General features: G+C 43.1%; 3 protein-coding genes across 5 annotated transcripts in view; 2 read left to right on the plus strand and 1 right to left on the minus strand.

The window, feature by feature from the left end:
• Window positions 1-16,383: 16,383 nt before the first annotated feature.
• Window positions 16,384-72,224, plus strand: KLF3 (Kruppel like factor 3). Its single transcript, XM_044298149.1, has 6 exons — window positions 16,384-16,539; window positions 49,894-49,981; window positions 64,405-64,888; window positions 65,559-65,706; window positions 68,095-68,255; window positions 71,275-72,224. The coding sequence occupies exons 2-6, from the start codon at window positions 49,925-49,927 to the stop codon at window positions 71,454-71,456; spliced, it is 1,032 nt and encodes a 343-aa protein (XP_044154084.1). The 5' UTR covers window positions 16,384-16,539; window positions 49,894-49,924; the 3' UTR covers window positions 71,457-72,224.
• Window positions 72,225-98,802: 26,578 nt separating this feature from the next.
• On the plus strand, window positions 98,803-110,083 carry LOC122941132 (toll-like receptor 1). 2 transcript variants are annotated; one of them, XM_044298166.1, is made up of 3 exons: window positions 98,803-98,939; window positions 104,035-104,104; window positions 107,310-110,083. In XM_044298166.1, exon 3 carries the CDS (start codon window positions 107,328-107,330, stop codon window positions 109,674-109,676), a length of 2,349 nt encoding a protein of 782 aa, XP_044154101.1. In that variant the 5' UTR covers window positions 98,803-98,939; window positions 104,035-104,104; window positions 107,310-107,327; the 3' UTR covers window positions 109,677-110,083. The 2 variants fall into 2 exon arrangements, with proteins under 2 accessions (XP_044154101.1, XP_044154096.1); XM_044298161.1 differs by lacking the exon at window positions 104,035-104,104.
• A 7,496-nt stretch (window positions 110,084-117,579) lies between these two features.
• Window positions 117,580-144,179, minus strand: part of LOC122941146 (toll-like receptor 1) — a 29,964-nt gene continuing 3,364 nt past the window's right edge. The window contains exons 1-2 of one of the 2 annotated variants that reach the window (XM_044298179.1): window positions 133,098-133,247; window positions 117,580-120,596 (exon numbers count right to left, since the gene is read on the minus strand). In XM_044298179.1, the coding sequence (XP_044154114.1) occupies window positions 118,174-120,552 (2,379 nt within the window). In that variant the 5' untranslated portion in view covers window positions 120,553-120,596; window positions 133,098-133,247 and the 3' untranslated portion in view covers window positions 117,580-118,173. Of the gene's footprint in view, window positions 120,597-133,097; window positions 133,248-144,179 lie in introns of those variants that run through there. The other variant, XM_044298187.1, reaches the window with a different exon arrangement.

A 144,179-nucleotide genomic window follows, 5' to 3' on the forward strand; every position in this document is an offset into this window, starting at 1 on the left:
GTTGGCTCGGTCTCACCACTGCCTCTTCCTCCGAACTGTGAAAGTCAGTGGCACGACCTTCATTCCATGTGGGGTCTAGGACCTCATCGTCCCCTGCATCGTCTTCCACCCAGTCTTGATCCCTGACCTCCTGTTCAGTCTGCACACTGCAGATAGACGCAGCAGTTGGCACCTGTGTTTCGTCATCATCAGAGACATGCTGAGGTGGTATTCCCATGTCCTCATCATCAGGAAACATAAGTGGCTGTGCGTCAGTGCAGTCTATGTCTTCCACCGCTGGGGAAGGGCTAGGTGGATGCCCTTGGGAAACCCTGCCAGCAGAGTCTTCAAACAGCATAAGAGACTGCTGCATAACTTGAGGCTCAGACAGTTTCCCTGATATGCATGGGGGTGATGTGACAGACTGATGGGGTTGGTTTTCAGGCGCCATCTGTGCGCTTTCTGCAGAAGACTGGGTGGGAGATAATGTGAACGTGCTGGATCCACTGTCGGCCACCCAATTGACTAATGCCTGTACCTGCTCAGGCCTTACCATCCTTAGAACGGCATTGGGCCCCACCATATATCGCTGTAAATTCTGGCGGCTACTGGGACCTGAGGTAGTTGGTACACTAGGACGTGTGGATGTGGCAGAACGGCCACGTCCTCTCCCAGCACCAGAGGGTCCACTAACACGACCACGACCATGTCCACGTCCGCGTCCCTTACTAGATGTTTTCCTCATTGTTATGGTTCACCACAACAACAAAAATATTATTTGACCCAATGTATTGTATTCAAATTCAGCGGGATATAAATTTGAGGCCTAGTATTTAGGCGCTGGGTGACCGGTATGGATTTAGTGACAGAATTAGACTTGGAAATGCACAGTAGCGTGTGTGTGAAGTTATTCTGAATGACCCTATGTGCACCTTGAATATTATATACCCTTTTAGGGATAGATTTCAAATAGCTCTGATATAGCAGAAACCACTAAATTATGAAATTGCTAAATTGGGAATTGTATTTCAACCCTGAACAAAAAATGTGCTTTAACGGACACTAAATAACTTGCCCAGCCACAACAGTACAGCGGTAACGACAGATTTAGCGGGATATAAATTTGAGGCCTAGTATTTAGGCGCTGGGTGACCGGTATGGATTTACTAACAGAATTAGACTTGGAAATGCACAGTAGCGTGTGTGTGAAGTTATTCTGAATGACCCTATGTGCACCTTGAATATTATATACCCTTTTAGGGATAGATCTCAAATAGCTCTGATATAGCAGAAACCACTAAATTATGAAATTGCTAAATTGGGAATTGTATTTCAACCCTGAACAAAAAATGTGCTTTGACAGACACTAAATAACTTGCCCAGCCACAACAGTACAGCGGTAACGACAGATTTAGCGGGATATAAATTTGAGGCCTAGTATTTAGGCGCTGGGTGACCGGTATGGATTTAGTGACAGAATTAGACTGGGATATGGCCAAAAAATAACCACACTATTGCTGGTTAAATGCACTTGGTGTGACAGCTTGACCAACCACACTACTGAGGGTTAAATGCACTTGGTGACGGGCGCAGCTTGCCCCTGATGTAGTATATGGCCAAAAAATGAACAGACTATTGCTGGTTAAATGCACTTGGTGTGACAGCTTGACCAACCACACTACTGAGGGTTAAATGCACTTGGTGACGGGCGCAGCTTGCCCCTGATTTAGTATATGGCCAAAAAATTAACAGACTATTGCTGGTTAAATGCACTTGGTGTGACAGCTTCACCCTGATGTAGGCTTTAGCCAAAAAACAACCACACCATTGAGGGTTAAATGCACTTGGTGACAGGCGCAGCTTGCCCCTGATGTAGTATATGGCCAAAAAATAAACAGACTATTGCTGGTTAAATGCACTTGGTGTGACAGCTTCACCCTGATGTAGGCTTTAGCCAAAAAACAACCACACCATTGAGGGTTAAATGCACTTGGTCGCAGCTTGGATGCACTTGGTCGCAGCACCGCACAAGACACAAAATGGCCGCCGATCACCCCAGAAAAAAGTGACTGACAAACGGTCTGGGCAGCCTAAAAACAGTGAGCAATTGAATTTCAGCAGCTCAATGATGCACAGCTGCAGATCGATCGATTAATCAAGTCCTTTGGAGGAGTTAATCTGCCTAATCTCGCCCTACTGTCGCAGCCGCAACCTCTCCCTACGCTAATCAGAGCAGAGTGACGGGCGGCGCTATGTGACTCCAGCTTAAATAGAGGCTGGGTCACATGGTGCTCTGGCCAATCACAGCCATGCCAATAGTAGCATGGCTGTGACGGCCTCTTGGGGCAAGTAGTATGACGCTTGTTGATTGGCTGCTTTGCAGCCTTTCAAAAAGTGCCAAGAAAGCGTCACAAAAGCGCCAAGAAAGCGACGAACACCGAACCCGGACTTTTACGAAAATGTCCGGGTTCGGGTCCGTGTGACGGACACCCCAAAATTCGGTACGAACCCGAACTATACAGTTCGAGTTCGCTCATCCCTAATTACAAACTATACTTTTCAAGCCTATAGACCTTACTTTACTTATTAAGCATCTATGAGGGAGAGTATCAAAAGCCTTTGCAAAATCCAGAAACACTACATCCACAGCCGCCCCTCTGTCCAGGCTACTACTCACCTCCTCAAAAAAAAGAATCAGGTTCGTCTGACAACTTCTGTCCTTGGTAAACCCATGTGTGTTATCACTTATAATATTATTTACAGTCACATACTCCTGTATATAGTCCCTTAAGAGTTCTTCAAACAGAGAAAGTTAATACAAGGCACTTACTAATGTATTGTGATTGTCCACATAGCCTCCTTTGCTGGCTAGATTCATTTTTCCATCACATTACAGTTAGGAACAGAAGTATTTGAACACCCAGCGATTTTGCAAGTTCTCCCACTGAAATTCACATTGTAGGTGCATTGCCACTCAGAGACAGAATAAAAATAAAAAAAGGAAATCACATTGTATGATTTTTAAAGAATTGATTTGCCTTGCACTGCTGAACATAAGTTTTTGAACACCTAAGAAAATCAGTGTTAATATTTAGTACAGAAGCCTTTGTTTGCAATTACAGAGGTCAAACGTTTCCTGTAGCTCTTGACCAGGTTTGCACACACTGCAACAGGGATTTTGGCCCAGTCCTCCACACAGATCTCCTCTAGATCTGTCAGGTTTCGGGGCTGTCGCTGAGCAACATGGAGTTTCAGCTCCCTCCAAAGATGTTCTATTGGATTTAGGTCTAGAGATTGGCTAGGCCACTCCAGAACCTTGATATGCTTCTTACGGAGCCATTCCTTGGTTATCCTGGCTGTGTGCTTCAGGTTGTTGTCATGTTGGAAGACCCAGCTTCGAGCCATCTTCAAAGCTCTGACTGAGGGAAGGAGATTGGTTGCCAAAATCTCACAATAATTGACCCCATTCATCCTCTCCTTAATTTAGTGCAGTTGTCCTGTCCCCTTTGCAGAAAAGTACCCCCAAAGCATGATGTTAACACCCCCATGCTTCACAGTAGGGATGGTGTTCTTGGGATGCAACTCATCTCCTCCAAACACGACGAGTGAAGTTTAGACCAAAAAGTTCCACTTTGGTCTCATCTGACCACATGAATTTCTCCCATGCCTCCCCTGGATCATCCAGGTCATGGTCATTGGCCTTCAGAAGGGCCTGGACATGTGATGACTGGAGGAGGGGAAACTTCCGTTCAATGCATAATTTAAAACCCTGACGGCATAGTGTTCTACCGACGGTAACCTTTGAAACTGTGGTCCCAGCTCTCTTTATGTCATTGACCAGCTCCTGCTCCCTGGGCTGATTCCTCACCTTTCTTATCATTAGTGATACCCCACAAGGTAAGATCTTGCATGGAGACCCAGTACGAGGGAGACTGACAGTCGTATTTAGCCTTTTTTCATTTTCTAACAATTGCTCCAACAGTTGATCTATTTTCACCAAGCTGCTTGGCAATTGCCCCATAATCCTTTCCAGCTTTGTGGAGGACCACAATTTTGCCTCTGGTGTCTTTTCACAACTCTTTGGTCTTGCCCATGGTAGTAGTTGGCATCTGAATGACTGTGGGGTGGACAGGGTGGACTTTTTAAAGGCACAGTAATAGGTCTTTGAGAGCCAGAATTCTTGCTGTTCAAATACTTATGTTCATCAGTGCAAGACAAATAAATTCTTTAAAAATCATACAATGAGATTTTCAGATTTTTTTTTTTTACAAATCTGTCTCTCAGAGTGGGAATGCACCTACAATGTGAATTCAGACCCCTCCATGATTTCTAAGTGGGAGTACTTGCAAAATTGCAGGGTGTTCAAATACTTCTGTTCCTCACTGTATACAATGCTCGTTTCCATGGTTACGACCACCCTGAAATCCATCAGTGTGGACGTGCTTGCACACTATAGAAAAAGCACCAGCCTATGTGCACTCTCACGGTCCCAGTCACCAAAGAGGCCGACATATTTTCCTATAGTGTGCAAGCACGACCATCACTGATGGATTGCAGGGTGGTCGTGACTATGGCAACGAGCAGTGTATAATATGATGGAAAAATGAATCCAGCCAGCAATGGAAGCAATATGGACAATCACAATACATTAGTAAGTGCCTTGTATTAACTTTCTCTACATGATAAATGCCACTTGCTGAAGTGAGACAACCCCTTTAAAGGGAGTCTGTCACCACATTGTGACCTGATAGACCGCTTACATAGCGCTCTAGCATAGCAGTCTATGATTCTAATGGTACCTTTGATATTTTCTTGTGAAGTTCCCCCAAGGCAAAAACTGACTTTTATTCATATGTAAATTAGGGCTCGCAAGTACCCAGGGAGGGGTTCACCTCGGTGGAGCCCAGGCTGTTCTGCCTCTTTTCGTCATATCCCCACCCCAGCCTCTTCCTCTGCCCGCCCTGCTCTTCCTTTGCGTCCTCCTTCTCTGCAGCCAGATCCCACGCCTGCGCTATCCATTGCTTGGCCTGAGCATGCGCACTGCGATGCCCATTGTGGGCACGGCATCGCAGTAGTTACTACGCATGCGCCGGCCAACGGCGAGAAACAGCGGCGAGGAGGTGGACCAGTGACACCTACAATGGGCATTGCAGTGCGCATGCCCCGGCCAAGCAATGGATAGCGCAGGTGCAGGATCCGGCTGCAGAGAAGGAAGACGCAAAGGAAGAGCGGGGGCGGGCAGAGGAAGAGGCTGGGGTGGGGATATGACGAAAAGAGGCAGAACAGCCTGGGCACTTGCAAGCCCTAATTTACATATGAATAAAAGTATGTTTTTGCTTTGGGGGAACTTCACAAGCAAACATCAAAGGTACCATTAGAATCATAGACTGCTGTGCTAGAGCGCTATGTAAGCGGTCTATAAGGTCACAATCTGGTGACAGACTCCCTTTAAGGATTAGGACTTATGCACTATAAATTTATGGTGAGCTGTCCTTAACCGCCTCCAGACCGCCTAACGCAGATGTGCGGTCCGGAGGCGGCAGCGCTGCGCACAACGACGCATATACGCGTCATCTCGCGAGACGCGAGATGACGCGCTATGCGGCCCGCGCATGCGCAGTTCGCGCCGGCATTTAGAAGAGGACCATTTCGTCATCGGCTTGCCAGCCAATGATCGCGGCTGGCAAGCTGATGATTTTCAAAAAAGCCAATCACAGAGCCATATATCAGATCATATTTGTAAATATGAACTGTTATATGGCTGCCTGCTCCTCTGCTGGTTCTTTTCGTCGGTTGGATCCAGCAAAGGAGCAGGCTACACAGTGAGTACACCAAACACTACACTTTAGCCCCAGATCACCCCCCTGAACCCCAATTAACCCTTTGATCACCCCTTTGTCAATCACTAGTGAAAGGAAAAAAGTGATCAGTGTAAACTGTCACATTTTTTTTTCACTGGTATTGACCGTTAGGTTTTAGGTATAGTTTAGGCCCCTTGGTTAGGTAGTTTAGGGATCAGTTAGCGCCCAGCCCACCGCACCGCAGTCCGTTATTTGCTGATTAGCGTATCGCTAATCAGCATTTGTACTTTTATAGTATCTGGAAGTGATCAAAACTGATCACGGTCAGATCTATAATAGTACTAGTGTCACTTTAGTTCGCCCTCCACCCAAAACGCAGTGTTTGCCCGATCAGGCCTGATCGGTCGCCCACACATGCGTTCGCCCACGCCCGCCCCACCGCAGTGACAAAAAAAAAATTTTTTTTGATCACTGCACAATCACTTTACACGCACTGCGGCGATAAAAAAAATCAGTTTTGATATTTTTTATCAACCGCAGCGGCCTCCGGTACTTCGCTAGCCTCCCCTTTGTAAGACAGGCTTGCTTTTTTTTTCTTGGGTAGTCTCAGGGAATACCCCTAAATTTAGTTGCCCAAAATGTCAAACAGGGGGTATTCTTCTGAAGAGGCCTACAGGCTTCTGACCCAGTCGGATGAGGAGTGGGAACCCTCATCTGATGAATCCAGCGGGTCAGAATACGAACCTGTAGAAAGCAGTGGCTCTCTGACCCAAAGTTCGGACGAGGAGGCTGAGGTCCCTGATACCACCAGGCGTACCCGGCCCCGTGTCGCTAGACCACAGGTTGCGCAGGATCCGCTTCAAGAGCAGCAGAGTGGGGCTGGTGCTGTCGGATTACGTGGTGAGGCATACACCAGCAGCCCAGCCCTCCCTGGACCTAGTACCAGCACTGCCGTACAACCTGGTGAAGTAGCGAGCACCAGAAGGGCAGTTGAAGCTGGTACGGTGGCACGTGCAGTAGTGACCCCGTCGCAGCCATCGCAAAGACGTGCCCGTAGAGCCCCTAGAATCCCAGAGGTGCTGGCAAACCCTGATTGGCAGTCCCCAACTTCAGCCGCACCCGTAGTTTTCCCTTTCACTGCCCAGTCTGGAGTTCGGGTTGAGACAGCTCAGATCGGTTCGGCCCTGGGATTTTTTTGAGCTGTTCTTGACTGCGGAGCTCTTAGACATAGTTGTGGCCGAAACAAACAGGTATGCCACACAATTTATCACCGCTAACCCGGGAAGCTTTTATGCCCAGCCTTTCCGGTGGAAACCAGTCCAAGGTTCCGAAATTAAAACTTTTCTGGGCCTCCTCCTCAACATGGGCCTGACAAAAAAGCATGAATTGCGGTCATATTGGTCCACGAACCCGATTCATCACATGCCCATGTTCTCTGCTGCTATGTCCAGGGCACGTTTTGAGGCCATCCTGCGTTTCCTGCACTTTAGTGACAACACCGCCTCCCGTCCCAGGGGCCACCCTGCTTTTGACCGGCCCCACAAAATTCGGCCCCCCATAGACCATTTCAACCAGAAATTTGCAGATTTGTATACCCCAGAGCAAAACATCTGCGTAGACGAGTCCCTGATACATTTTACCGGGCGCCTTGGCTTCAAACAATACATCCCAAGCAAGCGCGCCCGGTATGGGGTCAAATTGTATAAGCTCTGTGAAAGGGCCACAGGCTATACCCATAAATTTCGGATCTATGAGGGAAAAGATCAGACCCTGGAGCCGGTCGGTTGCCCTGACTACCTGGGGAGCAGTGGGAAGACAGTTTGGGACTTGGTGTCACCCTTATTCGGCAAGGGGTACCATCTTTATGTGGACAATTTTTACACAAGTGTGGCCCTCTTTAGGCATTTGTTTCTAGAACGGATTGGCGCCTGTGGTACCGCGCGAACTAGTCGCGCGGGCTTCCCCCAACGGCTCGTTACCACCCGTCTTGCAAGGGGGCAGAGGGCCGCACTGTGTAACGAAGAACTGCTCGCGGTGAAATGGAGAGACAAGCGTGACGTTTACATGCTCTCCTCCATTCACGCAGACACGACAATACAAATTGAGCGAGCAACCCGTGTCATTGAAAAGCCCCTCTCAGTCCACGACTATAACCTTCACATGGGAGGGGTGGACTTCAATGACCAGATGTTTTCTCCGTATTTAGTTTCCCGCAGAACCAGACGCTGGTATAAGAAGGTGTCTGTATATTTAATTCAATTGGCTCTGCACAATAGTTTTGTTCTCTACAGTAAGGCTGGGAGAACTGGATCCTTCCTCAAATTTCAGGAAGAGATCATCGAGAACCTCCTGTACCCAGGAGGTTCCGTGGCCCCATCCACCAGTGTAGTTAGCCGTCTACACGAGCGACATTTCCCCAATGTCGTTCCTGGTACCTCAACCCAACCGTCACCCCGAAAAAGATGTCGTGTCTGTAGCAGGAGTGGAATAAGGCGTGACACCCGCTATTTCTGTCCTGACTGTCCTGACCACCCTGCCCTATGCTTTGGAGAGTGTTTCCGGAAGTACCACTCACAGGTACACTATTAGCATAGGGATCATCTCACCAGGACAGGCACACAGGGCTATTAGGGCCCATTCACTCACTGCTGCTGCAAACGTCTCCTTTCACATGGGACAAAGTGCATAACGCACTTCGCCACATCTTTGGGCGATTTGCGCTTTGCACATTGACCCATGGGGAAGGAGAGGTTTGTTCTATAAAGGTAAAAAAAAAAAAAAAAAAACACCAGTAAGCAAAAAGGTTAATGTTCAGTTAAAAAAGTTAAAGTTTATATGTTCTGTTGCAAAGTTAATAAAATTATTGCGTTGTGGCCTGGTTTTTTCTTTTTTTTTTTTTTTCTTTTTTTACCTTCCAGGTGGACCAACCGATCGACCAGCTGCAGCACCGATGTGCATTCTGACAGAAGCATTGCGCTGCTGTCAGATTACACGCAAGTCGGTGTATGCGGCGCTGCAAGACGGGATTTTCTCCTCTGCAGTAACAAATATGTTTGCCAAGGCATACGAGCTGAGGAGGAGGCGGCGTTCCTATGCTTTGGCAAACACTTTGTATATATATAAAAAAAAAATCCCGGCAATGATTTATTCATCCACATCGATTGATGTGAATGGAGAAATCTGGTTTGCCAGGGCATACGAGCTAAGTGGGTATGGATGTTGGGCGGAGCTCCTATGTCCTGGCAGACGCCTTTCCCCTCCATTTTTTTTTTTTGGCAGAGATTTTTTCATCCACATTGATCGATGCGAATGAAGAAATCTGTGCCGTTCATTTTTAGATAAACATCTTGATCAAATGCCAACTTTGTATAAAAAAATTGGAAAAGTTGTCTTTTGCCAGGATATTTCTCTCACCCAGCATGGGTATATGTAAAATGACACCCCAAAACACATTCCCCAACTTCTCCTGAGTACGGCGATACCAGATGTGTGACACTTTTTTGTAGCCAAGGTGGGCAAAGGGGCACATATTCCAAAGTGCACCTTTCGGATTTTGCAGGCCATTTTTTACACATTTTGATTGCAAAGTACTTCTCACACATTTGGGCCCCTAAATTGCCAGGGCAGTATAACTACCCCACAAGTGACCCCATTTTGGAAAGAAGACACCCGAAGGTATTCCGTGAGGGGCATGGCGAGTTCCTAGAATTTTTTATTTTTTGTCGCAAGTTAGTGGAATATGAGACTTTGTAAGGAAAAAAGAGAAAAAAAAAATCATCATTTTCCGCTAACTTGTGACAAAAAAAAAAATTCTAGGAACTCGCAGTGCCCCTCACGGAATACCTTGGGGTGTCTTCTTTCCAAAATGGGGTCACTTGTGGCGTAGTTATACTGCCCTGGCAATTTAGGGGCCCAAATGTGTGAGAAGTACCTTGCAATCAAAATGTGTAAAAAATGGCCTGCAAAATCCGAAAGGTGCACTTTGGAATATGTGCCCCTTTGCCCAGCTTGGCAGCAAAAAAGTGTGACAAATCTGGTATCGCCGTACTCAGGAGAAGTTGGGGAATGTGTTTTGGGGTGTCATTTTACATATACCCATGCTGGGTGAGAAAAATATCTTGGTCAAATGCCAACTTTGTATAAAAAAAATGGGAAAAGTTGTCTTTTGCCAAGATATTTCTCTCACCCAGCATGGGTATATGTAAAATGACACCCCAAAACACATTCCCCAACTTCTCCTGAGTACGGCGATACCAGATGTGTGACACTTTTTTGATGCCAAGGTGGGCAAAGGGGCACATATTCCAAAGTGCACCTTTCGGATTTCACCGGTCATTTTTTACAGATTTTGATTGCAAAGTACTTCTCACACATTTGGGCCCCTAAATTGCCAGGGCAGTATAACTACGCCACAAGTGACCCCATTTTGGAAAGAAGACACCCCAAGGTATTCCGTGAGGGGCATGGTGAGTTCCTAGAATTTTTTATTTTTTGTCGCAAGTTAGTGGAATATGAGACTTTGTAAGAAAAATAAAAAAATAAAAAATCATCATCATTTTCCGCTAACTTGTGACAAAAAATAAAAAGTTCTATGAACTCACTATGCCCATCAGCGAATACCTTAGGGTGTCTACTTTCCGAAATGGGGTCATTTGTGGGGTTTTTCTACTGTTTGGGCATTGTAGAACCTCAGGAATCATGACAGGTGCTCAGAAAATCAGAGCTGTTTCAAAAAGCGGAAATTCACATTTTTGTACCATAGTGTGTAAACGCTATAACTTTTACCCAAACCATTTTTTTTTGCCCAAACATTTTTTTTTTATCAAAGACATGTAGAACAATAAATTTGGCGAAAAATTTATATATGGATGTCGTTTTTTTTGCAAAATTTTACAGCTGAAAGTGAAAAATGTCATTTTTTTGCAAAAAAATCGTTACATTTTGATTAATAACAAAAAAATTAAAAATGTCAGCAGCAATAAAATACCACCAAATGAAAGCTCTATTAGTGAGAAGAAAAGGAGGTAAAATTCATTTGGGTGGTAAGTTGCATGACCGAGCGATAAACGGTGAAAGGAGTGTAGTGCCGAAGTGTAAAAAGTGCTCTGGTCATGAAGGGGGTTTCAGCTAGCGGGGCTGAAGTAGTTAAAGGGGTTGTATCACTTCAGTAAGTTGCATTTATCATGTAGAGAAAGTTAATTCGAGAAACTACTAATATACTGTTATTATCCATATTGCTTCCTTTGCTGGCTGGATTCTTTTTTTCTATCACATTATACACTGCTCGTTTCCATGGTTACAGACCACCCTGCAATCCAGCATCGGTGGTCATGCTTGCACAATATAGGAAAAATAACCAGTCTATGTGAGCTCCCATGCTCCCGGCCACCAGAGAGGTTGACGCGTTTTCCTATAGTGTGCAAGCATGGCCACCACTGATGGATTTGAGGGTGGTCTGTAACCATGGAAACGAGCAGTGTAAAATGTATTAGGAAAATGAATTCAGCCAGCAAAGGAAGCAATATGGACAATAATAATACATTACTAAGTGGCCTTGTATTAACTGTCTCTACATGATAAATGCCACTTGTTGAAGTGAGACAGCCCTTTAAGTGGTTCACAGCATATAGACAATTGTAAAGAAAAGATTCCACCTTTCATCTTCCAAAGGAGCTCTGAAAAATGAAAGGTGGAATCTGATTGGTTGCTATGGGCGACTAAGCCAGTTCTGTTTTACACCAGTTCTGATAAATGTCCCCCATGGAGTTTTTTGTTGTATTTTCTAAGTTTTTGTCACAGGTGGGAGTCCCAGAGTTAGCGCTGCTTATGTAGGAAATCAGTTACCGTGTCAGTGGCGGTCCTCTCTCCGATGCTCCTTACGGTCCATATTTATGAGATTGGCTAAAGCCGTCATGTGGGTAGGAACATCATTACCAGGGAATTTACCACCTAAGTAATGGCTTTTTTTATCATTTATCACACTTCCTCATTTGGCTGTTTCCTGCTGATACTAGAAATTCCCTTTAGGTTTAGGCCTCTTTCACAAGAACGATATGGATTGTCCAGGTTCTGTTCAGGAACAAACAAATGGATTCGCACACAAGTTCAGTCCATTTTGTCTGTGATTGTGTTCAGTGTTTCAGTTTTTTTCGCATGGATGCAATCAGTTTTTGATAAGTTTTTCACACTTGTGAAAAAAAAACTGAAGTATTACAAACTACTGGGGTCATTTATCAAACTGGTGTGAAGTAGAACTGGCTTAGTTGCCCATAGCAACCAACCAGATTCCACCTTTCATTTTCCAAAGGAGCTGTGAAAAATAAAAGGTGGAATCTGATTGGTTGCTATGGGCCACTAAGCCAGTTCTACTTCACACCAGTTTGATAAATGACCCCATACATCTCCTAGCAACCATCAGTGAAAAGCACAAGCGGAATGGAATCCATTTATCACACAAGCCCCATTCATTTCTATGGAGACAGGGCTGCGCGAAAAACGCAATATATAGAACATACTGCGATTTTTTTCTGAACGCAAAAATGATGTGTGAAAAACGCATTAAAATAAATGGGTCAGGATTCAGTCCGGATGCTATGAGTTTGCTTCGCGCATCGCACCCTGCCGGAAAACTCGCTCGTGTGAAAGATGCCTCAATGGCTGAACACGTAGGTGTGTTTCTGAATGTTTGGCAGGTACATGTTGGGATTCCGCATTCCTAACTGTAATGTAAAGTGTTATCTACTGCACTTTCGATTCAACTGTTTTGGTTTTTTTATGCAGTCTATGGCGCGGTAAACGTGTATAGCTGTATACGTCTGTCTATATGTTCCGCAGAACCATTTGGGAAATCTGTCCCACCAAATGGAAACACAGAACATGGTAAGAAGCTGGGGCTCCCGCACACGACCGTGGTTTGGTTCTATATCCGATCCGCATTTGTTTTGGGGTCGGATATGGACCCACTTAATGGAGCCACAAAAGATGCGGACAGCACTCCATGTGCCGTCCGCTAAATTATAGAACATGTCCTATTCTGTCTGCATTACGGACAAGGATAGGACTGTTCTATTAGGGGCTGGCCATTCTGTTCCGCAAAATACGTCTGGTATCCATGTTCTGCGGATCCGCAATTTAAGGATGACAAAACAGCCAATGGACGTGTGAATGAGCCCTTAGTCTGAGTTGCTAAAACCCCTTTAACTAACGAGTTTAATGAAATAATCTTACCGGATCTTATCTACAGAACCATCGCAGTCTACAAGACTTTTCCCTTGCCCATTGGGAACGTGTCCTAGTTTTGGCCATTTTCACAGCAAAACAAACACCATTGAAATCAATGGGCCTGTTTTTAAAGGACGTTTAGACAGGAATGCACCCGTCTAACGCTTGATAAAAACGGGGAAAAATGCCAATTAAAATAAAATGTCATCTGTGACGTCACAACGCTGGGAACGTCAGGTCTTGCTTTCTCCGTACACATCACAAACTCACTCAAGTGCACAGCGAATGTTCCCTGCCGTTCAAGTGGGTAAGGGTTTTTTTGTTCGTTTTTTTTGGATCCAGCAGAATGGAGGGCACTATGGGGGGGGGGGGCAATATTTATACCGGAGGGCACCATTGGGGGTAATATTTATACTGGAGGGCACTAGTGGGGGCAATATATATACTGGAGGGCCCTATAGAGGGGCAATATTTACACTGGAGGGCACTATTGGGGGGTAATATTTATACTAGAGGGCACTATTGGAGGCAATATTTATACTGGAGGGCACTATTGGGGACAATATTTATACTGGAGGGCACTATTGGGGGCAATGTTTATACTGGAGGGCACTATTGGGGACAATATATATACTGGAGGGCACTATTGGGGCCAATATTTAGACTGGAGGGCACTATTGAGGGTAATATTTTTATGGGAGGGCACTATTAGGGGGGCAATATTTATACTGGAAGGGATTATTGGGGGTAATATTTACACTGGATGGCACTATTGGGGGTAATATTTATACTGGAGGGCACTAGTGGGGGCAATATATATACTGGAGGGCTCTAGTGGGGGCAATATATATACTGGAGGACCCTAATAGGGGCAATATTTATACTGGATGGCACTATTGGGGTTAATATTTATACTGGAGGGCACTAGTGGGGGCAATATATATACTGGAGGACCCTAATGGGGGCAATATTTATACTGGATGGCACTATTGGGGGGCAATATTTACACTGGAGGGCACTATTGAGGGTAATATTTATAATATGGAGGGCACTATTGGGGGGAAAATTTATACTAGAGGGCACTATTGGAGGCAATATTTATACTGGAGGGCACTCTTGGGGACAATATTTATACTGGAGGGCACTATTGGGGGCAATGTTTATACTGGACGGCACTATTGGGGACAATATTTATACTGGAGGGCACTATTGGGGGCAATATTTATACTGGAGGGCACTATTGGGGGCAATATTTATACTGGAGGGCACTATTGGGGGCATTGTTTATACTGGAGGGCACTATTGGGGACAATATTTATACTGGAGGGCACTATTGAGGGTAATATTTATAATATGGAGGGCACTATTGGGGGGAAAATTTATACTAGAGGGCACTATTGGAGGCAATATTTATACTGGAGGGCACTCTTGGGGACAATATTTATACTGGAGGGCACTATTGGGGGCAATGTTTATACTGGACGGCACTATTGGGGACAATATTTATACTGGAGGGCACTATTGGGGACAATATTTATACTGGAGGGCACTATTGGGGGCAATATTTATACTGGAGGGCACTATTGGGGGCATTGTTTATACTGGAGGGCACTATTGGGGACAATATTTATACTGGAGGGCACTATTGGGAGCAATGTTTAAACTGGAGTGCACTATTGGTGCAATATTTATACTGGAGAGCACTATTAGGGCAATGTTTATACTGGAGGGCACTATTGGGGCACTATTTGTACTGGAGGGCACTTTTGGTGCAATATTTAGACTGGAGGGCACTATTGGTGCAATATTAAGACGGGAGGGCACTATTGAGGGTAATATTTTTATGGTAGGGCACTATTAGGGGGACAATATTTATACTGGAAGGCACTATTGGGGCACTATTTGTACTGTAGGGCACTATTGCAGGGTAATATTTACACTGGAGGGCACTATCAGGGGGTAATGTTTATACTGGAGGGTGCGATTAAGGGTCATTTTATATCCAGGGGACACTGTGGGGGGCCTTATATATACGTTGGTATATACACTGGGGCCATTATAGATACTTGGGGCAGTATAGTGTCTATTATTTATACTGGGGTCACTGTGGGGTGTATAATATATACAGGGAGAACTGCAGGGGTTTGGGATATCACACTCATTCGTTTCTCATGTCTGCTTTTAACAGCCAGGAAAAAAACTGATCCAAAGTGTCCGTTAAAAATGGACAAACGGCAAGAAAATGAATACACACAAAAATGAAAACCTGACAGTGTGAACGCAGCCTTAAGGCTACTTTCACACTTGCGTTCAGGGCTCCGCTTGTGAGTTCCGTTTGAAGGCTCTCACAAGCGGACCCGAACGCATCCGTACGGCCTCAATGCATTCTGAGTGGATGCGGATCCGCTCAGAATGCATCAGTCTGGCACCGTCTGTCCTCCGCTCCGCTCAGCAGGCGGACACCCGAACGCAGCTTGCAGCGTTCGGATGTCCGCCTGGCCGTGCGGAGCCAATGTAAGTCAATGGGGACGGATCCGTTTGAAGTTGACACAATATGGCTCCATTTTAAACGGATCCGTCCCCCATTGACTTTCAATGTAAAGTCTGGACGGATCCATCTGACTCACTTTCACACTTAGAATTTTTTCAGAAATATAATGCAGACGGATTTGTACTGAACGGATCCCATCGTCTGCATTATAGGAGCGGATCCGTCTGTGCAGACACCAGACGAATCCGCTCCGAACGCAAGTGTGAAATCAGTAATCAGTTTTGTCATTCTTAAATTACCCAAAGCCAAGTCATGATCTACTAAAAAATCGACATCAGGAGCCTACGCAGCCATGTGCAGGGTATTTACAGAGCATTGTCATTCAGATGAAGCAGAGCTGTGTTTGTCTTTTCATTGTTTTGGGTTGCTCCGTGAGATAAAGCCTTACGATTGACTTGCAGTTCTATGGAAAACCACAGATAACATATCGTGAGTCGCGCCAAGTGACAAACTCAGCCCAGCAGCGCCGCTGTTTCATTTTCTTTGTATCACAAGGGGGTTATAGAGTACAAAAAAAGTGCTCCCTATCCCCAAATGATATCCTAGGGATTCCCAGCAGAAATAGAGGACATGCAGTCCATTGTGGGACTTTTCCTGGAGATCTGCATTCCTAGGAGTGTGTGGGGTCACAGAGTGATCAGGTCCTGTGTGTGGAGGGAGGAGGAGGAGGAGGCAGCAGCAGGGGAGAGGCTGACTGCTCTGTAAATATAGATTTATGAAAGTGTCAATGTTGACTGGTCCAAGCCTCCACCCAAACCCACCCTATGGGCAGGAGCTGCCCCACCCTGCTGGTGTGTAGAGTGCCGCTGCTGATCCTCCCTCCCTGAATTCCCATCCCTCAGAGGCTTGTCCCTAACCTCAGGCTGTAGCAGCACACACTCATGTGAGACACAGCTGAGCCGAGAGAGCGCTGTGCACACTGCTGGAGGACTACTGCCCAAGCGTGTCAGAGACCAGACCCCTGTGCCCCCTCCGGCCGGGATCACAGTAAGTTTCCAATTCCTTATTACAGCACATTGCTAGCTCGGTCTGTCCTGCCAGTCTGTAGGCTGCAGCAGGTGCCCGGCTGATTCTTGGGGTGAACCTGGGCACCATTGTTTTGGGGAATGGGTTATCGGCTGGATCATGGGCGATTTTTTGACTTTTTTTTTTTTTGCTTTCTGGATATAAGACACCACTGCTTGGATAATCAGAAGAAGAGCCGAGTCTGTGCTGGCACCGATCACCTGGTTGGCTGTGGTGGGCACCATTCCCAGGACAAGTTAAACTTACTGTCAGCTGATTGAGCCCTGGCCACACATTGGTCTCTACATTTTCCACCGGGCTGTCTGAACAGAAAGGCTGATTGATGGGGACTTCACAGTGCCAGCCAGTGGACCCTCCAGAGGGAGGTACAGACAGCCCTTGTCACCCATGATTGGCATTTGACGGTGGCACTGCCAATGATTGCTTTTCTTAGCTCTCTTTATACTGTAGTAAAGTTACAGTGGAAGATATGGGAGATCTCACAACAGCACTTTTTGGGTTTTGGATCTATTTTTTTTTGTATTTTTTTTAGGGGGGGGTGCTTCTATTTTAATGTTGGGGGGGGACCCATCATTTATATGAAACTTATCGAAACGTTATACATTTTCTTGGATACCGATAGCAACACCTATAACTGCAGTTTACTTTACGGATCGGTGGTTTATTTGCCTTTTTGTGCTATTGTATGTATGACTACTACTGTATACAGCTGGTGGAGGCAGTGACGGTGAGCCCGTTATACTTGCATCCAAGCTGCCAACACGTTCGGAATCGCTCAATTGAAATCATTTGAATATTTTTTTTTTTTTTTTTACATAATTTTTTTATTTAGTGCTATCATGATATAGACAGTTTTTTGTAATCTGATGAGTCGTGAGCCATGATTCACACGATGGGACATCGTCGCGGGCAATCGGACTTGTGTCGTTATCATCGGTTATCTTGGGTCAATGAAAAAGTATCCGATCGCTTGGCGGTTTTATCTACTGTCATACTGTCGGCGGGTTAAACAATCGGCATGACCAAGGGTTGTCTTTTGTTTTCTACATGGGTTTTATAAAAGGATGTTGCACGCTTCTGTACGGATGGAGCAGAGCTGAATTTGTCGTTTCGCTCTTGGGAGCTCCGCTGTGTGTGAGCCGCGAGAACTTTCAGAGTGGCGCTTTATAAAGCGAGAGAGATGACACACTATGATAAGAAACGGAGTTGTGCCAAATGATAAACCCAGCTCCGCTGCAGCAAACAAAATCGGCTCTGCTACATCTATACATGACAGTGGAAAAAGCATTTAGCCACAGAAAAAGCTCCCTTGGAAGGTTATCTGCAAGCTGTAATCGTGTATACGTTTATTCACATGTAGCCCCTGATAACTGGAGATTAATAGGTGTGTGCACAGCTGTGCAGAACATGTTCCGGCTCCGTGTGTTCACAGAAAAAACTTTCACACTGGCGTTTTGGCTTTCCGTTTGCGAGATCCGTCGTGGGCTCTCACAAGCGGTCCAAAACGGTTTAGTTTGCATTCTAATGTATTCTGAATGGAAAAGGATCCGCTCAGAATGCATCAGTTTGCCTCCGATCAGTCTCCATTTTGCTCTGGAGGAGGACACCAAAACGCTGCCTGCAGCGTTTTTCCGTCCGCCTGACGAAGCGGATCCAAACGGATCCGTCCTGGCACACAATGTAAGTCAATGGGGACGGATCCGTTTTCTCTGGCACAATAGAAAACTGATCCGTCCCCCATTGACTTTCAATGGTGTTCAAGACGGATCTGTCTTGGCTATGTTATAGATAATACAAACAGATCCGTTCAGAACGTCCATGACGGATCTGCACAAAACGCGAGTGTGAATGACTTGTGCTTTGTATGTGCATTCATGACTCTTCAAAATACATTATATAGACTAGTCGTAACTCTAGTGACCCGCGTCCCCCCCCCCCCCTGAAATCTGCGACCCCGGGTGCCCCTGCTGTCACACCACTATGGAGTTGTTGTCTGCCCGGTGTTGTAATGACTAAAAAAAGAAGACTTTGCCCTCGGCCTGCCCTTCACTCTTACACGAGCAGGACAGTGGTGGGAACAGATGTTGCTGCAGCCTCCACTCTTTGCACATTGTGTCTCTGCCTGGCTGGCACAGAACAACTGTTGCTAGACACCTTCTGAGCCGCTTTTTTACACCCCAGCAATGCCTGAATGGTAACTCTATTTTATTAGGGCCAAATTCGTTTTTTATGGCTTTGAAAACAGTAGCACAGGAAGGACAAGAAGCTGGAGACCAGATCATTATTTTGGCAGGACCTGCGGAAAGTTTGAGCCCCTGTCTTGCAATATAGAACTGACGTTTTTATTTTATTTTATGTGAATAGTAAAGGCGATTCCTAAGCATAACTGACCAGTGAGATACAATGTTGCCTATTATGATAAATAAATAATAAATAAATAAATAAAACATAACTCCCAACAGAATCACTGCAGCTCCCATGTACATTGAAGCATTGCAGCTACATAGGGGCCTTTGGCGGGATTCATGTGTGAATCCAGTATGATCTGCCTTCTCTGCATACCCGAGTGTAGGTTCAAACAACGGATTTTGACCGCTGCGGTTTCTGTGGCGGGTTTTGACTTTGAATGGTGTTGGTTTAGCTCCACTGTATGGAACTAAACTGCCAGCAGGATCCCGCTGCGGCTTTCTGTGATGTCCCCCCCCCCCCCCCCCCCCCCCGACCATGTCAAGAATGGATGTGTACCTTCTTAGCGTGGTCTGGGAAACCGCAGTCCATGATCTGCACCGTGGATTCCCACTGAAAACCACTTGGGCCTGTATCAGCGCAGACTCAGCGTCGTTTTCTGCACTGAATCCATGAGGAAACCTGGGCCAGAAACACATGGTGTGAATACACCCTTAGTCCTATTAACATATAACTCATTGTCCAGAAAGCAGGTTAACATAGTCTTTGTCAACAGGGGAGGACGCCTTTTATGTACGCCTTCCAACTGGTCTGGTTCAGGTGTGATTAGTTGCTAAGGCTACAGCAATGCTTTGCTTCGTGGATGTAGCTGTGACAACTTAAACGTCCACGCTGTATATTTTGTTTCCTTACCGCCATGTTAGACACAAGGTTTACCTAGACGACTTTTGCGCCGTCTAGATAAACCTCTGTGTTTCGTTATAGTCTTAGACTGATGGATGATGTACAATCTATAGTGCATAGTATTTTTATTGTAGATGATGATGTATGATGTACTATAGGAGTCAGGACAGGACCCTATTATAAAGTTGTATTCAGGGCGTAGAATACGGACCCGTAAACATCACGACTGTATGCCTTTGATTTTGTACACAGGCACAATGAAATTTGTGGCCTGTTCCATTGGATCCAGTTAATTGATTTTGCTAGGGGAAGATGACCCCATAAGTCGGCACTGTTCCAGGCTACACATGGTGGTGCACAGAGTGGATGGATGGGGCCCCGTGTGTCTCTGTACAGTTTAATGCATGGTGATGATCAACGACCCATTGTGAGCGCCCACCGGTGACTGGTGTACGTTTATGCTCCGTACAACCCTACAGAATACGTTAGAGACGTAGATAAATATAGAGATAACCAGCAGTCAGTGATCTCTTTGTTTTGCCGCTGTAGCCTTGTACTGGCGTACTACCGTCATATAGTCACACCGCGATGTAAAACGATAGAAATGGTGTCAGATTCCTATTTCAAGTATAAATTGGATGAAACCCAGTAAGTTGATAAAATATAGGTCAGGGCGTTGCTCCACCTAAAGACTAGTGACCTGCTCATTAGTCATTCGCTCATTTCGACAATTTAATGCAGATGCCGGCCGGTCACCTTTCGTGTATTTGTAAACAGGGCAGGACCTGCCTATAAAGCCCTTGTTTTTATTCACACCCATTGAACAAACACCTCCACCCGCCGCTGCTGTAGTCCATGAGAGCAGCTGCTCATGAATATTGCTCAGCCTGGGCTGACTGCAGTCTCTCTGTGCTTTCTCCCTTGCTCAGCCAGAAGAGCTGTTTCCTTTTCTTTGTTTCAAGGCTGGAGTTTGCGTCATACATTCCAAGTGGCATATGTGTGCTCTTTCCTGTTTCAGATCACAGGTCCTGACCAAACCTCTGTCACTGCCCCAGCAACTCCCAGTCTCCACCCTGAGAGCTAACACCTCTGCTCACCAGTGCTTAACCCTTTGTCCATGTACGTGACGACATTTGGGCCTTCAAAATGGCAAGATCTGGAGATACGACCAAGGATTCTGAGTGGAGTCTCTATGTTCTCCTCGCGTTTAGCTGATTCCTTCCACATTCCAAAAACTTGCTGTTAGGCTAATTAACTCTCGTGTTTGATATAGGGAAATGTGAGGCCCACTAGGGCAGTGTTTCCCAACCAGTGTGCCTCCAGCTGTTGCAAAACTACAACTCCCAGCATGCCCGCACAGCCAAAGGCTGTCCAGGCATGCTGGGAGTTGTAGTTTTGCAACAGCTGGAGGCACACTGGTTGGGAAACACTGCACTAGGGGACAGGGTCAGATGGGAATGGTGGCGATCTTTGTACAGTGCTATGGAATATGTTGGCGATATTTAAGCGACGGCAAAAAAATGCTGTCATAATGGTCATGGCTCCGCTAAGAAGACCCAATGGCAGTAGTGTGAACATTGACTGAGGTTGACTACACATGAGACAACTTATCACTTGGGATCCCTTCACACGCAAGCAATATGTTCTCAGTAGGAAGAGCATGAAGAAGCTGGTGCCAGCAGTTTATCTCCCCAAGTACAAAAGGATTGGGTCTATATTTGCCTGATCCTTATTTTCCCCTACATCTGCCGTGGGGGTAGAGTCAGGTGGCCCTCTACATATTAGATGGCCGACTGCTCCCACTTCAGTTGTGGGGTTCAGCCAATGTTCCAAGCCTCTTTAAAGCTCATTTATGTCTTGTGGTGATCAACAAATTAGGAGCAGGTACATGATCCCACTTCTTTTTTACACGTCAGGCCATTGTAATAGTGTCACAGAGCTGGGTCAGTGATTGTTTAAGCTGTTCGATACCGCCCTTGCAATAAATAAGTGTTTTTTAATATTATTTTGCTTGTTTTTGCCAAAATTGGGATTGGATCCAAAAACGACGAAAGGAATTTGTTACACTGAACCTCAACCACTGTGTAAGGCTCTGTTGACATCTCATTATTTCCTTCCATCAGAGGTACATGACCGGGTTTAATCCCTGATGTATTTCTCCAACGGTTGGCAGCAACATATGCTACAATATACCTCTAGAGGGGCATATGTCATCCATTGGCTCCAGTTGTAAAATAAATTGTATACCACCTGGTACATGTTACTTTTATACTGTGTAGGTAAGTGCAGGAAACTACTCTTTCCACTGGCGTAACTATAGGGGTCGCAGATGCGACCAGGCCCCTAAGCCAGGGGGGGCCCAGTGGTGCTGTATATTTCCCTTTATAAGATGCACTGCATCTTATAAAGGGAATACTAGTCAGCGCCTCCATAACAAATGCTCTCACTAGTCTGCAGGAGGAGGGGGAGAGAAGCGCTGTGAGCGCTGTACAGTACTCACCCCTCCTCCTGCTTGCTCTTCCCGGGGCCAGCGCTGCTGCGTCAGGACGTACATAGCGCACTCTAACCTGACACTGCAGGAAGTCAGGTGACTGCAGCGCGGGACCTGAGAAAAAATGAGAGCCCAGGAGACAGCGTGACCGTAAGAGGAGCGGCACAGCAGGAGAGGTAAGTTTATTTATTTATTTTATAGTCTGATCTGACGTCTGATTTGGGGGTCTGATTGAGAGTCTGATTAGGGGTCTGAAGGGTCTGATTGGGGGTCTGAAGGATCTGATTAGGGGTCTGATTGGGGGTCTAAAGGGTCTGATTGGGGGTCTAAAGGATCTGATTGGGGGTCTGAAGGGTCTGACTGGGGTCTAGAGAAGTCTAATGGGGGTCTGATTCCGGGTCTGGAGGTCTAATGGGGGTACAATTGGGGGTCTGGACTCTGGAGGTCTGATTGGGGGTCTAAAGGTCTAATATGGGAGTTTGGAGGTCAAATGGGGGTCTGGAGGTCTGGTCTGATGTCTAATGGGGGTCTGGAGGTCTAATGGGGGTCGTCTGATATTGGGACGGGGTCTAATGGGGGTCTGATATGGGATCTGACAGAGGTCTAAACGGGGTCTGGTCTGAGATAGGGGGGTCTCATCTGGGGTTTGGTATGGGGGTCTGATCTGAAAGGTAAGGGGATATTTTTTTGTACTGGCACACTAGCTATGTGGTACCAGTATTTTCTGGGGGATTATTTCTACAGTATAGTATTGGGGATATGACCCTGTATGTTCTGTAGCGCTGTATGTAATGTCTTCCAAGTATGTCTTTAAAGGGGTTGTCAGCTTTATTTTTCGTACGAACGCTGCCTTCTGTGCTCTGTTTACCTGCTCATCACTGCAATTGCTGCGGTGAGCAGGTGAACAGAACAGAGAAAGCAGCTCTCATATCAGCACTGCCCTCTCTTCAAACAGCTGATCTCCCGGCACCCCCGCCGGTCTGATATTAATGACCTATCTTTAGGATAGGTTGTCAGTAGTAAAAAGAGGACAACCCCTTTACCAGTAGGACTGGAGGGAATGGGTTAGGTTGAGAATTTGGCATGGGGGAGGGGGTGTTTCAATTTTTGCCTCAGGTACCAGAAAGGCTAGGTGCACCCCTGCCCCTTGCCATAAAGCACTGAGGGAAGGTGGTGGTGGGGGCCCAAGCTAAACTCCTGCACCAGGGCCCATGAGCCTTTAACTATGCCCCTGACTCTTTCCTATACAGTAAAATAATACAGGTCCAATAATACAAACAATAAAACAACCACCTGAAACCCTGATGAAGGCCTCATTCTGATGACCATAATGTGGATGCATTTAGCGTCTGTATTACAGCCATAAAACCGAACAGCATCATACATCCCGATGCTGCTGTTACTTAGACCACCGGTTGGGCTGGGATTTGTGGCTGTAATACGACGGCTAAAATACTTCCACTTTGTGGCCATCTGAATGAGGTCTAATTATCACTACAGATGGAAACCGTCATTCCCACTGGAACAATAGTCTTCAGCTTTTAGACTCAGATCTTAGGAGGCTGTGAAGGAGCCACTTTACATAAGACATTAGGGAATTGGATTCTGAACATTTTGCTTATATACATTGTTTGGTATATAGTAAGGTTGGCCAGTAATACCGCTTCTTCAGAGCTTTTACAATATAAAATACTTTTATTAGGAATTATTTTTATGCCTTAACACGCAGAGGGAGGAAGAAATTAATTTTATGGACCGTACCTGTCAATCGGAGAGAGGTGTAACGACAAGCTCCACCAATCTGCAGGATATGATGGTGGCAAAAGACACAAAGACTATAACATGATGGGACCAAGCATCATGTAATGTCCATTACCTGTTGTCCAGATCTGTAATGTGGCATCCATAGTCTGCTAAGGGACAACACAGAACCTTATTTCTGATGGACTCCATGAGAATCCTCAAGGAAAACATGGCGGCATGTTCCACCAGATGTTATATTATGGACGGTATTGCTTTTAGGGGATAACATGGTGCCTTGCCATACTGTGACACCTGTACTGCATACAAATTCACCAATAATCTGTTCTTTTAAGGGACCATTGACACCTCCTATCAAGAACTGGACATGCTGGATTTCATAGCATCCAGTCATTTGTTTTTCTTTCCAAGATAAGCGGTGCCAGAGCTCTCTGGCAGACATTTATCATCCTCTGGGGAGATATGGAGGCCTTAGATCAGGCTTAGGCTAGGTTCAGACAGTATATGGATATGCACGTTATATGGCAAGACTGGGCTTGGTTCCTGAGAGAAGAAATATAAAGGACAGCTTTAAAGGTAAAGGAAAGTTATACTTCTCCCCAGTGGCGTACATAGAGAAGTAAGGGCCCCACAGCAAGGATCAAACCAGGCCCCCCACACAGGACAGAAGGGTTTCTGCCTAAACCAAGGGTAGAGTCCTGACTAAGTTTTTACCTCCAGTAGAAAAAGGGATGATCCCAACTGGGCCCCCTCTTGTCCTGGGCCCCATAGCAGTCGCATGGTCTGCCGCTATGGTGGTTACACCCCTGCTTCTCCCCTTGCTGGGATCTGATACCATTTGGTCACAAATTGCTACTACGGATAAGGCCTCTTTCACACTTGCGTTGTCCGGATCCGGCGTGTACTCCACTTGCCGGAATTACACGCCGGATCCGGAAAAACGCAAGTGTACTGAAAGCATTTGAAGACGGATCCGTCTTCAAAATGCTTTCAGTGTTACTATGGCACCCAGGACGCTATTAAAGTCCTGGTTGCCATAGTAGTAGTGGGGAGCGGGGGAGCGGTATACTTACAGTCCGCGTGGCTCCCGGGGCGCTCCAGAATGACGTCAGAGCGCCCCATGCGCATGGATGACGTTATCGCATGGCACCACGTCATCCATGCGCCTGGGGCGCCCTGACGTCACTCTGGAGCACCCCAGGAGCCGCACGGACGGTAAGTATGCTGCTCCCCGCTCCCCACTACACTTTACCATGGCTGCCAGGACTTTAGCGTCCCGGCAGCCATGGTAACCATTGAGAAAAAGCTAAACGTCGCATCCGGCAATGCGCCGAAACGAAGTTTAGCTTAAGGCCGGATCCGGATCAATGCCTTTCAATGTGCATTCATTCCGGATCCGGCCTTGCGGCAAGTGTTCCGGATTTTTGGCCAGAGCAAAAAGCGCAGCATGCTGTGCTATTTGCTGCGGCCAAAAAACGTTCCGTTCCGGAACGGAAGACATCCTGATGCATCCTGAAGGACGGACTGTCCATTCAGAATGCATTAGGATAATCCTGATCAGGATTCTTCCGGCATAGAGCCCCGACGACGGAACTCTATGCCGGAAGAAAAGAACGCAGGTGTGAAAGAGCCCTAAGCTACATTTTAACTTATATTTTAGAATCTACTCCTGGCTTTGGCTAAACAAAGTGCATCAAAAACTGCCCTGTGTGAACCTAGCCTTCTGATTCCATTGACTTTTGATATGGTATGTGTAATAGTTAACAAGTACATTTCTACAATCCTACTTTAGTAACGTCATGTATTGGGGGAGTTATAGCAACAACAAAAAGAAATGTTGTCAGTGTGAGAAAAGCAATGGGCATGAGACTATTGTGTAATATTCACAAACATGAAAAACAGACAAGTAAGAGACGTGCAGTGAAACGTAGGAATTGCCACATGTAATAAATGGAAACTACATTCAGAGGAAACAACATCATAACCAAGGACTTTCCCTGGAAACCCAGGAAATTAGGGGCAAACGAACGGGTATTGAGTAGATGTGAGATTTCACCATCTCCTGCTCTACTACCAGTTTCTCTACCATTGTTCATTCATAATAAGAAAGTGAAAAAGTCCAGGACAATAAAACAAAGTCTGATCACATTTCCAGGTCAATGGCATTTGGCTGCCCTTTTCATTGAAAGTAGTCATTTCCACCACAGTCACAGTTAGGACATCCTTTACTATTGTGATCTCCAGATCGGCAATATTCTTATTGTTGCTCGTAGTGTTATTTGTAATTAAATTAGAATGAGGTACGCTGCAGGAAAATTAGACATTGGACATTAAGGGCTTCTGATAATTGGCCTGTGTAAGGCCCCATGTACACTACCGTATTTTTGATTCTCGTCCAATCACCAAAAAACCTATTCATTTCAATGGGGCAATAAAAAATGCACACAGCGCACCATGTGCTGTCCATTCCGCGGCATCCACAAAAATAATAGAACCCGTCCTTTTCTTGTCCGGTTTGCGGACAACAATAGGCATTTTTAACATAGGGTGGGATGTCCATAACCCATGTTTTGCAGACCCCTGATTTATGGACCACAAAACAGATATGGTCATGTGCATGGGGCCTAAATGTGCCAATGATTAACCATTTGCCAAATGATCCGATCATTTTTGCAGCACAATGAAACTGCATGGGGATGAACGATCATGGTAGCGATCATTCATCCCCATGTAGCAGCAATAATTGAGCTAAAGAGAAGAGTGGGCAATGATTCAGAATCAATATTCCTCATTTCCAATCACTGCCCACTTCATTGGTCATTTTAAAAGGGCCCTAAAGGACATTAAGTAAAATGTTTGCCCCCATGATCAAGCCCCAGACACATCTACTTACAAAGTGATGTTTCCCTAGGTTTTCTATATAACTGGAGACATTTGCCAATCCAGAGCCCGGGAAAACTGGTGTCTGCCTCTTAGGGCCGCTTCACACGAGCGGATGCCGTGCGTGGCATCCGCTCCGTGAAAGAGTGCCAAGACCCGCTGCAGACTGCAGAGGCACGGAGCATTAACATGACTGTTAATGCTCCGTGCCTCTCTGTGATCTCTTTACTACGAAATCACAGTGACAACTGTGATTTCGTAGTAAAGAGATCACAGAGAGGCACGGAGCATTAACAGTCATGTTACTGCTCCGTGCCTCTGCAGTCTGCAGCGGGTCTTGGCACTCTTTCACGGAGCGGATGCCACGCACGGCATCCGCTCGTGTGAAACGGCTCTTAATGTACCTGGGGTGGTTGTAATCCAGCTGTCCCTGAAACCGGTGTAACAAGAAAACGAGGAACAATTGAATGGAATTGAACAACTTGACAAAATTAGGATTCTTCAAGTGTAATTAAAGAGGTTGTATTGAAGACAACCCTGACCTATTAGGGCATATGGGCATCATTGTCCAAATGGTTCATTTGTGACCCTCCTCATTCTACAAAAACAGATGGAGAGGAGCTGTATGGTTAAGTGTGGCATCCCCTGGTGATAAGAGCTGATCATGAGGGGTTAGAGAAACTATATCCCCTAGGATCAGCTGATTTCCGTCCCAGCTTCCAGTTAAAACATTGCTCAATAGCCTGTTTTCACCGGTGTCTTCTTAGGCTACTTTCACATTTGCGTTTTGTGCGGATCTGTCATGGACGGATCCGTTCAGATAATACAACCGTCTGCATCCGTTCAGAATGGATCCGTTTGTATTATCTTTAACATAGCCAAGACGGATCCGTCTAGAACACCATTGATAATCAATGGAGGACGGATCCATTTTCTATTGTGCCAGATTGTGTCATAGAAAACGGATACGTCCCCATTGACTTACATTGTGTGTCAGAACGGATCCGTTTGGCTCAGTTTCGTCAGACGGACACCAAAACGCTGCAAGCAGCCTCCAGAGTGGAATGGAGACGGAACTAATGCAAACTGATGCATTCTGAGCGGATCCTTTTCCATTCAGAATGCATTAGGGCAAAACGGATCCGTTTTGGACCGCTTGTGAGAGCCCTGAACGAATTTCTCACAAACGGAAAGCCAAAACGCCAGTGTGCAAAGGAGACTAACTTGACAGTTGGACGCATTACTGATCCCTAGAAACCCGCTTGCCCTAAGCGGAAGTCTAGACCAAAACTTTCCATCACCAGCCTTGATCAATGGTGACCCTTTCTTCAATCTGCCAAGTCATGCAATACTTCAGTCAATGGCTGCATTATCACCTGCCGCACTAAATAAACTCCTAACTTTTTCCTTTATCATAAAATATACAAGAAAACATGGCTTGTGGGCCAACAGCGCACACTAGGTAAACTCTGAGATCAAATCCATCTTGCGTGTACTAAAGATAGAACCATGATTCATTAAAGATTGCATTTGCCTGATATAAAAGTTTCGTAATTTATGAAAACTCCAGTTGACCTCCTTGCCTCGTTCATCATACAAATCTCAAGTGGCCTGCTGGATGGAAGCAACTAACAAGAGGAATCAAACCAAAAAAGTTGACATTTTATATTTGCAATGAAATAGGAGCATACATCAAAAAGGGCATAACATTAAAACTCTTCTCCCTAATATCACTTAGGTTGTACCCTCATGCTGCCAAAATAGCATGAACGCCACAAGGCCTGAAGGTGCCCTGTGGTATCTGGCATTAGCAGCAGATTTTTTAAAGTCCTGTAAGGTGCCATATGGGGATTTAATGGATTGGATGGGCATCAGTGAGTCTTGGGTGTCCATGCTGGTTCACCGGTTGACCTTGTTTGGTAGAGACTAATCACTACGTACCAGGAATTCCCTACCTTTTTGGAGATCCTATGACCAAATCATTAATTTTATCCTTGTCAAAGTAACTTTGATCCCTACACATTCACATCTGACCTACCTCTAACAAAACAACTTCAATAACTGACTTGTTCCTTATTGTATCACGCCTCATGACAAGGTGCCATTGTCACCAGATAGTCAATGTTATTCATGTGGACTTCTGATGGTTAACCCAAGGCTACATGACTCTAAATGCATGTGGCTTGCATGATACAAATGGACTCCTGATATGTGACCTTTCTCCCTTGAGTTTCAATAGAAATTAATAGCAAAAGCTGCCCACCTGCTGTGGTTCCCCTTCAGCTTCTATTGGATTGCAAATGTGGCCATTGTGCCAAGATATTCCAGTTGCAGTCAAGCGCAAATTTGCACAGTTGAATTTAGTTTCCTAAAGTAATGACTGTGCCATGTTGGATGGTTTACTACAACCACCATCTAGCTTTGAGTTGAAGGCTGGGCTGTGTGGCGCTCTTCGCTGGGCAATAACATGCACCAAGTAACACGATGCATGAGTCACCATCCATTAGAGATCACTGCAAATGTACCACCATGAACCTGAAGAGCCGTAGTGACATCACAACTGCAATCAATCACCAACTATGATGTGCAACATAATGTGTTTCATATGGATGTGACTTTAAGTTGGGACACATCTGAAGTCAATGTTTGACAGCAACATGTGTATGGAGCCTGTACATAGGAGAACAAGGACCCTCCTGCTGCACACAACATAGACCTCTATGTGATGCATTCAACAATCAAAACTTCCTAAATTAGTTTCATTCTAGCCCCAGAGGTGATTGGGTTAAACAGAGAAGCTCTTCCAAGATGTGACCCTGCAACATTGTGGGAGAGGAAAGAGGAAAAGGTAACAGTGTAACTGAGCAGGAAAGGAAAAATCCTGCCTGGATTCTTCAGGAAATGTCTCATACTCCCTGCTGTTAAGGCTCCACATTTGTTTTCCTAACCTGGGCGAGGCTCCTCGAGAGCTGCCCCTTCACCTCCCCTGGAGAAGACAGCGTTCACCAGTGAAGGGCATGAGGAAGTACTTTGGAGAAAGAGGAAGAATATAGATTTAAGAAAGCTGACTTGTGCAGTCCGCAGCTCTGTTTTTTGCATCGACCAATATCCCTGTGCTTTTAACCCTTGTAGATGCTGCAGATGTGTGTTTTAGTCATGGCTGACTGATGGATTCTATATAAACTGACTACAGAGTTGTAAATATGGACTGAAGAAGGGGCTTTTACACAGGCCGAAAATCCACCAGTCATAGCAACGCTCGTTACCGATTATCTGGTGGTGTAAAGGTGCAGATGGTTACTCGATGAACAAGCGAAATGCTAGTTCATTGGGTAATTGGATTGTTTGTGTAGGCACCTAAATCGGCATTCGCTGGCATCGGATCGTGCTGTGTAGACAAACGAGACAGTATGGGGACGAGCTATGGCATTAGTGATCGTTCCTCCTCATACTGTGGAGGAGATCCCTGCATGTGACAAGCCGGCAAGCGTTCGTTCCCACTAATGGCCTGCTGAATTGTCCCGTCTAAAGGGACCTTAAGCTTGGCCATAGATGAGTGGATGTGTGGGTAATATATATTTATGTCCAAAGATCTGAAGTGCCATAGGCATATGGGCATGATGGAAACCATCTGTATGCAATGGCAAACTCACATTATCTCTACCCCCTACACATACAAGGTCACTCATCATCTTGTGTCATATCCAGGGAGCTCTTCCATATGGTCGCTCTATCTACTATGCAGGAACCTACAAATCTTGTTTACAGCAGGTAGTAAATCCCTTTAAAGTGAATCTCCACCCTACAGATACTAAGAACCCCTTTTTTCTGTAAAACATCACATTTCAAATAGTGTTTTTTTTGCACTAATAAATGCTCCACCCAAATGTCATGTGGGGGTAAAAAATAAAACGCCCTATAAACATTTAAGCATTTTTTTAAAGTTTTTTGTTTGTTTTTTTCAAACACCAGCACGTCCTGGGTGTGAAAAATTTTTCAGCCATTTTCCCCTTGATTTCTTTATAAAATAAATTCTGGAAAAAATGCCAGGAAAATGTGAACTGAAAAAATAAAACACTTGTTAAATTGTCTTAGTTGCCCATAGCAACCTATCAGAGCTCCGCTTTTTTTCCAGAGCTCTTGAAATTAAATGTGAGCTCTCATTGGTTGCGATGGACAACTTTTGATAAATTAAACTCTAGTCTGATGGCACTCTAAAGGAGTTGTCTATTGAGGACAGTCCCTTACCACATGTTCTATTAGGAGATATAAAGGTCTGGAGAGGGGGACCATACCTCTATGAGCCATTATCAGAGCGGATCTAGCTCTGGGGGTCCCAGGCCTGTCCATATATTATATAGTCGGTCCTTTGGACAGCATGTAATTCCACATTTCCTCTCACACCAGCTGTTCTCTGAGGCTGGACCTGCTGAGATCAGCAAATTTCCAGGCCGATTGTCCAATCCTTGTTGAAAATGTTTGCATAATCAGACAATTTGTGTGTCTTTAGCCACTTTATCTAATACTCCATATTGTAAAAGCATCAAGAGAATAAATGTGACTGTGACTGTCTGATCCGTGGACACACCTTGGCTTCACATGCCATTTCCTTTAAATGTGCTTTGTACCTTTGATTAGGATTAGTTAATCTCGTGTCGTTTAACACTGGACTCTTTTCCTTTTAAACTACTTAAGAATTGCGCAATAGTTGTGAAAAAAGCTGTGAAACATTAACCAGTGATACAGCATTAGTCAACATGACCTGATGCTTCTGTGAGCGTCTTTGTGTAGCCTCGCTGTCTCTGAACATCTGGAAAGATTAACATGGAGGTTTTTTTTTTAGTTCTTTTAGTACATAACTTTTTTTTCTCATGGAAGTGTTCCCAATGATCCCGCAGGCATTGAGGCACATGCAGGACTTACGTTAAAGGAAGACTCTCTGGTTTGCAGAGAGCAGAAGAGGAGAAGTTAGATAATATGGTGACACAATCAGGGGCGGATTGGCCATGGACCTTACAGGGAAATTTCCCGGTGGGCGGCCGATGCCCAGGGGGGTCCTGGGCCCTTCTCACGGCCAGCCAGTGGAAGTTTTTGGGGATGTATTTTGTGCTGCTGGCAGTATTTTGTGATGGACACTGGTATTTGACTCTGTTGGGGTGGTATAATGTGCCACAATATGGTATTTTGCTGGCCCTGCTTTTTTGATTTGACCCAACTACAAAACGGGGCCACTTTTAGTATTTTTTCCAGGGCCATTTTTAAGTTCCCAGTTGGCCCCTGGACACAATGGACTGTTTTTAAAGGATGGAAACCTTCTCCACACTAATGGAGCCAACCCTTGTGTCCAAATGTTATATCTCCATCCTATGGGCCTTATGTTACATTCCAGTCTTACACTCCATATGTTTTTTTCCTAAATTTGTGCTGTGAGGTTTAAGATGATATGGTGGACATAGTCCAGAAGGAAGATCCCCTAACCGTACATTTATAAAAGGAGATTTATCAAAATTGGTGTAAAGTAGAACTGGCTTAGTTGCCCATAGAAACCAATCAGATTCCACCTTTCATTTTTCACAGCCCCTTTAGAAAATGAAAGGTGAAATCTGATTGGTTGCAATGGGCATCTAGGCCACTTTTCCTTTACACCAGTTTTGATAACTCTCCCCTATAGTTTTGTTATCCAATTTAGTCCTTCATCCTATAATCAAGTCTTCTTAAAACTATTTCCAGTGCAGGCTTGACTTTTAACCAGAGTTGAACTAGGTTTTCCTTCACCAAGGCATAGAGTCTGATGGCTGCCATATCCTTGTGTCTAAATACTGTGGCCAAGACAGAGTACCTTGTGGTACCCTGACCAGGATCGAGCTGTTGGACTTCAACTTGTCCAATCTTTTTGTTCTCGGAAGAGACCCTGCCACCATAGGCAGTGATTTTTTCCCCCCTCCATGCACAGTTGGCCATGAATGTGTGAGCGGGAGTGCGGTGGGGGCCAAACAGTTTGCTGTTGTCCAACAGCCATGTAAAGCAGTCTTTTGCCCTGTTGGCCAGCTTTATCTATCATCCCTGGTTTTAATAATCAGCTGTAAATTTCTTACATTGACTGATATAGAAATGATAACTTTCAAGTGAATATTGTATCTTTCATCTGTGGGAATCATTAGTCCAGTGCCAACCTTTTGTTGACTGAATGTGATCACCTGCTGTGCAATCTCCCGTTCACATGCTTGGGTATTATCTTGGACTTTCGATGTAAAGTAGTTTGGGTTTGGTGGAGGAAGAAGTGAGTTTGCTTGTAACTCAACCTTTGAACTCTATTGCTAGTAATGATTCTACTGAGAGAACTTCTGCCAACTGGAAAAGCAGTCTAGAAATGTGGCCTCCAGGAAGGAGCTGTGCATGTCAGATACATACTTCCTTCTGATTGTAGTCTGACCATCTGTAGTGCTAAGGATCTAGCTGCCTCTATAGGTTGGAGGCATACAGAGTCACTATTATGGACCCGTAGGCCCTCTGTGTGCTGTACATGGTACCTCCACTAGACACTGTATACATCTCTAAAGAATGCTTTAGAATAGTTATTACATTGGAGAATTCAAGTAGTTACTAAAGCAGACATGTCAGGAGGCCCGACAGCTCCTCGTGATGGAGTACAGCACACCCAGAGCACTCAGAGATGCCAAATGATAGATCTGTGCAAAAAAGTGAAAAGTTTTTGGATGAATATGGACACATATTTCTAATCTTATGTAACCCTTTAAAATAAAGCAACACCTCAACCATCATTTCATGCTGTGATATGGTGTCATATATTATGTTCCACCAGACCCTACTGCATGGATTTGAGCCTATGAGGTTTTTGTGGCTCTCATTTTCTTTTAAACCCTGTTTGACTATGTTGGGTAGATACAGTATTTGAGTCCCATATGGGAAACATACCCTCTGATCTGACAGCCATAAAGCTGGCCGCCGAGAATGGAGGGTTCAGCCATCACACTAATGTTTGTGGGGAGCTTCCAACTCTCCCCTGACAGAAGATGTTGTGGGAGACAAGGATCGAGTGAGATGAATATTTTCACCCAATCTTTTTGTTCTCTGGGAAGATAAGACTCCTCAGAAATATCTAGCAGCGTCTTTCTCCACTATCCCCATAGCATACACAGCCACATTCGGCCAAGCAGAATGTCTATGTGTATGGGGAAGCCTTTTACAGCCTACATATGGTAGGGATGCCTAGTAGTAAACTTGATTTGCAATGAAAATGTGTTAACCAGCAGTCATCCCGCATGTCTGACTTACCATTGATTTGTTGTTGCTGCTATATTGGTGTTACGTTATCTTTGTGCTGTCCTTTGATATTATTATCCAGAATGACGTCTTTCCCTAATAAAGGAAGCTAGCACTAATGAGCTAGAAGGGTTCAATTGTAAAGCAGACATGGAAACTGACATTGTGGGCAACAACAGATTCAACACTGGGGGTCTTTAAATTAGGGCGCCTATTAATTACCATCAAGTTTTATTACAATGCTCCCACAAGAATAATGACAAAGTTGGACATCAGGAGGGGCTTCTTTTGGGCTCAGCCATGGTGTGATTGAGGTGCACCACTTACTAGAGGTGTTTGAGGATCCCGTGCGTGACTAGAACCACTACTGCTTAGCGAGCTACCTACAATGAGATGATAAGCGAGGGATGTTTCTGGTTTTTCTTATGTTTCCCTTAGTTTTATACCCTTTCCTCATCCGCCCCTTTTCTGGTATATTGATCAAGCAGACACGCACTAAGCAAATATCTGTAAGTTCCTTATTTTGTGAAGGAGTTTTTTTCTTGTCTGTTAGGAAATTTTTTGTTAAAATCATTAAAACAAATATATAAAAAAAGTGATCATGTAGTATATGCAAGTAGCATACCATTTATACCACAATTACCACTTCAGGGGTCCTCTGACCTAATATTACAGTTCTAGTTCCTGTACATCTCAATTATTATACCATGCTGCATTTCAGCAATGAAGCGATCAGTAAAATACAGTAGTTGTGCCTTTTAATTTTCCGCACGGAACCCTGTTTTCTTTTTTTTTTTCAGGACACGTATTCAGATGTGCTCAGATGTGCTTGGGAACATTTTCCAGCACTATCCCTGTAGACAAGAGAGCCCCTTGTTCCTTAAGTCAGTGTAGTTTGCCTTGGAGGAGGGAACTAGTCTGCATACTTTCTGCAGTGGGATCTGATATCAACTTTGTTCCCCTAACTAGCCTACCCTGTTTCACTTGTCCAAATCGGTAATGCAGAAGCTTGAGACAGGAAACCAGACAGCAGTCTGCTCTGATAAGGGATGGCATTGTCTAAGGGAGGGGACCAGGGCTATTTTCTTTGTAACCAGCCCTCCCTTTCCCCTGACAGCCTGCAGGAGCCACATTGACTTGTATTAACCAGTTCTGCATTGCAAACTTGAAGTGCCCATATTTGTGGTTGACGTGACATCCCTGACAGTGTGCGTCCACATAGCATACCGCAAGACAACTTGGGCGCATAAGAGCCCCGTTGCCTTCCCTAAATATGTCCTACTCAACTCTGACCTCCATTTGCACTGTGTAAATGAAGTTCAAATCTGATTTCTGTTAAAGGAAATATGCACCAAATACTGTATGGTACACGTCCAGTTACACGGTACAGACATGAAGGCGTGAATAAACAATACACCAAGCAGGAAAGACCTACTGATTATTTACCCGGTAGAACAGAACAATAGTCTCAGAAGAGACAAACAGCTAGGATATGCCCCCTTTGTGCCCCCACCCAGTAGTTATGCCACCTTAGTGCCCCCATATTGTAGTTATGCCCCGTTACTGACCCCACACTGCAAAATGCTCCCTTAGTGCATCCACACAGTAGTTATGCCCTCTCTGTGCCCCCACAAAGTAATTATGCTCCCTTTGTGCCCCCTTAGTAGTTATGCAACCTTAGTGCCCCCATATTGTAGTGATGCCCCTTTACTGACCCCACACTGCAGAATGCTCCCTTAGTTCCCCCACACAGTAGTATTGCCCTCCCTGTGCCCCCACACAGTAGTTATTTCCTCTCTGTGACCCTACACAATAGTTATGCCCCCTTGGTGCCCCCACACAGTAGTTATTCCCTCTCTGTGCCCCCCACACAGTAGAATGCCCCCTTACTGCCCTATACAGTAGTTATGCCCCTTACAGTAGTGAAACCCCTCTGTGTTAATAAAATAAAGTAATACTCATCCAGCCCCGTTCCTCCGATGATCTGAGCACATCCCACTTGCCACAGCAGCAGGGGTGTGTTGATATCACATCACGCAGAAGAGCGCACAGATTAATTCACCAGCCAGGGAATGATCCTAGATCTGTGATCTTACATCACATTCTTCTGTCACATGGCCTATGCGCAGCTCAGTCCCTTTCAAGTGAATGGGCCTGGGCTGCAATACCAGGTACAGCCACTATCCAATGTATGGCGCTGTGCATGGGAAGCTGTGAGGAGGCCACAGCAATCACAAAAGCATCGGGGCCTCTTCAAACAGCTGATCAATGAGGGTGTCGGGAGTCGCCTTCCATGATCAGATATTGATGACTTATCCTGAGGATATTGTTCTCCCGGAAAACCCCTTTATATAAAACTGGGGACACTAATAATATTAATATTATTTATAATGAGCATTAAAATAAAAAACATTGAATCTCTATATGGTCAACATAAATATATAGATATTTTTTATCTGCAATATTCATTATATTGTACTTTCAGCAGTAGTCAGAACTGGCCCAGTTATATGACCTCACTGGAGAACTGGGTCATGGCAGGGGAAGTAACAATGAGCTCAGTATCACATAAGAAGATATTCAATCTCCTCTTAGTGAACATGATCCTTTCCTCTTCCTGGGGGTCTGGCAGATATTTCTGAGCTTGCCAGCCTATGCTCTTCTTTACAGAGCTCTTTCTATTTCGACACCTGTTCTACATGCAGATATAGACACTGTCTCTTATTCCGAGTATATGGCTGTACCTTCTGCAGTGGAACAGCATATAGATCTTCCCTCTTTGATTTTTGGGTGCTGACGGACGTTGAAAAAAATACACAAAAAGTAATTTTAGTAATTGTTCCCTTGACATGGTCATTTTCTGTTTTTGTTGTTTACTCTCTGCCATTTTCCATTCACATATGTATGAGACGGAAGGTTGAAGGGGTAGTCTATCTTCAGAAAATGGCATTTATCATGTAGAGAAAGTTAATACAAGGCACTTTTGTGATTGTCCATATTGCTTCCTTTACTGGCTGGATTCATTTTTCCATCACATTATACAATGCTTATATCCAGGGGTTATCCAGCAGTGTGCTCGTGCTTGCATACTATAGAAAAAAAAAATCACTTTTTCCTATCATATGCAAGCACGACCACCACTGCTGGATTGCAGGGTGGTCATAACCATAGAAACAAGCAGTGTATAATGTGATGGAAAAATGAATCCAGCCAGTAAAGGAAGCAATATGGACAATCACAAAAGGATAAACTAGGACAATCACTAGGATAAACAGTGTTATACCTACTTACCAAAAATGGATGGTGCAATTGTAGGAGGACATGCAAAATGGGGCATAAGTGATTATCATCACTATGCAGCTATAACTGAGAACATATGCTGCACACTGGTTCATTTCATATGTACTAAAATTAGTCATTAATTTAAATTTAGACTGGTAATCTAATATGAAGCACGTGAGCTGGTCCCCATACCACCTGGCTGATAAGACATATACACAAACAGCTGGACATTGTGATACCACACAGAAACTCATCGCATAAATAGGGATTTTTTTCTTTCTGTGCCACAAAGTATTGAAATGACGTTGCATCCTATGTGTTGTGTGGAACGGGCCGTCGAGCAGATCACATCATTCAGTATCTACAGTTGGGAGGGTAAATGTGTTACATATAGAGGCAATGCATGCGAACCATGTATTGTTGAGGAGTGCTCTAAGCCCTATGGCACTACTACGTGAGTTTAGTAACGAGGTAGACTTACCATAGATCTTTATTTGCTTTCGATTTATTTTCCTTTATTTAATTTTGATGCCTATGAGAGCAAATGATAAGTGTCACTTCTCCAAGCTAAATCCGGTCATATGGGAATACGCAGCTCCCTAAGTAAACAGTAGGAGGTGAATTCTACCAACTTGCATGGCTTGAACTGGAAGACGATGATATCAGACACATCATAGTCATTTATAAGAGCACAGCATGTCCATGGGGGTTTAGTTAAACACTCTTCTCATGCATTGTATCATACGCTGCAGATGTTCGGTGTCAATTCTGCTCTGAATATCCATGATTAATCTGGAATGAATTTGCCGTGTGTGAACATAGCTTAATTCCCTCAAGTTTTTGACTTTCACAGATGATCTAATTTTATAAAGGGAACATGATAAAAATTTGCTGTGGGCAACCGATCAAGGTTTTTCTTCGCTTTGGGTTTTAAAATAGTTCTGTCCTCCAGTGCTGCCCTGTAAACTTTTGGTAATATTTCCTCCGATGGCTCCGATGATTACCTACGATGGCTTTACTGGTGAGCTGGTTACCCCGACCACCGAGATATAAATGCTCACCTCTCCTCTCTGTTTCAGAGGGTGGACACATGTTAGCATTCTATATACCTGAACCTTTCTTTCTACATCTGCTGGGGAACAGTTGGGAGGCTCCCATGAACCGTAGATCGAGGACAAATCTTGGATGCCTTCTGCCACCAATAGAGGGCCAAATTGTATATAGCTATGTACAGAACTTATTGTGCTGCATGTAAATCAGACCCCTAGTCACAAAAATCAGAAAATACACTCAATGACAAAAAATAACGCACCCAGATTGAAATAGATTGCTGCAAAACTCGGCACGCAGTTGAGTCTCAGGCACATATGTAGATGATTACAGGAGTGGTCTGATGAGACACTGGTCTTGCCACAAGAGGGTGAAAAACTGCTTCCCTATAAAATGGATTTTAGAATTTCAGAGGCTACTTTTGGGTAGTGTACCTCTTGATGACAGATCATTGACTGCTAGACATGCCTCTACACCACACTCAAAGAGTTTGCCTAGTTGACAGACTTTCAGAGGGCACATTATTGGACTGAGAGAAGTAGGATGGTCATTCTGATGAATTGCCGCCACTCTAGGCCGTTCTGACCTAGCTGTTAGAAGGTATTGGGAGCAGTGGTTATGTAAGGGCACGCACACAAAGACGACACAGACAGAACACCGGTAGAGAGGATTGTTCTGTAACAAGCACGACAAGCTCTAACATTTTTGGTACAGTTGGCACCTTCATTACACACCACCTGTCTCTGCCCAGACCATTTCCAGGTGCTTAGTGGAAGGAAATTTTAGGTCATGGTGCCCATTACGTCTCCTGCCATTGACAGCCAGCCACCATTGCCTTCGTTTGAAGTGGTGTTATGAATGAGAAACCTGGACTGCTACGGACTATAACCATATCATCTTTAGTGACCATTCCAAGTTTTGTTTAGGATCCAATGACAGTTGGACTAGAGCAGGGATGCCCAACCTGCGGCCCTCCAGCTGTTGCAAAACTACAACTCCCAGCATATCCAGACAACCTACAGCTATCAGCCTACAGCAGGGCATGGTGGGAGTTGTAGTTTTACAACAGCTGGAGGGCCGCAGGTTGAGCATCCCTGGGATAGAGTGATACAAGGGACACCAACAGCTCAGCGATATGTGCAGGACATCTTGTGGCCACATGTTTTGCCTCTCATGGCAGGGCTTCCAAATGGCATTTTCCAGCGGGGTAACGCATGCCCATGAACAACAAGGCTCTCACAGAAATGTCTCTAATCCAAATCTTATGAAATACACAAGAAAGATGCTCCAAATTAATTCTGCATCTGGAGTCATTGGAGCTACAAGGGGACGGCCACACATTCAGTTTTTCAATGCAGTTTTGAAGTCAAAATCACAAGTGGATCATAAAAGGAGAGAAGGTATAAAGGACTTCCATAACTCCATCAAGTAACCTGCACATGTGGCCACACCCTAAGAGTACATACCAGTATCATTCAGGCAGAAGCTGGTGTTACTTGGTTATTGGAACCAACTAGTTTTGAGATGGCTCAAAGAAAATATAAGGCAGGTTTCATGTCTGCACCAGTGAGGAGAAGTGTGCATTTGTGCTTTGCAATTGCTGTTGCGTATATACTGTATGGTATGTTAACAACATAATTTCTATGCCATATGATCTTCTCATTGATACAAGTAGAGAAGTGTCTGCAAGACGTGGTGAACATAGCCGCAAAGGATAAGAATCAGGATTACAAAACACAGCAGAGGCGTATGGTGGGAGGTGTAAATGGCCTTTAAAACGGGGAATTTTCCCAGGAAGAAAAACATTGTTATTTAGTATTGCAATGTACAGTTCTGTTCTGCTGTATTACATATCTAAGTCTAGCAACTCACGGCAAGAAAGACGACCGCAGGTGTTATGAAGATGCTTACATAAACAGCTCAGATCAGACAGCAGGAGACAGAAAGTGGAGGGGTTTGCCCGCTGTAAATAGCAGTTACTTAAAATACTCTTCTTATCAGAATTTCTCAGATTTTCCTATTTCTTTGTAAGACGGCGTAATCCAATATTTAGTCCGGGAAGACATAGACATGCGAATTTTGTAATGGTTATTTTCTCGCTAGGCTGTTTTATGACAGTCTGTGTCTGGTACTCCATAGGTAGACTTTCAGCTGGGTGTTTTATGATATAAGAAGTTTGGTGACTAGAGACAGATTAGCATGATAAAAGTGAGACCTTTGGACTTACTGCAACCTTAAAGGATCATCTCGGATTGAAAACAGAAATATTGATATAATGCATGAGAAAATTTCTGTTTATGCAATTTCCTAAAACATTCATCATTGTCCTATACCAAATCCATAAAATCCAAAGAAGTTATCAGTGGGGTCTGGTAAAATAAAACCAAGAGGAATATAATCCAAAATGATTTGAAAATTGCAAAAGAAATAAAAGCAACATAACATAGAAGATAGGTGGTGAAGTGCTGACGAAAGGAGGGTGGAGATTTGTTTGTCTATGGCAGGTATTTGTATTACTATTTTTTATTACTATGCAGATCAGGTGGATAAAATGTTGGTCACAATGTAAATTCTCTGTAGCTGGTTTATAGATGCTGATTCGAAATGAAACTCATATCTGTCACAGCGGCAAAAACAAGAAGTAACTCTCAGCAGCCTCTTATATCAATCTGATTGTGCTTACTCAGCAATTGTCTCGAATGGGAATGTACCTCGAGGTCACGAGCTGCTGAGAACATAGCTTTATACCGAATTCACTAGTGATGAAAGCTCTTAATGTGCAGCCATGTACCCAGGAAGATTGTTCCTATAGGCTTTGTGGACAGTCTACTCTGCCAGTCTTATGTCTGTCAATCTTAACTATCCAGAATGGTGCCATCTGTCAAACTTGCCGAGTTGTGTGCTCCTCTGAACATCGCCCTTTTCATTATTGGCATGGAAGCATACATTTCTATTCTAGACCAAGGTCTGCAAAAATTCCAACTTGAACCATTAGTTTACATAAAAGAGTCACTGATTTACAAATATTTCTGTAAAATTTTGAGGAACTTAGAACAATAGAGAACTGTGATGAAGTTTTGATTGTGGGGGAAGATGTTTCCTACGCACAGCAGGAATCCGAGCAAGGATTAGGCTTCAAGGCATTTTTAGCTTTGTTATGGGATGTAATTGTGTTGCATGATGATACCACATGTCATTGGGGGCTATATAGCGAAAGCATTGCATGACACCTGTCACTAAACAGTATGACACAATGGGACTGCAGTTTTGCAGATGAGACAAACCAAAGTAGTGACAGGTTCTCAAGTCTCTGCAGTTGCAGAATTTATTCAACTGTCCCGTAACTCTGAATGGGACTAGCAGAAATATATGTGCCTATGGGAAAAATGACCCCATTCAGATGTATTTAACACATTTCTAGTTGCAGAAATTTCTGCTAGAAATCTACCAGGTGTGAGTAGACCTTTACAGGGAAGGCACAATTTACATCTATGCAAAAAATTTTGTAAGCATCTTAAATATTATATTATTACTAATCGTTTTTGGTAGACATGGCTGATGTAGCATCAAAAAAGGATATCCTATTCTAGGTTACGGGGGATACTATATCTCCTTGTGGAGATCACCTAAACATTATGAGGAGTCTTATAGGCCAGGCAGTGCTCCTCTGGAGTTCTGGGAAGAGGGTATACAAATGAGCTCTTAGTAAGCTTTGCCTCTAATGCTGTCAGTTGTAAGTTAAGTATCCTATAAGTCAATGTACGACCTTTCAAACAGGCCTGGAGACACTACTTGGATAAATAACTAAGCCAGCATCTCATCTGCAGACAGCTGTTTCTGGGTTATTGCACCTCATCAGAGCAGAGCATAGAGTACTGGCCTAAATGGGTGAGAGGCCTAGGTCAAGATTCGATAGAAAATGTTCCATTCCCCCTAGATTACTAATGTTTGTTAGGTAGCCAATACATGTTTCATTGAAGGATTCTTAGCTGTCTTTTTCGGTAGACCATCTAAATGCCTTATTATGGTACTTAAAATTAATAAAGGGGTGTTCCTGCGCCTGCTCTTTCAAACCATTTGTCTCTCAGCCAGGGCAGACCAGGCATGTCAAGGAAAATGAGAAATTGTCAACGACTTTCTGCAGAACCCCACTTAATACGTTTCTCATCTGGAACTTTTGAAACAAAGAGTGGTTGTCCTAACATGACAAATCTTCATGTTTGGCTAAGTTCATATAGGCAGCAAAATTTTCATTTTTCTGTTCCGACAGAATGTCAGAATCGCCAGACACCAGTCACCGTTGACTATAATAGGGTCCTTTGGTTTCTGGCCTGGACTAAATTCCGCCACAGTGGTGTTTTATAATTTTTTTTGCTAGAAACTATGATAGAGGATCTTGCCAGAATCTCCGCTGCGGACCTGAACCTAGCTTTACTATTCATCGCCTGTGCAGTTAACATCAAGGGAGAAAAATTAAATCAGCCTTGACAATCCAACCCGACAGAACTCCTTTCCCCAAGACGAGACGCCTGAGGGTGTCTGACACTACCCTTACACTGTAGATTGACGTCAGGTCTCGACAATGTAAAGTCCATAGGCTGCCTTCCATGTGGAACCCTTGACGTTTATCAAGATAGCTAGTTTTACAGTAGTTCTCTGGTCCTGACAGGAAAATAATGGGCAATAATCAAGCGCATGAAGAAAACAAACAGGCTGAGCACTGAAGGCGAGGTTTATTATCTGATAATGCTTATGAGCAGCACAATTATCCAAAAACTTCCCTGCCCATAATTACTACAGAGTAACTCATTATTCTTTATGGCAGGGCTGTGGCTGAGTCCGACATGCCTTTCTGCTGATGTTCAGCTGCTGCCCATGAACATCAGCAGAGGTCCAAACCTTATTTTTCTCCCTGTGACTTGTGAGGCAGCTATTATTATGTGAGCTGCTTGAATATTCAGAAGGCCTCAGTAAGACAGGAGCTCCAAGTGTAAGCGACGGTAAAGTATTGTTCTCTGGCAGAAGCTAAGGAGGTATGGTGGCAGGATGGATGGGTGCAGCTTTTTCCCTAGGAGCAACGGGGGGGTGTTACACCTAGAGGCTCAGTTCTGTCTGCGCCTGCTGCGTCCTCTCCACTTTGATTGACAGGCAGTGAAAATGTAATCACACCTGGCCCTGTCAATCAAAGTGTAAAGGGGGTGGCAGTTGCAAAGAGAGATGAGCCTCTAGGTGTAAGGCCAATGCCCCCGTTGCTCCTAGAGGCTCATTATGCATATATTAGAACTTCATTTTTCTCAGCAATGCGGGCACATATGAACATGGGACCAACACAGATGCCTTCAGCTGCCAAGTGCACATGTAACAGGTCAGCCAGTGTCATAGGGACAAAACTGCTGACAGATGCCATTTTATTTGTCCTGTGCTGGTGAGAGATGCATCACAATTTTTCATTGTGGTGAATTTTGACCCACCCATGCACCAGAGCTGAGATCTACTCCAGCCAAGAGCTGTAGTAAATTTCCAGTATAATATGTGCACCACCAGTTTTCTGGCGCACAGGTTGTTAAATAAGTCTGGCTGGGGACAACGGTATCAGAAAGCTAAAATAACAGGCAGTTGTGACACAATTTGTGACTTTTCTACGCCATAGAGGCATAAGAATTTCCCTCGTAGTCTTCCAGCATTTAAAGCTGTGTGAGATAAACCTCCTGGGTTTAGCTAGTAGAGGGAGCAGCTCTACCACCTAATCTACCATAAAAAAAACTATTAGGTTGTTGCCCATTTTATAATCTCTTGGATTATTATAAACTCATCAGTGGGGGGTCCACAGGATTCCTCATCCATGGAATGCCTGATTCATGTGGCCCTTTCATTGTTTTACTGACATAGAGGCTGAAAGCTATTGCAACAACCATAGCCCATGCACACAATATAGGCTACTATAAACAGCATGTATTCTGCGGATGGCGCCTAGAGGGTAGTGTCATGCAATCTCAGTACTGTGCAGTTTTATAAATGGAGTAAGGCTTCTTTGACATACACCTTCCAGCAGGCTGTTCCGGCATAGAGTGCCGGGAATTGGCCAAACAAAAACCGCAGCGCACGGCGCTATCTATCCGGACGATTCTCTGCCTATTTGCCGGGTTGCAACCAGATCTCTGCCCGAACCTATTAACATTAATAGGGGCCGGCGGGCATTCCGGTTGCATCTAGCAATGCCAGATCTGAAGAACCCCATCAGTCTGTTCTCTACCGGAGCAGCCTGCCAGAATGCTGTGACACAAATGTGCAACTAGCCTAATTCCTATCTAAACATACTGTATTCATGAATTGCACACAGTAATTCAATTTCCTGATGTAATAAAGTGAAGCTCTCGCTTGGAGCAATTTAATCTAACTTCTGGTCAGCTATTCTCCATATTGCAAACTTTAATGGAAGTTTTACATTTTTATGTCTTTAATTTAGTCATGCTACATAGCGGCCACTTTCTATCGAGTTCCAAATTCAGCCTTAAACCCTCCAGCACCCGTGGTGCCTGCAGTGCTTTTCTAATGATTTACAGGCCTCTTCTGTTCTGAGGTGGTTAGAGCCCAGTATGTCTACAACACATCATAGGAAGTGCTCTGGAAAGGTCAGCGCTGGGATTGTGTTGGTTTATACCCCCCTCTTCCTTTTTCATTGTTGATCTCCAAGGTCTGTATGCTAAACCAGACAATCCCACCGCCCCCCACACATCAACATCTGGCAATCCCCAGCAGAAGTGCTCGCCTTGTAAGGTGGAGGAAGAGAGTCAATTACATGAAATGAAGGAGATTTCGGATATCCTATGCAGAGATGTCTGATGGAAAACACAGATGTGTTATTGGATTTTATGAACATGTCTGTAGCTGTTCATGTTCACGGGGACTGGGTCTCCCTTTATGTGAATGGGCGACGACAGCCCATAGGATTAGACCATAATATATCCTGTTTCTGAGTAGCGTTTGCACTGTGTTTTTCTCCATTACTTCAAGAAAACATATGGACATAAGTCATTCTGCTCAGAGAATTTCATTTCTCTTTAGAAAACATATGGGATATGATACAGTTCCGTGTTCAGATGTGAAATACATGGGAACCAAACAATATCACCAAGGGTTAAAATGCTATAAAATAGGCCAAGACTCCTGCCCCTACTTTTACCAGGCATTTCAAACAGACAATGGAATATCCAACGGGCGTCTTGTATGTCTTGAATTGCCTAATTCCACATAGTCTTCTATTGGGTGTGTAGCGCCAACCTTGAGCTGTACACAGAATGCAACCACATATATCAGTCCCTGTTCCCAATTCCTATTTCACTAACACAGGGCAAATTTTGTAGGACATGTAGAAAGACAATGTAAAACTGGGGAGAAGTATGCTGTACTTGGTCGAATTTGAGTTTTGGACCCCACTGTCCTATTGAATTGTACATGGCATGTGATCCAATGAATCCACATTAATATATGATATGACATGCCATAACTGTGCCACCATCATGTGAGCTGTGTTTCCTAGCCTCTGCCCATTGTAAACTGTCCGGCGGCTTCCAGTAACAGCTGATCTGCAGGGGTGCCACGTCTCAGACCCCCACTGATCCGATTTGGATGTCTTATCCTGGGATAGGTCAATGGTTAGCACTAGTACCTTGAAGCACTGGGGTCCTAGGTGTGAATCTGACCACGGACAACATCGGCATGGAGCATGTGTTTGCGCTGGTTTCCGACGGTACTCCAGTTTATTCTAAACACACTGATAGGGTACTTAAGGTGGCCATATACATAGAATTAAAGTTGGCCGCAATGGCCGATTTCGACCATTCCGGCTGACTGTCGTTTGAAAAACTAGCCTTGTCTGCTGAAAATGCAATTCGCCGTACTGAAAAACTTCAGCCGTATATTGGCCGAAACTGCATGTTGATGGCATGGTTGGCTGAATTCAGCCAATCAGTTGCCATTGTGCTCAAGCACCAGGGAGTCTGTTTTTAGAAAAAAATTGGATTCCGTGGTCAGGCAGTTTAGTTGGTGTGATCCTTCGTACGAACGATCCCATGGATGACAGATCAGCCGCAATGTGGCTGATCATTATCTCAAATGTATGGCCAGCTTTAAGAGGCAGCAAGCGAAGATAATGTGTGTAAAGGTGCTGTGGAATATGTCAGCGCTATATAAGTGGGTAAAATAATAATAATCAGTCATCAGTAGCTAAGTACCGGAAAACCCCTTTAACCACTGACAGCAGAGAGTAAGTGACATTTTGATTATTTTATTTCAGTTGCTACCAACCAAGATTCCTTCTTGCATGACTAAAAAAGTCCTGCAAGACTTAAAAGGCAAATTTTTCTGCAACTAAGATCTTAAAACATAACAACCATATTCATCCGTCTATGAAAGGGCACCCAGAGATCCATGAATGAAAACAGGCGGTGATGTCATCTGACCTTTCACCATCTCCGTTATCAACAGTGGCAACAACAGCTTGCTGAAAAAATCCAAGCCCTGCCATACCTCACAGAGGGAAGTAGACGGTGGAAGAAGATTTATGGAGGCGAGCAACAAGTAGAACCCCAACCCTCCCAATGCAGGGACATGGGCCACCGAATGCCAGGAATGCAACAGCTGAGGAGACGGCTATGCAAATCTGTTTAAAGGTCACCAGGTTTACACAGGAAAATCATGATCATTGCCCTTTTAACAGCTTTTCTCTTTATTTTATCTCCCAGCTTGAGTACTATCTTTGTTTGGTCCTGTTTGTCTTAAAGAGCTTATAAAGTAAGAATTCTTGGGCATTACTCACCAGAAAGACACATTTTTCAGTGTTTGGCAGTGTACACATGGGCCCTGTTAGGGGTGGCTTCTGCCCAGGGAGTGGTGTTGAGACTGCACTACGTAAAGGGAGTAATATCTACTAATATGAGACTATATAATGCCATGAATATGACGGCCATGGTTCTTTACATACAATATGACTTTGGTTTAGCCATCACATGACCTCTATTGGTGCACAACTGTGTCGTGGTGCTCTACTGCAACTTCCTCATGGCTTATTGGGTTGCTCAGCTTTTGTGATCCACTACAAGCCTACAAGGAGCCCTGATACACTCTACAGCAATAAACTTCTTGCGCAATGTGAAACCATTGGTATCGTAGTTGTTACACGGTCACCAAACCATTCTCTATCATTGTTTGGGTTTCAGACGTTCACCCTACCCATGGTAGAAAGTTATTGCACCACGTGCCCTCGTTTATTAAAGCAGTGAAAACCTTTATGAATGAAATGATTTGTGTTTTCTATATTTTTAGATCTAGATGTGCAGCTGCCTTTTATGGCACATCAAAATATGCCACCTACTGGCCAGTCATAGACAGAACAATATTAGGCTCTGAAGTCATGTCCTTTATCATAAAAATACATTTCATATTGACTGCACTGGTAACACAGAGACAAGTCAGAGGAATGTTATTCACTTTTCTAGTTTCTAGTAGATTTTTCAGAATGGAGTCTTCATGAAGAGTAGAAGTGTCCATTGGCTACATAGCAAATCTTCTCTCTTAGATGAACTCTGTGGGAAAGTTTATCTTAATCCGTAATGAGGAAATAGACAGTAAATCCTATTTTATGTATCGTAGGAGGAAATGGTATTTATATTTTCAAATGCTGAAAAGATCTGAGACAATTCTGTGTGCAAAAAGACACAAAATGGAAAGAGGAGCACCAGTGCTAAAGTGTCTATCACTCTGCCCCTAGAGTGTACTATCATACACAGCTAAAGTGCCTACTTGTAGGTGACATACAGTATGGTGTCCAAAACACAGTGCCATACATAGGCCAAATAACACATCCACACAGTTCTCTACAGATAAAATGCTACACAACATACACTGCGTAAAAAAAAAAAAGATAATTACCTGTATGAAAAGTAAATACCGTACCTGTAGTAATCAAATAATACCGAAATACAATGACCAGATAAGGGTAATTTCACACCATCAGTTTTGTCGTAATGCATTCTGAATGGAAAGCAATCCGTTCAGTATGCATCAGGATGTCTTCCGTTCCTTTTTACGGTATTTGGCCGGAGAAAATACCGCAGCATGCTGTGGTATTTTCTCCAGCCCAAATTCCGTAACACTTGCCGAACTGCCGCCATTCATTTCTATTGAAATGAATTAATGCCGGATCCGGTGCCAAGTGTTTATGAAATTGCCGCATTGACCTTTATAAACGTAAAAATAAATATCGGATACGTTTTTCTGAATGACACCGGAGAGATGGATCCGGTATTTCAATGTCAGACGGATCTGCCTGCCAGATTCTTCTAATGCTAGTGTGAAAGTACCCTTAAATCGTGATACATAAAGAAGCAGATTTACTAAGTCCTATAGACCAGCTATCTAGACCTGCACCAGATTTATCACAGGGGCTCAGGCTGGATGATAATCGTGGTGCAGGGGCAGACACTTTTCTCTGACTATACTCCAACTATTGGTTGGCCTACTATGAGACAGAATGGTATGCTAGAATTGTGGCACAATTTTGGCACTAAATGGCGCATTGCAAGTCCCACCCCTTTCCCATGATGTCACGTCCTTCCTGCTAAGCCCCACCCATTTTTTTAAAGCAAGCCAGGAAAATTTCAGAAGCCCTAATTGCGCCAATTTGTGCCACATTCTAGACAGATTCTAGGCACAGACACATTAGTAAATCTGGGCCAAAGTATTCTTATTACAGTTCAGTCTAAATAATGCTATAATTGGTGTACTGTAGTAGTAATACTATACGGGCAGTGTGGTCATGGTGGATCTCTTGAGGCTTTAATAAAAATAAAAAAAGTCTAAATACTGATCGTGAAAATAGCGGTCAGCCACCCTTCACCCTTCATTTGAGATGACATATCTAGCTTGGTATTATGCCATCTTTGCCCACCTGGCTGAACATGTTTAGGACTTCAAAGCAGTAGATTGCTGATAATTCTACGCACTGAAGTGAGCACTCATATGAAAGACTATTAATACCTCTTATGTCAATTAACAGGAACCCAATCTTCTTACGTCTATAAAAATCTTTAAAACTGCCAACGTCTGTAACTATGACATTTCCTGGCACACAGGCAAAGACTATTTCAAAAGATAAAACTATTTATCAACCAAACTGCTATAACATGGAGTTTCCACTGGTTTCCCTTCATCAGTTCAATGGTAAACCATCAAAAAAAATCCCTACTCAGAAAAGTCCTTTAAACATTGTATGGTTGAACAACACATGGCCTTCTGTTTTGTTGTTAGGGCTGCTGCTTTTTTTTCTAGATTTTTGACTGTCCAGAAGACTTGTAGAGGGGGCAACCATTCTACTGGCAATTGATTTCTCCTTCAATGAGGCTGGTTGTATTGCAGAAGCTCAGTGTATCATCAGGACATTGCAATGACGTATTTTTTTATTTGTTCTTTGATTACAGACAAGAATTCACAAGGGGCATTGATGCAATAATGCTGATGTTTGACCCAGTTCCTATCAAGCAAGAGGCCATGGAGCCCATGTCAATGGTAAGTGGACAATGGTTATGTCACGGGTAGCTGCTTATTGGGGATTTCTGTTCACAAATTCTGTCCAGAAATTGTGAAAATCATGCCAACTTTATGCACGTACACGGGATTAATCTTGGGAATGACAATGTGACCCCTCCATGCCTAAATATTTTTCTATTATATGTGCGTATGCTGTTTCTATTATATATATATATATATATATATATATATATATATATATATATATGTATACAGTTGCAAGAAAAAGTATGTGAACCCTTTGGAATTATATGTATTTCTGCACAAATTGGTCATAAAATGTGATCTGATCTTCATCTAAGTCACAACAATAGACAATCACAGTCTGCTTAAACTAATAACACACAAAGAATTAAATGTCCTCATGTTTTTATTGAACACACCATGTAAACATTCACAGTGCAGGTGGAAAAAGTATGTGAACCCTTGGATTTAATAACTGGTTGAACCTCCTTTGGCAGGAATAACTTCAACCAAATGTTTCCTGTAGTTGCAGATCAGACGTGCACAACGGTCAGGAGTAATTCTTGACTATTACTCTTTACAGAACTGTTTCAGTTCAGCAATATTCTTGGAGTGTCTGGTGTGAATCGCTTTCTTGAGGTCATGCCACAGCATCTCAATCGGGTTGAGGTCAGGACTCTGACTGGGCCACTGCAGAAGGCGTATTTTTTTCTGTTTAAGCCATTCTGGAGTGGCCCAAACCATGATGCCCCCACCACCATACTTCACAGTTGGGATGAGGTTTTGATGTTGGTGTGCTGTGCCTCTTTTTCTCCACACATAGTGTTGTGTGTTTCTTCCAAACAACTCCACTTTGGTTTCATCTGTCCACAGAATATTTTGCCAGTACTGCTGTGGAACATCCAGGTGCTCTTGTGCAAACTGTAAACGTGCAGCAATGGGTTTTTTTGGACAGCAGTGGCTTCCTCTGTGGTATCCTCCCATGAAATCCATTCTTGTTTAGTGTTTTACGTATCGTAGATTCGCTAACAGGGATGTTTGCATATGCCAGAGACTTTTGTAAGTCTTTAGATGACACTCTAGAATTCTTCTTCACCTCATTGAGCAGTCTGCGCTGTGCTCTTGCAGTCATCTTTACAGGACGGCCACTCCTAGGGAGAGTAGCAGCAGTGCTGAACTTTCTCCATTTATAGACAATTTGTCTTACCGTGGACTAATGAACAGCAAGGCTTTTGGAGATACTTTTAAAACTCTTTCCAGCTTTATGCAAGTCAACAATTCTTAATTGTAAGTCTTCTCAGAGCTCTTTTGTGCGAGGCATCATCACATCAGGCAATGCTTCTTGTGAAAAGCAAACCCAGAACTGGTGTGTGTTTTTTATAGGACAGGGCAGCAGTTTACAAACACCTCCAATATCATCTCATTGATTGGACTCCAGTTGGCTGACACCTCACTCCAATTAGCTCTTGGAGATGTCACTAGTCTAGGGGTTCACATACTTTTTCCACCTGCACTGTGAATGTTTACATGGTGTGTTGAATAAAAACATGGTAACATTGAATTATTTGTGTGTTATTAGTTTAAGCAGACTGTGATTGTCTATTGTTGTGACTTTGACGAAGATCAGATCACATTTTATGACCAATTTGTGCAGAAATCCATATCATTCCAAAGGGTTCACATGAAACTGTATATATACATATATACAGTATATATATATATATATATATATATATATATATATTTATATATAATATTATTTCTTTTTTGCTTCTGTAACTTAATATAAACCCACTGACCTCTGTAAATGTTCTGTTATGGGGCCACGAGTTATGTCATTGTTGATTTTGGATTGTATATGCATGGCCCTCTCCGTATTACCTGGACAGACTATTTTCCACTGCAGTCTACAATATATATAAATATATAATCACCATGTGTGAGGCTGTTCTTAAATTACACAACTCACAAGAGTAGCATGATGTATGTGTTTCTTCGTATCCCTGGATGGTTATAACACGCACACACACCGGTGCACCAGAAGCAGACTTTCTACATAGCTAAGTGGCAGCGCGTGAATAAATCTGCAGTTAATTCTCTCGCTTCCCTCCTGTGCCTCCTTCCAGAGCTGACAGACCCTTCTCTCACATTTCTGTCTAGCATTTTGGATGAAAACTAGGAATTAGTCAAGAGTTAGAGGAGGCTTTGCTTCCAACACACAAAGCACCTCGTGAACTGTTCTCACTGCCCTCTGTGTAGACATCTGAGTCTCACAAAGCGGATGTAATTGTCCCCAAGGCAGGATGTGGATACTTAGACAGCAATAATTGTTTTTGCAGGAGATGAATAAAAAAAATGGTTATTCCCAGAAGAACCTTAATTGTATGTTTTCAGTGTTTTCTTGTTCCTTTGATTTCACGATGGTCTTCCCTATTATGTACTTCGCTCAATGGACATTTTGTCATATTCCAGCTTCATGTGTGGATTTATTCAAGGATTCTTCTACTAGTATCTAGGACATTTATGTACATAGAACTACCATGCCACTTAAAGAAAAAGACCACAAGATGGAAGGAAACAATGTGTGGAACTAGGACAAAGATTTTTAACTTCTGTAAAGGAGTTATTCACCACTTTGTGCTTCATTATTTTGGCTCTCAAAAGCCATACCATATGTAGGCTTTACTTCACTATGCTGGTCCCCCTCAGTACACCCCTAGCCTAGAAGGTCACATTGCTTCAGCATGCCAATATATATTTTTACAATTATATAGCTTCAACTGAAGCACCATGCAGAGATCGTCATAACTCACCTATTCTCACTGGGGTGCATTAACCTATTAGTATGATTTGGAGGGTGGGTACCTGGAGGAAACCCACACAAACACAGGGAGAACATACAAACTCCATGCCAATGTTGCCCTTGGTTGGTGTCAGACCCAAGACTTCCACACTGCAGGCAACAGTGCTAATCACTGAGCCAGCATGCAGGCAATTACTGTTGTGATCTGGCAATTATTACTAGGTTCACATCTGCCAAAGAGGTTCCAGCAAGAGCCTCCTTCACAGATTAAAGCCAAAAAAGGACAAAAAACACTGCATGCAGTGTCATTTAAAAAAAAAAAAAAAAATGCAGGCATCGGCAGTATATGCTTGATCTAACAAATCTGACCACAAGAGGTGCACCTAGCCTAAGAAGGCATTACATGGTCTATATAACGACCTAATCAAATAATCAGATGCACAATGAAATGAAATGAGATAAGGATATGGATGGTGTGAACCTGATGAAGAGCAAATGTCTTCTCCACCACTGCCATTTATGAGAAATCTGCTCCCCTCATTATTTTCTAACATTTCACCCTTGTTTGAAACCAAAGTAGAATACATTGCATAATGCTGACACTTCCTGAATGTGCCAGTTCATTACAGTTGAGTTTTAAGCCACATTGTGGCTGATCTTAAACTCATGTATGGTTAGCTGTTGCCAAAAGTGTCTACAGTCTAGTCTAGTGTTAGCGGCTGTAAAGCTGTGACTTGATGTGTGACTTGCATCAGCGTGTGTTGTAATTCAGCTGACCTTGTGAAAGCAGAAAGAACTGGCGTGTGTTGTAACTCTGGACAGTCTGCCTCTGCTGTGTTTAATGTGTAGCATGAAATGAAAAATAGACTGTAATACCACTCTGTAAACTGCATTTGTCTTGGAAGCCACGCCGAGTTTTCCACATGTGATAATTCCATTATTCCGAGTAAGTGTAACCTGTGAGTCGAGGGGACTGGAGCCAGCTGCATGTCACTTTGCTTCTGTGCAGGAGAAAAACACTCTCAAAAGAACATTTGGTTTATATCTGAAGACAGACGAGCTTATAAAATTAGATCATTTCTATATATCGGCTCCTGGAAAATGTTTGGAAAAGAAGTTGAGTTGTCCTGAAAATAATAGCTGTTCCACATGAGACAATCCTTGAAAATGAATTTGAGGCAGACTTGTCAAATGTTAGAGGCTTTCTGATGCTGAGAAGTCAAGATTTCAACCCTTCACATGTACATTTCTCAGACTACCGTATAGCACGTGTGATCCAACAAGACGTATCGGCTATTGTGTTTGAGACTGTCTACTACCAAAATGTTGGCTTAAAGTGAACTCCTACACTGAGTGTGGGCCAAGGTCTGAAGATGATGCTATGGTGTTAGACTCATTCTCTATTAGTAGCTAGTGTTACATTTTTCTTACATTGGTCTCTAAAGACAACTGTGGCTGCATTTGTCTGGGATTCATATATACAAGACGCTATGTAACTTTTTTCCAGCGTCAATGTGTATGACATATATATATCAGGTTTTTAGCTTTCCACATTGCTTGGGGAGTATTGTGTTATGTTCTGTAAAAAACATTCTCTAGAAGCTCCTACACGTGGTATATCTATATAGTAAATAAAAAAAGTTGGTTTTCCGAGAGTTTTATACCAATGACTAATTCTAAGAATAAGTCATCAGTATGTGATTGGTGGGGGTCCAAATCCCAGCACCAACGTCTATCACAGGGTTTCTCAACTCCGATCCTCGGGATCCACCTACCAGTCATGTTTTCAGGATTTCCTTAGTATTGAGCAGGTGATATAATTAGTGTCCATGTATCAGGACTTACCACAGGTATTTATTCTGTGGGATATTCTCAAATCCTGACCAGTAGGTGGGTCCCGAGGACCGGAGGTGAGAAACCCTGGTCTATCAGCTGTTTGAAGTCTGCAGCACTGCGGCCTCTTTCGAAGCCAGTGATGTCACATGTCCGTGTCAATAGGTTTTACCATGCTAAACTTTAGACAACACTAGGTAGGAACTGTGGAGAGCAGCAAAAATAAACCTTTTGTGAATTTTTTAACATAAGGAGTAGTGTGAATATGAAGTTTTATTCTGCCAGAATCTGCTACTGAAAGTGCCCAGGATGGAGAGCTTCACTGTCAAGTTCTCCATGCATTGAGTTCCTTCACAAGCCCTCCCCACTGCTCTGAGTGACAGCTGCGACATCCAACCAGGAGACCACTACAACCGTCACTTCACAGTGAAGCTGCACCTCCAGTGCACCTTAGTAGCAGACTTTGGCAGAATGAAAGTTCATATCCACATTACTGCTAATAGTAAAAGCTTTACAAAAGGTATATTTGTACTGCTGTCTCCAGCCCCTACCTAGCACATTAATATACCCATGAACAGTAGGTGATTTATTCATGCCATATATGTCACAGGCGTCTCTAAAGTCATTAAATGATGTACATTTGTAGTATCGACACAAATGTTATTAGTTTGGAGGCTTCTTTTTGCAACAAAATAATTTATTACACCTTTTAACGTCTTGGGTTTAAACCAACCAGGGGCAACGTCTGCATGGAGTTTGCATATTTTCTCCATCTTTGCATGGGAATCCTTTGGGTACTTAAGTTTCCGGACACTGCAAAAACATACTGATAGGTTTCTTAGCTTCTTAGGAAATTGCCCTTAATGTGTATGTGTGTGTTTGAGATTGGGAAATTAAACTGTAAGCTCCATTGAGGACATGGATGCATCATAAGCAGGATATGCCGATGCTATAAATGTAGTGTAATAGCTACAACAAGCATAAAAGGAGTCCATATGTCTGGTGGACACATTATAACCATCTCTTACTCTTCTAAATCACCAGTTCTTACAGTTAAGCAAAAAAAATAAAAAACACCCCAGAACGTCTCATTTTCTGTAGGGACACAGATAAGTTACAGCTTTGATGTCTCCCTGTAAAGCCGCATGGAGTCAGGATGCTGAAGGTGTGTGGAACCAGGGTGGGGATTGACCTGGAAATCACATGCTTCCCCTCCTGCTAATGACATTATTATCCAGACATGCTCTCAACAGCTACAACATATATGAGAGCGATCATAAGATTATCTGTGTCTGAAAGTAATGCCGGTTTTTAAATTGGCACAAACTGCACATTTCTTACTCTTGCCAAACCCAGTTACTTCCAATGACCTCATCTTCCTCAGGGCTGCTTAAAGGAGCTCTGGGCACTCTCCAGACTTCACTGTTAAATAGATTCTCTAAAAGTAATAGCCGTGATCTGCCTGCATTAGGTCATCTTGTCTGGCACTACATGGAATGAATTCTCTTTACTAATATTTTGAATAGGTCCTGATACATAAAGATAAGGGCATGTATGGTGCTCTCACTATATACTGTACACCTCTGGACTGCAAGTAGACAAGCTACTCTATATTAAAGAAGAACGCCCGTAAAAATCTTTATTCTCTGACCTGCTAGAAAGGTACATGATGTAATCTGTAGTGAATGTAATCTTCTCACCAGTGACTGTATTTTTGAGTTATCCCCTCCCTTCTGCTTCTCAGCTGTGTCATGTGACCAACACTCTGACTTTCTAAATAACACAGCAATATCTTATGTGTGGACAGGAAGTCAGTTTCTCTATGTATTCCAATGGGAGCCTCAATGTCAGTCTTATAGGAATGAATAGAGAAGTAACTTACTTCATGTCCTGTGTCAGTTGGAGATCAGAGTGCTGGTCACATGACACAGCTGAGGATCAGAAGGAAGGTTATAAATCAAAAATACAGTCACTGATGAGAAGATTACATTCACTAAAGATTACATCATATATTTTTCTAGCAGGTCAAAGAATAAACATTTTTGTGTGAGTTCTTCTGTAATAAATCATTATCTTCAGTTCACTAAGTATTCTTATGGCGGATTTACACCAAAGAATTTCCAGGCATTGCCCGTTTAAGGGTGGTGTCAAACAGCCAATGAAGGAGTAAAAAACCCTTATTCATCAGTTGAATAAATTTTTGACTCGGCTTATGAAATCATAATTTCTGGACAGCAGCTTGTGCAGCCCCGAAACAATAAATCTGTATGCGGACAAGCAATTGCAGTAGCCATCGCTCATTCCCCTACAATGGAGGAGATTGCTGCATGTAAATGCAGCTCTCACCTCCACTGATGAGCAGGCAATTATTGGGAACGAGCGGTGCCTTTTTGATGATTGCTCCATCGTCATGTGTTTTAAGTGCCTAGAGGCAGACCTTGTAGCTATATGGAGCTCTTGGAGAAAGAGGGTCTAGACCAGGTTGGCTGTATTGCTTATCTTAATGGGTGGTGAGAATTTGTTTTAGGCTGTTAGCAGTGGTTATATGCACTTAACCTGAGGTTGCAGAGCATGACACAGGGATTCAAAGAAGATTGCAATCATTTCTTACTTTTAGTTACAAAGTATCGGTGACATGTCCATCAAGTTCAACCAAGAGATGCGCTCAAGATCTTTTAATATCTTTATAAAAATCTTTATTTTAAGGAAAGAAATTCAAGGGGTTTTACGAACTACATATATAGATGAGCTATCCGCAGAACAAGTCATCAATATCAGATTAGTGGGTTTCCCACACCCTTTTGAGCATCTGCCGGCACCAGAAACTAACAGTGTGCAGAACAGGAAGCAGAAGGCTCCATGCGTTGTGTAGTGGTGCTGCAGCTCAGCTCCTATTCATGAATGAGAGCTGGTGCCGGAAACTACACAGTATATGGAGCCTTCTACTTTGTACACTAGTTTCCGGCACCGAGGCAGCCCAAAAGAGGTGATTGGTGGGGGCGCTGTTTGTCAGACTCTAAATGATCCAAAATTGATGACCTTTCCAGAGGATAAGTCATCAGTATCTGAAGCACAGACAATCCCTCTAACCAAAGTGTTAATTATCCAGATTTCAGTTGTTTGTTAGGTATATATAACTGAAACTGAATGAACTAAGCTTCCAGTGCCTGTCAAATTCATAACTTCGGGCACTTGTTTATTGCCTGTGTAAACATTCTTGTGAAAAGGAAATCATAGTTCAAAATGGGATTCTGTCTGACACAGAGGAATAGAGGAATTTCCAACTACAGAGGAACATATGATTAACACGTCCAAGACAAAATAAGGATTCTCAGAACTGTTGATTCATGTATGAAGGGTTTTGACTTTTGACAAACATGTTCATTTTTAACCCCTTAATGACTGCCTATATGCCTCTTTACGGTGGTCACTGTGTCCTTAGGTTAGGTTGCTTTTTTTTTTTTTTGTCCAAGTGCTGCATGGAAGAGCAGGGCCTTGCCTGCTATAACGGCCCTGACTAGTAGAAGCACCAATCTTCCCTTAGATACCGTGGTCAATGGCAACTGCAGCATGTAAGTGGTGCCTCCCATCAGCACCCCACAAAGGAGATTCCAGGGTGCCAATGTCTCAGCATGGCAGCCTGGGACCTAATGAAAGCCCCAAGCTTGCCTGCAGTGTATGCCTAGTAGGCTGCACCTCTCTGGCTCAGCCTGCTGATGTCTGTCAGTATAGCACTCCCATACGGTTGATGTTGTAATTAAACAGAAAATAATTGCTGTTTTTTGCTTATTCACAACAAGAAAACATAATAAAAAGCAATCAAAGCACCCCAAAATGACACCAATGAAAAGTAAAAGTCGTCCGGCAAAAATCAAGCCCCGACACAGCTCTGTCGAAATAGAAATTAAAAAGTTATGGGTCTTGGGATGTAACGATAAAAAAAAAAAAAAATTAAATGGCTTTTATTGTGCAAAATCTGTATTTTGTATCACTGTTATCCTAGTGACTCAGAGAATAACCTTATCCTGTCATTTATTCTGAAAAATGAATGCCACAAAACTCATAATGCAAAAACTCATTTTTTTCCCATCCTTCGCCAGAAAAAGTTAATAAAAGTTAATCAGTAAGTTGTATGTACCCCAAAATGATGCCATCAAAAACTACAACTTGTTCCGCTTGTATGGCCACATCAATGGAAAAATAAAAAAGTTATAAATCTTTGAAAAAAATAAAAATAACTTGGTCACTAAGGCCCAAAACAGGCTGGTCACTAAGGGGTTAATTAACAACTATAGTGGAACATGGCCTTTTTTATGGTATGTTGGTTGTTTAGGTCTGAACTATATTTACAAGTCCTTCCTCTGTTCATTTATTGACTCACCGGAGTTCAATGTCTCTCTAGCCTGAAGGCATGTATTCGCAGCCTAGGATTTTATATAGCAAGTTACATATAAGGCTATAAATTCCAGGTCACACCTCTTAAAGGCAACAGTGAAAACACACACTTTACTACTGCTTGTATTATGTCTCTTAAGAACCAAAGACCTGATCCATAACAGGACAGGGTATGCACAGCAGGGAAATGTGCAGGTTCAGTCTAGCCATACCAGTTCAAGAGAGTTTAGCTCCATGAGGTTTGATACGAGCTTGTTGCCAAGCGATCGATTCCATTTCTTTTTTCATATAAGGCTACAAGACAGATTAATTTGGACAATACATACAATTTGTTTTCATGACCACCACGTCATTTAAACTAGTGGAAAGTCACCATAAATTTGGCACATGTTGGGATCCCTTGGCTCCCTGGCCCCCCAATCATTGTCAAGGTATCCAGAGATTTTTAACAATCCTAAATTTGGGAACCAGTGACGTACATAGAGAAGTAAAGGCCCTATAGCAAGGATCAAACCAGACCCCCACACAAGACAGAAGGGTTTCTGCCTAAACCCTTGTCAATGACCTTTGGGCCATTTTTACACTGCTTCATTTGCTAAAAGTTGCTCCTTTAAAGGGAGTCCTGACCAGGTTTTCACCCCCAGTAGAAGAGGGGATTATCCCAACTAAGACTGGGCCCCCTCTTGCCCTGGGCCCCATAGCAGTCGCATGGTCTGCCACTATCAGGGGCGGATTAAGTGCATGATAGGCCTGGGGCTGTCTACCCAACTTGGGCCCCTCCCTCCATTTTAGTTTAGTTTTTTTTTTGTATGAAGAGGCTGCGGTGCTTCATGAGCGCCACAGTCTCTTCCTAGGCCATATGACATCTTCAGACTAAAAAAAATACCCAGAATTACCCCAAATTGGGTCTAAACTGGAAAATTTGGTCACCAAATTTAAAATACATATAATTATAATAAAAAAGACATAGAGGAGAATACAGCACCACATACCTCTTACATCCAGTGACATCTCCTGTCATGTAGACCTTCTCTTTCCTCTTCTCCTCCATTTGACCCAGACCACCATGGCAAATTCTTTCAGCCACATCTCGTCTCTACAGTTTGTAACACAGACACGGTAGATTTCTCAATTTTTCCATCAACCTCCCCATCCTGGTGTCCCCACAGTGTCATCCTGCTGCCACTCCTAATACTGTGCCCGTTGTGTTCCCCAATGCCCCAGGTACTATACTGCTGAAAAAATAGGGACCCTAATAGACATAATTGGAGTCATTTATCAAACTGGTGTAAAGTAGAACTGGATTTTTTTTAAAGAGCTGTCAAAAATAAAAGGTGGAATCTGATTGGCTGTTATGGGCAACTAAGCCAGTTATGCTTTACACCAGCTTGATAAATTACCCCAAATGTCCCTATAGTGTCCACAGCAGCTATAATGTCCCCTAGAGTGTCCCGAGTAATAATAACACCCTCTATTGTGCTCCAGGCAATAATCCCTGTATAGTGTCCCCAAAAATAATAGAATTGCCCCTACAGTGCCTCCCCAATAGCGACACCCCCATATAGTAATTTCCATCACACTGCCCCCACATAGTAATCCCCCCATAGTAATTTGCCCCCACACAGTAATTTCCCCCAAACTGCCCCACATAGTAATTTTTCCCTACATAGTAATTTCCACCACACTGCCCCCACATAGTAATTTCCCCTACATAGTAATTTCCACCACACTGCCCCCACAGCAATTTTCCCACACAGTCCCCACATAGCAATTTCTCCCACACTGCCCCATATAAAAATTCCCCCCCACATAGCAATTTCCCCCACACAAAAGTTTTCCCCACACTGCCCCACATAGTACTTTCCACCACACTGCCCGAACACAGTAATTTCCCCCACACTGCCCCCACACAGTAATTTGCCCCTACACTGCCCCCACATAGTAATTTGCCCCCACACTGCCCCATATAGTAATTTGCCCCCACATAGTAATTTGCCCCCACACTGCCCCATATAGTAATTTGCCCCCACACTGCCCCATATAGTAATTTGCCCCAACACTGCCCCATATAGTAATTTGCCCCACATAGTAATTTGCCCCCACACTGCCCCATATAGTAATTTTCCCCCACACTGACCCATATAGTAATTTGCCCCCACATAGTAATTTGCCTCCACTCTGCCCCATATAGTAATTTGCCCCCACATAGTAATTTCTCCCCACACTGCCCCATATAGTAATTTGCCCCCACATAGTAGTCCCTCCCTAAATAAGTTGGCCCCACACATGTCCCCACCGATGTACTTGATGTCTCTTCACTAATATGTCCTCCTGTGTGCCCCCCCCCCCCCACATGTCCCCCAAAGTAGGCACATTAAATAAATAAAAATTGAAAAAATTAAAAGCTAAATACTCACCTATGTCCAGGGCCAGCCGCTTGCTCGGAGAGAAGGGCGGGATGAGGCAGGCGTGCACACGTCACAGTGCTGCGTCCCGGCACAGGCGCGCAATGACGTCATCACGACCGCCTGCTAGGCCTGAAGTCTATGGCGGTGATCGGTGACGAGACAGGGAGCGCATGCCCCGCTGCAGTATGTGGGTGTTCGGGTCGGGGTTGGGCTGCCGACCCGAACGTCCCTATTGTATTCCGCCACTGGCCGATATGGTAGTTGCGTCCCTGTCTGGAACCTTTTGTTATACTCAGTTGTCTCTATGAGGTTCTTCAGCTGTTTTTAAACTAAAACTTCCAGCATGTTGGGAGTTGTAGGTTCTAAACAGCTGGAAAGCCATAGGTTGGAGACAATAATGATGTCAGCGCACTATACATGTCTTGTGTCCTAAGCCCCAGTAACTATAAGTTATAAATTTCAGAACTATAGTGTAGCAAGGCCAAATCTCAAACAGTCTAATCTTAATCTAGCTGCTTGGGGGTTCATTGAGTTTATAACATATCTTATATTCATCAATGATATGGTGGCAAAAAGAAGCTATCTTCTGGATTTATCTTTGGCACCTCCCTATATATGTTTTTCTTCCGGATATGTGTAACCTACCCACAACATTACCCTTGTACTTTGCTTTAGTCAACAGTGCTCAGTATGTCACACTGGTTCAAGGTAAGGTGACATGCACACAGCGAATGTATTGCCAAAGCTTTTAGAGGTGTGGGGTCAGTACTGTTGTTTAAAGACATGTTCCAATACCTCCTGGCAGACTTATTCCAAGTTTATTTGGCTAGAAAGTGAAAATTCCCTTGGATCAGCTCTATTTTATAGTCTTTTTAAGCAAACTCTGCAAATTTTCAATCATGAAGTCACCAATGTCCTCTTCTGCCAAAGTTTTAAAAAGACCTGCAAATGGCGCCATGAGCCATGCACTAGACACAAATACAGGAGATTTTATTCCAGAAATTAGAATGGGGTGTTTTTTCATCATATTACAATTTTACCAAGTAAGGTGAGACATTTAATAATCTAATGGATATTTCCATGGCAATACAGTTAGTTTGTTGCAGTAATTGTTTTATTACGGGATGAAATCTAGTCATATAAAGGTTCGTGCCAAGAACCACACCATGGATTTTGGCAGGCTTTTGGCTGTACAGAACATATTTTTCTCTGAGTGTTTCTTTTTTTTATTTATTATGAATAGACTGTCTCTGCCCAGGCTAAGAAAGAACATAACTGTAGCTTTGTCTACCATCTGTTTCTGCTATCACTTCTACATTACGTCTGAACCTTTGTATAACGAAACCACACCAATCACCCCAACTCCTTGGATTAGAATAGCGCAGACTGAAGAAAGTGGATACGGCAGGGTGCTCATACCACACTTTTATGGCTTGGTTGTATATACTGTATGTCCTCAAAAGACAAGTAGCTTGTGATGATGATGATTGAGCTTAGGTTACACTGAATCACTGCCCTAAATTAAAAGATTGAGCCTGATTACGGGAAGAGATCACTCCACCCTGTGGGTCCATAAAAAGCCAAACGAAGAAGGAGTCTCAATTTTTGATGTCATCGTTTGGCACAGAAAATAATCAAATTAAGCCATAGGAGAATGAAGCTGTTTCAACATTACACACTAAGTAACCTTAGGTTAAAACCAAATCCGCATCAAGAACCGCATGTGTTACTTGCAGTTTTTGGTGTGGATTTGATGAGGATTTTTTGCAGATCTCACCCTTGTTTTGAAAAGGGTGAAATCCCCACAAAAAAAAATCGTACAAAGATGCTACTCTATTTATGTAGTTTTCCTGCAAGAAAATCAGTGCGGAAAAAAATCCCTAATCTCTAATGTGTGTAGGTAGCCTAAAATGGTTGTCTCCTCAGGACAATCCCTTTTTGTTTGCAAGATCCCTCAATAATAAACTGATCACAAGATGCTAGGACCCCCAGCAATCAGCTGTAATAACTGAGTGAATCCGGTAGTAATTGATTAATTCCCCTGCAGCGCCATCACATGGAAAAACACAATGAAAACAACGAGTTGTCCGTGTAATGCAAGGACATGTTGGGTGCTCCACCTTCATTCTCTTTGCAGCTGTTCTCCACTGTCTCTTAAATGATAGGCTCTATTTACTAAATTACCGTAATAGAGTATCTCAAAATGTTTTTTTTTTAAACCGACTATCCATTTTTAAAAATATTTTATAGTATATTTTCAAGCTTTTTTACGACTATCAAAATAATCATTCAACTTACTTCTATAGTTCTAAAAGATTTACAGCAAAATATCTCCAAAAATCCACCTCTAAGAAAAGACCACCCCTTCTCCAGACTAGATTTCTTGTTCTTGTTTCACCGAATATTATGTATACTTTCAGAAATTCTCCATGCAATTTTGTCTGGTCATCTGTATGAAGTTAAAATGGTTATTCATATCCATTACAGAGAATACCATGATTTGTCATTACATGGGTATTGTTTTTAACATGAAAATATACAGCTACAATTTATTAAAACATTAGTAGCACACACACATATTTCTATAATTACTATATATACATCTAAAAAGCAGTGCCACACGGTGCCCATATAATGTTGCTCAGCTCCTGGGCTTTCAAGGCAAGCGTCAGAGACTGGTAGTTAGATCCTGCAGTGAGGTGGTGACCCTGGATGGAAGTGAAGGCATCTTGATGGTGGATGCACCCTCTATAATCAGAAAAGATTGTTGCCTCCTCTGTCTTCAATTGGTCTTTGACTGGTTAATATAATGGTTCCTGAAGATTGGAATACAGTGTCTATAGCTCACGCTGAATACTTATGGAAAATCTGAGCGTGCTTGGCCAGTCTGCTGGCATTCCATAACCTAAATAATTATCTCAAACAGTTTATATATTACCTTTGGTTGTTTTAATTTTGCACTTCAAGGTGTCTTTCTTGTTTTTGTCTTTTCTCTGTAGTCATATCAACCACATTACATAGAGCCACTGAAGACAAATGCTAAATACAGTGTCATTTACCCAACACCAAACATGCTGCACAATAAACTTTACCACGGTGCAGAAACATTGTCTGGATTCCAAATGGAGCCGGTGGATCTCACTACACACAAGAAGAATTCGCCTCCCTCCGCTGGAAGGTCTCCATCTCCTCTCAAATACTCATCTCCCAAGAGAAGAAGTTCTCCAGTTTTATTTATGCCCTCATCCAGTCCACCATTGAAAAAGTTAACCCCATCACCACCTGCTGTACCACCCTTCACAATGCCATTATCCCTTAACACAATGTTGCCTGCATTTCCAAGACATGGGTATAGGAACCATGGACTTTTACCCATATTACAGCCGATGGTTGTTCAGCCTGTACCTTTCGTGTATAGCCCTCATCTTCAGCATTCAATCATGGTACTAGCTGATGAACTGGAGAATCAAAGTAGTAAACACAGTAAGTACTTTTAATACTCTCATAAGAATTGACTATGAATGTCCATCCACCTGAAGAGACCTTATTTCTTTGTTTTCTTGGCGCAGCTTCTTACATTTCAGCAGACTGTTCATTAAAAACTTGAAGAGAACCCCTGATAGTTGGCCATAGATATGCTGATGTTTTTGCCAATTTAGCCAACTGGAGTAACATTCAGTGGATAATGAAGTTTAGTGATGATGTGGTCCACCCACTGGCACCATCACCAATGTCATAAATTATCCAGGTCCAACCCTAGTTTATCAGCCATTTATAATGAAAACTTCCATTGATTTCAAGGTAGCCATGAAGGTCTGTCGATTTCTGAAAAAAATTTCAGTGTGGGTTCCCATTGCATTTCAACCCCACTGCAATTTCAAATGGTCACAATACTGGAACATTCTGCTACTCGATCCAACCGTAATCTGTTGACAGATCCTTGTGTTGATAAACTACTCCTAGTTTATACATATACTGTATATCTGAAAGAGAAAAAGAGCACTAACAACTGTACTATTTCTATATGTTATCAGTAAGCCCAAGAAAACTCCTGGGGATAATATTCGTATATTATTTATATTCTTATTATGGTTAGTTATGAATGGATCATGAACATTAATTTATTGAACTTGTTATTTTTATTCTATTACAGTACCAGTGACAATCCCCGAATGTTATGAAAACCTTCCACTAATAAAAAACATCAAAGTTGAGCCTGGAACGGATCAGCCTGTGACCGAAGTTTACCCTGAAGAGATGTCACCTGGTATCAGTACCCCTCCAAAGGGAATGTTCCATGAGTAAGTCACATAACGTGGACAATTGACTTACAGATTAAAATAGAATTGACAGTTGTATTTCCCCTTCCTTTATTTTAATCACAGTCCTCCTAAAAATAGTCCTATTCCCAAGGGGGCATCCATTTTGTCTCCCACTTCCAATGCCATTGTCATGTGAACAAAAGTTTCGGGAAAGATGGTAACTTTGGTTACCTTAACATGGCTTTAGCTCAATACACGCTCATCTCATGCATTTCTTTACTCCTGTTCATATGATAAGCCTCACTAGGGCTAACGACCATCACTCACATTCTTGTGCCATCTGTATCCAAGTCTGGATCTGTATTTTGAGGCACCTAGGCCACTTTTATTGGTCATCACTTCTGGTTTACTGAAAACTATGTTGACTACAATTTAGCAAATACTTAATTGTTTTTAAAAATTAAGCAGACTAACAACGCCACCCCTTGCCTCTACATAGCTAGAAAGCTCTAGAAGAAAGAAAGGCTTCTTGAATAATATTTTATATTACTTGAGTGAAAATGAAAAGCATTTTCAGAAGAATCTAGTTTAGTAAGAAGAAAAAAGAAGGCATGGATGTACAGAATGTGGATGTAGTCATTGGTTTGTTTTACCTGTGGTGTGCAAATAAGTTTTGAATGCAAAGAGCCAATTTTAAAACATCCCGTGGGTGGGGCACAAGGGCTGATCTCCTCTTTTGGAATTGACGTCAGGGACCGCACCCTCCTTTTGGCAAAACACAACAGGAAATACTTAATTGCTCTGAAAAAGGAGTGACTGATACAATAGTAAATATTTCTTCTGATTCTATAAAATACAGAGAGGGGAAAAAAAGTTATTTTTTCTCTTCAGTGAGCAAGAAAAAGCTGTTTCATATTATTTCTAAAGGAAATAGATTGTGTAAACACTCTTAGAGAAAGCAAACTGAGACGTAACTGGGTTTTGCAATCCTGAAAATGTTTGCGTGGGAAAAGGGAGCATGACCTTGTTAATTATTAAAAATAATAAACTCCCCCTCAGAGGCACCAATCTCTTTTTTCCATTAAAAGAGAAGTCGACTCTCGTTAGGAGAGATACAAAATTCTAATAAATGAGGGAATGGCTTAATTGGGTTTTCCAGGACCTTTCAAGTCCCGTGAACCCACCCTAATTACACATACTTTAGCCTGCAGGAGATTACTTGTTATATACTTACTGTTCCATAATTCCATGGATCGGCCTCCTAGGAACCATGTCACAGGACACTCCTTCTAAAAATCCAGCTTCCACCAATGTCACTTACTTTACCAGGTTTCTCACCTGGGCTATTGAAGGGATGGCACTTATGCTGTGGGCATTTGGACAGGGCCAAAACTATTCTTCACCTTTGCATGAACAAACTCCTGAATCCACCTCATCTGTGCATGCACTTCATACAAGTAGCATGATTTCCATTGTGATACTAACCTTCAGCCAAAGGAATACATAAAGTAGGTAGCCCATGACATGTCTATGGGTTCTTTATAGTGAAGGAGGTCCATCCCATTCCCTTTATTACCCAGGACTTCCTTCTCCAGAGAAATTGAGTTTTAGCCACTTAATTATGGAAACTGGCCCAAGAGTCATGGAAAGGTGGTGGGTGAGGAGCATCACTAGGCTCATGTGTCGTAGTTGGCAAAGCCTAGCACCACAGTGGTTATCCCAGTTTGATATTTGCTATGTGGCCCCCACTGTTATGTGTATGCAAAGAATTGATAGTCAGATCAAGTGAAGATTATGTCCCCTTGGATCATTTATTTTATTTCACTAAATTTCTTAATAAAACATAAAACAAGTTGACCGCCATCCGCCACTGGTTTAATACTGATGACTTATCCTAAGGATAAGAATGTCTTGGACAACCCGCGTGAATATTTACAGTGAAGATTATTGTAATAATTAATAAAATAAAGACATACCTAATATCTAATATGTCTTATAATTTGGAGGAATTACTAACCTTTAGGCCTCATGCACACAGAGGTATGCCAGCCAGGCCCGTGCTGCAATGCACGGGCACCGACCATAGGGCTGCTGCATGCGGACGCAGACCCATTCACTTGAATGGGGTCCACAATCGGCATCTGTTAGTCCGCAACCACAAAAAAGTAGTGCATGAATGCACTACTTTTTTGCGGTGCAGAGGCACGGACAGAAACCCCTCAGAAACACTCCGTGGTGCTTCCGTGGGGTTCTGTGCATCCGTTCCTAACCAACCTTCCAGATTGCGGGCCTATTCCGAATTGTGGACCCATTCAAGGCTGTGTTCATGAGGCCTTAGTGTTACATATTTGCTAACATTTACAGTGCTGCTCGTTCTCATTGCTTGACATACGCGGTTAACGTTGCCATACTTCTGATCTTATGCAGACATCACCCATCAGTTATTGTACACCCCGGAAAGAGGCCATTACCCGTGGAATCTCCAGAAACCCAGAGGAAGCGAAGAATACACAGATGTGACTATGATGGTTGCAATAAAGTTTACACCAAAAGTTCCCATTTAAAGGCACACAGGAGAACACATACAGGTTAGTGGCACTCCGTATCTGTCTGGTTTATGGGGCAGTAGTTGTAACTCAAGTTTATGAATATTTTGCTAGTGAAAATGCATTAAGAGTTATAGTTTATCTCAAAGCATGTGACAGAGTGTGGGCAACATAAGATGAAATATCCCAGTACAAGATGAAGCAATAGTAGCCACAATGTCATTTTAGAAATATGGATCGGCCTTTTGAGACAGGATACCCAGACCGGCACCAGATTTATCACTGGGGCTTCAGGCTGGATGATAAATGTGCTGCAGAATTACACTGAAAGTTTGATGAGAAGCTCTGCCCAACTTCTGCCAAGTTTCTCCTACTTTTTTTTTTTTCTAAAAAATGTTTTATTGGTTCACAAAATTGCCAATCATCATTTGTAATACAATATACAGACAAGAACATTTTTGGAGACCCAATTTTCAAGCATGTCAGGGAAAAAAGCATAGAAACCCTAGATGCTTCAATTTGTACCATTTTGTGCCACTTTTTTACGCAGATTTTTGGTACAATAACACAGATACATTAGTAAATCTATTGCATTTCCAGAGATGTGGGTATTTCACTGGAATAATTAGGCTCCACTGATTACAGGTTTCTGATGAAGCATTAACCATATAAATATATACAGTACAGATCAAAAGTTTATACACACCTTCTCATTCAAAGAGTTTTCTTTATTTTCATGACTATAAAAATTGTAGATTCACACTGAAGGCATCAAAACTACGAATTAACACATGTGGAATTATATACATAACAAAAAAAGTGAAACAACTGAAAAAATTTCATATTCTAGGTTCTTCAAAGTAGCCACCTTTTGCTTTGATTACTGCTTTGCACACTCTTGGCATTCTCTTGATGAGCTTCAAGAGGTAGTCACCTGAAATGGTTTTCACTTCACAGGTGTGCCCTGTCAGGTTTAATAAGTGGGCCTTATAAATGGGGTTGGGACCATCAGTTGCGTTGTGGAGAAGTCAGGTGGATACACAGCTGATAGTCCTACTGAATAGACTGTTAGAATTTGTATTCTGGCAAGAAAAAAGCAGCTAAGTAAAGAAAAACGAGTGGCCATCATTACTTTAAGAAATGAAGGTCAGTCAGTCCGAAAAATTGGGAAAACTTTGAAAGTGTCCCCAAGTCCAGTCACAAAAACCATCAAGCGCTACAAAGAAACTGGCTCACATGCAGACCGCCCCAGGAAAGGAAGACCAAGAGTCACCTCTGCTGCGGAGGATAAGTTCATCCGAGTCACCAGCCTCAGAAATCGCAGGTTAACAGCAGCTCAGATTAGAGACCAGGTCAATGCCACACAGAGTTCTAGCAGCAGACACATCTCTAGAACAACTGTTAAGAGGAGACTGTGTGAATCAGGCCTTCATGGTAGAATATCTTCTAGGAAACCACTGCTAAGGACAGGCAACAAGCAGAAGAGACTTGTTTGGGCTAAAGAACACAAGGAATGGACATTAGACCAGTGGAAATCTGTGCTTTGGTCTGATGAGTCCAAATTTGAGATCCAAACACCGTGTCTTTGTGCGACGCAGAAAAGGTGAACGGATGGACTCTACATGCCTGGTTCCCACCGTGAAGCATGGAGGAGGATGGTGTGGGGGTGCTTTGCTGGTGACACTGTTGGGTATTTATTCAAAATTGAAGGCATACTGAACCACCATGGCTACCACAGCATCTTGCAGCGGCATGCTATTCTATCCGGTTGGACCATCATTTATTTTTCAACAGGACAATGACCCCAAACACACCTCCAGGCTGTGTAAGGGCTATTTGACCATAAAGGAGAGTGATGGGGTGCTGCGCCAGATGACCTGGCCTCCACAGTCACCGGACCTGAACCCAATTGAGATGGTTTGGGGTGAGCTGGACCGCAGAGTGAAGGCAAAAGGGCCAACAAGTGCTAAGCATCTCTAGAAACTCCTTCATGACTGTTGGAAGACCATTTCAGGTGACTACCTCTTGAAGCTCATCAAGAGAATGCCAAGAGTGTGCAAAGCAGTAATCAAAGCAAAAGGTGGCTACTTTGAAGAACCTAGAATATGACATATTTTCAGTTGTTTCACACTTTATTGTTGTTATGTATATAATTCCACATGTGTTAATTCATAGTTTTGATGCCTTCAGTGTGAATCTACAATTTTCATAGTCATGAAAATAAAGAAAACTCTTTGAATGAGAAGGTGTGTCCAAACTTTTGGTCTGTACTGTATATATATATATTTCTATACATAGAGTATATAAACATTATTAAGTTTTGTATAAGTTCTGGAGCCTGGCAAGTCAACTCCTATAGAAGTTCTAAATTAGAAAAATCCCCCTTCAGGTACTGAAGGTTGCCTAATTGGATAGGCCATCAATATAAAGGTCCAGGAGAACCCCTTTAAAGGGGTTAGCCACCTTTTTTTTTTTTTCTTGGCAAATCACTCTCCTGCGGAAACCTGCAAATAGAAGCATACTCACCTACTCCCTGCTATTGGGTCCCGACTCCTTCGTTCTACAGTCTTGGCTGTCTCATTTGGCTCCCAACGTTCTCTTTGACACCGCTGCAGCAGTGACCTGCTTCCTTTGCATCATGTGACCAATTGACATGACCCAGTGAGCGAAGGAGTCACCAGTGTTGGTGAGCAGGTAACTATACTTCCCTTCGCGGGTCTGGCCAGGAGGGTGGATTTGCCAATCCCTTTAGGGCCCAGAAGTATGCATCTGCGCAGTAGTCAAGTACCAAAAGTGTGACAGGGTCTGACAAGTTCCCTTTAAAACTCTTTCCTGAGTAAAATAAGCAGCTTCCATCTTGAAACCAGTATGTCAATATGCAGTTCCCGGACTTTTTGAAACCCTCAGCTGTTTTCTCGCACAGGACGGTTGTTATTTTGTAAAGTGACTGTTTTTCCCCCTCTTCTTATTGTTTTTGTGAAAGAAAGTAAAAAAGCTGATATCGCTTGCACTCAACCTGCTCCTTCGTGTAATTAACTGATCTTCCTGTTCTCTTCTCCAGGGGAAAAACCTTATCAGTGTACATGGGAAGGATGCACGTGGAAGTTTGCCCGCTCTGATGAACTGACTCGGCATTTCCGTAAACACACTGGAATCAAACCATTTCAGTGTCCAGACTGTGACCGTAGCTTCTCCCGCTCGGACCACCTTGCCCTCCACAGAAAGAGACACATGCTTGTCTGAACAGATTTATTTTTTTTTGTTCATTTTTTGGATTTAGTTTTTTTGTACACACAAAATTCTGGATTCAGCTGGCCTGAATCTATACAATTCCATATAGTAGATTGTATTCTCTTAACCTCAGTGTACTCGCCACGGGTCAGACCTAAGAATGTGAACTTTTTTTTTTTTTTGTAATACAGAGGCTTAGCAGTAACTTCCTGCTTTTAATGACACCTCAGGAAATACAGAAAACGGACAATTTACTGCTTCACATGTACTTTCAAGCCATATATCTATATAAAATAACTTATACCTGTATTTAATTGTAAACACCATGCCTAGTTTGCTTCGTCTTGCCACATTCCTCACACTTGTTAGTGCTACAATGTTATACTTTTTTTTTTTTTCTACCTACTGTCCACGATTAAATACATTTCCTAAAAGAAACAGCTATGGAAAAGTAAGGTTTTTGTCAGGCCTTTGTATTGTATGCCATGATGCCTGAATGCAAAAAGTGCACTTTTACAAAACAAAAATATTTTTTAATGAAAAACACAGATATATCTAATTTTGTTGAATAATTTGTTTGGTTTGTAATGCACAGTTATTTGGGTCTATCCTCTTGGTCCGTGCCTTAATCTAAATAAATTTTGAGGTTCTACCTTTTTTCTAAATAGCCCATGTATCCAACATATCTATCTACCTATACATAAAAAAGTACAATTTGTCTATGTCATGTATTATGATGTGAAATGTACTTGAATAATATTAAAAATATATATTTTTAAAGAAAATATCTTGTCCATTTAGAAGGAAATTCAGTGCCTGATAAGAGAACCCGACCTTGCTCCTGACATGTCTAGTAAATAATTGTATTTCATATGAAATGTCCATGTAGCGTCTTGTAACTTTGTGTTGTGCCATTGCTCTATTATTACTACAAGAAGCTTACGAATGAGTGTTCCTGCTCAGTCTGACACTATCCATTCTAGGCTGCCAGTGTCATACTGTGCAGGGACACAACTCCCAGCCGGTAACACCCGTTTGGCATATCATTCATAGACTCCTAGTAGGCATAACAGAGGAACAACTCATGAATGAGTTCTAAGAAAGATGTTCCAGAATTGTTATTACATGGGAAATTCAACTAGTTACTCGAACAGACATGTCAGGAGAGGTGACAGGTCCTCTTTACATGCTTGCTGCTGAAATATACCTTTAAGATATAAGGCTATGTTCACATTCAGATTTTGGCAGAAAAAACGGCATTCTGTTCAGCACTATTTTTCTATCACAATGACAGATACCTCAGCAGAACTACAATGTACCTCATTATAAGTCAATGGTAGAGCACTGTAACTTACAGTACATAATAAAAGGGGACAATAACATAGGTGTGAACAGAACATACCTAGCACATTATATTTCTATACAAAAGTGATATGAAAGATGTAACCTGTAAGAAATGTGAAAAAGACTACTTTCACATCAGCGTTTGGCATTCCGGTTTTGAGAACCAGGAAAGGATCTCAAAACCGGGCCAAAACGAGTTCTCTTTAGGGCCAATGTATTGTGTCCGGTCATCAAAACGGAACAAACCGGATCCGTCACTAAAAACAATGTAAGTCAATGGGTGACGGATCTGTTTTTTTAGGATCCCCCCAAAAAAAACACAACAATCACCATTGACTTACGTAGTTTTTTGTGACGTATCCGGCTTGTTCCGTTTCGATGAACGATTTAATACAACCGCATCCTAATGGAACGGATTAATCCTAATTAGTTAAATCGAACAGAACCATTTTGGTCTGGTTTTTATATCCTCTGCTGGGTCTCAAAACCAGAAACCAAAGTGCAGACACGAAAGCAGCCTAAATAATGTTCTGACTTGTCACATTGGTGATGCCTTTAATGTTTCCCCATCAATAATTTCCTTAGGGCTTATCCTTTAGCACTTTTTATGTAACTGAAAATCCAACACAAACTGAATTGTTCCACTATTGGATTATTAAGAAATGGGTCTGATGTGCTGGATTTATTGCAATTTGTTTAAACGAATATCCTTCTGAAGGCTATCTATTATTATACGTATTCTATGGCCATCTAATAATCCAGAATACCAGATAATCTGCCACCTATTACAGGGATCAGCAACCTTCGGCGCTCCGGTTGCTATGAAGCTACAACTCCCAGCATGCACACTTAATCAGCTGTTCTTGTAACTCCTATAAAAGTGAACGGAGGAGTCTGGGAGTTGCAGTTTTAGAAACAGCTGGAGTGCCGGGGGTTTCTGATCCCAGACCTATTAGGTCCTAGTAATGCCTGTTTTGTTGTCTTTATACTAGGAAAGTACCGACTTGCCATATTATTAATCACATCTACAAACAAAGTAGAAAACTGGACTTTGGTCTAAGCTTTACCATATAAACCCATCATGGCCTAAGTTCGAAGTCTCAGATGAAAGATTGTGTTTTCATCTGGAAGGCAATGTGAAGTTCATCGGTGCATTCTACAATACGTGATCTTCAGAAAGAAAGTCTTAGGACTGGCAAACTACCAAGGCCAGACTGACTAAATATAGCCCATGTACATGCTCACAGGAGTTTCCAAGAAACCAAGGGTAACATCAAAGGTTCTGCATTGACCTCTTGCTGCAATTTGAGTGACTTACCTTTGAGGATAAGTTGGAACCAATGACAAGATGATGCGGCAGGAAGGAGGACATTGTTTAGACCCCAAAAGAATACGACTAAAGACTATGAAAGCCAGCCTTGTTATAGAATGAGATATCTGGAGCTAGGTGTATGCATGAAAAATTAATGTAATTGGATCAACCATCTATTCAACAATGCATCAAGAGTACATGACACCAATCTAAGAAATCAGAAGCTGGATGTATCTCATAGGACAGTGCTCCTCAGAAGCTGGAGGAATGCACATAGAAGCATTCCATACACCAGGGGTCAGATTGAACTGTGAAGTGGGTCAGGCTACAGTATGCCCAAATGATAGATAGATAATGAGATAGATAGATAAAAGTGTATGAACAGATCACAGCATTGCAGGCTCCAAATCTTTCTCCAAACCATTTATTGGGGCAAGATTTGGAACCAGCAATGCTGTGATCTGTTCATACACGTGGGATTAACCTGATTATTTGGTTTGTGGTCATTGGAAAGAAAAGAAAGATTATTTCTGTCTCTCATTCTCTTAGAATCAATTTCTGGCTTAAAAAAAATAGAGCATTTAAAAAACCTAAAATTGACACAAAGATAAAGGCGTTTAAAAAAAGCAGTATGTGGAAGCATTTTTGGTTTTATATTTTAGTTAACCATATCTGCATGGTGATTTTGCCATGTCACCAACCATATCTAAGGTCCTATAGGCCTATTTAGCCCTGTAAGTCCTGTCCTGCACTGGTACAAGGTGAAGTGATATTAGGAATTTCGGCCTATTGCTATACCGAATACTGTGATGTGAATGCTTTGTCTGAATGTCCTCACTTTTATGGTAGTTACATATTTCAGTCTAGTCCATTCTACTAAACAGGAGGCGGATATTTTAGAAAGGTGCCAAACATCGACTTTCATGGAGGGAATGTTGGCAAGTGTAAAGAAACCTACATAGCTGTACAATGTAAAAGTAGTTATGCTGACTCGAAAACTTGTGGTTGCATTCCTCCTCAGAATCCCCCAAAATGAACTTTACAAATCCAAAGAAAAGATTAGTTGAGCTAAAACATATTGAATCCTAGATTTATAATCCAAAATGAAGATAAAGCAGGTCAGCACAATGACTGTTCTGGTGTCATTAGGAAATGTTTTGTCGCTATGGCCTGCCGATGCATTAAAGGAGTTATGCCGCGATGTAAAAAAATGAAAATCGGATATCACATATTACATAACAATCTTTCTAACACCGCTAGAACCTGCCCTGGATCCTGGGTCAATTTTTCTGATGGATTATCTTCAGGCTGGCAGCTCAGTTTTTTTTTCCTTTGTCAGTGGATGTGTCCTTCCCCTTTCCCTGTAACTGTCACAGTAGATGTGGTTGGTGGCAGTTGAAGGATCGAACTGAACATGTGCGTCCACCTCAGTGAGGTGGACAGAGAAAAGAAGGAAAAGAACAAACAGCAGGTGGCGCTATACAGAGAGATTTCATTGAATAACTCAGGGTCTATACTAAATGTTTAATTACATGAAATTACAAAAGTATTCGGATCCAGCTGCTGGTTTGAAAAGTGTAGAATATTTGTTTAATAAAGAATATCAAGTACATCAAGGGCCATTTTACAGGGCTGATGACTGGGAATGAAAAGCACTCACCCCCTATCATTGCTTTGTGTAAATACGTCACTGATCATCTGATAAGCAAGCAGATTCTCATTTGTCAGAAAATCGCATCTTTCATGTAGCATCATCTTTCAACATCGCCCATGTAGACATGGATGTGCTGCCAAAAATATCCTGACTGAAAAAAGAACAACTAATTGCAGTAATGGTCGTTCATCCCCCATTCAGTATGTATCAGGCTGTGGATAAATGAGCGCTGATTAACTTGTATATCATTGTTCAGTGCTTATTTGGCCGAACCTGTCCCATGTAGAAGGACCCTACGACCTCATTGAAATGGCCATAATGTGGGCACATTTAAGCGCATTGCAGCTGCAAATCCAGCCTGACTATGGGTCGAGTGATCCAAGTTGACAGCATCATAGATCCCTATGATGCTGTCAGTCTGGGTCCTTAGATCGACTCAGTCACATCCTATGAAGAATGTCCACAAGGAAATAAAACCAGCAAGAATAGGTAGCATTCTAGATTAGTGTTTCTCAACCTGCGGTTCGCATACTCTCTTGCATAATTTTAATGGTTGCTAGGACACTGAAGTGGGGTTGAGACACATTAAACTGTATCTCCATCCTCAGGACGTTGAAGACTGCCGTAGGATATGGGTGCCGATGGCTTCCTGCCCCACCGTTCACTCCCATATGTCATGGGCCACTAAGCCGACTGGAGCACTATGGAGGCTTTATTACTACTTGGGGGACTATGTGGAAATTATTATTGCAGGGCACTATGGGGAGCACTATGCTGGCTTTATAACTACTAGAACAACTATAGGGTGGCATGATTACTAGTGGCATCATGGTGGGCTTGATTACTACTTGGGGCACTATAGGGGACATTATTACTAATGTGGGCCCCCTAGGGGGACTTTATTACTACTTAGGGAACTATTTTACGTTTATTACTACTGGGATACCATGATGAGCTTTATTACTACTGGGGTGATATATGGAGCATTATTACTACTGGTGAGCACTGTGGTGGGGTTATTAGTACATGGGGCTGTATAGGGGACATTATTACTAATGGGGGACAATGGGTAACATTATTATTATTATTACTGCTGTCCAAGTAGAATCAGATGAATGGGGCGGCACTGCTAATGTCCGTACAGTGATTAGTGGGTTCCCACGTATCCCCGTCCTCCCACAGAGTTCGTGATGCACAGCCCAATGTTAGAGATGCATGTAATCTTCAAATATAGGTAAAGAAAAAGGGGTGGCACTCACCACTGCTGTAACAAACTTCTTTTATTCTTACAAATGTCCTGAATAAAATAGAGCTGGGGCGGACTTCACCTTTACACAGACCGCTGAGTGGCGACGGCCGTTTCACGCTTGCGCGCTTCCTCGGGCTACTGACCAAAGTCAGTGGCCCGAGGAAGCGCGCAACTGCGAAATGGTCCGCCCAGCTCTATTTTATTCAGGACAGCAGTGGCGAGTGCCGCCCCTTTTTCTTTACCTATATTTGAAGATTATTATTATTACTACTGAAGTCATGTTATGGTGGGTTTTACCACCACTGGAGCATTATAATGGGAATTATTACTACCAGGGGACACTATGAAGGCTTTATTACTACTGGGGGGGACTATGGGGAAATGATTACTGCTATGGGGACACTACTATGAACAGTGGCACTGTGGGGGAGCACTGTAGCGGAATTATTACTAATGAGGGCACTCTAGGAGAGAATTATGACTATTGGTAGGACTTTTGGGAGCACTACTATAGTGAGAATCCTGGCACAATATCAGCTTGGTGAAATAGTTTTTGGGGGACACTATTTTTGTGGCAATAATACTGTCGGGGCACTATTTTCAGGGCAAAATTACTTTTGAGGTCACTGTTTGGCAATAATTATTGAAGGTGTGCTATGTTTGGTAGTAACATTTTAAGGGGCACTGTTTCTGCAATAAAGCATGTGGGGGCATCAGCAGCAGGGTGACAATACAGGTGCACCTGGATGGGGAGTCTGAGTTGAGAAGGTGGGAAGGATGATGGAAAAGTGATGAACCTAAGATGTCTGTATGGAAAACTCTGCAAATATGAGACATGGCTAGAAGAAGTCATCATGGCTGTCTGGGTCGATTGTTGAAAATTAGAAATAGAATATCTTTAGTCAGAGAAGACATCACTGGGTGTTATAGGAATGTAATGCTGTATTCTCTTGCATTTCGTTAGCACTGAAGGTAATTTACATGGGTACAAATGTGGTATCTGTCAGTTTGACAGAAACACTAGCACTGCTAATACTGATTGCTTCCTCGGGGGTATTCAGTTGGAGCTTCTTGTCACTAGGGGGTATTTGGAGGGAAAAGGTTGATAAACATGGTTCTAGATGAGATATAGATACATAATCGATAGATAGACGGAATTTGTTGAAAAGGAGAAATCTCAAGGAATTGACTGAGGATTTATTTTGCTCTTTCAGATCCACCAACTGTAGAAATAGAGTAGAAACATGTGCACGCAGACATCGCACACACTAACATGTACATCCCATTGTATACAGTTTGCAAAGTGATGGAGAACAGATATAGCATTCTGCAAACATAATCAGTGGCAGCATTTGCATTCAATCAGACATAAGGTGAAACGAAACAGAGTGCTGATTGCCTAAATAAGAAGGGGTAAATGGATGCCACTTGGGTCTGAATGGCTCTTGTGTATGTGCTATGGAGGCCTGACATTTTTCACCCTTAATGGTACACAATATCAGTGGTACAAATTAAATGGTAGTAAAAGGAGTAATACCTTACCAATCTCACGTCACTCCCGTGATGATGCTGCCCGGCACCCCCAACATTTTTTATTCATCGGTTTCCAGCTGATGTGGCTTGACATGACTGCTGCAGCCAACCAATGGCTGTAGAGGCTAAATGTCAGCACCACTGAGGTCAACACTGCAGCCAGTGATTGCCTGCAGTGGTCACATATCAAGATGGCACAACACAAGAGCTGGGAAAACAGAGAGGCATTGGTATGGGACTGGTAGGGGATTATTAACATATTATTACTCCTTTAATTATTTTGTACCATTGTTAGCCGTTTGCAAGAAAATTCATGCGGCTGGAAATAGATGATTGCAAATACTTTTTTCTGCTAAATATGCATATGTTAGACGTGGATTTTGTCTCAGATTTGTCCCAGATCTTACCCTTTGCATGGCAAAGATTAAAATCCGCAATGAAAATCCAAAAGAAGAATTAACATTGACAATTCGCACCGCGGGTCAATATCTGAACATAAAAATTCTTCTCCGTATCTCATCTACTCCGCTGGTCCTATATTATTCCGCAGATTTGCCATGCATCAGGTGCATGTACTCTAACGTTGTGTCACAGGTGTTAGGTATCCCAAGAACGTGGAGTAGAGCTGACTTCTTGTGTATTTCTTTGTGTAAAAATAGAAGGCACAGATCCTCACAGCAGGATGTCAGCTCCAGACCCATATCTACAGTCATTATGAATAAACTACGTGTCATATGCAACAACAGCAGGATGAGACATATCACACATGTCAACACATCCTTTTAGACTTATATCATCCATTCACGGTGTAAATATAACAATTTAGTGTAGGGTTACACATAGTAGTATGTTTGATCAAGAACGCGCACCTTCAGTTTAACATATTTGATACCGCTGTGGTGCCTGTGACCACCACTAGAGGGCAGTCTACATACAGATACTGTATATAACACTCCTATTGCAGCTTCTTACAGACTAGTGGGAAATAAGAGTTTTGTAAGTACATGTTGAGGACCACAGCAATAGTGCTATGCATGAAAGATCGTCTTTACCTAACCAAGCACATTAGGAAGCGACTACAAAAAATTTTTTGCTTCTGTTTACTAAGAAAAAATATTACAGTATGTTACAATGTCCCAGATAGCTACTAATCCAGCAATATGACAGTTCCTACTGACAGGAGACCAAATATTACTGAAGATATACAGATTCAGACGAGCTAAACTTAATGGTTAATGCGTTAAGTAAAAAAATGGCACAAAAAGGTTAACTAACTCTTTCAATGGCTTTTGTCACAAGATGGCACGAGATAACACTGTGACATGTGTTATCAGAGTCAATTTTAGCTTGACTACATCTGTATGAACACAGTTCTTAATCACTGAATTCAGGTACTTCATTCAGTCCCATCGCCACAGATGTATAGAATCCAGCCCCTAGCCATGCAGGCTACCTTTACAGACATTTGTGAAAGAATGGGTCGTTCCAAAGAGGTCACTGAAGGCCAGCCTGGTACTGTAATATGATGTCACCATTGTAACAAGTCAGTTCATGAACTTTCTTTCCTGCTAGATATTCCACCATCAGCTGTGAGTGATATTACAGAGTTGAAGTGTTTAGGAACCACAGCAACTTAGCTGAGAAGTGGAGACCACATGAAGATACAGAGCGGGGTTGGCAGTCCGATGGATGAGTGTGGGTTTGGCCAATGCCAGGAGAACGTGACCTGCCTGACTGCATTGTGCCAGCTGTAGTTTGGTAGAGGAGGGACAATCCCATGGGGTTGTTTTTCAAGAGTTGGTTAAGGCCCCTTAGTTCCAGTGAAAGGAAATCTCAATGCCTTAACATAGCGAGACATTTTAGGCAATTGTATGCTAGGAACCCCACCGATCTAGACAATAACTTATACTAACCAGAATAGCCCTTTAACTGGGTGAAATCTTAGTTAAGCAATATGGATAGCGGGAAATGTGACAGGAAACTATTCTGTGTCTCATCTCCTTTTTCTGGGGTTAAGGCTTTAACATTCTTTAAGAAATCCTAGATTAATTCTCTGGTAACATAGCATGTACTTTCAAATATTAAGGCACATTATAAATCATCTGTCATTATCCAAAGGGATTCTTTCAGCACATACCAGTAAATGAAGCCACTTTGTAGATGTGCACTTTCACCCTGAATACAATGTACTTGCTCCCATCCTGATCCGTGTTCTCAATTTTGAGAAAAACATGTTTTTATGATGTGCTAATTAACCCCTTGGCCCAATGAGGGATTGCACCTCGTTGCACCCAGAAGCTCCACTCACCTTCACTGCTGGCCGTGCCACCAACACCACCTTGACTGACAGGTTCAGGAAGTGTACATGTAATTATGCCTAGCCCTGAAATCTTGTGGCAGCGCGTTCGGCACACACGCCGTAGAGCGCTGTTGGGCAGATGGCCAGAACATGGCACAAAATCTCTATATTATAGGCTCACTGATACCCAAATATTGTAACTTTGAAGATAGGATTTGAAGATGTAAAGAGCAAGACGTGCAGGGATGCAATAAAGAAGCCATTGCAATTCCCTGATATAGCTACAGGGAGTGAGAGAACTGTGGGTCTGGAAGAAGCAGGGTTGTGTGAGGACAAAATGGAGCTCGAGAGAGAGGTTGGGGTGGGAGAGAGGTCATGGGGACAATAGGTAATTTAGGTAGCAGAAAGCCAATTGGCTAGGGGTAGCGTGGGAGGGATCTAAGGTATAAAAGTTGAGGCTGAGGAGGTCTCAGGCAGAACACGTTTTGGCAAACTGCATCAGCATGGTAAAACACTCAAGATCTAGAATAAAGATTAACAAGGACGATAAGGCCAAACTGAACTGCCTTGGTTTATACAGAGCTGCCAGTGTGCACCTGTCAGATATAGGTGTGGACATTATTTCCATGACACATTGGAAAGAAACCTTTGAGGATATAAATGAACAGTACATATGAGCTCTTTAGGGTATGGGAGGTATTACAGAGATTTGGCCGAAAGGTAGGGCAATTGGAATCCCTACTTTTCTTGGTAGAATCACGGTGCTCCAGCCAGGCAGTTGGTACCAAGTGATACCCCCATGTCAGGGCTAGGCATTAGTGAGGAGCGTGCCAGCTGTCTGTGAGAGGGGACACAGCTGGGCAGCATGTCCCATGGGGGTCAAGTAGCCACAGGTAGGCAGCAACTGACCCAAAACCTGGCTTTGGGTGAGGCAGTCCATCGGGCAACGAACTGTGTGGAGAAACTGGTTTTGGACACAAGGTCCGACTGGCAACAGAGCTGGTTGAGGTGCTGCATTTTGGGCCGGGCTCCCCTAAGTGGTGGCAATGCTGGTGTGTAACAAATTAGTGGCGCTCTTTTCCCACCAAACCCTGTGTCATGTTGTTTCCCTCTTTGGTGTAGGGTGTAAGGCTATTTTGGGGAGGTTAACATGTGTGGTCCTTATGGGGCCTGTTCATTTCAGCTCTGTACTGTTTATGGGCAGTATTGCTGGACCATATAATTTTATAGAGAAATGTGAAGATGATAAATACATGTCAGTAAACACTCATGTCAGGGTCACAGTTGGATTGTTGCAGTTTAGAAATATCTCATAGGAATAGGAACCTGCCATTCAACACCCACTTGGGACAGTAGCAGGGCATGATAAGGAGTGAGAAGCGAGGCGGCTTGTGGCAGGGAGGACGCTCCTAATCTCTGCGGGAGGCTGGAATGTGCACTTTATGTCATTGCTTCATGTGACACAGGGACATGATACCATTCCAGTGGAACCACAGCTATTTAGTGGGTTGTGTGCATGTGAGGATACATATAAAGTCAAGAAGATTGTGAAAGAGAAAGGTTATGAGGCCATAGGACTCTTATGTTTCCTGTATCAAAGGCAAACCAAAGCATGACCCACCCAATTATCCAGGAATTCTTGGCTGCACTCACATCATGGAAAATAAGGATAGCTCAGTGTTTGTGTAAGTCAGTTCCCATCTTAGTTTAAGATGACGTACAGAAGAATCATTTGCAGGCTGTGTGCTGCTCATGTCTGCAGCCTGAGACGGGCCTCAATGCTTGACGCATTTCCAGGTCTTTGTAGGTCAGTTTGCTCTTGTCCTGTTTTTAGAGTTTTAGGAACAGCATATTTGTGTTTTTTATACAATGTAATAAACATGTACATAGTAAAATGTTTTCCTTGATAAACCACTAATGTAAAATCTAACATTATACTTCTTGACTGCTTATATAGATAGTACGTCTAACGCTTTGAGAATTTACTGCTCTCCTTCTGTAAATGGGTCGTGTCTGATGGATGGGGGCCCTAAGGTGGCATCACTACTGTGTGCGCGCACTAAGGGGACATAACTACTGTGTGGGGGCACTAAGGTGGCATAACTACTGTGTATGGGCACTAAGCCGGCATCACTACTGTGTGTGTACCCTAAGGGGGCATAACTACTGTGTGGAGGCACTAAGGGGGCATAACTACTGTCAAGGCCGTCTTTAACGCGGGGCAAAAAGGACAGCTGCCCTGGGCCCAGTTGCTCCTGGGGGGCCTAAGGCAACTGCCTCTCGAGCCCCGCTGGCCACCGGAAGACCTTTCATGGGTCCATACTTTATTAACTAAGTAGCAGGGCATGTAGGGCATACATGGGGGTTGTCCCTGCACTTACTATTATTTCTGGGCACTGCTCCATTGCACTGCTGTGGATCCCGTTACATTGTCTTGCGCTGTATGCTAAGTAACAGCATCGGAACAGCAGGGAGGAGACATCAGCTTTTATCTGTGGGCGTTCCTTCGTCTGTGGGCGTCACAGCCAGGGAGAAAAAAAACTCACCTTCTCCCTGGACAGAGCTACAGCCAGGGAGAAGGAACGCCCATTATTAACTACTGAGTTGATGATTGTTTGGGGGGTTGTATGGAGAGTGTGGGCGGTCTTAACTAGCCGCGGGAAGCAGGGTTGTGGACAAGTTGCTTAGAGGTGGGGGGGATGTTCAAAAATGTGCTATTGACCCTACATTTTCCTGTTATGTCTTTGCCTCCAGTCATAAATTTATATCACATCATGCAAGCCGGCTTCTGCCATGAGGTGAGATAAGAATCTTGCCTCAAGCGGCAGCCGACCTGCTTCTGAGAGGGGCATCAGTTTACGACGGGGCCTGAGAGCCTCTGGCATCCATCCCTGCTGTTCAGCCTCATAGGCCTCAGGAAGTAGAACAGTGCAGGCAGTCGGGATGAAATCACCATGACCTCCTACACTGGGTCACAGGCTGCGTGATGATGTGGTCACGTGAGCATGTCATCGTGTCACCCATGACTCCGCCTAGGAGGTGCAGTGATGTAATCACGAACACCTGGGCGTGGGGGGGCAACCGAGGCTACAGGAATGAAGAAAACTGTGGCCTGCATTGCAGATGGCGGCGGAGAGCAGGATGCAGGTGAGTATTATGTTTGTGTTTTTTTTATATCTATATATGTAAGGAACTACTGTGGAAGGGGGACATTATACATGTGGGGGCATTATGCTACGGAGGGAGAGCAATATATATTAGGCACTATACTACAGGAGGTTACATTGGGGAAGAGTATTAAACAGTATAAATGGGGGCATTATACTAGAGGGAGAGAGCATTATATAAGGGGGCTCTATACTACATGGGGACTATAGGGAAGGCATTATACTATGGGGAGAGCATTATATAAACAGGGTCATTATACTACAGGGGGGAACATTATATATAACAGGAGCATTATACTACAGGGGGAGAGCATAAGATATATATACAGTCAGGTCCATAAATATTGTGACATCGACACCATTCTAACATTTTTGGCCCTATACACCACCACAATGGATTTGAAATGAAACAAACAAAATGTGCTTTAACTGCAGACTATCAGCTTCAATTTGAAGGTATTTACATCCAAATCAAGTGAACGGTGTAGGAATTACAACAGTTTGTATATGTGCCTCCAACTTGTTAAGGGACCAAAATGGGACAATTGGCTTCTCAGCTGTTCCATGGCCAGGTGTGTGTTATTCCCTCATTATCCCAATTACAATGAGCAGATAAAAGGCCCAGAGTTCATTTCAAGTGTGCCATTTGCATTTAGAATCTGTTGCTGTCAACTCTCAAGATGAGATCCAAAGAGCTGTCACTATGAGTCACTATGGCTTAAAAAATAAACAAACCCATCAGAGAGATAGCAAAAACATCAAGCGTGGCCAAAACAACTGTTTGGAACATTCTTAAAAAGAAGGTGCGGTGAGCTCAGCAACACCAAAAGACCCGGAAGACCACGGAAAACAACTGTGGTGGATGGCCGAAGAATTCTTTCCCTGGTGAAGAAAACACCCTTCACAACAGTTGGCCAGATCAAGAACACTCTCCAGGACGTAGGTGTATGTGTGTCAAAGTCAACACTCAAGAGAAGACTTCACCAAAGTGAATACAGAGGGTTCACCACAAGATGTAAACCATTGGCGAGCCTCAAAAACAGGAAGGCCAGATTAGAGTTTGCCAAACAACATCTAAAAGAGCCTTCACAGTTCTGGAACAACATCCTATGGACAGATGAGACCAAGATCAACTTGAACCAAAGTGATGGGAAGAGAATAATATGGAGAAGGAAAGGAACTGCTCATGATCCTAAGCATACCACCTCATCAGTGAAGCATGGTGGTGGTAGTGTCATGGTGTGGGCATGTATGGCTGCCAATGGAACTGGTTCTCTTGTATTTATTGATAATGTGACTGCTGACAGAAGCAGCAGGATGAATTCTAAAGTGTTTCGGGCAATATTATCTGCTCATATTTAGCCAAATGCTTCAGAATTCATTGGACAGCGCTTCACAGTGCAGATGGACAATGACCCAAAGCATACTGCAAAAGCAACCAAAGAGTTTTTTAAGGGAAAGAAGTGGAATGTTATGCAATGGCCAAGTCAATCACCTGACCTGAATCTGATTGAGCATGCATTTCACTTGCTGAAGACAAAACTGAAGGGAAAATGCCCCAAGAGCAAGCAGGAAATGAGACAGTTGCATTAGAGGCCTGGCAGAGCATCACCAGGGATGAAACCCAGCGTCTGGTGATGTCTATGCGCTCCAGACTTCAGGCTGTAATTGACTGCAAAGGATTTGAAACCAAGTATTAAAAAGTGAAAGTTTGATTTATGATTATTATTTGGTCCCAATACTTTTGGTCCCGTAACAAGTGGGAGGCACATATGCAAACTGTTGTAATTCCTGCACCGTTCACCTGATTTGGATGTAAATACCCTCAAATTAAAGCTGACAGTCTGCAGTTAAACACATCTTGTTCGGTTCATTTCAAATTCATTAAGGTGGTGTATAGGGCCAAAAATGTTAGAATTGTGTCGATGTCCCAATATTTATGGACCCGACTGTATATATGTGTGAGGACACTATAACACGGGGGAGAGCATTAGATGTATGGGGGCAATGTGGGTATTAGACTACAGGGGGGAGAGTTTTAGATATATGAGGACATTATACTACGGGAGGGAGAGCATTAGATATACGGAAGCATTATACTACAGGGGGAGAGCATTATATATATGGGGCATTATATTACGGAAGGAGAGCATTATATATATGAGGCATTATACTATAGGAGGAGAGCATTTTATATATGGGATCATTATACTATGGGGGCACTAACGTGAGAGAGAGCATTATATATACTACCACTACATGGGGGGGGGGCATTATACTACAGGGAGCACTATGGGGGGCATAATAATACAGGCCACACCACTACAGGAGGAATTACAATACAGGGAGCACATTATAGGGAAAAGTACTGTCCTCCAGCACTGTCGACCACTGTTAAAATCCAAGTTTTATTCGGTATACATTAAAAGTACAGGAACACGAGCCATAACAGGTTGACGCATTTCGGCATCAAGTCTTAGTCATAACCTCAGCACATTATAATACAGACTGAAGCACTACAGTGGGCATTATACATGTGGGCACTAAAGGTAGTCACATTATACATACTGGCACTACAGGGGGCATTAAAATTCAGGGTAGACTACAGGGGGTCACTATAACTACAGGGGCACTGTTTGGGGGCTTCTTATATACTGTGGCTACTACAGGCCACATAATAAATACTTGTGTCAATTTAGGGGACACTATAGGGGCTTTATTAATGCTCTATGGGGGCATTATTAACAATGGGCACAATATGGAGGGCATTACTACTAACGAGGTTGCTATTAGGGGTACTGTAGGGGCACTATTACTACTTAGGGTGACCAGGGTGGGAAGAATGATGGAAAAGTGAGGCATCTAATTTGTTTGTGTTTAGAAACTCGCAGAGATGAGATGCGACTGAAATAAATCATCATGGCGGTCTGCTTCCAATGGAGAAAATGAAAAAAAGAAGATGAAAACAGACATCACTGGATTTAAGAAGTATGTGGTGCTGTAGTCTACTTTATGTGCTCTACAGAGCACTAGTGAGACTTCATTTGGAGTATTGTGCTCAGTACTGGAGACCATATCTCCAGAAGGATATTGATACTTTGGAGAGAGTTCAGAGAAGAGCTACTAAACTAGTACATGGATTGCAGGATAAACTTACCAGGAAAGATTAAAGGACCTTAACATGTATAGCTTGGAAGAAAGACGAGACAGAGGGGATATGATAGAAACTTTTAAATACATAAAGGGAATCAGCAAGGTAAAAGAGGAGAGAATATTTAAAAGAAGAAAAACTGCTTCAAGAGGACATAGTTTTAAATTAGAGGGGAAAATGTTTAAAAGTAATATCAGGAAGTATTACTTTACTGAGAGAGTAGTGGATGCATGGAATAGCCTCCTGCAGAAGTGGTAGCTGCAAATACAGTGAAGGAGTTTAAGCATGCATGGGATAGGCATAAGGCCATCCTTCATATAAGATAGGGCCAGGGGCTATCCATAGTATTCAGTATATTGGGCAGACTAGATGGGCCAAATGGTTCTTATCTGCCGATACATTCTATGTTTCTATGTGTGATAGCACTGTATGTAATGTTGATCTACCATATTTCTTTAACAGTAGGGCTGCAGGGAGGGGTTGGATTGAAAATTTGGCTGGGCGATTGGGGGCCTTTCAACTTTAGCCCCAGGCACCAGAAAGGCCAGAATCGGCCCTGGTCACATCCTATCAATATTAGAATTAAGATGAAAAGTTCTGGCAGTAACTATCTTTTATTATTGTTGTTTACTAATAGCACCATACATAGTTTTCAGTTGTAGCAATGGGCCTATCTAATTGCAAATAACTGATTCATTTCTGAGCCAGCCTACATGTATTTCATATTATTTTTCTCGGAGCACCTTAGACCTTTCTATTGTGCCATTAGGTAATGGCTATAATATATTTTTTATTATTATTTTAAGGAAAAACTGAATTATGAAAAAAAAAATATATTTTCCCTTTCTTATAATTTTTTTTCTATTACAAAAGGTTTCAAGACAAAACATTTCTTAACCCATTACTGTACGCTTGTACACTGAAAATGGACGCTATTTATGTAATTTATCTACTGGCTGGACTCGCCACAAGACTTCAAAAGACTGGAGTGCATTTTGGATTTTAGTGGCCTACTTTTCTGTTGCTGGTTCTAGGGCACCGTACTGCCAGAAAAATCTTGTACAGTGCCAAAACATTACAAGCCCCTTCAAAGTGACCTTTTTTTAATGTTATTTCCCTAAGGTATTCAACTTGGGGAAATTTGGAAATTTTAAGGATTTTTGGGTATTTTTTTTAAATAAATGTAAAAAAATACGCGTGCGTTTGTATATTTTACGCAGAAAAAAAACTTGCTATACAAAATATAGCTAAAACAAAAAGCTACATTTTTAAGATTAAAAAAGCAGACCAAGCATGCACGTTTGTATATTTTACACACAGAAATTCCACTGTACTACTTGCTGAAACTAATAAATATATATAAATATAATAAATATATATATATTTTTTTTTTTACGAACGAAAAAGGGGTGGGATGTTTGTTATTGCTATAACTTTATAATTTTTTTTTCTGTATTTCTCTTTATTATTTTTTAACATTTTTGTATTAAATATTTATTTTCAAATTTTTATTTACCTATTTTTAAAAAAAAGTGAATTAACCCCTTCCTGCCACAGTCAAGGCAGGAAGAGGTTAATTTCCAGCATGCAGGCTGACAGTTCAATTTATAGCCAGCAGGTAGCGCTCTTACATAACAAAAAGCGCTCTCTGATGACTTTTGGATGCTACAAGCGTCTATTACTCCCTGACCACTCCTGCTGCCCACGGCACATCCCCTGTTACCGCAGCTGTCTAATGACAGCATGGTCACCGTGATCTGCGGCAGCACGGGCCTCCGGCAGATCGCAATGTAACCTGATGCTTTTATATGTCGGGTTACAGATAAGAGCCTACCACCGTGACGTATAAAGTCGTGCGGCGGTAGGCAAGTGGTTAAGTAAAAAACATTGAAAATGAATAAAAAGTATTCTATATATTATATAGTATTCTATGTACTAAATAATAGAAGTGTTTAGCAGGTAATTGTATACTTTTACCATTATTATTTCCTTTTATTCATATTTGACCACTTGGTGGCGCTGCTCTTACATCTTGCTCATCCCACCAATAATTAGTTATTTTCTTATTTTTTATTTTTATTTTTTTAAACATTAAGTTTTTATTGTCAGATAAAGAAAAATCCATCATTTTACAGTATAGTTCTGACATGCAGGTCAGATTCTTTTTTTAATTATTACACCTCAGGATGAATATTTCTGCACTATAAAAAAAAGAGGTAATCCCACAAATTAATGTTATAGCTAAAATATGCAATAACATTCTAATCTGTGGCGATCTAACCTCTGGGACCCCCACCATTTCTAAGAATACAGTGATCCAGACCACATGTTGTACAGGAACAGTGGCGGTCCAAGCGGTTGGACCCCAAGCAACCAGATCTTAGCAATATGCTATCCTTTTCTATGATGGGAAAGGCTCTGATTTATCAAATTAGTTTTGTCTTTAGTTTTAGATAAATTGCGACTTTTCTGTTGTTTTACTTGTAAGGCAAATTAAATAATAGTCTGCGTTTTGTGGATGTTCCTATGGAGCACATTGATTTTTTTTGGCTTATCATTGGGATATCAGGAAAAGTCCCAAGAAATTGTCTCAACTGCATTCCACTCCTGACTAGTGATGGATGAACATCGGCCGGGACGATTCACAAACCGCATGTTCGCGGCGGGCCCCATTCACTTTAATGGCAGGCACACCTGAATAACCTTCAGGTCATATTTGCAGCCACCAAATACTTACTAAAAGTGCACAAATCGTCCCACAACATGGACAGTGACATACCATAGGGGGATCAATGGCAATAATTCCCACAAAAAATATGTATTTGAATCAGGGGCCATTCTTTTATGCATCTTAAAGGGAAACTCTCAAAAATGTGCCTTGCTGAAGCATAGAAATTTTTTATTTTAAGCCACGGGAGTACAGGCCCCAAACATTAGGCATTCACTGTACATAAAAGATCAAGTGATTATGTTGCTGGAGGTATATTAGGTGGTCATTGGATATCAATTTTACTGCAGGCCAGTGTACTACAGGCCCCAAAAATTATTCATTTACCGGACAGAAAACATCAAGTGATTATGTGGCTAGAGGTATATTAGGCGGTCATTGGATATCAATTTTACTGCAGGCCAGTGTACTACAGGCCCCAAAAATTATTCATTTACCGGACAGAAAACATCAAGTAATTATGTGGCTAGAGGTATATTAGACGGTCATTGGATATCAATTTTACGGCAGGCCAGTGTACTACAGGCCCCAAAAATTAGGTACGATGTCACTGATGGTGCCCTGGCTGCGACTGACCAGTTTGATTAGCTCATCAAATGGCTGCAGAAGTCTGCACGTGTCGCACATGAGCAGCCACTGCCACGGTGAAAAAAAACAAGCACCCCAGAACTTGTCCTGCCACAGAGTTCGTACAGGTAGTCGTTAACGGCACGATTCTGCTGGAGCAGCCTACTAAGCATATACAAGGTGGAGTTCAAGCGTGTCGGGCACTCACAAATCAGACGTCTGACGGGCAAGTGGTATCGCCGCTAAACGTCAGCAAGGCGAGCCATGGCCGTGTAAGATATTTTAAAATGGCCAGAGATTTTCCTGGCCTGCTGCAAGACATCCAGGACTACGTGGTATTTTGGCAACGAATCGCTGCACGACTAAGTTCAGGACGTGTGCCATGCACGGCATGTGTGTCATTTTGCCATGTTTCAGCGCGCTCAGCTGATTGGCACCGTTGTCGCACACCACTTTACCAACTGTCAAATTGAGCGGGGTCAGCCACTGATCGGCCTCTGACCGCAGAGCTGAAAGCAGTGCAGGATCGGTGTGGCTCTTGGCTTCCAGGCACAACAGCCGCAGCACAGCATGGCAACGTCTCACCTGGCATGTCCAATAGGTTCTGGGGAGCTGGGGGGGTGCAGCGGAAGAGGGGGTAGCATTGGAAAAAGAGGAGTCAGCCAAGGAGGAGACGGAGGATGGAGTAGGAGGAGGAGTGGAAGAGGCAGGCCTACATGCAATCCGTGGCGGTAACACCAAATCTACACGGGTGCCACGGGTTGCATGCTTGACAGCCGTCAGAAGATTCACCCAGTGGGCAGTAAAAGTTATGCACCTTCCCTGCCGGTGTTTGCTAGACCACGCGTCTGTGGTCAGATGTATCTTGGCACCGACACTGTGTGCCAGAGATACATTCACTTGCCGCTGAACATGGCCATATAGCTCTGGGATGCCCTTCTGGGAGAAATATTTCCTTCCGGAGACCTGCCATTGCGGTGTGCCAATGGCCCAAAAATTTCTAAAGGCCTCCAAGTCCACCTGTTTATATGGCAGCAGTTGGTGGGCTAGCAGTTCCGACAAGCCGGAAGTCAGCCGTTGGGAAAGAGGGTTATCCGGCATCATCAACATTTTACGTTCGAACATTTGGGCCACAGAAGCCTGCCTTTTGCCAGATGAACGTGACAATGGCACAGTGGAAGGTGGAGAGGAGGACAAATGGGAGGAGAGATCAGAAGGAGAAGGAGAAGAGGCAGGACGTGGAGTGACGGGAGTGTGGCTTTGTGGGTTCTGATGGTGTTGCTCTCATTGGGCTTTGTGATGGGAGGCCAGGTGCCTTCTTAAGGCGGTCGTTCCTAGGTGAGTGTTCGGCTTATCGCGACATATGCGTTGACAGCACAGGCTGCAGATGGCAACAATATTGTCAGCAGCGGACATGTTAAAAAAAAAAAACACACTGCGGAGCCATGTGCCGGCATCCTGGGATCACCAGATGTGACCTTGCACGGTGGGTGGCTCGCTCCAGATACATTTGCAGTCTGCTTTTTGCCCCCTGTGCACTGTGAATTCTGCCTGCTACTTCTACTTCTATCCCCTGCTTCTATTCTGCTGCTCTGTCTCTCCCTCTGAACTTCCCTCCTCTTCCTCTCTTGTGGGCACCCTCGTGACATCCATCGACACGTCATCATCGTCACCGTCACCACCACTGACATTAGAGATCTTGGAGTAGGCAGCAACAGCGGGGACCTTCGTCCTTAGGCTGATCTGGGTACTGTCGTCAGACCGCGGGGTGGCGGCCGTTGCTACCTCCTCTTCCTGATCCGATGCCAAGAATGGCTGCGTATTGGTAAGGTTTGGGAATGGATGGGAAAATAATTCCTCTGACTCGAGTGGAGGGGATATGGTGGTGGTGGTGTCTTTGGGAGTGCACACAGCAGAGAGTGAGAAGGGTGCAAATACAGAGGATGAGGAATGTGCAGAAGCGGAAGGCTGCATGAGCCACTCAACCAACTTTGGAGCGTCCTTTGATGTAATCGCACGCACCTTCTCCAATTTCCCACTTAAGCTCCGGCCCGGTGCACCTGCCCGACCCCTACCACCCCTGGCCAATGGCCTGCATCTTCCTCTGCCTGTAATTTTCAAAATGACCCTGTGACAAAGTCCCTATAGAAGAGCAGTATTTGTGGAAGCAGGTATATAGAACCCCTCAATGATTATGTCACGACTGTGACTGATCCAGACAGGTCTGGGAGGAGAAGGTCGCAGCGACTTGCTACTCGCGATAGCTTGTGAGTTTGCTCCGTGGTTCAGGGTATGTCATCCGGGTTTTGCCTTGTGAACCTTTTTGTCCTGACTGGGAGTTTGTAGGCATCCTTCTCAGGTGAGTCCTGTCTGCCACTCCCAGCTACTATATTAGTTTCAGTTTCACTTGCAGTCATTGCCAGATATAGTCCTTACTTCCAGTGCTATTCTGACCTTTGAAGGAGATCGTTTGATGGTATTGCCGTGGAGCTCTGGTCTGGTGTGGACTGTCGTTATTGGGATCACCTTCTCTGCTCGTGACTGGATAAGTCTATCTATGTTTGATTGTTTGTTTGTTTGTTGCTGTCTTCCCCTGTTGTTCTCCTAGACGTGAGTGATGGTGTCTAGTGCTCCCATCTGCCTTTCCCCAGTCTAGTCTTGTTAGGGTGACTGAGGGTTTAGGCATCCTGCTCGCCGCACGGGTTCACACCCCGTCTAGGGTATCAGGGCAGACAGGTGCCAGCTTAGGGTTAGTCAGGGGTGACCGTTCTATTTCCCATCCGTAGATAAGTGTCCCCCTTCCCCTCCGTCTGGTGCGACACGACTGCTGCTGGGATAGCGGTCGTGACAGATTATTGCTGGAAGCAGGTATATCAAACCCCTTAATCAGTTTTTTTAGGTAACAGGTATATCACACCAGTTGCAATTAGTTGTTCCAATAGCGTTTCTCCCTCTATAGCTGCGGTATCGCAGCAGAACCGCACACAACTGCGGCACAATACAAATGCACTATATAGAAAGTGTATTATAGGTAAATCACACCCCTTCCTCAATCTGTTTTTTTGGGGGGCAACTGGTATATTACACCAGTTGCAATTAGTTGTTCCAATAGCGTTTGTCCCCATACATATACAAACTACATGACAAAATAACGTGGTCTTAAGAGGTAGGAAATGCTCAAGCCCATATGCAGTTGTGCATCTATACCCGGGGGAGCAAATCCTACACATGTGGTCCTTTGCTAATAGCGAACCCCAGCAAAGAATGCTTGCAATGGAGTATGCCCGCAGCGGACCACAAGTGCCACAAGAACATCCTACACCAGATAGCAAAATGTGTGGATGTAATTGACTATATGAAATAAACATTTACAAGAATAGGCGAACTGCTGTGGTGGATGCAGTCAACCAAATCTGACTAAAGGGTTTAGTCAGATTTGGTTGATTGCATCCACCACAACAGTGCACCTATTCTTATAAATGTTTAGGTCAACGGCCAAAGGTTGAACGGTACAAGAATCTCTAAAAAGCAGTGGCCCAGGGGGACACTACCACTACTACATTCCTATTGCTAGCCTGTTTTCCGCCATTGTATTGGTTTGCACCACCAACTGTATCACCACCAGCAAAGTGTCATTTTGTTATATGCAAAAACTGTTATTACATGTTATGTGCTTGGTTGTCCAGCAGGTGGCAGTTTATCTGGCAGAGATCTTTAGTCAGAATGGAACTGACCATTCCATTATCCCCCCCTTTTGGTCAGAAGTGGACTGCTTCCTACCAAGGGAGGGGTTGCAGGAAGCTGTAGTTGTTGAGAGCTGGAAGGAGTCAACATGGTGCCGTGAGGGGGGCATTCTCTTCTCCTGCAGCAGGATTCTTCCAGGGGAGGCAGCTTGCAAAGCACCCCAACTCCTTGCAGTTAATAGACTGAGTATTGAGAGGGGATCAACAGCCAAAGGCACCCCACTCAACGGTACAAGAACCTCTAGAAAGTCTAGTAACCAGACAGAAGTCAGAGATTCGCACAGCAGAAAGAGACAAAGCAAAGTATTCAAGCTCACCTGCCAGTTTACCCTATAGCCTGCTTGAGAAAAAGAGACAGATCAAACATTGTTTGGATGACAAGATTATCGCAAGTTAATTGAAGTAAAACCATTAAACTTCACCTGCCTCCTTGCATTATGGCCTGCTATTGGCTGCACCCCCTGTCACTGGATGTTGTGATCTGCACGGCGGGGAGATGCAGCATCGGCCATGCAGAGATCCAGAGGGACGTAGGCGTTGGAGTGACGGAGCTGGGCATTTCAGGGGGTGTTAACAGGATCCAATAACCCCTTTAAATTGTACTTAGGTACAACAATATATTTAAAACCTAAAAACAATGAAAATAAAATGAGCAAACAAAATGATAAAAATATAGACACAATCTCTGTATCCATACTATGGGTTCCCCTCAACATTGCTATTCCTACACCTTATCATTCCCTAACCTGCTGCTCACTTTTGCTCCGTCCTTCCAAAAGCTGTAAATCAATATTAGACTGTAGTTCGAGTTTAGATTAAGCTTTCATAGGATTATTTTTGTTTGGGGTTTGAGTAAGTAATTTTAATGTGCTTTCAAAAGAAACCATGAAAATAGTTTTGGAGCCTGATGAAGGTGATTACCACCAGGTGGCAGCATTAATCTGTTTATCATTTCTAGAAATAAAAATGTACAGCATATTGCCAGAAAGTAAGCACCTGATTTGCCACTTAAAGGGGTTGTCTGAGTTCAGAGCTGAACCCGGACATCCCTCCATTCTCACCCCGGCAGCCCCCCTGACTTGAGCATCGGTGCAGTTCATGCTCCGATGCTCTCCTTTGCCCTGTGCTAAATCACACAGGGCAAAGGCATTTTTTTGAGATCCGGTGACGTACCGGGGCTCTCCATGGGGCTGCCTGGAAGCCCGGTGACGTCACTGGCACTGATGGGCGGGATTTAGCACTGCCCTAGCCAGTAAAACGGCTAGGGCAGCGCTAAAGCCCGCCCATCAGAGCCGGTGACGTTACCGAACACACTGCCGGGCAGAAGTTTCCGCCCGGCAGTGTGTTATTGAAAACAATCTAGCGCGGGACAGGGGAGCGCTGCTAACATCAGGGGGGCTGACTGGGTGAAAATAAGGGTATGTCCGGGTTCAGAGCTTTAAAGGGGTATTCCAGTGCATAAAAGTGTTCCTATAGGCTGCACATGCTGTAAAAAAACTGAACTTATACTCACCTTACCGATCCCCTGACATTGCTGATCTGACAGTGCCAGGGTCCACGATACATTCCAATTCCTGCTCCTGTCTTAACATGGTAGAAAATGACCGGGATATCCGCTCATCCAATCGCCGGCTGAGGCAGGTGACTGGCTGATCATCGCCCACAGCCATCTCTTCCATGTTGAGACAGGAGCAATAAGTTGAAAACAGTGAGGACCTGTCAGACCAGCACTGTTGGAATGGCAGTGGGGGGAATCTGTGAGTAAAACTTCCATTATTTTTGTACAACATGTGCAGCTCATCGGAATACATTTTTTGCACTGGAATACCCCTTTAACTTGTCATGTCTTACTTTTTGTTCTTTGATATATTTACCAGGTTGCAGCTTTATGGTTTTATACCAATGCCAAGTAGTATAAAAAGCTATAGGGAGTAATGGTACTACGGAAATATAATTCCCAGCATGCATTGCTCTACTAGTGGAAAAAGATCTTTAATACAAAAGATGGACGACTAGGTGACATGATAGCTATGAGGCATGATGACGTTTTCAGTGCCTGGCCATGTCAATCAATGTGCAGAGGGTGCAGCAGTTGCAGAGAGATCAGAGGCTCTAGGAATAATGGCAATGCCTCTGTAGCCCCTAGAGCAGTGGTGGCGAACCTATGGCACTGGTGCCAGATGCGGCACTCAGAGCCCTCTCTGTGGGCACCCCCACCTTGGAAAAGTCTATGGTGTACCAATTATGCCTTAGACGTTTCCTGCCATTCATCAGCGCAGGGTGCAGTATTTATGACACAGGCAGCGCACTGAATGTAGGGAGCTATTATAGCTAAATGATAAAGTACATGGAAGATATACTATATTAGTATTCAGGATAAATTACAGTGTTGGCACTTTGCGACATATAAGTGGGTTTTGGGTTGCAGTTTGGGCACTCAGTCTGTAAAAGGTTCACCATCCCTGCCCTAGAGGCTCATTTCCATATATTAACATTTCATTTTTCACAGCAATGTGGACACATATGAACATGGAACCAACACAGATGCCGTCAGCTGCCATACGCAAATGCAACAGGTCAGCCAGTGTCATAGGTACAAATCTGCTGCCGGATGTCCTTTAAAGGAAATCTGTCACCAGGATAATCGCTATTGAAGTAAAGCCATGGCCTAATAGCACTTAGCACCTTATTTCTAGATGTGCTTCACTCTTGCAGGAAAGATCCCAGGCTCGCCTCCTGCTAGTGCCCAAGCCCACCCTCATGCTGGGAGCAGGGAAAAGGGGGGGCAGAGGTTTGGCTTGAATGTGATGTAGGAGGGGTGGGTGGACACATTGTGGCAGAGGGCGTTCCTGGGCTCCGTCCTGCCAGAGTGACGCCCTTCTGGGCACCTTACCGGCTCATTTGCATACCAAATAAACTGGATTTTCAGAAGATAGAAAACATCTATTGCTGGAACAAAGGCACATCTTGAAATAAGGTGCTAAGTGCTATTAGGCCATGGCCTTACTTCAATAGCAATTATCCTGGTGACAGATTTCCTTTAAAAGGATTTTCCCGCCATTAAACAGTACATTTCCTTTCAAATGGTATCATTTTTTAAAAGCATGCTCCTATATCCTAGGTTCCCTAAAGGGGTATTTCACACAAAGTAGATCTGTTGAAGACATTTCTGCGACTGTCCTAATCATCCGACCAGGCCTTGCAGAAGTCTATAAGCTTGCCACCAAAACAACCCCATACAGAAAAATTGAAAAAAAGAAATTTATGCCGCCTGTCAATAGTCATTATAAATTGGAGAATCTCTCATATCAGATTGTCTCGTTCTATGAAAACAAAAGTAGCGGGCGCTATATTGAGAAGTGTAGTTGGGTAACTAACAGAAAATGTACTAGAGCAGGGATGCTCAACCTGCGGCCCTCCAGCTGTTGTAAAACTACAACTCCCATCATGGCCTGCTGTAGGCTGATAGCTGTAAGCTGTTCGGGCATGCTGGGAGTTGTAGTTTTGCAACAGCTGGAGGGCCGCAGGTTGAGCATGCCTGTACTAGAGCAGATGGTACTGCTCTCACCTTCTCTGGTTGTTCATAGCCACAACCGCCAAAGAGGCATAAACAGGTGGCTTACCCGGATAGAACAGCAGAGTTGTTGGGGCTCCAATCAGGAAGTCAGTGTGTGGAGGACCTCAGGGCTCCACAATGGAATGCATGGACACAAACGCTCATCCAGATGTAGAGGAATAAACTTTAATGGTTCAAAACAAATAACGCATTTTGGGGACTCAGCCCATTCTCCCATTCTTCATATGCAATTGGACAACGTCCAACGTACACCTAGATGAGCGCTTGTGTTCATGCATTCCATTGTGGTACCCTGAGGTCCTCCACACCCTGTCATACACCCATATCAGGCATTAATAATTTCTGTTGTTCTGCTCCATTGGAAGAGCAGAACAACCAATATAGCAGAAGTACCACATTCCGCCCATAACTGAATGGAGCCAAACAGGCCACTGTGACCATTCTGGGCACCACTTTCTTACCAGACCTGGCTGCAGGACTTTTCTGTCCACTCTAGAATCTTCGACAGAAACCTGAAGGTAGCCTTCGACCAAGGGCGTAGATATAGGGGAAGCAGGGGAAGTGGCTGCTTTGGGGCCCAAAATGAGAAGAGGACTGAAAGATTTTATTGTCAGGGTCCCCTCAACAGTATATACAATGACATTATATATGGTGACATTGTAGGAACCGGACTGAGCAGCTGCCGGGCCTGGTCTGAGAGAGATCTTTACTAGCCACAGGAGTGGGAGTTGCACTGGAGGAGGGGGTTGCAATTAAGTTGCTGGGGTGGGGGCCCGCTTAAAAATCTGCTGTGGGGCCCAGTGGACACAACCTAATGATTCACTTATAGTGTTCAGATTATAAAGTATACTTCATGATATTTGGTAGGTAGTCATAAGCTCCAAGATACTTCACATGATACCACGAGGGAGCTCTGCTTGCTGGTGCTGTCTACTACTGAGGGAGAGCAGGGAGGAATGGTTTTTTTAGGGCGGAGAATACAAACGTGTACAAGAGGAAATATTGGCCGAGGGAAAAATGCAAATGATCTCAGCAGTACAAGTAACAACAGCTGAAACCGAAACCAGATTTTGTGAACCAGCTCCTGACAAAGGCAATGGACTGACAAGATTTAACCATGAGAGAATCGGAAAAAACACAGCTCTAAGATACCAGTAATGGCGGAATGAAGGTATGCTCTTTTCTTTGACACTTCTCAAAGCTTTCTCTTTGTCCATTGAAAAAATGTGAGGGAAAATGAGACCTAAATGCCTCCTGGAAATGTGTTACTAATGCCCTTCATAAAAGTACATGTAAGGCTACTTTCACACCTGCGTTTGGTGCGGATTTGTCTGGTATCTGCACAGACGGATCCGCACCGATGATGCAAACGCTTGTATCTGTTCATAACGGATCCGTTTGCATTATTCATTACAAAAAAAAGTCTGATCCGTCTTGACTTACATTGAAAGTCAATGGGGGACAGATCAATTTTCAATTGCACCATATTGTGTCAGTGAAAACGGATCCGTCCCCATTGACTTACATTGTAAGTCAGGACGGATCAGTTTGGCTCTGCATCGTCAGACAGTCACCAAAACGCTGCAAGCTGCGTTTTAGTGACCGTCTAAAAAAAACGCAACGGAGACCAAACGCAGCCAAATTGATGCATTCTGAACGGATCCTTATCCATTCAGAATGCACTGGGGCTGAATTGATCCGTTTTGGGACGCTCGTGAGAGCCCTGAAACGGTGAAAGTAGCCTAAATATGAGAAAACGTGTTGAATGGTATGATAGCCCTTTTTTTATATTCCTATTAATTTTTTTTATACCAGCAGTTGTAGGATGCTGCTAGGAAGTTTTCAGCACCAGCTTTTGAATATGTAAACTTTTAATATTGTTCATCCTAAAAAGTTGCCAGACCATAATGTCTGAAGAGGTAGAAAGCAGCAGAAATATCCAGTTTTACGCAATGTTTGTGTACCCATGTTTGTGTAACCATGCAGATAAAATGTGTGATGATTCACATAAATGAACGGCAAGCTTAGGTATGCTGACTCAGCAGTAGACCATGCATGGATATTACTTTGTAGAGGAAATCCGTTTTGTGGTGCCCAGACGCTATATATATATATAGAAGCAGGTATAGCTAGGAGCAAGGCCAGCATCAGCACCCGGCATACCCGGGTAAGTGCTAGGGCCCACAGCTCCTGCGGGAGCCCCCAGCACAGCTGCCGGAGGCCAGAAGCAATGAGCTCTTCCATCAATACAGATGGAAGCGCTCATTGCTGTAGCGCAGGGAGCTGTGGTCCTGTCACTGACCGCTCAGCTCCCAGAGCTCCTCCCCTCCTTCAGGCCAGCTGTGCACAGAATGGTGAAGCAGGGAGACTTCTCCCCGCTCCACCATTCAGCCTGCAGGCATGGATCGCGCTGCCAGCATGTGTGGGCGGAGCCTGTAGCCCGGTGATCTGCATAGGCTCTGCCCACACAATGCTGCAGAGCAATCTGTGCCTGCAGAGAAAAGAGGTATGTGAGCTTCAGGAACGGGACAAGGTGAGTGGTTACTGTGTTTTTTTGTTTTTAATACAGAGGGGTGGCACAGAGGACTTTTCTTTACTATGGAGGGGGCACAGAGGACTTTATTACTATGGATGGAGCACAGAGGTCTTTATTATTATGGAGGGGGCACAGAGGACTTTATTACTATGGATGGAGCACAGAGGTCTTTATTATTATGGAGGGGGCACAGAAGACTTTATTACTATGGAGGGGGCACAGAGGTCTTTATTATTATGGAGGGGGCACAGAAGACTTTATTACTATGGAGGGGGCACAGAGGTCTTTATTACTATGGAGGGGGCACAGAGGTCTTTATTACTATAGAGAGGGCACAGAGGACTTTATTACTATGGAGGGGTCACAGAGGGCATTACTACTCTGGAGGGGGCACAGAGGGCATTACTAATGTAAAGGGGGCATAATGGGAATTTATACTATGGAGGGGGCACAGAGGGCATTACTACAATGAAGGGGGCACAGTGGGCATTATTACTGTGAAGGGGGTGCAGTGGGCATTATTACTGTGAAGGGGGCACAATGGGGATTATTACTGTAAAGGGGGAACAATGGGGATTATTACTGTAAAGGGGGAACAATGGGGATTATTACTGTAAAGGGGGCACAGATAAGGCATTACAACTGTGAAAGGGGCACAGATAGGGCATTACAATTGTGAAAGGGGCACAGAAAGAGCATAACTACTGTGAGGGGGCATACATCTGTATAAAACTACTGTGAAGGTTGTACAATGAGGGCAATACTACTGTGAGGGGGTAAATTTTTTTTAAAGTATGGGGGGGGTGCCAGAGAAAGGACCCGCCCAGGGTGCCAAATACCGTAGGCACGCCACTGAAGCAGGGAACTATTCCACAATTGAGCCGCCAGTTCTCCACAGCAGCAGCACGATGTCCTCACACATGGTCCTGCTGATCTGTGTAGGAGGAGTGGGGCAGGCTGGGTATCAGCATCTGCTCCTCCTACAGAGCAGCGCGATGTGTCACAGTATCCTGCTGCTGATGGGGAGCGCAGATCATGGGAGGAGCCAGGTGACTGAGGAGAGGAGTATTTATTGTTTGTTTTTTTCACTTCCTGTGAAGGGGACACATCTGGGCATAACCACTGTGAAGGGAGTACTGGGCTCATATCTTGGCATATCCTCCGTAAGAGAACACATATCTTGGCATATCTACTGTGAAGGGGGCACACATCTTGGCATATCAACTTTGAGGGGGAACATATTTTGGGATATCTACTGTGAAAGGGCACATATCTGTGAGTAGACCTGAGGGATTGAAACACTGGGTAGAAAATAAAAGTAGGTACATAGGGACTGATTCACATATATCCACTCTGTAGCATGCTCTGTGTAAGGTATTTAATCTATAATACATGCAGTTTAATTGCTGTAAGCGCCATGCAAAATGCCACAAGGGGTCCCACTGAGACTTTATCGTCCAAGGGCCCACATGAACCTGAAGCCAGCCCTGGCAAGGAGTTCAGCATGGGATCCAAAAAACACATCTGCATCCTGAGTGGGCCCCCACTCTTGGTAATGCAGACCATGACTACTATCAATATCATGAAATAGTGTAGTGTTAGGAGGAAACAAAAAAAAAGTTAGCTCACAAAAACCAGACCAAGCAGTGTACGGAAGAGAATCCCAGGTTGTCATGGGAGATTAATTTAACAAAGACAGCAAAGATAAATATAACAAAGGCAGCAAAAAGGTCCAGGTGCCACCCCCAGCGCCTACGTCAGGAAGGTCTCCCTGAGCAGTCAGCCAACGTCGCAAAATCCCTGCACCACCAACAGCCCACATTTAGGTTCCAGACAAGTGGTCAGGGGTTAGTGTGGACATGAAATCTCTCCATGGTTTCCAGAGTCTGTAGAACTTAGGATAATTATGTGAAGCTATGTAACAGAGCTCCTCCATGCAGGAGATTTGAGCCACTTTGGAAATCCATTGGGAGGCTGATGGGGTGGTGGTGTCCAGTGTCGGACTGGGGTACCTAGGGCCCACCAGTAAAATTTATTTTAGGGTCCCACCATACAGATACATTCAAATATAATAAATAATTTAACAAGTTTGTTATATGAACATAGGCTGGTTGAGGGTCTGTACATTGAATATATGTATGTAGTGCAGTCAATCTAATGTGTTATGTTCTACTTGTGCAGGGGGTGGGAGACTAGGGGCCCACCTTGCTCAGGGGCACACCGGGGCCATTCCGAGCCTAGGTGTCTCTCCAATGAAGGGGTATCAATGCTTTTGCAGCAACTACAAATGTGGCCCAAAGTTGTCTGTTAAAACAAATAGGGAATGTCGGGGGAATGTCGAGAAAAATTATTCTTGGGGACAGGTGTGGGGAATCTGGGCAAATTTTTGCTATAAGCTAAACTACTCTCTTCCAGAATGGTTTAATAAGGTCGCATTGCCACTAAATGTGGATATAAATGCCCACGTGCAAAATACAGCGCCAGCAGAGGTTGGGAAAGTACAACAGGGGTTTTATACCAGCGGGACGTGAATTTATAGTTAATTTCCTGTAGTGTGATGCATCTGGAGGGACCACAGCTATATTTAATAGAGGTGTGAGACCAAGGGAATGGAGATCCAGTAGAGGTTCTAGCGACCATCCCCCTAGGACAAGAGATGTTTAGTGCAGATGATTTGGTGTGGTTTATGTTAAAATTGGAGAGGTTTTGGAACGTGGAGGAGATGTCTTGCAGCACTGGGAAAGACACTTCAGGGTTTGTTGTTAGAATCAGGAGGTCATCTGGGTAGGCTGCTGTGAGGTGAGTTTGGTTTCTTACTTTTAAACCTAGGATGTCTGGGTGTTGCCTAATGTGCTGGATGAGGGTTTCTATCGTAAGAACGAAAAGTAAAGAGGACAGAGGGCAGCCTTGCCGTGTGCCATTGGAAATTTTAAAGGGGTGAGAAAGAGTGCCATTGATTCGTACCGAAGCTGTAGGGTTAGAGTAGAGCGCTATTATAAGGGATACAAAGTGTGGAGGGAGCCCAAACTTAGCCAAGGCTTGGGACATGAAGCCCCAATCTACTCGGTCAAACGCTTTTTCGGCATCTGTGGATAGGAGGGCTAAAGGGGTTTTGTTGGACCCAGCAAACTGGATTAACAGTAAGACCCGAAGAGTGTTGTCTTTCCCTTCCCTCCCTTTTACGAAGCCCACTTGTTTAGCATTTACTAGCCCTAGTAGCAGAGCGTTCAATCTGTTTGCTAGTAGTTTTGCATATAATTTTATGTTCATGTTGAGGAGAGAGGGGTCTTTACTGTCTTTTGGCAGGATTGTTATGTGTGCTTCTAGGGTTTGTGCTGGGAACCCCCTCCCTTCCGTAAGTGAGTTGAAGGTGTTCAGCATTTCGGGAAGTAGGATCTCTGAAAAGGATTTGTAATATTGTATGGGGAGGCCATCAGGGCCTGGACTCTTGCCCTGGGGGGGTGACGAGAGAGCCCGTTTTAGTTCTTCTAGGGTGAACCTTTTATCTAGGTCAGCGCATTGAGCGTCAGATAGCAAGGGAAGGGACAATTGATCCAAGAAGGTAGCTATATCTAACTTGTGTTGTGCTGCTAAATTTGGGGGTTCATTTTCTCATATATTATATAGGAACGCATAAAACAGCTGAAATTGGTGTGCAATACCTTGTGTGTCCGTGGCAGGGGACCCGAGTCTGGGTTTATTTGCTTGATGTGCGTTTGTTCTTTTCTAGGCTTGGATAGCAAGGCCATGAATTTAGAGCCTTTGTTGCCGTGTTGATAGAACCTATACTGGGAGTACAGGTAAGCTTTTGCTGCTTTCAAGTTAAGAAACACCAATCATATATAGTGGGCTAAAACCATTGCTCTGGCACATGCCCTAATATCAACACCAAAAATAGCTGCCAGAGTCTCAAAGTCATATACACAAAATTATTTATTACGATACAATATTAAAATATACATAAAACACAATAATTAATGGTGGTGAAGAAAATCAAGGATAAGATACCCTGACAGGTCACATGGATCAATTATAAGGGTAATCACATATTACAGGCTACACATATTGAAAACATAGCATATATACATATATTCAGGTGTCCGCCTGCTGAGCGGAGCGGAGGCTGAACGCTGCCAGACTGATGCATTCCGAGCGGATCCGCATCCACTCAGAATGCATTAGTGCTGGACGGATGCGTTCAGGGCCGCTTGTGAGCCCCTTCAAACGGAGCTCACAAGCGGACACCCGAACGCTAGTGTGAAAGTAGCCTAACAAAAGTAACAGCATATAAACGTATCGTACTAGCCATGTGTCCTGTGCCCCGACGCACGTTTCGCTCAAGGCTTCTTCAGCCTCCAAGTGTAAGCACATTTAGGGAGTGTCTGAATCCTTATCCCGACCAACACCGGTGCATGGTCCGTCTGTCCTATACGTGCTCTAGACACTAGGTGTAGGTGAGGGGTGGATACAAATATGTAGTCCAGTCTTTGGTATGAATTATGTAAGGTAGAGAATTTGGTGTAGTCCCGATGTGATGAGTATAGGGTGCGCCAGGTGTCTCTAACTCCCAACAACTGTAGGGCACGTTTCACGGATCTGAGTTTCCAGAAGGACAGGTGAGACTTCATTGAGGAAGAGTCTAGATGGGTTCTATAGCTACATTGAAGTTTCCGCCCACTATGCAGAGGCCCTCTTTGAATGAGCCAAATTGTCTGATTGCCTTCTTTAACCATTAAGCTTGACTGCTGTTCGGGGCGTATAAGCCTGCGATGGAGACAGTCGTGTTGGCAATTGTGCCTTTCAAGGCAGGGACAGCAGCCAAACCGCGTCTGAGGGGGCCCGGTCCGGAAGACCAGAACCCCCGCCCCCCCGCCGACCCCAGGCGCCAGTAAGCACACATTCTCAAAAATGGATAGTTACTCTCCCTGTGGGGGAGAGGGTCATTTAGAGCAAGATGATGTTACCCGAGCATACAGCTTCTGTGGTTTGAACTAGAAATAAGAGAAAAGAAATTCAGTCCTCATTGGAGATTGTGGATCTCGTTCTTGAAGCTGGCCCCTTCACGGTCTGCTACGGCGAGATCTTAGGGAGCCGAGGGAGATTCAGGATATCAGAGAATTGGTTGTTCCTTCTGTTCCTGTTTTCTTGGTCTTCCAGATGAGATAGAAGGGCATTGAGGTGGGAGTGACATGAGTGAAAGGCGGCTGTTGTGGCCTCCCCAAACGTGACAATAGATGCCTGATTTGTTTCCAGTTGCTCTACTCTGAGGCCAATATTGCGGACGTCATATATTTAATGTCCGAGAGGTCGCTCTTAAGTGGTTTAAGGGCTGTTTTAATAATTTGCTGCATTGCGGATTGTGATATTAATAGGATCTGATTCACTTCTTAGGGTTCATCTCTGTTGGGTTCCTCGGGGGTGAGATTATTTAGATGGTCACTTCCCGGTGGAGGCGATGTCTTATCTTTAGAAGCACTTGAAGAAGGAGCGCCCCCTTTCTTCCAGAATTTCTCCATCTCAGATTGTGCTTTTCTTTTAGTGAGAGAGTACACTGCCTACTTTGACCATAGTGAGGACCAAGGCGATGGAAATCCCGGTGAGGGGTCAGATGGGTTTTTTGTACACAGTGATGGGCAACACATGTTTGTGTGATAGACACAAAACAAAGTGGTCTCCCCTCTATATGGCAAAGATACTAGTTAGCCTGCATATTGCCTCGGCTCTAGGCTTAGAAAAATTGGGCCAAAGACCCCGGAAAGATCGTGATCTTAATTAGTTTTGTATAAAAGATTCACCATGGGAAAATCAGGATAAATCAGAGCAAGGCTCTTTCATAAGTGGAGGGTGGAAACACAGTGAGTGCAGCAGATGGTTGTTGACCAGGTGCGCAGGGCAAAAGAGGCAATCTGGAAGGGCTCTGGGTCCTAGAAAGGAGCACTATCCGGGCAGGGGCCCCTGTGAGGCAGCTGTCTGCACAGACAATTAGGTGACAACAGACTCCGTGCCTGTGTCGGGTATGTAATATATTTGGATTGCAATATTTTTGGCCATGACAGAAGGCTCCAGGCAAGGTATGATGTTAAGTGGAGACCGATGCAGGAGGCAGTTGTCTGTGCCGCTGATGTGTGTAGGCTGTATGTTGGGAGCGGTTAGGCAGTGAAGAGTATGAGGGCACTTGTCTGAAGAGGGTGAGCGTCGGACAGATCCGTGCCGGTCCTGCTTCAGCGGGTACTTCAGAGACCTTTGTACGATTCTCAGGCCCTTATTTGAGGAGTGTGTCTTGCTGCTATGGCTGAGAGTCGGAGACCTTTCCCTCAGAAATTTAGGCTGAGGATCGTTAGGCCGAACTAGGCCCCAACCCGAAGTCCCGATCTGGAGTGCCCCGATGGGCGGGAGAGGGATCCCCATGCTGGTGGTGAGGAGGAGAGTGCAGTGGTGGTCAGAACAAGCCTGCTTGTGGGGTTTAATTGGATGGATGGCCGCAGATATTGGCTGTTTGCAGGGAGATGCGGTGGAAGCCGTCTGCTCTGCTTGGCGGTAAACCACGTGCCCCCAATACTTTTGTAATTGCATTGTATTCTAGCTACCGAGTTATCAACTGAAATCTATCTGTATAGTGCCACCTGCTGTTTGCTCTTTTTCTAATATCTCTGTCCTGCTAACTGAGATGGAAGCACATGCTTAGTTCCATCCTTCAACTGCACCAGCTACAGCAGATAGGACACAATCCCTGAGAAAGGACACACTCCCTGAGCTGGCAGCTTGAACTAAATCTAGCAGAGCAATTGGAGAAAATCAATGGCGAGATCTCTGGATCCATGAGGGGTACAGGGCTCGTTCTAGCAGTGTTATAAAGAGATTGTTGTGTACTATGTGATGCATGCTTTTGAATTTTCAGATTAATCTCTTTAAAGTAAGCTGAATATTTTTGACAAAAGATGTTGTATTGTTACATCTTGATTATACACTACGCAAAGTATTTCATGATTTCTTCTTTTTTTACAGATAGCAAGAAAATCCACAATGTCAGATACACATCATAGATTCTGGATGAACTTCCTTCTGCCATATACATTGATGGGCAGTATCATTGGAGAAGAATGTTCATTGCCTTATAGACTTTCCCTCTTTGACACAAAGTTAGATTTAAGTCACTGTAATGTAACTAGACTCCAACCAAGTATCTTTCAGACATACCCGTATGTGAACGTCCAGATCTTGGATCTTTCTTATAATGCACTTGAAGAATTCGATTTCTCAGTCTTCCAACATCACACTTTTCTACAACAATTGGACATCTCACACAATAAGCTGCGGACTATAAATTGCAGCACCCTAAAGTATATCAGAGGTATCACTCATCTAAATATGTCATACAATTTTTTTAAAACCACTTTCCTATGCAAGGAATTTGCCATCTTAACAAAATTAAGACATCTTGGATTGAGTGTGACAAGGATAGATCGAAATAACTTCATGAATATTGCACACCAACAATTGGATACTGTATTTTTGGGGTTTGAACATCTCGAGCAATATGAATCTGGAAGCCTCCAGTTGTTAAATACAGAAAAGCTACATGTGGTTTTACCTCAGACATTGACAGACTCAACACTTTTATACAATGATTTTAACATTTCTACAATACTGGAAATCTCTAATATACTATGTGAAGCAAATTGTGATTTTACAGTTAGAGATATCAGCATGATAATCCAGAAATCAAAGGTGTCCAAGCTCATTCTCAGCAACATCACAATGCCATGGCATGAAATGGCCAAAATTCTACAAATTTGCTGGCGTTCAACAGTCGAGCATCTGTTCATCTATAGGTTTACTCTGATAAAACAGTTTAATTATGAGTATATTGACTTTTCAAAGGGTTCACTAAAGTCTTTGACATTTGAAAATATTATTCCACTAGTTTTCCTTTATAGTTCTTCTATACATCCTTTGTTCATATTTTCACAAATGTCTGTAGAGAACCTCACCATTTCAGATGCTGAAATTACACATTTCTCTTGTCCTCCATCGCTTAGTATTTTCCAGTCCCTAATACTGACCAATAACAGAATCGTAGATGGTATTTTTACAGGTTGTAAGACTCTAACTAATATTCAATTCCTAAATTTGCAAAATAATATATTAGAAAGACTATCATTTATAACATCCATGACGTCCACAATGAACACTCTAAAGCACTTAGATGTCAGTGGTAACAGACTGTACAGTGATTTCAATGCCATATGTGAATGGTCACAAAGTCTTCATTTTCTAAACCTTTCTAGAAACAAAATAACAGATTCCATCTTTAATTGTCTGCCCACCAACCTTGAGGTCCTTGATCTCTCCAGCAACCAAATATCAAGCGTCAAAGACATTAACCATTTAAAAGCTTTGAAGGAGCTATACTTGTCATCCAACCAACTAAGCCACATACCGGACTGCAGTTACATAAGTAAGAACTTAATACACTTGAACATTGATGAAAACTTAATACATTCCCCATCCAAGGAACAACTTACGAAATGCCAAAATGTTAAGCAGATAGTCTCTGGAAAAAATAAATATCAATGTAATTGTGAATTAAAAGCCTTCATTAGTACTGCCGAAATCTTACATGAGAACCTCATAGGATGGCCTCAATCTTTCATGTGTGAGTATCCAGAAGAATTCAAAGATGTTATCCTTAAGGATTTCCAACCTTCTGAAATATCTTGCAACGTATTCATTTTAGTAGGTCTCATTGTTGGCACTATGGTGGTGCTACTGATCGTCATGTTTTTTCTATGCAGATATTTTGATTTGCCATGGTATATTCGAATGATTTTTCAATGGCTTCGAAGAAAGTACAGGATAAAACGTATTAAGAATGATGAAACTATGGTGGACAAACGTTTTCATGCATTCATCTCATACAGCCATGAAGACTATGAGTGGGTGAAAAATGCATTGATTCCAAACCTTGAAAAAGGCGATAACTCCATAAAACTTTGCCACCATGAAAGACATTTTATGCCAGGTAAAACAATAGTTGAAAATATCATCAACTGCATAGAAAGAAGTTTCAAGTCTATCTTTGTACTCTCTCCAAATTTTATTCAAAGTGAATGGTGCCATTATGAGCTGTATTTTGCACAGCATTCATTATTTGGCAAGAAGTCTGATAATTTAATTCTTATTTTATTAGATCCAATACCCCAGTATCTTATTCCCAGCAAGTATAGTAAATTAAAAGCTATCATGAAACACAGGAGTTACACGGAGTGGCCAAAGGAGAAAGGCAAACATGGGCTATTTTGGGCTAATCTCAGAGAAGCCATTCAAGCAAATATCCCTTTGGAAGATGAAGAAGTGTTTGTATTTACTTGAGTATTTTATAATCAACAAGTAGGAATATTCACCATTGAAGGAACTGTCTACATCTAAGAGGCGATGATAAGTTATAAAGCATTGGGATCTTCAGAGGTAAAAATGTAAAAACAATCTTACAAGAATTCATCTGAAACCGATATCCTTATATAGTCTGCATTAAGGCTTGCAGAGTGTGCGACACAACTGGAAATTGGTGTTCAGCCACCAAAATTTTTTGTATAAGCAATTAAATTCTGCATCCAAGTTGCTGATAACGCTCTAGTACCTAGGAGACAACTAGATCTGTCCATTCAACAGCCATCTACACTCAACGTCAAGGACACATTCTGAAACCCTGCCTTGGGCACCTGCCCCATTCCTGGTTTGGGGATCAAATTGAAATAAAATAAAGATTATGATACTCATTACTTTTTTTTTTCTTCTTTAAGTCTATTCAAATTCAACCTACAGGGCCTGGCTTGAAGACTTCAATGTGTAGGCACCGCACAGCGGGAGACCATGCTCCTAGCCCTCTGTACTCCAGCAATGCACACAAACTTTCCAGAGATGAGCTTTCCTGGTGCGCTGTGTGACACATGCAAACTGGAGCCTTGAAGCCAGGTGCTGTACAACAAATACCACTTACAGAGGCAATGGCATGACATTCCCTGTCGTAAGGAACATCAATTAACTTGTACCAGCCTCCTTGACTTAAAAAGGCTAATTTGCATACAACGTGAGCCAGTATTAACTCTAATTTTCAGCACATTTGCAATTTGGGAAAAGGGAACATTGGAAGCAACACGAATAGGTTGAAAAGGTACCTTAGGCAGTTTATAGTCCAAAAATGAGTGGCCAGGTTCCCTTTAAGTGAATTCCTGCTGACCTGCATATAGGGGTGCACTGGGAACTAAAAGTGGCCCTGGAAAAAAATAAAATAAAAGTGGCCTTTATTTTGTAGTGTGGTTTTAAAATTGACAGAAGGAAGGGTCAACACAAGTAGGAGGGGACAACAATATCATATTGCAGACAATTATACCAGCCCAGCAGAGCGAAATACCACAGTGCATCCCAAAATACTGACCATCAGCACAAAATATGATCCCAAGAACTCCCCCTCTATGGTGGCCAGAACCAGCTGCCATGTTCTGGCCTCATACTCCAGTTGCCTTAGGATGGCAATACAGTTGAATTCACAAGTCGGGGGGGGGGGGGGAGGGGCATCTGATGATTACTTACCATGGCTGGCAGCCATGAGGAGGGTTTATGTGACCCCTGGGCACCCCCCCTCCCTGAAGTTTCCCTGTATGATCTGTGGCCAGTCCTCTCCTGCCTGCATAGTATGTATGATTGTGACCTCTATAAAGAAAATGCCATAAGCATTTTAAATGTTCTGCTCTAGACCTCATTTTAAAGAGTCATTAATACCAGGGCGCTGCACATGAGAAAAGGGTTTACATACATAATAACATTCAAGAACAAGTACAATAAACATAAACTGCCGTAAGTAAAATGACTCTGCAAGTAATAATGTCTAAAATGTGTTGATGTTTATTACAACATATAAGTAATACAAATGAACAATAATTGGTTGTGGTTGTGAATGGGTACAATGATTAATCCAATACACTATATAACTTAAAAACATAGTAAATACAATAAAATATGAATACAAATAACTGATCTCAATGAAATCCTGGTCCAATGGCAGCCAATGCAGGGCCCTTGCAACACATGGCTGCTGTTTACACATTAAATGGCATAGAGTATGGCTGTATGTATGGTCATAAATAGACTCAAACATTTCTGCAATGGCAATAGGTTAATTTCCACAGTATTCATCAACTCGTTACAAAAGGTGTCACGCATGCAAGCTATAAGTCTGATTGATAAATTAGCACAGCAGTCGACACTACCTATTAGTTCACTTATAATCGCAGTTATAGATCGGTCAATTGTATGTCCGCGTATGTTCTAATTGATAACCGGTTGTAACAATGAATAGCGCCACACTGTTAGACATAAATGTGTCCATTTCTCTTAAATCAGAGTACATGCTAGTTAATAATACTTCCTCTTTCAAACTGTACATTGGGTAATTGAAAAAATGATCAGAATGATGTTAGATGCACATGCTCCAGAAGCTCTTCTGACCCACTCCTTGGTATAACAGGTTTCGATGACTCCTGATTGAAGGCCAGCCTGTATTAGGAATGAGCTGTGCTTGGTTTTCACTCACAATCTGCTAGGCCTCTCAATGTCTTCACGCCCATGCGTGGTACAAATGTCTAAACGCCGATAACTTGAAGCAATGTAAAAAAATTGGTTTAGTTGTGCCGTACAGTAAAATGTATCAATATGGTGCTATTCACACCTCCATCCTGAAGCTGCCAAACAGGTTTCGAAGCTATCTCGCTCCTTCCTCAGTGGCAACAAGTAATATATAGAATGAATATGCACATTTCACCTCTATATATGGACCAAGGTAATGTCTAAAATCCAGGCCATTGATCCAGCACAAATGAAATGTTAAAAATAAGCAACTGTAAGTTTACATATAAAAAAAATTGATCCTTTGAGCAATTCATACTATTAAGGGCTCATTCAGATGGCCGTATGCTGTCCGAAAAAATGCGGATCGTTTTTTTTTTTTGCGGACAGTTCAGCATGTCCGCAAAAAAACGGATTGCATTCCCATAAACTTCAATGGGGCCATGTCCGGATTTTCACTGACAAGTATAGGACATGTTTCATTTGTTTTACTGAGCCGTGCAATGGAAGAAAAGGCCCCATAAAAGTCAATAGGACAGCATCTAATCCACAAAAAAAGGATCCGCATTTTTGCGGACAGCATATGGCCATCTGAATGAGCCCTAATTCTGTATCTCACAGACCGCAAAGTTAAAGGGGTTGTGTCATCTGAGAGATTGGTGACATATTGCTAGGACATGCCACCAATGTAAGACAGGTGTGGGTCCCACCTCTGGGACCCTCACTTATCTCCAAAAGAGGCTCCTTAAAGTGAAAGAGAGTGCACCACACATGCACGGCATTCAATTTCTATGGGAGTTCCGAATATAGCCAAGCTAGCTCACTCTGCTATTTTCGGAAGTCCAATATAAATTAATGGAGAGGGAACCACTCCATTCACCTCTACGGGAATATTGGGGCCAGTGAAGTGAGGGCACAGGTGAAGAAGAATTAAGGGGAGAGGTGGATTAACTGGCAGCAGAGTTGATGATGGATTGGAGGGTTGCAGGAATGTTAGATGGGAGGCCACAGAAAAGAATCTTGCAGTAGTCTAAGAGGGAAATGATTAGAAATAAACTTTATAACGAGGCAGAGGACTTGTGAGACTGGAGAAAGTGTGGAGCCATTAACTGTTAACTGATAGTTCCAGTGGGGGGTGAGTGAGATGGGGAAAGATAATGAAGGCGGTTTTCTCCATGTTGAGTTTTAGAAAGCAGGAGGAGCAGAAGCAACATATAGTTGATAAACACTCTGGGATTCTGGATCACATGGACATCTGGGATAGAGAGTTAAATTAATTTGAGTGTCATCAGCATTGAAGTGGTACTAAAATCCTCCATCAGTGCAGGGGATATCAAGACCAGCAAAGCACATGCCGATCTTGATAAATCTAACCACTGTGTTTTATTATGGTGGTTTTTTGTCCTAGCAAAGAATGCTGCTTACAGATTTCAATTGCTGACTAATAGAAAATTATAAAATGCCTTTTTTTTTGTTATAGTGTTGTTTTAAGAGATTTTCCTTGTGTTTTTTTTATTTTGCTACGTTGGTGCCTACGCACACTAGGGGTTTCCTAAGAATGTCTCTGCCAGATTGCAACACTTCCTCGGCTGCGCGGTCTACAGATTTATCACCAATCTAGCATTTAAGGGACCAGCTAGGATGCCAGCTTCAGCAATCTACAAGTGTGCAGGATCTACAGATCCAGCTATAACATCTGTGGGCAAATGTGCTGCAGGACACCATATGTAACCTGTATGCCTTCATGCCCAACAGTATATCATCTTGTATTGTAATTACTTAGATACTGTATATCATCATTCTATTCACACATAGAGAGTTTCATTCAATTACAACTCCTTCTTGGTGCAGTGAGGAGATACTGTGTGTGTGTGTGTGTGTGTGTGTGTGTATATATATATATATTTATTTATATCAACTTTTAGAAGCGTTTTGGATATGTGGTTGAAACCTGCCTTGCCTTTCGCTGCAAGCTTTGCAACAAATGGGTTGCACGTTAAATATAGAATTCTTCTCCTTTCACTTCATTAATTTTCTAATGCTAACTACAAGCTAAAAGCAGAAGTTAATTTCTGTGTGGATATTATACAAAAACAGTAACTGTGTATAAAGGCTTAAAGTGAATTTCTTAAGTTTGACGTACACAAATTAGGAGGTGTACACAGCTCCTAAGCTACTTCTAGGCCCAGTAGTAGGCAGTCTGCATATTATATCCATAAATTAATTGTGGGAGTCTTCCCTCTGCCACCTTAAACTGTGCATGCCCTTCTGGGGAGTAGGATTCTTATACACTTTTTGCCCCAAATGCGACTTTGATTAGGTGGTACATATAGGTGTGAGTGCTCCTCCTCTCATTGGTTGCTAGATGCACACAGAGGTAACTAGGAGCAGCACACTATATGTGCAGAGTCTGCTCTCATGAATGTAGATGCCCAACAGCATAGTTAGGTTTAGAGTAGGACCTGCCTGACTGAGACCACCTTGGCGCGGGTAGGTGGGCACAGATGTGTTTTGATCAAAATATATTGGCTGCGAGTCTATGATTTTATCAAATCAGATATAACATATATAACCTTTGCATCTATTGTGTTTTATTAAAAATCAAGTATATGTATTAGAAAAATAGAGTTCTCATGGGGCAGATCTAGCACAGACACTGCAATAAGGCATCCTGCTAAGCTCTGTGCTTCTATCCAACCCTTTTTACAGATATGGTTCGCCAAACACACCTAAAGGATGGTTAAAATCTGAGAGAATCATGAAATCGTAGGCTTGACAAGCAAAGAGCTTGATAAGTTCTTCAAGAAGCCAGAAACTTTATGAGGACTGCAAGGATTCAAGATGGCACTAGCCCTGCAGTTTACACAAGAGAAACAAGACTTTGATGCCTCTGTGCAAGACAGAGAAGCTGAAGGCACCTAGGCAATGTAAGAACTTCCCATCTCCAGAGCATTGCAACTACAAAGTCTTTGGAGCTTATTATTAGGGAGTTATTTGATATTAAACAGGACATCAGGATATTCGATTGGCCACAGAGATGAAGCATTCGAGACTACTCAGGCCTCCATGGCGGAATATAACAAGACTGTTACTTAGTGTTTACTTTATGCCAATCACATTTAATGCTGCTTTCAGAGATTTGGATGATCAAGAAACCTGGAATGACCTGCATGTCTGTGAAGTTCCAGAATCTGTTTCCCCAAAAAATATTCCTGCCACTGTATGTCGCTCGCTGATGGCTCCGACTATGAAGGGGAATTTATTATTGAGAGGGTTCACAGAGTTCTTTGCCTTCAAGCTCACCCTAAAGTTAAAGATCCGCCAAAGGATGTTGTATGTTGTTTTCTGAACGTTAAAGAGAAAGAGTTTATTTTGTTTAAAGACAGAAAGGCCGCTCCTCTTAAGTTCAAGGACTCAGACACTGCAATATTTCAAGATTTGGTGCCAATGCTTTAGGAAGATTCTGTTCAGGAAGATTCTTTACTGCTGGACCTTCCCTTTTGGGATATCCTTCTCTAATTCAGGCTACAGGTTCACTCATTGTTTTTCGACCTGGATGCTATATATTCTTATTTGGATATTGCCCCTTTGGACATAGAGATCTGGAACCTAGTCAAAGACCACACTGCTTTTCCGCATGTAGTTCTTGTGAAACACCACCACCACTACCACCATGAAAGGGCTTCCACTCCTAAACCAGTCTTGATAGGTTGCATAAGGAGTAACTTGCAAGTTAACATTTTAAAGGGAATTCATCAGCATAGTCAGTAATACTTGAGTAGAACTGCAGATATGGACTCCAGATCACAATTTTTTATTTTCCAACTGCCCCCCATTACTCCAGTGGTAGCGCTCAGAGCTATGCTGAAATGCATTGTTTGTTATGTTGGCAAAGCACAGCAGTCCAGACTGTGTATTTCAGTGCAACTTTGAGAGCTGGCAGAGGGGGAACAGCGAATAAAAAAATGGTGGTCTGACTCCTTATCTGAAGTACTACCCCTTTGAGGACATGGTGATTTTCCATTTCACTTTTCACTTCCTGCCTTCCCGGAGCCATACATTTATATTTTGCTGTTCACAAAGATGTATGTGATATACATATGATGGCTTGTTTTTGTGGGACAAGTTGCACTTTTCTAACAGCACCATTTAATATTGCATGCTGTAGTAGGAAGCTAAAACAAAAAATTCCAAATGGGATGGAATTGAAAAAAAAAAACAATTGCTCCATAGTTTTATGGGTTTGATTTCTACCATGTAGTAAATCTGACCTGTTCTCTTCAGTCTTCCTGGTCAGTATGATTACATTGTATAGTTTTTCTTGTGTTCAAAAAAAATCATCTTTTTGGGAAATTTTCTTTTCTTTGCATCGGCACCTTCTGACCCCTTAACATTTTTATATTTTCAGCTGTGTGAGGGCTCACCTTTTGCTCCATTTTTTAGAGTGTATGTCTTTTTGATCACTTTTTCATTAATTTTATTTTGCGAGGTGAAGTGACGAAAAAAGCGGCAATTTTTTTTTTTCTGAGGCGGCGTTCACCACACGGGACAAATACATTAATATTTTTAATATTTGTGTCTTTTGGGATACAGCGGTGCATATGATCTTTATTTTGTAATTATTTTTATTATGGAGAAAAGGGGTGATTAGAATTATTATATTTTTATAAACTTTTTTTTATTTATGTTTGAGCCTCCCTGGGGGCTTGAATAAGTGATCTTCAGATCACTGGTGCATTATGCCCTCTCCATCCCTTCTGGGGGCCCATTCTGTAGGATCCCATCTCTGGGACCCGCACCTATCTGACTTTGGTGGCATATCATATTGTCTCTGAAATAAGACAACCACTTTAAGCAAATTGCTAAGCGCAGTATAAAACATTTTACAATAAAGGGTTATTTACTAGATAGAACAATGATTTACGTACTTCCTTCATCAACGTGCAAATTCACTCTGGTTTCACTTCTCTTTCGTACTTCCCAATTTGATATATTAAACACAATGAATCTGTCTAGAATTGCATATTCTCTATTAGATATACTCTGTGTTTGAACTAACACTATATTGTCAGTTGTATCTTATTTTTATTATTATAAATTATTATATATTATTATATTCTTCTTATTATTATTTTTCATTTTCTAGAAACACACATACATGCACATTCAATTCAAGAGAAAAAGCATGTTTAATTATTGCCAATGAAAGTACCCCAAATATACTGAGAAAGTAACGCCAATGGTACTAGACTCAGCTGGCAACAGAAACATAGGAGCCTTGCTTTTCTTACTTCTCCAAAACAATGGAAGATTGAAAAAAAATAATTTTTAACTCATTTGGGATATCAAGAATATGCCATTTTCCTTCTTTGAGGAAGGGGGATAGGAAAGAAGACAATACAAAAAGGTGGGTAGTAATCATGTGGCCACCTTGTCATGAGTAAAGGTCAAATATGATTCCTTTAAATGTTACAGATATCATGTTTATGCAGCATATTTAAAAATCTCAGTGGCCCCTGACTGCTACTTGGGCATCTGATTCCTGCACAGCTGGTCACAAAATGGCTGGGAGCTTTAGAGTAACATATATTAAGTACTTGAGAAATATGTTCCGCATAGATAGGTTCACACTTAAAAGTACAGCAAGGCATTGCAAGTAAAACACAATTTTAATTGAAGCCATAACAGCAATTGTTCAACAATATAACTCTAGGCATTTACAGACTAAACCTATAAGGCACTAAAGAACATATAAAAATAGACAAACAATATAAAAATAAAGCAAATTAAAATCTGAAAAAGAGAACAGAGTATATGTTCATAGTGATTACTGACACAATGTAAATTCATTTATGTTACAGCAATAATATTGAATATTAAATCTATCTCAGACTTAGCATAAAGTGTATAAGCATCTTTTGCTATGAGTACTGATATATATTTAAAAAAGTAGATCCATGGATGGATATCTGATACCACTTTATGTACCGTTTCTATTACTCATTTTGTCCAGGGTCCAGTGTTCAGTTCAGTCCAAAGAGTTGAATTAAAATGCCAAACTTGTTTTGACTAGAAATTACGCCACTCCATTGGCCATGTTTTGTACTGAAGCTTAAGCCTATAAACAATCTGGCCTGGCCACGGGATCCGCTATACCATAGAGGAGCAGCCCAGCAACTATCAGTAATCCACATGTGGATCCCATGGTCAGGCTGCACTGTGTATGGTCACACTGGCCAATCAATTACATACTTACACTTGGGACAGAAGCAGAGCTCTCTGGTACTTCTGTGGGCAAATTAATGTTGATAGCTGCCCTCAAACTTGCCCAGAAAAGAGCATGTTTACTTTTCTCCTGTGGCCATTCCAGATACGTTCTTTGCTTCATGAGAGTTTTTAATTTGAAATATTTTGAAGGAATAATATATTGTGGGATCGGTTCCAGTAGAATAAGGATAAGGTTGTCTGTGTTCTCTGTATAAAGCTTGTGATGAGCAAAATATAGTTCATAATGACACCACTCACTCTGAACAAAGTGTGGGGACAACACAAAGATAGACTTGTAGCTATTATCAATGCAGTTTATGATGTTTTCCACTATGCTTCTCCCTGGGGTAAAATTTCTCTCATGCTGACAGATACGCATATTATTCATGCTCTGAACGTTGGGCAACAAAATGTTCTTCACCCAAGATGCATCATGTTCACTATAGGAGACAAAGGCGTGGAAGGTGTAATCTCTCCTGAGTTCCTCATAGCCTTTCTTGGAATTCCCAGACCGATGCTTGTTGCTTACCCATTGCCAACCCGTTTTCAAAAACCAAGGTACATCAAAATACTTACACAGACCAAAAACTAAAATAAGGCCAATAATGATTGGTACAACAATAACTGGAATCATTAGGAAAACATTACAATAAATCTCAGGCAGGTAGAAATCCTTTAACATGAGCCCTTTTAAATTATCAGGCCTTTCACAAGCATATTGATCTGGCCAACCAATAAATTTTGCTGGGGACTTGTTTCTCTCATTTATGAATTGTTTTAACTCACAAAAACAATGGAATGGGTTGTTTCCGATGTTTATTCGTTTCAGCCCTGAGCAGTTTTTGAGAGACTCAGGGGATGGATACGGAAACTGGTTGTACTCAACACTTATCATCTTAAGACGGGGGAATAACATGCAATCTGGAAGATCGGAGAGTCTATTATATCCAAGGTCAAGATATTCTAAATTTGTCAAATGTGTTATTTCGGATGGGACATCCGATATTTCATTTTTCTGCAAGTTAACCATTGTGACGTATTTTGGCAAACACTGAAATACAGAGCTGGGCAATGAACAAGATGCCATATTTAAATTTCTTATGCTCGGTGACCAGCGGCAGTTATTTTCACTGTACTCGAGAGGATTCTGACTGACATCTAGATATTGTAAGGATGTCATCCTCTCCGTCATGAGGCCTACTTTAGACAACTTTTCTAACTTATTTCCTGTCAGTTTTAAAGTTTTCAACATAGTCAGCGTCGAACAGTTCAGAAAAAGATCACCTGTAACTGCATTATTGGAAAGGTCGATGTACTCGAATATGCTAGGTTTAGAAGGGCATAACATAAAAAGTAAATTCGAATTACTAATTGTCAAATTCTTAATGTTCATTTCAGAGAACAACCTGTACAAGTTGTTTTGATTGAATATAAATGTTTCTACAGCAACATGGTCAAATAAAAGTTCTCTCATCGAAGTGTTAGCATAGACAAATTGTACATTATATATTAATCCTTGAATCTTGAAATTATATACATGTAAACTCTCCAGAGAAGAGTACCATATTTTCTGAAGAATGTTGACAAGATTACCCCATAGTAAGCCAAGGTTCCTCATTGTTAAATGGGTAACCCGAGAGTTATTAATTATTGCCGAAATATATTCATCATGGACTGCTTCCCATTTACCAAAATTAGATAGTTCCAAAAATGTTGATGTGTTAACAGCATCAAAAAGTACACTGAAAAGTTCTTTTTGATCATACAGAGATGAAAGGTGCAACTGGTTTGTATTCAACACCAAAAGGCTAGAATTTTCATATTTATATAAACCATTCAAATCAATGAATACATGCTGCAAATGTAAGTGTGAAACAGATTCCAAATCCGATTTAAGAATATTAGCTGCACCAAGACCTAAATATTCCAGTTGCAAGAGATTCTTCAAGCCTCTACAAACAGACAATGTTGTGAAATTATTAGAGGAAACATCCAGATGTCGAAGGTGACCTGGAAAAGTGCTGGATATATTTTGAAGATGGTTGTTGGATAAATCCAAATATTCCAGGTAAAAGTTAGAGTCAAAAACATTACAGTTTATCTCAGAGATTTGGTTATGGGACATAATGAGGACTCTAAGGACCAACAAATAGCCAAAGTCTGTTGCTTCCAGTTTTTGGATGTAATTGTGTGATAGATCCAGTACAGTAATTTCTGAGGACAGATTTGTTGGTACAGTGGTCAGTTGCCAGTAGGAGTAATTAGCAATAACGTCATTACCCACAATCACTGGATGTCTATCACACTGGGCGAACATGAAGACAGCAGCCAGGGTGAAAATGAAGATGGCAGCCATAGTTTCAGAGATGTCCTTGTTTCTTCTTGAAGTCTGGTTTTATACTGCAAATTAGATACAGGTGATTAGTTATTAGGTAATTAGAGTTGGTTGTTAGTTAACAACAGCACAATATGTCTTATATGTTTTCTCAAAAGCTTTGATAATGTTTATGACTTAAGTTTTGAAATAGAAAGCTTTTATATTTGTCATGTTCCTTCAAAATATCAGTACCATCCTTCCATCTTCCCCCTCTGCTGTCTGTAGGTTGACAATGTATATATGGGGGTGAACTAACATATGATTGCCATTTTAGACTACACACAGAGTTTGTGTGTACTCTATAAATCAGAAGTCTCTCAGGCCTGGATAGAAGCTGTATACACAATACATGGATTTTTATTTAAGAATATGTTCTTTTTTATTTTGAATGCATAGCCAACGTATTTTGGGATTTTCTGGGAAATTTATACTGATGACCTATCCTCCGAATAGGTCATTAGTATCTGAGCAGTGGGGGTCCGACACCCGCGACAGCTCACCAAGCACAACGCTGCACATTGTATAGGGTCTGTGCTTTGTATCGCAGCTCAGCCCTATTCACTTTAATAGGGCTGAGCTGTGCCTAGGCCATGTTATCGATGAACGTGACATCACATAGCCTAGGCTAAATTGAGAGAAGGCCGCGGGGCTGCTGCAAGCGCCAGTGCCTTCTCAAACAGCTGATTGGCTGGGGTCCCAAGCTTAGGATCCCCTCTAATCAGATATCCAGAGGTAATGAGTATAAAAGTCCAAGAAAACCCCTTTTTCCTAAGCAGTACTATTCATAGTCCATTAAAGCTATTATTTTTTCTGAATCTGTGGTGATGTATTTGGCTGAATTATACCTCACTGGATATCAGCTTTATTATTTAAATGTTCTTTAAGGAAAATTCTGAAAATTACCTTCACGGAAGTTTTTATGCTAAACATACAGTATTTCTATAAATTTTTTTGTGATTTAGTTTTTATTTTTCATGTCACTATCTGTATTAAAAAATGCTCCTCGGTAGTCATCTCATTATCATCATGTGCAGGATTACTATAAAAGATACCACCTCTCTATAGATAATACAAGATCCATTATTCACAATAGCTGATTTTCAAAATGTATCTACTCTAAATATCCACACAATGACCTCTGCACAGGTCACAGAGCATGCCTAAGAAAGTCTCCCATAGACAACAATGAACATCTCTTGTCTGGACACCCATGCTGCTGCTGTAAAGCATATCTTTGAAAGTTGTTACCTTGATGTTGGTAGATGGGCCCGACACACGCTTGATCAAAAACATGCACGAAGACCTTCCATTTTTCATGTATAATAGGTATAGTAACAATGTAATCCAGAGTAATCTCTAATCTCTAGTTCAATTGTTTGCATTTTTAACAGTGAGCTTCTATATTTAGTTTGCTGTCTGTATGTTAGCTTTATGGATGTACACCTGTAACTTTGGATGTGTAACTTTGAATTATGTCAAAATTTTCTTGTACACCCAAGGGAATTGTAAGCCAATAGTCATCACAAAATGGAACAACCGCCCATATATATATCAATACCCACTCATGCCTGTGGCAAAGAATATATACCTATGTCCCAATTAAAAATTACCAGACCGCATAAATATAAATATAATTTATTGACACAATTTATAAATCACAGTCCATACATAAAACCAAGTGCAAGGAAAAAAGCGAGATCCACATCAGGAGACACAAATGGTGACTCAATCCCACATGTACATAATAATAAAGTGCATATAAATGTCCAATACATATCATATACAGAGTCTATTTACCCATTATGTGTCTCCTCTGGGATGGAGCCTTTTTCCTTGCACTTGGTTCATACATTTTCTTGTAGTATGTTTGGAGGATAGCTCCCTCCTTTAGATTGAGCACTCCCTGCCCATCTGCCCAGGGCTTCTAAGGCTACTGTCACACCAGCGCTTTTACTGGATCTGTCATGGATCAGCAAAAATGCTTCTGTCATGATAATACAACCAATTATAAAAATATGGATCAGACTGCTCTCTATCTGGTAACAATGTTGTTTGGTGCTCGTGTCCAAAGCTGAATCACCCAGTCAGAAATAACTATTGTATGTGATAAATCGGGGACAGGCATTGCAATCTATGGATTGCAGATATCTCATGATTCCCAACAATTAAATTTATTATAACAATGTATACATACAACATAAAACTATACCTTAATAAAAAGAGCTGGTATACTTTGGTGAAATAAGTATACCAAATTGTTAATAACAAAATATGTTTGAATAGCTTTCCGAGCGCTCCCGGAAAGTTATAATAGAGCAAGCTACAGCGCAAGAGACTACAGTGTGAGAGACACTGCTTGACCAAAAACGTGAGACACTGCAAAACCACGGGGACTGGCAGATCCAAGTAAACCCAGTGTGAGCGGAACAGTACGGGAAACGCCGCCAAACCACGTGGGACGCCAAGCCCGAACAAGTATATAAGCATACCCATACGGACCGGGGCTGGTAAGTCTGTTCTCCCACCCACGTGGGACGCCGCAGTTGGAGACAGACAAATCGTAAGTAAACCACTCTGAATTTTTCATGTATGCTGAATGAATAGAGAGTGTGCTCCGGATCCAGAAGAACCGCAAGAAGTGGGATGGTTAATTATCTTCATGTCCAGATGTCTGGATAGTGATAAAAAAGCGGTGCTCACGGTAAAAGGACCATTACAATTCTATTCCATTTCTGCAGAATTGTACATCTTCCCTCTTGCAGGACTATTTTTTAAACTCCCAATTTTACATGTTTAGACACCGATGCTATATGAGAAAAAGGTGACTGCTGCTAAAAGAATTCCTTTTTTGTAGGACTATACGTGATATGCTACTAGTAGGATTATAGAAATCTTCCTTTTGCAGGATTATATGGCCTAATTTTCTGGATATCTATCAATATCTTTAATCAATATATTTTTGCATATTGCATTTTTATCTTTTTATCCAGCTCTTTTATTAAGTTATAGTTTTATGTTGTATGTATACATTGTTATAATAAATTAAATTGTTGGGAATCATGAGCTATCTGTAATTCCATAGATTGTGTGCCTGTCCCCCATTTATCACATGATAATACAACAGTTTGCATCTAAACTAGCAATGTAAGTCAATGGGGGTTGGATCAGTTTTCTATTGTGTCTGAGAAAGTGGCTTGCAGCGTTATTCTGACTGCGATAGGGATGCAGCCAAACGGAACAGAATGCATTCTGGTGCTGTAATGGGGTGCCGAAGGCGCACTCGGTCTCCCATCAGCCACAGACGTGCTGCTTAGCTTTGGGAGCGAGGATCTGTGTTTGACTTCGTTCCCAGGGCGGCTTTGCTAGCTGTGAGGCTCCCTGCTCCTAGGTCTGCCTTGAGCGCCGAGCTGATCACTCGGCGCTCGACTGGTCGGTCATGTGACGCTGGCCACGTCACATGACTTTCACTCCCCACTATAAATACAGGCAGCCTGCTGGCCACAGATTGCCTGTTAATTTAGGTTCCTGGCATTTGTTGGATACCTGTATACTTACCTGATCCTGTTCCCTGACGATTCTTTGCCTGCTCCTCCTGTACTGCACATCCCTCCTGATATTTTGACCTCGGCTTCCACCTGACTATTCTTTGCGGACTCCTTTGGTACTTCTCGACCCTCCTGGTATTTATGACCCCGGCTTCTTCTGACCATTCTTTGCTTATCCCTCGGTACTGCGTTGTCCTCTTGGTTTTGACCCGGTCCGTTCACTATCCGTTATTTGTCTTGTCTGTCCTTCCCGCACGTATCCTAAGTTAGGGACTGCCGTCCAGTTGTCCCCTGTCATCAGAACTCGTGAGGCAAGTAGGCAGGGCTAGGGGAGAGGGTGGAGCGCAGTGGTCACTATCCTCCCCCGTGTGTGTGTGTGTACATGACCGTTACAGGTGCATTCCGTTTCGTTCAGTTTTGTCCCCTTTGACAATGAATGGGGACAAAACTGAAGTGTTTTACCCAGCTATTGAGATCCTATGACAGATCTCAATAGCGGAAAGGGAAAGCATCGATGTGAAAGTAGCCTAAGCAGAGTATAAATATAGCTGGTTCCTACACTGCCCTGAACATTGTAGGCTTAAAGGGGTTGCTCAGTTGTTAAAATGGATGACCACCCGGGGCTATGACACCCAGCACCCCCGCCAATCAGCTGTTTGACGAGGAGGCAGCGGTCCATCTGAGCTTCGCTTCATTACACCATATATAGTCTCCAGTGTAGCAGCGGCGTAGTGTGAGGGAGTATGTTTATTCTGTGGAATAAGGGGACATTTTGTTAATGTTTGCCCTTACGTTCAGCGTCAAGGTGAAAAAAAAAAATACATTTAATTCCCATCTTATTCTTGGTGGTGTGGGTGGGGAGTCAGAAAACTTACTTGTGTCATTTACTGGTAGTACCCGATTTCTCCTGTCTGCCGAGGTGGCGCTATAGTCCAAAACTGTGAGAATTTAGGTGTTTATTGACAGTGGGGCAGGGGTTAACCTAGTTGATGGTCAGCTCGTCCGTTTGCATGGGTTGAAAACAAGTGCATTAGAGAAAAATATTTCAGTGTTTTCTATAGACTCTGCACCAATGTTTGTCACGGATGGTGCAGGACATCTGTTTACGAGTGGGTGATTTTTTTCAGGAATCCATTTCGTGTTTTGTGCTGGAGGGTCTGCCTGCTCCATTGGCTCTGGGTTTACCATGGTTGAGTAAACATAATCCTACCATTGACTGGCAAGCAAAATAGATTCTAGATTGGAGTGATTATTGCATGTTCAACTGTCTTAATACATATCTTTTGTGTCTTGACCACTAAAGCTGTTCCCTCTTTCATTTCAGATTTTTCTGATGTATTTTCTGAGAGTGGTTGCCAGGGTTTACCCCCACATAGGGAATATTATTGTCCTATCAATTTTATTCCCAGAGCGAAGTTGCCCAAATCTAGGTTATATAACCTTTCTGAACCCAAAAGAGAGGCAATGCGAGAGTATATTGCCGAAAGTTTGGCTACGGGACATATTAGACCTTCCAAATCCCCAGTGGAAGCAGGGTTTTTCTTTGTAAAGAAGAAAGGTGGAACCCTTAGGCCATGTCTGGACTTCCATGAGCTCAATCGAATTATGGTCCGTCATCCATACCCCCTTCCTTTGATTCCTGACTTGTTTAACCAGATTGCTGGTGCCAAGGTGTTCTGCAAGTTGGGCTTAAGGGGGGAATATAATACGGTCAGGATCAAGGAAGGGGATTAATGGAAGACAGCGTATAATACCCAAGAGGGTCATTTTGAGAGTCTGGTCAAGCCATTTGGGTTAACTAATGCTCCTGCGGTTTGTTAATGTTATCTTTCATCATCTGGTGGAGAGGTTTGTTGTGTATCTGGATGACATACTAATTTATTCTCCAGATATGGAGACTCATCAGGATCATGTGAGACAGGTGTTACAGATCCTAAGAGAGAATAAATTGTATGCTAAGATGGAGAAGTGCGTATTTGCAGTTCAGGAAGTGCAATTCCAGGGTTACCTACTCTTATCTTCAAGTTTTCCTATGGATCCAGAGAAGGTCCGTGCTGTGTTGGACTGGGATCGACCCGAAAATACTACCATAAATTCATTTTGAACTACTCGACTGTGGGCAAACCTTTAACGGACATGACTAGGAAAGGTTTGGATATCTCAGTCTGGTCTGATGCGGCATTACAAGCTTTTTCTGCGCTGAAGGAATGTTTTGCTTCTGCTCCTATACTGGTGCAACCAGATGTGTCACAGCCATTCATTGTGGAAGTTGACGCATCCGAGGTAGGGGTAGGAGCAGTCTTGTCGCAGGGTCCTTCACCTAGTAAATGGCACCCATGTGCATTCTTCTCTAAGAAACTCTGTGCTGCAGAAAGGAAATTATGACGTGGGTAATAGAGAGTTGTTGGCCATTAAGTTGGCTTTTGAGGAGCGTCGTCATTGGTTGGAAGGAGCAATTCATCCTATTACGGTGCTTACTGATCAGAAAAATCTGGCTTACCTGGAGTCAGCTAAACACTGAACCCAAGGCAGGCCAGATGGTTGTTGTTTTTTACCAAATTCAATTTAATTGTCACCTATCGCCCTGGGGGTACGTCAAGGCTGATGCTTTGTCACGTAGTTTTCCTGGGGGGAGGGGGGGGGGGTGATTCAGAAGATCCTGGTCCGATATTGTCTGAAGGAGTAGTTATATCTGCCCTATAGCCCAACCTTGAGGCAGAGATGTTTGAGGCCCAGGGAGATGCACCGGATTCTTGTCCTCCAGGGAAGTTGTTTGTTCCTTCTGAATGCATCACAAGGTGTTCAAGAAACATCACTGTACGGTTCTCACAGGACACCCTGGGAGCAGATCCACTGTCGATCTCATCTCTCATGGATTCTGGTGGCCGGGGTAGCGTAAGTGTGTTGAGGACTATGTGTCTGCTTGCAGTACTTGTGCAGGTGCTAAGCTGACACATACTCGGCCTTCGGGATCTTTACTTCCGTTGCCCATCTCGTCCCGACCTTGGACTCATTTATCCATGGATTTTATCGAAGATTTGCCTAATTCTTCAGGAAAAACTGTGATTTTGGTGGTCGTTGATCACTTTAGTCAGATGACGCACTTTATTGCATTGCCAGGTCTACCTATTGCTAAAACTCTTGCACAAGTGTTTGTCGATAACATTGTGTAATTACATGGTATTCCTTATGATGTGGTGTCTGGTAGGGGACTCAGTTTGTTTCCAAATTCTGGAAGGTGTTCTGTACTCGTCTGGGGGTACAATTGTCCTTCTCTTCGGCCTTTCATCCTCAGTCAAACGGACAGACTGAACGCACCAATCAGAATCTGGAGACTTATTTGAGATGTTTTGTTTTGGAGAACCAAGAGGAGTGGTCATTTTTGTTTTCAGCCGAGTTTGCCATAAATAACCGTAGACAGGAGTCCACTGATAAGTCGCTGTTTTTTGGGGCATATGGGTTCCACCAGCAATTTGGCACATTTTCTGGTAAGGAGAATTCTGGTATACCTGAAGAGGGCTCTAGGTTCCTGCGTATGAACATTCCTACCATCGAGGTCTGTTCATACTGATAGTAGTCAGGGCTTGGTTTAGGGATTCACTAGGTGGTAACCTTTCCCCACTTTCCAGGCCTAGGTCCTTTTCCCTTCCCTCTTGTGTTCGGTGTGGAGTTTACTACTCACACCGCGGTGTGACACAGGCGTCCACTAATTCCCCCCATGAACTGCATAATTCACAGTTTCAAAAAAATAAGGACTGTATTAGGGCTCATCGTGTGCGGCCCATGCCCGTATTGCGGTCCATGCCCATATTGTGGTCCGCAAACAATCTTTTTATTTTTCTGCTCACATAGCCTTATGAGGGCTTGTTTTTTGCAGGACAAGTTGTACTTCCCAACGCCACCATTTAATATTGCATATGATGTAATCCAAAGCAGGAAAAAAATTCCAAATGGGGGGAATAAAAAAATATATAAATTTCGCCAATTTTACAGGTCTTTTATTTACAATGTTCGATGTGTGATAAAACTCACCAGTTACTTTCATTCTACAGGTCAGTACGAATTCGGCATTACCTTATATGTACAGTTTTTCTTGCGCTTTGATACTGATAAAATTATAAAAACATTGGGAAAAATCAGTTTTATGTTTTCATCGTCATATGCTGACCCCTTTAACTTTTTGTAGTAATGGGTACGGAAGGGTGTGAGCATTCATTTTTTGCGGGGAAATCTGTACTTTTCATTGATACCATTCTGGGGTGTGTACGATTTTCTGATCACTTTTAATTACATTTTTTGTGGGAAACGAGGCGACCAAAAACATCAAATTGACCAGTTTAGCTTTTTTAAAATATTTTTTATAGTATGGGCGTTTTCACATGTGGCATGTGTATTTTTTTTTATTTTTTTTTATTTTGAGGAAAGGGGGGTGATTTGAATAAAAAAAATAAAAAAAAACACTCCACAGCTATGGTGCCTGCTGCGTTCAGGGCTAAAGGGATACTTCCATCAGAAAGGGATATCTTTTTAAAGGTTGATTTGGATTGGTAATAGAGGAGAGACAACACAAGGGGCAGAGAGAAGACCATAATAATCCTTAAAGTGTAACTGTCATATTTTCATCCAAAAAATAAATTTTAGCATATGTTACTGCTGCAGCAGCATTATGCATAAAGCAATCTTTACTTTCTTCACATACCACATTTTTCCTTGAGTTTTTCCTTTTAGTTACGGCTGTTTAAACATTTACAAAATGAGGACCTTCTCAAGATTGCTCCTCTGCCAGTTCTCTGAGGCCAAAACTGCTTTCCCTCACTTCACATACACACTTGATATAGCCAGCAGCTCCCTGCCAGCCAATCAGATTGGATTACTGAGAGAAACGCCTCCTCACTCTGAAGCCTAATGCAGACATGCAGTGTGAAGGACTGCCCCTCCGTCTTCTTGTCTTCTTAGACAAAGACACACAAGTCATAGCAACTTTTTTTAAGGGAGCAGTGGAAAGGGACAGAGGACATTAATGAAAGCTGTTATTAAAAGGTAATTACAGATATTTTGACATGCCTAGCTCTAGTAAACTAGAAAATAAAATAGAATTTGACAGTTACACTTTAACAGGTTAGCTGAGCTCTTATAAGGCTCTGAATGCCACCTCTGGAATGCATGCCATAGGTTCGCCACACTGTACTAGGAGATGCAGTGGGGCACATTTACTTAGTTCGCCTTTTTGTCCATCATTTTCTGTCCTTCACAGATCCCCATAAGTGTCATCTACAGATCCCCCATCAGATGGTTCAGTGTGGAGGGAGGAGGCGGCGGGGACACTCATGGCGGGGCCCGGTGCAGTGACTCTAATACACCGGGCCCCGCAACTGTTAAACATTCAATTTGATCTCTATATCTAATTGTATACGCGCTGTATGGTACTTACTGTAGTACCAGATGTATAACATTAAGACGGCGCAGACCGGCATCTCCCTCGGTCATGCGCCGCCTGCCCCACTCCCTCCTCATGCGCCGCCTGCCCCTGCTCCCTCCTCATGCGCCACCTGCCTGCTTATCTCACTTTATGAATGAACAGGCAGGCGGCGCATGACAGAGTGAGCTGGGGCAGGCGCCGCATGACAGAGGGAGCTGGGGCAGGAAGTGCATGAGGAGGAAGCTGCAGCAGGCGCTGCGCCGTCTTAATGTTATACCTCCGGTACTACAGTAAGTACCGTACAGCGGGTCTACAATTAGATATAGAGATCAAATTGAATGTTTAACAGTTGCGGGGCCCAGTGTATTAGAGTAGAGTCACTGCACCGGGCCCCGCCATAAGTGTCCCGCCTCCTCTCTTCACACTGATACTTCGCTGGCCGCGCTGTGCAGCATAGCGGCCAGCGAAGTATTCGCTTTATAAGACACACAGCCATTTTCCCCCCACTTTTGGGGGAAAAAGTGCGTCTTATAAAGCGAAAAATACAGTAATTAATTTCTGTTAATTTCTGTAATTTTTCTGTTACATTCTTGGGTTGATATTATACAATTTAGACATGAATAAACCCCTGCTCTGCATAGGTGACAGGGAATAAAATTTCTGAAATGCTTCTTTAATTGATGCGCGCCACCTCCTTTTATTCAATGCTTAAACTTAAACAAGTTGCACCACATTTAAGCTTCAATACTTTGTCCCACATTTCCGCTATACTCTTTTGGACAACATTTGCGCCTCAATAGCTTTTCCCACAATTCCGCTTGACTCTTTTAGCCCACATTTGAGCTTCTGTAATTTGTCCCACATTTGCGCCTCAATAGCTTTTCCCACATTTCTGCTCGATCCCAATTTTTGTTTATACATTTATCTCCCTTAAATTTGGTCTCTTTTTCTCACGCTCCCTCTCCGGCCTGGAACCCTGATTCCCCGGCACCCGTGATGACCATTATAGGCGCATAAAAGAACATTGAAAGTTGATAGAGCAGATATCAAATTGGATTGTGAACATCACGGGGACGTGCGACATGGTGGGGCAGTAAGTGTGCACACGCCTACACGAACTAACTGACAGGGGTCAGCCCCTGCAACTTCTGGGTCTCCAAATTGGGCATATGGCCTGACCTTGCCCTTTACACCTTGGAGGTGCTGGCCTGCCCTGCAGCCGGTGTATTGTCAGAACGTGTGTTTAGCACAACTGGAGGGTTATATTTCCCAATGTTTTGGGGTGTACCCTAATTTAAAAAAATCAAATAAAAAATGTAAACCAAAAAGCAGTGTAGGCTACCTCCTCCTCCTCCACCGCCATTTCCACCTACACCGCCACATCCACCGCCTCCTCAACCTCCTACTCCATATGGACCTGGTCCTCCTAGATCAAGATTATTATTTTTTATTTGTATGTATTTTATGTTATTTTAAGTCATTTCCCTATCCACATTTGTTTGCAGAGCACTTGCCATGCTCTTAACCACATTTTGACAACATTTGCAGCCGTCTAGCCCTTTCCATGACATTTTTACAGCCATTTTAGAGCTCCAAAGTTCAGGTCCCCATTGACTTTAATGGGGTTCGGGGTCAAGCTCGGGTCAAGTTCGGGTCCCAAACTCAAACTTTTTTCCGAAGTTCGGCCGAACCCATCGAACCCGAACATCCAGGTGTCCGCTCAACTCTACGTGCGTGTAATCCGCAGCGTGAATGACAGCCAAGCCGCGCACTGGACAGCAGAGACACGGAGCATTAACATGATAGATAATGCTCCGTGCCTCTCTGTGATCTTTTTACTACAAAATCACAGTGAGATAAAGTTGTCATTGTGATTTTGTAGCAAAAAGATCACAGAGAGGCAAAGAGCGTTATCCATCATGTTAACGCTCCATGTCTCTGCTGTCCAGTGCGCGGCTGTGCTGTCATCAACGCACACGGCATCCGCTCATGTGAAACAGCCCTTAGTCTCCGGAATCATTGAAGCTGACAGATCCCTGTGTACCCTCCATTTCTTTCAGATAAAGAGAAGAATTGGAGAATTTTCCTTGCTACAGCATGACAGTCAGCAAAAGAAAATCTAAATCCTCTTCTAAAATCCTCAGCACAAAATATTCTGCTATTGAGAATCCACAGCATTTCCACGACATGGCCATACCCTATGAGCTGCTTGATATGACATTTTTAGTATTAGAGACTGAACACAGTTCTTTCCACTTAGCTGTGGGACTACGTGCCTTCTCTTGTTCTTTGTATATTGCTCTCACATATCTCTGTATCAAAAAGAGGAACAGATGACATTACAGAGCAGGGATGACGAAATAGTTGGTGATTTTATAAAAGCATGATATGCTGCTATTTGTCCCAACCAATATGCTTGAAATAAAATGTGCCCTTGAGAGCCCCATGCCATATAAGCCTGATAAGCTCTCTGGACAATGCGTTAAATGGATGAAAATTTACATTTAGGTATCAGTATCACGGGCACCGCAGATTTACAAAGACAATCAACGCGTTTACATATTCTGCTTTTTAGGCCTTATTCTCACGTTCTGGATTCACTCAGGAATTAGGGTGCATTCATACTACCGTATCCGTTTTGCGGTCTACAAAATACGGATGCGGTCCAAGTGCAGGCCCCATTCAAAAATATTGATTTCTGTTCGCAAAACAGACAATAATAGGAAATGGTCTTTCATTTATGTCTTGGCCACACGAATGCAGACAGCACATGGATGACATTGGGCATTTTTGCAGGGTCTCATAGAAATGAAGGGTCTGTATGGGATCCACAAAAAATGTTAATCGGACAGAGACCTAAAAATACGGTCATGTGAATGCCCCTTAGGTAAGGACAAAACCTGGCACTGTATGTTAATAGAGTATTTTATGCCACATTTACATGCTCCAGAAAAAATCCACAATAATGAACGGGCCACGGATTTTAATCTACACTGTGCTTGTTATAAATGGTGATTTCATGCTGAAAAGTCACAGATCCTTTGAACATGAATCCATCTGTAGATATGTCTTTCCACGTCAGACATTCCAGTTTCAGCTGCAGATTTCCGCCATGGGTTGGGGTGCCTTCACACACAACAGATTATTGTGGCAGGAAATTCTGCAACTGAAAATCCGTTCCATTCTGCAGAAATCCATGTGCTCGCCTCACCATTCAAATGAAAGGAACTTATTTTCAGTCGTAGAATTTTTTGCCACAAAACCTGCCCTTGTCCTCCAAATTTATGGCAGATTTGCTTAGTGCTCACCAGGCAACATAGGCTATATTTAGTATAAGGTAAGTAGAGAAACCAGTACAGTCAGCAATGTCGTACATGGAACTGGTTATGCTGGAAGGTCTATTACATAAATATGAAATCCAGCAGCCTGCATACAGGAAGCCACCACTGAAAAGAAATAGGCTCAATGCTCTAAGCACAATCCAGAGCAAAATGAAAACAAAAGACTCAAATACTAAATATTCAAAGCAAAACCTTCACAAAACGTTGGTCCATACTCACATAGGTCTGAGACGGCCATGACTGGCCGCAGGGTGGCACGCAGCAGAGTAATGGTATGTGACAAGCAGGGCACAGCACTGGCAGAACAGGAAGCTCAGACACTTGTATACACAGTACTGTGCACGGCACAATGCTCCTGCCTGTCACGGTGAGATCATTGGGTAAGATTGCAAATGAAAGCTTCAGTTGGAAAATGTAAAAAAAAACTTCCTTGTTCAGTGATTTCTGTCATGTATTGTAGCCAGGTGGCTGCTACAGAAAGGCTTTCATTTGCAAAACTGGTGTAAAAATGAAGATCCTGTTACCAGAGCCTTCAATGCAGGTGTAAACACAGCCTTATTTGCGTTTTATAAAAAATCTGCAAAGGACCTAGGTGCTGCAGGCAGTGTGGTTACCTATTCTATTAACCCCTTCAGGACCTTGTAATCTTCTGTTTTTGCTTTTTACTCTCCGCTTTCCTGAAGCCATAAGGCCTCGTTCACACTTCAGTGTTTGGTCAGTGATTTCCATCAGTGATTTGTGAGCCAAAACTAGGTGCAACTCTAAACACAGAACATGAACAGATCTTTCCCTTCTACCTCATGTCTGTGGAGGCTCCACTTCTGGTTTTGGCTCACAAATCACTGATGGAAATCACTGACCATACACTGAAGTGTGAACGAGGCCTAACTTTTTTATTTTTCCGTTCCAATAGATATATAAGGGATTGTTTTTTTGCAGGATAAGTTGTACTTTCTAATGCTATGATTTAATATGATATCATGGGAAGCTGAAAAAAAAATCCAAATTGGGTAGAACTAGAAAACAAATGCAATTTTACCACAGTTTTATGGGTTTCTTTTTTACGGTTGTCCATATGATGTAAAACTGGTCTGTTACCTCATTATTATTATTTATTATTAAAGCGCCATTCATTCCATAGCGCTGTACATATGATAAGGGGTGCACATACATAATACAGACAATTGTACTTGTTGTGGAAATTTTATTATGTGGACATTTTATCTTAGGATGTGTGTGTGTGTTTTTATAGATTGTCATCTGTCTCCCTGTGGCGGATTTAACTGAAGAACGCTCTAGCAGAGGGTACTTGGGTTGAATCGGAACCAGTGGTAAAACCGACAGTATGAAAACCTTCTCATGGGCTTGGAGACGTGTTCTCAGTGTGTAGGGGGGCATTTGCCGGTTTGTGAGCACTAAGTGCAATGCACTGGGCTTCCTTCCTTCAAATGTCTATACACATTAGAGAAATGAAGTCTGCATAACAAGAGATACATATTATACCTCTGCTGCGGCTTCGCTATCCCTTTCTGGATACATATCTGCTTTTAGGACATGAACATCTGCCTTGTCGGTATACTCGTACCATATACTGACAATAGCCGTAGCAATGTCTCGCAGATAATCTCAAACCTATAAGAACCAGTAGAATGATCTTATATTGGGGTTCCGAAGGCGCACTCGGTCTCCCATCAGCCGCAGACCTGCTGCTTAGCTTCGGGAGCGAGGATCTGTGTTTGACCTTGTCCCCAGGGCGGCTTTGCTAGCTGGGAGGCTCCCTGCTCCTAGGTCTGCCTTGAGCGCCGAGCTGATCACTCGGTGCTCGACTGGTCGGTCTGTCGGTCATGTGACGCTGGCCACGTCATATGACCCTCACTCCCCACTATAAATACAGGCAGCCTGCTGGCCACAAATGGCTCTCAGGAAATGGTGACTAGAGATGAGCAGATTTTTCAAAAATTCGATTCGCCGGTTCGCCAAATTATTTTGGAAATATTAGCTTCGATCCGAGCCTTTATAGTGGTGTGAACACTGTGTCTTGCAGTAACACATATAGTAAGTCTTCTGTGGTAGTGAAATAATACTGTGAGTCAGTATGACGTGCAGATGACAGGGGTCGATCTTAGAATCACTGCATACTTCACTTATTTGGGCAGTCACGGGGCCAAAACTGACCAAATAACTGAAGTATCAACTCAACCTTACAGGTCGATGTTAGCGTCAAGAAGAAGCGCAGTCCTTTTTCACCCTTGTCAGCTGATTCCACATAGATGTCTACAGAACCTGTTCTATTAAACGCTTATACAAGTAGAGCCCCCCGACAGAGTGGAGAGGGTGTCAGCAGTAAGTTTGTGTTGACGTCACTGAATAATTTGCCTTTCTTTTGATCCATCAGAACAATAACCCACAAAAAACGTATCCTGTCTGTGGAGCATCCGCCTTCACTCGGTCAGCATTTGCTCAATAATCCATTAGTAATGCCCAAAAAAAACAGGAAAGGATCTAAAACAGACATAACACGTGAATGAAATATTTGCATGTCTTCTGTGTTTTGTACCCACTCCTGCTTTTGGCTACTAAATCATAAGCCAATTCTGACGGGACCATATAGGCCTTATAACTGTTGTTGAACAGACAGGATCCGTTGTGCATCTTATTTGTCCTTCCTTTTGACAGATCAGAAGAAAGGTCAAATAAACCATGATGTCAGCCAGGCTGAAAGGCAAAATAGTGGCCCAGTCATGAAGTGGGGAGGGTGGGAACAGCATGAGAAGTCCACAGAGTGGACCTATGACATATTGATGGGGTAGAAGCAGCATGAGGATACCACAGAGTGGCTCAATGACAGAGTGTGGAGGTGGCAGCAACAGGAGCTGCATCAGAAGGAAACCACATACTGGCAAGCTGACATAATGTGGATATGGCAGCATCAGCATCAGGAGACCACAGAGTGGCAAGGTGACCTAGTGTGCAGATGGCAGCAGCAGAATGGATACCACAGAGTGGCAAGGTGACATAGTGTTGAGATGGCAGCAGCAGCAGGAGGATACCACAGAGTGGCAAGGTGACAGTGTGGAAATGGCAGCAGCAGCATCATCAGACCACAGGATGGCAAGGTGACATAGTGTGGAGATGGAAGCAGCATTAGGAGACCACAGAGTGGCAAGGTGACATAATGTGGATATGGCAGCAGCAGTAGCAGCAGGAGGATACCACAGAACGGCAAGGTGACATAGTGTGGAGATAGCGGCAGCATCAGGATACCACAGAGTGGCAAGGTGACATAGTGTGGAGATGGCAGCAGCAGGAGGATACCACAGAGTGTCCAGGTGACAGTGTGGAGATGGCAGCAGCAGCATCAGGATACCACAGAGTGGCAAGGTGGCATAGTGTGGAGATGGCAGCAGCAGCATCAGGATACCACAGAGTGATAAGGTGACATAGTATGCAGATGGCAGCAGCAGGAGGAGACCACAGAGTGATAAGGTGACATAGTATGCAGATGGCAGCAGCAGGAGGAGGATACTACAGAGTGGCAAGATGACATAGTGTGGAGATGGCAGCAGTAGAAGGATACCACAGAGTGTCAAGGTGACATAGTGTGGAGATGGCAGCAACATCAGCAGCATCAGACTACAGAGAGGCAAGGTGACATAGTGTGGAGATAGCAGCAGCAGAAGGACACCATAGAGTGGCAAGGTAACATAGTGTGGAGATCGCAGCAGCAGCATCAGGATACCACAGAGTGGCAAGGTGACAGTGTGGAGATGGCAGCAGAAGCATCAAGAGACAACAGAGTGGCAAGGTGACATAATGGGGATATGGCAGCAGCAGCAGGAGGATACCTCAGAGTGGCAAAATGACATAGTGTGGATATGGCAGCAGCATCAGGATACCACAGAGTGGCAAGGTGACATAGTGTGGAGATGGCAGTAGCAGCATCAGGAGACCACAGAGTGGCAAGGTGACATAGTGTGGAGATGGCAGCAGCAGCAGAAGGAGGATACCACAGAGTGGCAGGCAAGGTGACAGTGTGGAGATGGTAGCAGCAGCATCAGGAGACAACAGAGTGGCAAGGTAACATAATGTGGATATGGCAGCAGCAGTAGCAGCAGGAGGATACCACTGAGTGGCAAGGTGACATAATGTGGATACGGCAGCAGCAGGAGGATACCACTGAGTGGCAAGGTGACAGTGTGGAGATGGCAGCAGCAGCATCAGGAGACCACAGAGTGGCAAGGTGACATAGTGTGGAGATGGCAGCGGCAGCAGGAGAATACCACAGATTGGCAAGGTAACATAGTGTGGAGATATATACCACACTAAAAAGAGTCAATACACATCCCATAAATGTAAAAATTTATAATCTTTATTCAAAATAATCACAATATGTACATAATTCTAATAATATTACATATAATAAATAAGCATGTAGTGAATATGTCCAATTAATAACTACACCTATACTCAATATATATGCCGCTCTTAAGGGTGAGCAGTCTATGGAAAATTGATAGTGCAAGGGAGAGGAGGTGCTATAGACCTGCTATGTATTGAGCTTGAGTGCAATCACCCTCTATATATTGCTTAATACTAGGTCAGTGCATCCCTTTCCCTAAACAGAATCAAGGATAACAAGGTCAAATACAGAGTATCCTAAAAATAGTAATCATAGACAAGGTGAAATGAGAGATGATATAATTTTTCATATTCTTGGACGAATTAGAACGGGGGTGTGGCTATAAACAGTTGACGGGTTTGGTGATAGTAGTCATAACAAGAGCTAAATAATTGTATAGGTTTGGATTCATTATTTTTACAGGATGCACAGATGTTAGGACGGATTTTAGGTCATATTTAGCAGTATCAGAATGTTTTTATTATTCAGTTAGCACTAAATTAATATGCACAATATTCAAAGATACCTTATCACAGTATTTATTTAATATATGTAGCTATTTTTTAGCAAGTGTTTATGATTATAGGTTTAATTATTTGTTTATTTATGCATTATGTATGAATTATTACATTAACTAGCACATAGCACTTTATATTTAGCCTATATAAATATGGGTATTCAGATTATGCACTTTTTGGATATTAATCACTCATGCACTTTAATATAGGGAGTATATGTTCCCCATGATTTATGTTATTATTAATAATTAATATGGTTTTAATTATGAGACGCTGCTAAGTATGAATACATTTATTTGTATATTCATGTATTATAGATCTATTTTATAGAGTCTAAGATCCTTCTATTTAGAATCTAGTGTTGGCACTCTTCTTACCTCTTTGTTTCCATGACTTCTATTCCTGTTATTTAGCCCTTATTCCCATTTCCAATAATATATTGGATCACAGTGATTGCATTCATCACATAGCGAGACTGGAATGGCCGAGTGCGCATGAAGGTCCGACGGCTAGCAGGCTTCCCTCTGTCTCCAGGGAGATTAGACTTCGCTTGCGACATGTGACTGCCCTTACCGGCGTCGGACTCAGGAGAAGGGCGGAAGCGGATATGACGCGGCTGCTACTGATTGGTCATGCGCCGTAATGACCCTCCACTCGTGGTTTAACAACATGTGATCATTAAGGACATTCTTCATTGGACAGCATACTGTGATAAATACTGATCATTCGGCCCCATTAAAACCACTCCTCCTGAGGACGCAGAAAGGCGAAACGTACGTCGAGGAGATAAGCTTCACCTACTCTGACTCTTTCTGGTATGATTTTCACCTTGTCTATGATTACTCTTTTTAGGATACTCTGTATTTGACCTTGTTATCCTTGATGCTGTTTAGGGAAGGGGATGCACTGACCTAGTATTGAGCAATATATAGAGGGTGATTGCCCTCACCAGGCTCAATACATATCAGGTCTATAGCACCTCCTCTCCCTTGCATTAGCAATTTTCCATAGACTGCTCACCCCTAAGAGCGGAATATATATTGAGTATAGGTGTAGTTACTAATTGGACATATTCACTACATGCTTATTTATTATATGTAATATTATTAGAATTATGTATATATTGTGATTATTTTGAATAAAGATTATACATTTTTAAATTTATGGGATGTGCATTGACTCTTTTCAGTGTGGTATATATCTATTTTTTGAGTATCCCAGTGACAGTTATTGTTACATTTCTCTGACCTATTGGTGATTAATTATAGTGTGGAGATAGCATCAGCATCAGGATACCACAGAGTGGCAAGGTGACATAGTGTGGAGATGGCAGCATCAGTATCAGGATACCACAGAGTGGCAAGGTGACATATTGTGGAGATGGCAGTAGCAGCATCAGGAGACCACAGAGTGACAAAGGTGACATAGTGTGGAGATGGCAGCAGCAGTAGCAGCATCAGGAGACCATAGAGTGTCAAGGTGACATAGTGTGGAGATGGCAGCAGCAGCAGAATGAGACCACAGAGTGGCAAGGTGACATAGTGTGGAGATGGCAGAAACAGCAGGAAGATGCTGCCATCTCCACACTGTCACCTTGCCACTCGGTGGTATCCTCCTGCTGCTGCTATCTCCACACTATGTCACCTTGCCTCTCTGTGATCTGATGCTGCTGCCATCTCCACAATATGTCACCTTGACACTTTGTGGTATCCTCCTGCTGCTGCCATCTCCGCACTATGTCACCTCGCCACTCTGTGGTAATCTTCTGCTGCTGCCATCTCAACACTATGTCACCTTGCCACTCTGTGGTATCCATTCTGCTGCTGCCATCTGCATACTATGTCACCTTGCCACTCTGTGGTATCCTGATGCTGCCATCTCCACACTATGTCACCTTGCCACTCTGTGGTATCCTGATGCTGCTGCTGCCGCCATCTCCACACTATGTCACCTTGCCACTCTGTGGTATCTCCCCGCTGCTGCTGCAGCCAGGTCCACACTATGGCAAGGTGACATAGTGTGGAACTGGAGGCCGCAGCAGCAGGGGGATACCACAAAGTGGCAAGGTGACATAGTGTGGAGATGTCAGCAGCAGCATCAGGAGACCACAATGGTGACAATTCGGCTGTCACTACACAAGCAAGTGACCACACATTGGCCATTTGTGCAAGTGACTCGGAGGGACTCCCTACCTCCATCTCCACTGCATACTGCCACGGTGTGCCTGGGTCCTCTGTCTCGTCTTCCATATTGCCCTGAAGCTCCTCTGGATGCTCCTGCTCCTCCAGTCCTGTCAGCTAAGTAGAAAAACCACCCATGTCTCTACACATTGCCTGTGCTCTAATGTCCTCCTCCCCCTCCTCCTCCTCTTCCTCTTCCAGATCAGCCCCCACAGGGCTCATGTGGCCATGAGATCTATGTGCTACATCTCCTGTCCCCTGACCAGCCATTGTTACCAGCATCTGTACCCGGACATGAAACAGTGGAATGAAGTTGTTCATCCCGTAGTCCTGGCGACTGACAAATAAAGTGGCGTCCTCAAAGGGCCTGAGCAAACGGCAGGTGTCACGCATGAGCTGCCACTGGCTGACATCGAAGTTACACAGTGGAGTACTCCCGTCCGCTTGCATCATCAAGAAATCGTTGATGGCCTTTTCTCTGTTCGTATAGTCGGTTCAACATATGGAGGGTGGAATTCCAGGTGGAAACGTCACATATGTTGGGGGATGCCGTTCTGCCGCTGTAGCTCAAGGAGGCTGTGCTTTGTGGTATACGAGTGACTAAAGTGCATGCAGTTTCCTGGCCATTTTTAGGATGTCTTGCAGATGGGTGGAAGACTTCAGGAACCGCTTGACAACCAGATTGAACACGTGTGCCATGCAGGGCGCATGGCTGAGCCTTCCTTGAAGCAGTGCCGACACCATGCTCTTCCAGTTGTCGGTCACCATGGTTCAGATTTTCAGTTGTCGCGGAAAAAGCCATGATTAGATTTCTTGATGCATCCCACGGAGCAGTTCCTGCCCTGTGTGACTCTGTTCGCCAAGGCAAAACAGCTGCAGAACAGCGTGACACCGCCGAGCCCTGCACATGTAGTATGCTGGAGGGGCACTGTGACTTGTCCCTGCAGTGGAGGCTGAGGACATGGTGGAGGATGTGGAGGTAGAGAAGGGCATTGTCTCTAGACCAATGGCATGAGAAGGTGGAGGCGGAAGCGGCCTGACCTAGCCAAGTTGCTGATGTGGCTGTGCAGGAACCACATTCATCCAGTGGGCCGTAAAGGATATGTATTGTCCCTGACCATAGTTACAGCTCCACACGTCGGCGCTGCCATGCACTTTGGCAGACACTGACAGGCTCAAGGACTGGCCCACCTTCTGTTCTACATGTTTGTGCAGGGCTGGTACTGCCTTTTTGGCAAAGAAATCACGGCTTGGGACTCTCCACCTCGGCTTGGCACAAGCCATCAGTTCTCTGAAATGTGCAGAGTCCACCACTTGGAAAGGGAGGGACTGAAGCACCAGCAACTTGGACAGGAGCACGTTCAGCTTCTGCGTTGTTGAATGTGTGCATGCATACTGTTGTCTCTTGGCAATCGCTTCGGTGATTGATTGCTGACGGAATGACTGACGAGGAGTAGAAGCAGGAGCATCTGGACCAGCAGAAGATGGGAATGACAGACAGCTCCCTTCGGCTGAGGTAGTGGAGCTGAGGTCAGGTGCATGCCACTGGGTGATGCAGCGATAGCTGCAGCAGGCTGGACCACCACATCGGAGCCACGGTTCTTCCAGGCCACTTTATCAACATTGGCACCCTGGCCACGCTTCACCTTTTGCCCACATATTCTATATATGGCCATGTTGACCTCCTACACCGCCGAGTACCTCATTTTCCCCATAACACTACTTACTGGCTGACTGCTACCGCCGCTGCTTTTGTGAACCCGTGCACCACTCCTTTCCGGGCAGGTAGGCTGCTGCAATGCAGGTGGTCTACCCCGTGCCCGTTTGGCTCCCGACCTTCCACTGCTGCCGACCTGCTGACTCCCGGCCACGCTAGTGACTTGCTGGCTCAGTCGCTGCCTGACGGGCAAGCTGCGACCCTCTTCTCCTGATGATGATGAAGCCCCTTCTTCACCCAGCTCCCAAGTGCGATCGGCTTCATCATCATCGAGTAGTGTCTGCACGTCACTGATGTCCTTTGCAACAGTCTTTGGGTCAGGAGCCTGACCACTCGCAACACAAGCTCCCGCGCCACTTTCCTCATCACTACTTCTCCACCTAGCGGTGGATGTCTCCTCCAGATCTTGGCTGGGCAGTAGCTGCTGACTGTCCTCTAGTAGCTCTTCCTCGCTGTATAGTGGAGCTGAGCCCACAGCATATAGTACTTCTCGTGGTGAGGGACCAGAAAAGGACAGAGGCAGGTTGAGGACAGGTGAGGGCACAGGGCCTGCTCCCGGGCCATGCCAACTAAAAGTTGTGTCTGATGAACCCACCAACTGTTGGCTGGGGATGTCTGATGTCACTTGGGATGACGTGGATGACCGAGTTAACCAATCAAGAACCACCTGGTTGCTGGTCAAGACACGACCGCTAGATGACACCGGGAGCTCAGGCCTCTTGCTGCAACTCCTGCTGCCACGCCCCCTTACTCTTCTGCGACCTCTGCTTGCGCCAGAAACATTTAGGCCTCTGCCACACCTCTGTGCATGGCCTGGCACTTCTCTGCCTGACATACTTTTAGCTAAACTAAGCAAATTAAACGAAAATTAAAACACCCCTAAAAGCGAATATATTTTTCTTTTTGTACTGAAATAGGCCACTAAACATTTTCACCACAATTAACTGCAGAAGTGAACTGAGAATATATTTATTGGACTAAAATAAAGTGTGTATATTTTTTCTTGTAGTACTGAAATACGCCCCTATACTCTTTCACCAGAAATAACTGCAACAGTGCAGTGCGTATATATTTTTCTTGTTGGACTGAAATAGGCCACTGTAGGCTTTCACCAAAAAATAATAGCAGAAGTGAACTGAGAATATATTTTTCTTGTTGTACTGGAATAGGCCATTATACGCTTTCACCAGAATTAACTGCAAAAATGCACTGAGAATATATTTTTCTTGTTGTATACGACCCTATACGCTTTGACCTGAAAAAACTTAAAGAGTGAAGTGCGTATATATTTTTCTTGTAGTACTGAAATATGCCCCTATACACTTTCACCAGAAATAACTGCAACAGTGCAGTGCGTATATATTTTTATTTTTTTACTGTAATACTCCCCTGTATGTTTTAAACAGAAATAACTGCAGAAGTAAACTGAAAATATATTTTTCTTGTTGGACTGAAATAGGCCACTATACGCTTTGACTAGAAAAAACTTAAAGCGTGAAGTGCATATATATTTTCCTTGTAGTACTGAAATACGCCCCTATATGCTTTCACCAGAAATAACTGCAACAGTGCAGTGCATATATATTTTTTTTACTGTAATACACCCCTATACGCTTTCAACAGAAATAACTGCAGAAGTGAACTGAGAATATATTTTTCTCGTTGGACAGAAATAGGCCACTATACGCTTTGACCAGAAAAAACTGCAGAAGTGAAATACGTATTATAATACGTATTATAAAAATATTTTTCTTGTAGTACTGATATAAGATACTAAGACATAAGCCACTAAAGGCTTTTCAACATAGCACTTGCAGCCCAATAACAAATAGCTGGAATGACAGAGCTGGCTAATGGCTATTTGGATCCCCAAATAATCTTTCCCTGCACTTGTAAATCGCTTTCCTATCAATGTCCCTAGCGCCTTCTGATGTCTCTCCCTGCACTAAGATGCTGTGAAATGATTCCTCCCTATCCTTTCCCTGCACTTATAAATATTTTTTCTGTCTTTTTTCCCCACAATCAGGTTTTTCCATTCCTGTCCCTAGCGCCTCCACACATCTGTCCCTACAATCTAAATGCTGGAAAATGTCTGACTCTAAGATGGCCGCTGTATTTATAGGGCTGTGACATCACAGGGCTGGCTGGCTGCTGATTGGCTGCATGCAGGCATGTCAATCTGGGTGATCCCGCCTTCCCAAAGTTCCTTGCCCCATGTCCTCAGTCCTCACAAGTGTAGCCGCCATATTAGGAAAAATATGATTTGTTACCATGAAGCGCGAGGAAATTCGCATTCGTTGCAAATCGAATTTTTCCTGAAATTCTAAACGAATTCCACTTCGTCAGCTTCGATTTGCTCATCTCTAATGGTGACACAAAAACAGCATTTTTTTCAAAAGTGATAAAACATTAAAAAAAACTACATAAAATTGGTATCTCTGTAATCGTACTGACCAGCAGAATAAAAATAACATGTCATTTTCCATG

This window comes from Bufo gargarizans, chromosome 1 (genome assembly GCF_014858855.1).
Source record: "Bufo gargarizans isolate SCDJY-AF-19 chromosome 1, ASM1485885v1, whole genome shotgun sequence".
Lineage (NCBI taxonomy): Eukaryota > Metazoa > Chordata > Amphibia > Anura > Bufonidae > Bufo > Bufo gargarizans.

Bases quoted from the DNA above. Each gene is read 5' to 3' on its own strand.
- KLF3 (XM_044298149.1), top strand. From the start codon at position 49,925: ATGCTGATGTTTGACCCAGTTCCTATCAAGCAAGAGGCCATGGAGCCC. The intron at 64,889-65,558 runs GTAAGTACTTTT...ATTCTATTACAG, and splicing joins GAATCAAAGTAGTAAACACA to TACCAGTGACAATCCCCGAA. The intron at 65,707-68,094 runs GTAAGTCACATA...GATCTTATGCAG, and splicing joins CCAAAGGGAATGTTCCATGA to ACATCACCCATCAGTTATTG.